This window comes from Cricetulus griseus, chromosome 6 (assembly GCF_003668045.3).
Source record: "Cricetulus griseus strain 17A/GY chromosome 6, alternate assembly CriGri-PICRH-1.0, whole genome shotgun sequence".
Lineage (NCBI taxonomy): Eukaryota > Metazoa > Chordata > Mammalia > Rodentia > Cricetidae > Cricetulus > Cricetulus griseus.
The window spans coordinates 143,280,886-143,425,064 of record NC_048599.1 but is presented as its reverse complement, the minus strand read 5'-3'; the positions used below and the strand labels follow the sequence as shown (position 1 = coordinate 143,425,064).

General features: G+C 47.0%; 4 protein-coding genes across 11 annotated transcripts in view; all 4 read right to left on the bottom strand.

The window, feature by feature from the left end:
* The window catches only part of Abl1 (ABL proto-oncogene 1, non-receptor tyrosine kinase), a 123,115-nt gene extending 111,037 nt beyond the window's left edge, over nucleotides 1-12,078 (bottom strand). For 2 of the 4 annotated variants that reach the window (XM_035446005.1, XM_035446006.1), the window contains exon 1: nucleotides 10,424-12,078. In XM_035446005.1, the coding sequence (XP_035301896.1) occupies nucleotides 10,424-10,559 (136 nt within the window). In that variant the 5' untranslated portion in view covers nucleotides 10,560-12,078. The remainder of the gene's footprint in view (nucleotides 1-10,423) is intronic. The other 2 variants (XR_003486853.2, XM_027423869.2) reach the window with 2 other exon arrangements.
* A 7,150-nt stretch (nucleotides 12,079-19,228) lies between these two features.
* Nucleotides 19,229-31,726, bottom strand: Exosc2 (exosome component 2). 2 transcript variants are annotated; one of them, XM_027423872.1, is made up of 9 exons: nucleotides 31,580-31,726; nucleotides 29,936-30,037; nucleotides 26,760-26,805; nucleotides 26,553-26,642; nucleotides 25,464-25,529; nucleotides 24,505-24,573; nucleotides 22,755-22,931; nucleotides 20,949-21,077; nucleotides 19,229-20,301 (listed from the first exon to the last, which is right to left on the bottom strand). In XM_027423872.1, the coding sequence occupies exons 1-9, from the start codon at nucleotides 31,699-31,701 to the stop codon at nucleotides 20,221-20,223; spliced, it is 882 nt and encodes a 293-aa protein (XP_027279673.1). In that variant the 5' UTR covers nucleotides 31,702-31,726; the 3' UTR covers nucleotides 19,229-20,220. The 2 variants fall into 2 exon arrangements, with proteins under 2 accessions (XP_027279673.1, XP_027279674.1); XM_027423873.1 differs by lacking the exon at nucleotides 20,949-21,077.
* Nucleotides 31,727-43,912: 12,186 nt separating this feature from the next.
* Prdm12 (PR/SET domain 12) lies at nucleotides 43,913-58,114 on the bottom strand. The gene is made up of 5 exons (XM_027423620.2): nucleotides 57,892-58,114; nucleotides 55,913-56,103; nucleotides 54,737-54,892; nucleotides 46,146-46,257; nucleotides 43,913-44,331 (listed from the first exon to the last, which is right to left on the bottom strand). Exons 1-5 carry the CDS (start codon nucleotides 58,112-58,114, stop codon nucleotides 43,913-43,915), a joined length of 1,101 nt encoding a protein of 366 aa, XP_027279421.1.
* A 21,525-nt stretch (nucleotides 58,115-79,639) lies between these two features.
* Nucleotides 79,640-129,627, bottom strand: Fubp3 (far upstream element binding protein 3). 4 transcript variants are annotated; one of them, XM_027423875.2, is made up of 19 exons: nucleotides 129,454-129,627; nucleotides 112,607-112,712; nucleotides 103,722-103,752; nucleotides 101,332-101,381; nucleotides 100,906-100,977; nucleotides 99,594-99,651; nucleotides 97,511-97,673; nucleotides 96,068-96,166; nucleotides 94,364-94,468; nucleotides 92,422-92,524; nucleotides 91,782-91,882; nucleotides 89,115-89,256; nucleotides 85,694-85,854; nucleotides 84,875-84,948; nucleotides 84,531-84,602; nucleotides 84,323-84,396; nucleotides 82,415-82,486; nucleotides 81,314-81,505; nucleotides 79,640-80,831 (listed from the first exon to the last, which is right to left on the bottom strand). In XM_027423875.2, exons 1-18 carry the CDS (start codon nucleotides 129,535-129,537, stop codon nucleotides 81,351-81,353), a joined length of 1,722 nt encoding a protein of 573 aa, XP_027279676.1. In that variant the 5' UTR covers nucleotides 129,538-129,627; the 3' UTR covers nucleotides 79,640-80,831; nucleotides 81,314-81,350. The 4 variants fall into 4 exon arrangements, with proteins under 4 accessions (XP_027279676.1, XP_027279675.1, XP_027279677.1 ...); XM_027423874.2 differs by having other exon boundaries at nucleotides 103,722-103,755; nucleotides 129,454-129,626; XM_027423876.2 differs by having other exon boundaries at nucleotides 81,378-81,505; nucleotides 103,722-103,755; nucleotides 129,454-129,625.
* Nucleotides 129,628-144,179: the final 14,552 nt, after the last annotated feature.

The following is a 144,179-nucleotide window of genomic DNA, read 5'->3' as shown; positions in this document are numbered from 1 at the left end:
GATTTTTTTCAATGACAGAGAGAAGTCAAAATGGAAGGGGAAGAAAAAAAAACAAAACACCAATAAAGATCAAAACTTATTCCAAGCAAACTGTAAAGTGCCAAAACCTTCTCATGACCTTTGAGTAGACATTATTTTTCATGTGGACCCCCCCAAAGATCATTAAATGAGATTGTTAAAATTAAGGATGCCATGACAACAAACAGAAGATGGTACCCATCATAAATGTAGGGTAAAATGGCCAGGGAAAGAACACCTTGACCCTGAGACCAAAGCCAAGGACTTGAATTTCCACAAATTCCCGAGCTTGCCCCAAACTCGGGACTTGAAATCCCACAATTCCCCACCCTAGAAATCGCTACCCTGAAAAGCTCCACCCCTTTCAAGAAACCCTATATAAATCCTGCATTCTGCTCAGTTTGATGCTGCTTCTCACCCACCCAAACAGAGGCGGCCATCCTCCTAGGTTTTTCCCTTCCAATAAATCTCGTGTGAGGTTTACTGTGAGATATTTTCACCTGAGCAGAGCAAAGCTGTAACACTTTCTCTGGGAAAACCTCCCTCATGCCCCACTCCCTTCACAGCTGCAACATGGACATGCTTTTGTATGCTAACTAAAACAATAAATGAATTATTTCACAAAAGAAAAGGTAGCTAGGGGCTGCAGGGATGGCTCACCAGTTAAAAGCACTGGCTACTCTTCCAGAGGACCTAAGTTTGGTTCCCAGCATTCATATGGCAGTCTCAAAAGATCTGACACTCTCTTTTGGCTTTCACAGGCACTACATATATGTGGTACACAGACATATATACAGGGAAAACATTCATATACAAAGGGGGATTTGTTTGTTTGTTTGTTTGTTTGGAGACAGGGTTTCTCTGTGCAGCCCTGGATGTTCTGGAACTTGCTCTGTAGACCACGCTGGTTTCAAACTCACAGAGATCCACCTGCCTCTGCCTCCCAAGAGCTAGGATTAAAGACATTTGCCACCACTGACTGTAGGGAAAATTTTTTTTTAAAGAAATTACAGTAGTTTTAATTAGTCTTAATGTTTTTAGACCTTGAAATGAATCTTGACTATATGGGGGAAAGGGATGGTTTGTTTTTAACATTAATACAATAGTTAAACTAGCCAAACTCACTTTAAAGGTAAAGGAAGGAAGAAGGTGAAGGAAGAAGGGAGGTAGACTGAAAACACAAATTATTAGTATCAGGAATGCACTACAGGCACTAAGAGGATTGCATGGAGGGATGGGGCTGTGGCTCAGGTGGCAGAGTGCTGGCCCAGCAATCATGAAGCACTGGGCTCCATCCCCAGCACTGCATTACCCGGGAATGATGACTCCCATCTGTAATCCCAGCACCAGGAATACCGAGGCAGGAGGGTCTGGTCTTCATGGGACTGTCTCAAAAAAACAAAACAAAACAAAACAAAAAAACACAACCAACAGGGTAACAAGGGAGTATTGCAAACAAAAACAAGGGGAATGCATCTAAGGTGCTAAAATAAAGAGACTTGGATTTCCTCTGAGCAGTAGGGAGGTGTTAGTGAAACAGAGCCCACAAATGGTATGCTCATAATTTCTACTCCACAGCTAGGACAGAACTTCACTGAGGTAGTCACTCCCTGGTCAAGTATCAAGCCAACATTCACAACCTTTCTCTATCTACATTTTAACCAAATTTTAACAAGTTATTTTAAAAATTGTACACAAGTTGCATGAATAACAAAATGTGGTATATTCGTGCAATGAAATGTTACTGAATATTTAAAAAAAAAAGCCTGATATTTGCTACAGCAGGGGTGACCTTGAAAACATTATATTAATAGCAAAGTGTCAGACATGAAAGGATGTTTTGTATCATCACCTTCATATGAAACAAAATGGGAAATTCAGAGAGACAGAAAGTATAACAGGCTTATAAAGAGATAAGAGAAAAAAAATAAAGAGGTGAGAGAGGGGGAAATGGGAATCATTTTTTAATTTAATTTATGTGCATGGTGTTTTGCCTGCAAGTTTTGCCTGTGTATTACACACAGGCCTGGTGCTCCTGGAAACTATATGAAGGCATTAGGCCCCCCCTGGAACTGTAGGTAAAGATGGCTGTATGCCACAGGGTGAGTCCTGGGAATTGAACCTGGAAGCTCTGAGCATCCTTTCCAGGCCCTGGTATTGTTTATAATGGTCATGTGGCTCCTCATGAGATACTAAAAGCTCTGGAATGGACAGTGGTAACAGTAGAGTGCTGTATATAGGCTAATTCCACTGAACTGTACAGTTATATTGGTTATTTTTAAGAATGTTTTATCATAAAAAATAAAAAGAAAGAAATGGAAGGGGACACAACACTGGGAAAGACAGCCCAGAACATTGCTAGGTGTATAAATCCTGGGCCCTGAGGAGAGAAGAAACAATGTTCCCGAGACCTTGTCCCCACTCATCACTAGCTCGCTCTCTTGCTCAGTCCACTTAATAGGATTCTTATTAAACAAGATTTAAGGCTGGAGAGACAACTCAGAGGTTAAGAGCACTTGTTCTCACAAAGGACAAAGGTTTGATTCCCAGTACTACAAGGTGGCTCATAACTGTCCATAACTCCACTTTCAAGAGATTCAACACCGTCTCTGACCTCCTCAGAAACCAGACAAAAATAAATAAGTAAAAATAAAACAAAATTTAAGAAAAGACCTGGAAGAAAGAAGCGCGCTCTCGCTCTCTCTCGCTCTCTCTCGCTCTCTCTCTCGATCTCTCTCTCTGCCTGCTGGCCCTCACTAGCAAGTATATTCCTTCACTGGCATTAGAGCCTACTTCTTTGAGATTCAGGTGTATACTGAAGACCAGCTGAGACATCCAGACTTATGGACTGAACAACTACTGGATTCTTGGACCTTCCTTTCATAGGCAGCTGCTAGGTTAGCTGGATCACAGTCTATAAGTCATTCTAATAACTCCCATAGATAGATAGATAGATAGATAGATAGATAGATAGATAGATAGATAGATATTCTGTAAGCTCTGTTCCTCTAGAGAACCCTGACTAATACACCCAGGGAAGCCTGCCTCCTCCCTCAGTCTTCCCTAGACCATCCTGTCCAGAGAGACCGGCTCAGAATATAAATCAGGCCAGGTGAATGGGTACCACCTATCATCTAGCATTAAGTGAGGTCATGATTCCTGACCATCCTCGGCTACAACAATGAGAATTTATGTCAAAAAGAAGGAGCAGGGGAGGAGGCTGGAGAGACGGCTCAGTGGTTAAGAGCACTGGCTACTCTTCCAGAGGTCTTGAGTTCAATTCCCAGCACCCACATGGTGGCTCACAACCATCTATAATGAGATCTGATGCCCTCTTCTGGCATAAAGTTGTACCGCAGCTAGAGCAGAAGAGAGATGGGGGAGACTATGTATCAGTCCCATTATTCCCCTCAACATTCTCCAAAACTTCCCAAACCACATGAAATGGCTAGCAAGGCCCTATCTCCTCAGGCCCTCTCCTGTGCAGCCTTCCTTAGCTCTCACTGCTCCAGCTCTTCCAACCTGGAAATCTCTGCCTCAGGGCAGTCACATGCTGGTACCCTTGAGCTGACATTCTCTGCCTGCAACATTTTGGCCACAACCACACAGCTTGCTCCCCACCTCCCTCCTCCTTGCTTTATTCAAAAGTGACCTCAGCTTCTGATCTAGCAATCCCACCTGAAGTTACATACCCAAAAACATGGCTACTCTTCTCTCAGCACTCAGCCACAATGTAACTCTATACTCCTGGTATACTGGAGTTACTGATGGTCTACCTCTGTCTATAGAACAAAGGTTCTAGGAAGGTAGAAGCCTCATTCTGCTCTCTCTTGATCAAAATACTACCTACACATGTGTGCTCAATAAAACATTTTAGAAGTAAAGGGAAATAAAAAGGAAAAAGTTTACTGCTGAATACTTGCAATACTCCTAAAAGTGGATTTTCTTAGGCAAGTCACTAAAATTTGAAAAGAATATATGGTTTATGAAAAATACCATAGCATGCTGAGCAGTGGTGGCACAAGCCTTTAATCCCAGCACTCAGGAGGCAGAGGTAAGAGGATCTCTGTGAATTCAAGGCCAGCCTGATCTACAAAGTGAGTTCCAGGACAGCCAAGGCTGTTAAACAGAGAAACCCAGTCTCAAAAGAACAATAAAATACCATAGCATCCATTTTCCCCCTCTGCTTACCCCCTGAAAATTCAGCACCAACACCATCAACGACCACCATCACCATGATCACCACCATCATCTTCATCACCACAATTCACCATCACCACAACCACTACCTCCATTACAACCACCACATCACATTATTCTTGGCTTCCAACTCTTGTCTAGCCCCACACCATATGTTAAACCTCAAGTTTTTCTGTCTCATCTACATAGACATCAACTCTAGAAAACCCAGTCTGGCTGGGCGTTGGTGGCGCACACCTTTAATCCCAGCACTCGGGAGGCAGGGGTAAGTGGATCTCTGTGAGTTCGAGACCAGCCTGGTCTAAAAAAAAAGAAAAGAAAACCCAGTCTGTGGCGATGAAGGACAGTTTGGAACTAAAATCCATAGACTTTAAGATAAAGAATCCAGAGTCTAAGGAAACTGATCTTCAAACAAGGCAAGCAAATTCACACAAAAGGTGGGCAGCAAAGTAACCATTTGACTGAGTCATCAGTTCAGATTACAAATGTACCTATTTTATTATTATTATTATTACAAAAGAACACACATTTGCTGTAAAAAGATATCTGGAAAGCTGGGCCGGTGGTGGTACACGCCTTTCATCCCAGCGCTCAAGAGGCAGAGGCAGGCAGATCTCTGTGAGTTCAAGACAAGCCTGGTCTACAAGCGCTAGTTCCAGGACAGCCTCCAAAAAACACAGAGAAACCCTGTCTTGAAAAACAAACAAACAAACAAACAAACAAAAAAGATATCTGGAACTTCACAAAGTTTAAGAAGGGATAGTGGCTCCTGCCAGTCATCCTGAATAGAGGGCAGAGGCAGGAAGATGGCCATGCTGGAATTCCAGGCCACACTGGTCTACACAGGACATGTCTCAAAACAAACAAACAAACAAAAAACAAAACAAAAAAAAAACTTAAATTTTTTTCCTATCTCCCCTAAATCTCAATTCCCTATAAACAGCAATTTTGGTTTAAAATCTTTCCATACTTCTACATATATAATTTTTTATGGGGCCAAATCATATAGACTAACCCTCTAAATGGCTTTTTTTCATTTACTGTAACATAGGTGGCTTTCACTGGCTTTTTTTTAGTATGTGGAGGAGAAGGCTCTTGCCACCAAGCCTGATGACTTGAGTTTCATCTCCAACACCCTCTTAAGGGATGAAAGAGAAGTGAGTATGTGAAGTTGTCTTCTGACTTCCACATGACACATTCAAGCCCAAGTAGTGACATACACACAGACAATTAAACAGAAGCATGTCTGCAGAAAACATCTTTGTGTGCTTGGAATCGGCTTCCCACAATGACGGGCCCATGCATTTTATTTTATTTTATTTCAGACAAAGTCTCACTATGTTGTTCTGGCTGACCTGGAACTCGCTCTGTAGACCAGGCTGGCCTCGAACCCACAGAGATCTGCTAGCCTGGGATTAAAAGTGTGTACCACCATGCTGACCAAGGTATGTACTTTTTAAACCCAGGCCTCTTCACGTTTTTTTTAGAAAAAACAAAGATGCCCAAAGACCTTTAGTTTATATAGCTTATCTCAAATACTGCCCATATTAGAAACTAAAGTTGAAAATTTTAAATATACCCATCTATTCATGCAAAATTAAGCATTTTTTACTTATTTTAAAAAATAAAATAACTGTTTTCTCCCAAACAAATAAACTTGGTTGATATCCATAGCTATTCCCTGACACTTCTCTAAAGCTGCCTGCCTTGTGGAATCTGAAGTCTCGACTCTGTTCTTTAATGGGACATTGAAAACTACTTCCTCACCTTGAAGTCTGAAGGTGCCCCTCAGTGTATGTGTGTGTATCACATACTCATCTACTGATCCCTTAGAAAATGCAGCCTCCAGGCCTCCATTGTTGGTGGGAGTGCAAACCTGTGCAGCCGCTTTGGAAATCAGTATGGCAGTTTCTCAGAAAATTGGGAATCAATCTACCTCAATATCCAGCAATACCACTTTTGGGCATATACCCAAAGGAGGCATATTTACACCACAAGGACATCTGCTCAACTATGTTCATAGCAGCATTATTCATAATAATCAGAATCTGGAAACAACCTAGATGCCCCTCAACCGAAGAATGGATAAGGAAAATGTGGTACATTTACACAATGGAGTACTACTCAATGGTAAAAAAACAATGACATCTTGAAATCTGCAGGCAAATGAACAGAACTAGAAAAAGCCATCCTGAGTGAGGTTAACTCAGACCCAGAAAGACAAATATAATATGTACTCACTCATAAGTAGATATTAGACATAAAGCAAAGGACAACCAGACTATAGGCCACAACCCCAGAGAACCTAGGTAACAAAGAGCACCCTAAGTAAGACAAATATGGATCCACCTGGGAAGGGGAAAAAGACAAGATCTCCTGAGTAAATTGGGAGCATGGAGGGCAGGGGAAGGGGAAAAGGGAGGAAGTGAGGAAAAAATGTATAGCTCAATAAAAAAAGAAAGAAGAAAGAGGAAGGAAGGAAGGAAGGAAGGAAGGAAGGAAGGAAGGAAGAAACAAGGAAGCCAGGCAGTGGTTGGCACACGTCTTTAATCCCAGCACTCTGGAGGCAGAGGTAGGCAGATCTCTGTGAGTTCGAGACCAGCCTGGTCTACAGAGTGAGTTCCAGGACAGCCTCCAAAGCCACAGAGAAGCCCTGTCTCAGGGAAAATAAAAGGACAGAAAAGAAAAGAAAAGAGAAAAGAAAGGAGAAAGAAAATGCTGACATCACACTGGTATGGACAACATGGTGGCAATAAAAATTCTCTAAAACCAGCTTGGAAAAGAAAGACAAATTTAATCCAAATAACCCTAGTCTGTCAGTTACAATTTCAACTAAAAATGACAGACCAAAATAGAAAAAAAGAAAAATTAAAAAGCAGCTGTTCAGGTGACCATGCAAATAGTTGCTCCAGTGTTGTTACCAAGGACACTGTCTCACTTAGTATACAGCAAAGAGGTTTATACATATTCCCACTAGATCTCAGAGTATCAGAAGGATATGTACATAGGCCGGCAAGATGAGTTGATGAAACTTGCCATGCAAGCCTCACAACCTTAATTGACTCCTGGAACCCACAAAAAGGTAGCAGACAAATGACCCCTCAAAGGTGTCCTCTGACCTACCTACACAAACACACATCCCAGACATACACTCAATAATAACAAATAAACTATATTTGTTTGTTTGCTTGCTTGCTTGATTTTTTTGAGACAGGATTTCTGTGTAACAGCCTGGAACTTGATTTATAGACAAGACTAGCCTCGAACTCACAGAGATTCTCCTGCCTCTGCCTCCTGAGTGCTGGGATTAAAGGAGTGCACCACCAACACCCAGCTAATAAAGTTTATTTTTACATACACACACAAAAGGATGAAGGCAGGTTGGAAGCACCTACAATCTCAACACTTGAGAAGTAGAGACAACAAGTAGAGAAGTAGGATCAAACAGTTCAAGGTCATTTTCTTCCACATACTGAGTTAGAGGCCCACCTAAACTACATAAGAACCCATCTCCCCTCTGAACCCCTGAAATGTATCAGAGACACCTAGGCTAGGATTTCTGGATGTGAGTTTCCTAGGTCACTGGTAGCTATGTTTTCAGTTTAGCCAGAACTTTCTGAACGTTTCCACCAACTTTCACTGTCTGAAGCTACATCATCATCACCAGATAATAATTAATGTTTTAAGTTGTGAATTTGAGCCGGGTAGTGGTGGTGCACACCTTTATCCCAGCTCTCGGAAGGCAGAGATGGGCAGACCTCTGTGAGTTGGAGGCCAGCCTGGTCTATCTACTGAGCTAGTTCCAGGACAGTCTCCAAAGCTACAGAGAAACCCTGTCTCGAAAAACCAAAAAAAAAAAAAGAAAGAAAGAAAAAAGAAAAATCAAAATCCAAAGTTGTGAATTTTAAGTATCTTAACAAATTGTCGCTGGGCGTTGGTGGCGCACGCCTTTAATCCCAGGACTTGGGAGGCAGAGGCAGGCGGATCTCTGTGAGTTCGCCTCTGTGAGGCCAGCCTGGTCTCCAGAGCGAGTGCCAGGATAAGCTCCAAAGCTACAGAGAAACCTTGCCTCAAAAAACCAAAAAAAAAAAAAAAAAAAAATTGTCACACTTGTCTACCTCAAATCAATGTTAAAAAGAACTAATGACTCAGATAGAATAAAACCAAGTTACCCACACTTACTTGAGTTGAAGTATTCTCATAAAAGAAAAGAAAATATCAGACTAGAGAGATGACTTAGCAGTCAAGAGAGTATACTGCTCTTGCAGCTTCAAGGATGAGCTGATGTCTCTGGCCTTCACAGGCACCTGCACTTATGTGCACATATGCATAGACATACACATCATTAAAAATAATTACAAGGAAAAAAAACAAAAAACAAGGAGCTAGAGAAATGGCTTAGTGATTAAGAGCACTGGCTGCTATTCCAGAGGACCGGGGTTTGATTCCCAGAAGCCCACATCGTGGCTCACAACCACCTGTAAACTCCAGTTCCGGGGTTTCTACTGCCTTCTTGTGGCCTCCACAGGCCCTGCACACATGCAGTACACAAACATACATGCAGACAAAACACATACACATTTTAAAAAATTTTAAATATGCCGGATAGTGGTACTCAACTTTAATCCCAGCAGAGACAGGTGGATCTCTCTATAAATTCAAGGCCAGCCTGGTCTCCAGATTGAGTTTAGGACAGCCAAAGAAACTCTGTCTCCAAAAATACAAACAAAAAAAACAACAAATGAAATAAATAGAATAGATAAAAGGAAAAACTACCACCAACAACAAAAAAAGGTACTGGAGAGACAGTTCTGCAGGTAAGAGCACTTGCTGCTCTTACAGAGGACCCAGGTTCAATTCCCAGTATCTACACTGTGGCTCATGACCATCTGTAACTCCAGTTCCAGGGGATCCAACATCCTCTCCTGACCTCTGTAGGTATCAGGCACGAACATGGTGCACATACACACACCCAGGCAAAATACTGACACACATAAAACAAACTAAACCTTAAAAAAAGAAAACTTCAATTATCAAATATAAGTTCACCCAAAAGCAGCCATTGTTTATAGTAGTCACCTATTGTTAAAACGTATTTATGACTGAATTTCAAAGTATACGAGGCATTTGCATAGGCTACACTTGCTTATATGGCATGATGGTTCAATTGGTATTTTGATATTAAGTATACAGTTTGAAAAATGACACTGCCACAGTACAACCAGGACGGTAATTTACTAGCTCCTGGATGGCCTCTGCAACACGTTAGTCTAACCTGACCTTAACTATTAGCCAACAACAAGACATGTACTGTCAGCCTTATGAACAAATTAGGTTCATAAAAATGTCAAAGCCAACTAAGCAGGAAGAGATGAGGGTGAAGAAAGCTCCATCAATGAGGACAGGGTTATTCCTTAAAGTAACAGAACAGTCCTCAGTTCAGGGGCACACTGTTTCCACACTCAACTTTCCCTACCTTGCTCCAAAGTGAGAATTTTCAAGTCCTGCTTATAATTGAGAAAATCAAAAGATAGCATCAATTAGGTTCTATTAGAACCTTTCAATACACAAATCACTTTGAGGATACGATACAAGTGCTCCATAGACGGGCAGTAAAAAAAAAAAATCCATGCTTACCAGGTGGTGGTGGCACACACCTTTAGCCCCAGCACTCAGAAGCAGAGGCAGGCAGATCTCTGTGAGTTCAAGGCCAGCCTGGTCTACAAAGTGTGTTCCAGGATGGCCAGGGCTGTTACAATGGGAAACCCTGTCTTGAAAAACCACCAACCCCCCCCCCAAAAAAAAACAAACAAACAAACAAAAAAACCAAAAAACAAAAACAAAAAAAACCATGCATAACAGTAGACTCCCAACTTTTAGCGAGAGCAGATGGGAAGAACTATGAATACTTCAAAAGCACCTAAGTCCCCTCCCCTCCCTCACGAATGCAGGCCCCCAAACAGTAAAAGGACTTGTCCCATGTCAACAATGAACCTGAAGTGGGATGTGGCTAGAAACAGCAACTCAAGCAGACTGAATAGTCATAATTTTCTTATGCAAAGAACTGCTCCACCAGAAAAAGAAACTAGTAACTACAGTAGCAAAAACGCTAAGCAGATACAGCAGGAACCGACACAAGCATTGTTTCATAAAGTCCTTTGATGTTTAAGGAAAAACAATGATCAGAAACCTGGAAAGCACTCACCATGTTCCACGAACACGTTGCAGTGTGGACCCCCATGCCGCGATGAGTCCCTCTTCCCTGCCCCTTTGATAAAATGAAGGGCAGGCAAACTAGGCCTTCTTTGGTCCCCAAGAACTTTTCCAGGCTGCTGCCCCATAAAGCAATGATAAGCACCCCTTTCCAGAAGAGGGTTTAAGATCTTCCAGAATGGTCCCCTCAGTAGGAAACAGAATGTACCCAGAACTTCACAACACTGACTCCACGGCAGTAACTGGGGTCAGTCACAGAAAGTCAACTTCCATGAGAAAGGGAAACTGGATTTGAGGTTCACACATGTAAACAGGAGTCTGGAATTCTTTTCCAAGTTAATTAATTTGAAGTCATGTCATCGCAACGCTACCCAAAAGCTTCTTGACTCCGTCTATTTTGCGGATTGAGGAACGTTTCTTTGCAAGGGGCGAATTTTAGATAGAAATATTCATTGGGGAGTCTGAAAAGGGTCAACAGTACTAAAAGTCATTTCAACTCCCCAGCATGCTGGAGACGTTGAACGTCTTTGACGCTTCTCTGCAACTTTTCCTGTGGAAGTCACCAATCCCCTATCTGTCTCTCTCTCCAACAAATTTCCTGCCGCTCTCTTCCCTATCCTGTTCTCCGGAAAATGACTCGGGTCACACAGATCTCAACCAGAGCTTGCTCTCCACACTGTCGAAAAGGAATGCATGGCCAGCAACTTTTTTAAGTCCGCTTTTTAAAAGGCCTGTGAAACCAATCCAGACTTTTTCTTTGCATTAAAGTTTTGGGCTGCACTGAGACCAATGGGGCTGTAGGTGACATTGGAAGAAGTCAGGACATCGGAGGCCGGCGGAAGCAATCTGGGAGGACCGTGGAGATCTCTTGACAGCAGAGAGATTTGAATGAGGGGCTCCGTGGTCAAACTTGGGGTGGGAATCGAGCGAAGGGCGGCCTCGGGGTGAGACAGAGACTTCCCCAGGTGGGGCGCGGGCGGCTTACTCGGGGGCGACGTTCCTCCTCGCCTCAGGAAACTGAGTGTCCCAGGTAGGTTGAAACTGAGACCACCCTGGGTGTCCCAGAGCCAGAGCAGAGCTGTGAGGGACGAAGGTCTCCCGCGGTCCCGAAACGGGAGGCGGCCACGGGAGGAGGCCCGGCGCCTCAGCTGCGCCGAGCCAGGGGTCTACCCGAGACACCCCTCCCCCGGCCCCGGACTCTGCCGCCGCCGCCGCCAAGCAGTCACATCCCCGGCTCTGCCGAGGGACCGGGCTTCTTCAGCCAGAGGGGGGTGTGCCGCGGAAGGGCTCCTCAAACGCAGGACGCTGCAACCGGCTCCGGCTCCAGCGCCTCTCAGGGATAGACACCGACCCCCGAGGCCGCCATGATGGATTACGAGCCGCACCACAACGAGGCCAGGCCCCGCCCCCCGACCCCGCCCCCAACGACGCCAGAACACCCTGCGCGAGGTCGGCCTGGCCGCCGCCGCCGCTGTCCTACGTGCCGCAGCACTTTCGGGGTCTCGCCTCACTGCCCGCGACAGGCCGGCTCCGCACGACCTCTTAAAGATAGGTTTTCTGAGCTCAAGGTGAGCGATGAGGAAGCGCCCGCCTCCTCTGCATTATCACTGGTCTTCCTACGACTGGAGTCTGTCCCCTCACCGCCGTCCAATTGGCCAGTGAGGACGAGAGGGGCCAGCTAATTGTGTTTGGTGCTGCCGCAGTGCATGTTGGGACTTGTGGTCCTGGCGCCCATGGGCTGCTCGCTGAGGCCCCAGCCTCCAGCTCCTATAGCTAGAGAGCTGGTCCCGCCTCCTGGGAGCCGGTGGACTCCGGTCAGCCAACGTCTTCACTGCTTGAGTAGCAAGACCGCGGGAGATTCAGAGCCAGGGGAAAACTATGGATTGGAGTTTTCCAGAACCGGAGTTGGATTACTTCTTTGAGCCTCGTTAGGGGAGAAACTTTTGGTTCGCTCCTAGATACCAACGTGACCGGTTCGTTACATCCTCATCACTCGGGAAAGGCATAAATATGGGAATCTGTGAAGAAGAACTGAGGAAGCAAGCAAGCATCGACGATTCTTTGTGATAGGAAGAAGTCGAAGAAACATTGTTCAGAGTATGCCAGGCGTGATCGTGCATTCGTGCACGTTTGCACTAGTATGAATCCTTACCATGATAGTCCACAGTGAGACATACATTCCCGTAAAATTCGAAGTTAGGCGAAAATTGTCCAGGTTATCCGATCTCAAAAGCCTGTGAAACTACCCCACACCTGTGAAAGTTCATCCTCTGCCCCGCCCCCCACCCCCAGTCTTCACTGTTCCTGAACCTATTTCTTACTTTTTGGGTTTTCGAGACATGTTTTTTCTGTATTGCCCTGGCTGTCCTGGAATTCACTCTGTAGACCAGGCTAGCCTCAACCTCAGAGATCCACCTGCCTCTGCCTTCCAAAAGAGTGCTGGAATTAAAGGCGTGTGCCACCACCTGCTGGGCACCTGGACCTATTTCTCATAGCACTTACAATCTGAACTTTTATATAAAATGCTTTACCCCAATCTTTTCACCCATCAAGGTATGAATAAAATACTGTTCCCACTACACAGGTGGAAAAGCATTCATAGACGTGATTGAAGTGTCAGGTCTCTGCCTGATATTAGGGAATACTGCAGTGATGTATGTCCAGCTAAGCATTTTAGAAATCTGCCAGGTTGAGAAGTGGTACTTGTTTTTTGAAAGTGGCATTTCAAGAGGCACACACCTTTAGCCTCAGAACTCAACAGGCAGATCTCTGTGAGTTCAAGGCCTGCCTGATCTACAGAAAGCTCCAAGCCAGCTTGAGCAACATAATGAGATGCTGCATTAAAAAAAAAAGGGGGGGGGGTAGGGGAAGGGGGGCAGGGAGTGGCATGTCCCTTGAAATACATTAGTGGAATTTATAAAATTCTAGGGAGTAAACTTTTTCACTCACAGAATTATCTTATTGTCACTTTGTTTTTAGTGTTACGTTTGGCTGTTAAACATTTTCTGCCAGGCTTGTACTGCCAGTCTTCAAACCAGATGCCTTTGCTTCCTTTGATTACTTACCCATCCTGACCACTGCTTTCTCTCTTTGAAGATCCTACTTTTTAATTCTCATTCATGCGTTAGCCATTTCCTTTCCCCACCCACATTCTTTATTCTCTGGTTGAACTTTAAGCTGAACAACCAAATCATAACTTTTTAAGAAATTTATTTGTATTTACATGTATGTGAGTGTGCATACATGAGTTTATGTGCACCACTATCATGCCTAATGCCAACAGAGGCCAAAGGGCATCAGAAACCCTGGAGCTGGAGTGACAGACATGGTTATGAGCTGGAAACCATCCCAGATCCTCTGCAAAAGCAGTAATGCTCTTAATGACTGAACCATCTCTTCAGCACCTCAAATTGCAACTCTTCAATAAATATTTCTTGAACCAACATTGTTGGATTTTGCTCTTGAGACAGGAGTTTCAACCCAGGCTGTCCTCAAACTTCTGTTTAGCTGAGTTCTCTTATACTTCTGACCTATCTGCAACCACCTCCCAAGTGTCAGGGTTAACGGGTATGCGCCACTAAAACTGGTTCAAACAGTGCTAGAAATGGAAGCCAGGGCCTCAAGAATGCCAGGTGAGCACCCTACCAAAGCAGCTATATCCCCAGTCCTAGCAACTAACACATTTACTGAGCACTTATTCCTGGTGCTGGCATACAGCACTGAGGGAAGGTGCCTTCTTACTCAGGAAATACAAAAGGAGAAACAGGCAGGCATTCAGTCAGTAAACAGTAATCCAAACAAAACTCAGTCTTGGAGCTCAATGGTTAAATGGCTGCTGTTCCAGAGGGCTCAGGTTCATTTTCCAGCAACCACATGGCAACTCACAACCATATGTAACTCTAGTTCCAGGGCATCTGATGCCCTTTCTGGCCTTGGAAGGTACCTGGCACATCATGTGGTACTCAGACACACGAAAAGGCAAAATACCCATTTAAAAATAAAATCAGCCTTAATGCCGCAAACTACACTCCTGGACCCACAATCCTTTGCAATTGGTTCAACCTGTGCTCATGCATGGCTTTGTGATTTGCAAGTCTTCATTCAGTTCCCTAAATTGGTTGCCACACCTAAAAGCAAAGGGATAGCTACTTAATGTTTCTATTAATCTTGAGAGCACACTTGGTCTCAAAGCTCAGCTCTGCCTCACTGTCCTCATTACAGAGTCTTCACCTGCATTTACGCTGTATCTTTATCCCCAGGCCATCAGCTTTCACTCCATTTTGTTTCAGATGAGCTCCATCCACCATCTATAATTTTTTTCCTAGAGATCCACTACTTTTTTTTTGATAATTTGGGTTTTTGTTTTGTTTTTGGTTATTTGAGACAGGGTTTCTCTGTGTAGCTTTGGAGCCTATCCTGGCACTCACTCTGGAGACCAGGCTGGCCTCGAACTCACAGAGATCCACCTGCCTCTACCTCCCAAGTGCTGGGATTAAAGGTGTGCGTCACCAAAGCCTGGCTTATTTGTTACTCTTAATGTTAGATTTTTGTTTAAATTAAAGATAAAGAAGAAGAGGAGCGCAAGATGAGACATATTAACCAGTTTATTATAGGCCTGGCAGAGTAGGGAAACTAAGAGAGAAGAGGAACATGGTTAATGGCTAACCGCCATGGTGGTCACCAGAGAGAGAGAGAGAGAGAGAGAGAGAGAGAGAGAGAGAGAGAGAGAAGAGCAGAAGCAGAGAGAAGAGTAGAGAGAGCATATATGGACAGGGATTAAAGGGGCCCTCTGCACCTGCGTGCAGACTTAGTTTCTATGGAACCCTGGGCTGACCAGGGTACTGTACTGCCTGTTCCGCCAGGTAACAGGGGCAGGCCAGCATAATACCTGAACCTTTCACTTAAAGACTTAATTTTTTTTTTATTTATTATGTATACAATGTTCTGCCTGCATGTATGACTGCAGGCCAGAAGGCACCAAATCTCATAACAGATGGTTATGAGCCACCATGTGGTTGCTGGGAATTGAACTCAGGACCTCTGGAAGAGCAGTCAGTGCTCTTAACCTCTGAGCCATTTCTCCAGCCACCTAAAGACTTAATTTTGACTAGACTCAGAAGCTCCCAGCAAGACAGCCTCCATCTCCTGACAATCTGTTCCTAGTGTTTTTCATTGGTTTTCCTCATTCTCTTGGCCAGAAGTTTGAGCATGTTCTACAGCCTCCTAGTTTTCCTTAGTGTGCTGTTTCTTCAAAGCAATTTGACATCAACACTTGCCTTGCAGACTAGTGGAGGAACAAGATGCTGAGTCTGGGACCCTTTGGTCCTTCTTCAAGGATTTTCTGACAACAGTGAATATCTTTTGAGAGACTAAAAAGCTTTCAGATTCTGCTAGCCCTTTTGGATTCCAGTAGCCAAGACACAGTCAGTCAATCCATGAATATCCTTCTCTCCTTTTTTCTTATACTAACCAAGTCTGAAACACTCAGGTTGCCATCCACAAACAGACCTTCACTTCCTCTCTCCAGTTCTCCTTGGTGTATGACAGGAATGTCCCTTACTCTACAAGCAGGTGCACTCTGCCCTGGGTCAAGATGCCTTGCTTCATGGGAAAACCTTGTTTGTTGTTGCCACCCCTGATTCAGATCACATAACCCTCCACTCTTCACCAGAGAGAGCCTCAGAGCTTCTTCTGTGGTCATGCGCTTCTCCTACAAAGTATGAAGCTCGTGTTCACCATCCTCGTGGATGAGTTTGACAGCCTGTGGCCAGGGAGGAGGAGATACTCAGCTTCGTCTTGATACAGCTGACTGCCTAGGAGGCACCATAACAAACAAACAAGATGCACTACTTTTTAACACTAGAAAACCTTTAAGGGTGCAACTACAGAAAGCAGAGCCCAGCAAGTATCTGATAGGATGCAAAACTAATGTTTGATGCACCCTGTACAGCTTAAAAAAACTTCATTAAAAGTGGTTCAACTAAGCCGGGCGTTGGTGGCGCACACCTTTAATCCCAGCACTTGGTAGGCAGAGGCAGGCAGATCTCTGTGAGTTCGAGACCAGCCTGGTCTACAAGAGCTAGTTCCAGGACAGCCTCCAAAGCCACAGAGAAACCCTGTCTCCAAAAACAAAAACAAACAAACAAAAAAGTGGTTCAACTAATCTAATTTTGTCCTTACTTTCATAAAGTTCTGTAACAAATTTCAGCTTAGTCTTATACCTACTGTACACTTACCAAGGGCGCCCTCTGGTGGGCCACCGGAAGAACATACCTAGCTGAAGATGCTTTTGGACCTCTTTCTACTAAGCTGCCCTAACACTGAAAAAGCATGGCCAGCAGCTTGGGAGAAACAGGCTAGGAAAAATGTGCTTGAGTGGGACTTAGGCTCCAATTCTCGTCCCCTTAAGAGGAAAACAACCAACAAGCAGTGGTGACACTCACCTTTAATCCCAGCACTGAGAAGGCAGAGGAAGGAGGATCTCTGTGAGTTTGAGGCCAGCCTGATCTACAGAGTGAGTTCCAGGACAGCCAGGGCTACACAGAGGAACCTTGTACCAAATAAACAAACAAACAAATAGGGAAGGGGGGATAGAGGTGAACCACCTGGGAACTCCAAAACAGGTGAGCCCCCCCTGAAGTGGCAGTACAGATACAAGAAATTCAGTTATGTGTGGTACCACAGGCTAAAATTAAAAGTTGTCATCTATGGCCCTGTCCCAAAAAAAAAAAAAAAAAAAAAAAAAAAAAAAGTGTGATGCCATGTATGATGGTTAATCTTGATTGTAAACTTTATAGGATTTAGAATCACCATGGAAACAGACCTCTAGAAGTTCTACCAGCAAGCTTCTGGACTGGGTTGAGGTGGAAGAACCATCCTAACTATAGGCGCAGCATTTCATTGCCTTAAGTTTGTGCTGGATACAAAGGAGAACATGAACCAAGCAGCGGTACTCATCTGTTCCTGGCTGTGGACAAAATGTGACCAGCCACCCTGGGCAGATGGGCAGCACTAACTAGATTCAGTAGGTTCTTTAAAATTAAAAAAAAAAAAGGGGGGGGGGGGCTTGGCACATCTTTAATTCCAGCACTCAGAAGAGGCAAGTTCAACTCTGAGTTTGAGATCAGCTTGGTCAACACAGTTCCAGGATATCCAGGGCTACACAGAAATAGTGTGTCTCAACAACAACAAAAAACAACCCACACACAAAAACAACAAAAAGGGAAAAGTGTAGGTTAAAAGAACCAGCCAAAGAAACCCATTTTGGCCCTGACACCAGAGCCAACTCTGCCCCTGTACAACTGAAACCAAACAATCCCTGAGCACTCTGACTCTGAACCCAGAACCAAAAGAAAACACCTGACTTTGAAACTGGTGCCAAAGAAACACACACTGTCCCTAGAATCAGAACTAGTGAAAGAAATACACCCTGGCCCTAAAATTAGAGCCAAAAGTTTAAAAAGGATCAGTGAAAGAAACAGTTTGGTCCTGAAACCAGAGCCATTTCTGCCCTTGACCCACTAAACTAACCAATCCCTGGGCAGAAAAACCTGTCCCCAGGAAAACCCCTCCCCTAAGCAGCCCTATATAAGTCCCTCTGCCTGTTCAGTTAAGGGCTGTCCTTTCCTACCCAGGCAGAGGCGCCCACTCTCCCGGACTCCTTTCCATATAAATCTTTCTGAAGAGTGTTGGGTAAAGATCTTCATTTGCCAGGACAGAGAAGAACAACATCAGAAACTTACTGGGATATTCCCTTAGGGAGGGAGCTAAGAAAATATTTTTTCTGTAGCAGAAAAAATAACTTCACTGAAAAGATGCTACATTTTCTTTTGTTTGTTTGTTTTGTTCTTTTCTGAGACAGGGTTTCTCTGTGTAGCTTTTGTTGGTGGGGGAGGGGGCAGGGGAGGAGTGGGAGTGACTGTCCTGGAACTCACTCTAACACCAGGATGGCCTCTAACTCAGAGATTTGCCTTCCTCTGCCACCCGAAAGTGTTGGGATTAAAGGTGTGTATCACCACCACCCGGCTAGATTACTACATTTCTGCAGGGCTTCCCCTTCAGCAGACTGTAGCCAAAGAAGCGCTTAAGAAGTGTTTAGCTGTTAGGCCGTTCACTTAGGGGAACAGAAAAGAGCTCAGCTGTAAGGGCCCTCTCTAGCAGAGGAGCAGGATTGCTATATCCTGAAGGGAGACCATCCCACACTGTACCCCAGCTTCAGGTAGCCTGGCTTCTGGATAAATCAGGACACCGTTCTCTTCAGTGCTGAGCTGTCCTATTGCAGCTCCAGCCTCCAGAGTTGTCCTAGGTAGCCTGGCTTCCTGAAAAGCCAGGGCACCTTTCTCTTTAGGACTGAGCTGTCCTATTGCAGCTCTAAGCAGCCTGACTTCCTGATAAGTCAGGACACCTTTGTAGCTCCAGAGCTGTAACATACCCACTTACATTTTAGTGCCAAAACCCAGCACTCACATTTGCTTACAGTCTCTGTATAGCCTTGGCTTTGTAGACCAGGCTGGCCTTGAACTCAAAGTGCTGGGATGAAAGGCATGTGCCACCATACCCTGCATCCAAATCAGCCATTGCTCAGAGATGTCCTTGCCTAGTAGTATACACTAAGCCCTAGGCTCTTTCCCTCACTCTGGCAGGCCAGTTTAATGGTAAGGAGGGAGCTTGCTGCCAAGCCAGATGACCTCAGTTTCATCTCTGGAACCCACATTGTAGGACAGAATGGACAAGTGCCCCTGACTTCCACATGTATGCACTCACACCCATACACAAAAATAAATTAATACACACAAAATAAGTGGGGTAAAAGTATGTTAATTGAAAAAATGTCAATTTGGGCACCATTTCTGGTTTTGTGTAGTGAGATAGTCTCACTGTGTAGTCCAGGTTGGCCTCACCTCTGCCTCTGCCTCCATGTGGAAAACATAGGCCTGCACTGCCATGCTGGACCAGGGTACCCATTTTTAAACAGTCATAAGAAAAACAAAGCATAGGAACTGGCACTCTACATTGAGGACTTGTATCATGTTCCTTTTAACTTTAAATTATTCAAAAGTTAATACATCACCACATCAATTATACAAGGAAATGGCTTGGCTTTTCACAGCTGCCTTTCATTTTGGTGGTGGTGTGTGTGTGTGGGGGGGTTGTCAAAGCATCCAAAAGCACTGTGGTATATAGATTCCTTGAACCAGTCACCAGAATGACACACAGTGGGAATCAGGTTCCAACAAAGGTTGCTGGCTCATTTTATTCTTCTATCCACCTCACTGTTGGCCTAACTCTACCACCTCTTCTCCAACCACATACTTGTGCATTAAAGGGATGGAGTAGAAGTCCAAACAGACCATCCCCATTGGCCCTGCATGTCTCTCTTTTTCTTTGGTTTTCTTTTTTTCTGGGGTGGGGGAAGAGCTGGGAATTGAACCTGGGGCCTTGCACACATTAGGAAAGTGTCCTACCCCTGAGCGCTACCCCCAGTCCGTGTTTTCTAGTGGAACAGTTCCATGGGGTGCTGGGTGGTATGACTGGAAGACATGGATTCTCCAAGTTACTCCAAGATATATCATCAGACTGGGACAGCGTGCTCTGAAAGGGACCCAAGTGTCCAAAGCCACCAGAACACAAGAGAACAGGCCTGGCTCTGCTGTGCCGCTGCAGGTGAATAATGTGTTTGTCAGATCCTCCCCGGGCCACATGTAGTGAAGAGTCACCATACGGCAGACTCTTCCTTTCCAGAGAGGCTGCTCCTGAGAGGCACACAGTCCCATCCTTCAGCACCTGGCCTCACCCCTCCTGTTCCAAAAGCCTTTGGCGTGTTTCTAGCATGATCTCCTCCATTATTTCTGGCTTTAAGATATCTTTGATCTGAAGAAAAAAGAAAAAGGTATGTGTTCATTCAGAAATAACCATAAGCAGAACATCAAGTCAACTAAATGAGGCAAGAAGTCTGGCTAAAATACAGTGTAGTCTGCACTCCATCAGAGACTGAGCAAGGACACTGTCTCAGCTCCATACCCAGCTTAGAAAGCAAGCCAGCAAGGTGCCTGGGACAGCTGACAAAGACACTGTTCAGTCACTCATCAGAAGACTGTTCTTTCAGAAAACTCTGGTTCAGTTCCCAGCACCCACATGGCAGTTGACGGTAACTCTGGTTCCAGGGGATCTGATGTTCTCTTCTGGCCTCCCCAGGCATGCATGTGGCGCACAGACTCATACACACGAAGGCAAAACACCTATACACATAAGACATTTTTTTTTTTTAATTTGAGAAAAAAAAATCTATTGACTTGAAAAAAAAATCAAGAAGATGGCTGAATTTTTAGAACAGGTAAGATGTAGTATGGAAAGCTATTGTCATAGAAAAATCCTACCTACAACCCTATCCTACATCAAATCCATAGCAATAGGGGATATACCTCAGGGAACATGGCAGGGACTCATTGGAAGGAAAGCAGAATGCTGAAGAACCACAGGACCAGCTTACACAAGGGAAGGGAGTCTGGGTGGAGTACCTGATGTGCAAGGGAGGCCTCATAGCAGTACAGGATGCTGGTGTCATACAGCATCATTCTCTGAGTTACGAGCAAGACTACGCAGTTCCGAAGCCGGGAGATCACCTCTCGATCACTAAGGGCTACCGGCTACACAGGGACACAAAGAGGAAGGAAAAAAGAAATACAAACAGGATCCAAATAAGCAAACAATCCCAAAAGCCACAGAAGAGAGAAATCACACTCATTTCTACCATGCACTCCATGCCACCCTGCTGGGACAATCTTTATGTACACCGAGTGAAGATGTGTCTGTCCTTCTTTTCGTGCCGAAGGCACCTTCTGATTGGATTAATAAAGAGCTGAATGGCTACTGGAGAGGGTAGGTGGAAGATATAAAAACTCTGGGAAAGGGGCTGGGCAGTGGTGGCGCATGCCTTTAATCCCAGCACTCAGGAGGCAGAGGCAGGCGGATCTCTGTGAGTTCCAGGCCAGCCTGGTCTACAGAATGAGTTCCAGGACAGGCTACAAAGCCACAGAGAAACCTTGTCTCAAAAAACCCAAATTTAAAAAAAGAAACTCTGGGAAAGAATCTGAGGGGCAAGAGATTCACCAGCCAGACAAGGACATGTGCTACATGGCAAAATGTAGATTAATATAAACAGATTAAGTTATAAGACGTTGTTGGGAACAAGCCTAAGCTAAGGCCAAGCTTCCACAATTAATAAAAAGTCTGTGTTTTCAGAAGCTGGCAGTCCAAAACAAGACCATTTAACAAGCTGTATTTTTTTTTGTTTATAATGTGTACACATATAAAAGTTCACGTGTGCATATGCCCATGAGTGCACATGCATAGGAAGGTCAGAAGACAACCTTCTGTCTCATCCTAGGAATGCCATCCACCTCCTTTGAGACAGAGTGTCACTGGACTAGATCTGACCAATAAGACTAGGTTGGCTGACAGGCAAGCTCCAGGGATCCTCCTGTCTCTACCCCCAAACACTGGGATTACAAGTGCACCAACACATCTGGCATTTTTACATGGCTTCTGGGGTTTGAATTCAAGTCTTCATGCTTACAAGGTAAGTACTTTGCCACCTGAGCCAACCCCGCCCCGCCCCCAACACACACACACACATCTTCTGTTACTTCTTCAATGGCTTTTTGGCTATTACCCTGCAACTTTGCCACCATCACCAACAAAGCTCAAGGCAGCCACTGAGTCATCTCTTCAGGGAAGAGAAGACAGTCAGGTACTAATGAATACTCTCTAGATGACTCATTCAAAGCTCAGCAGGTCCCAAAGTCTGCACTGAGTGAACCACAAGCAGCACTCAGGCAGCAGCAGCTCACACTGATGCAGTGCCCCCAAGATACCACCACTTCAGTGCTGCAGCATCTTCTGAGTGCACTTGTGATGCTCTACAAAGATAGACTCAGCCAACAATGCAGTTCTCAGGACACATCCTAGATGTCACGTGGTACAACATAAAGCCACAGCAGGGCTTGGCAGTTAAAAGCACTTGCTGATTAGACCCCCAAAACCCACATAAAAGCTAGACAAAGCACAAAAGTCTGTAATCCCACACACCCGTTAGGGAATCTTCAGAAGCTCATAGGCCAGCTAGCAGAGAAGGCTTCAAACACGGCAGAGAAAGGCAAGGATCAACAGGAGCTTGTCCTCTGCCCACTACATGTGTCACGGCACATAATCCCCCAACACACACACACACACACACACACACACACACACACACACACACACACGGCAACAGATTCTACCTGCCACAAATACTCACAACCAACAGCTGCATGATGCTCACTCACCTCCAGGTTTGCAATGAAGCCTCCAGCATCCTCATCTTTGTGTTCGGGTGTAGGGTAGATCCAGATGAAACCGTTGTTGCCCAGAATCACTGAAGCACCACATGGCAAGTCATGGAAATGAGTCTTCTGTCGTTTCACCAGGGAAGGAGAAACCTGGACTAAAACTCCCTGACCTAGCTAGACAGACAGACCATAAAGTAAGCATGGGGCACACGCCTTTAATCCCAGCACTTGGGAGGCAGAGGCAGGTGGATCTCTGTGAGTTCCAGTTCCAGGACAGCCAGAGCTGTTACACAGAGAAATCCTGTCTTGGAAAAACAACAACAACAAAAACCCCCAACAACAACAAAAGGAAACGAATCTGAAGCCAGGTAGGGGAGCACAGCATCTGAAAGGCTGAGGCAAGAGGCTCAGTAATACCAGACTGGCTGAGCTATCTAGTAAGATCCCATTCCCCCACCAAAAAGAGCAATAAGCAATCAATGAGATGAATGCAAAGAGGTTTCAGAATACACATCCTGACATACCCCATGGTTGTCCTTCCTGTGGATACTGCTGTCACCCAATGTACACAGAGCATGCACTTTGCAGAAAACATTTCCAGCCCATGGCTATTTACACATTCCAGAGAAGGTGGCAGTCAGGTGGGTGAGATGGCAGTAAAGGTGCCTGCTATCAAGCCTGACAAGCTGAGTTCAATCCCCAGAATCCACACAGTAGGAGAGAACCAACTCCTACAAGATGTCCTCTGACTTCCACACATGTGACATGGCACACACACTTTAATTAAAAGAAAGTAGCCATCAATACTGTTACTTCCCTTTGCCTTCTAATCCAGAGCAGGTGTGCTGATCATTGCAGAAACTAGAGCCAACAAGGAGCCTCCCACTAGCCACATAACAATTCCATTACATGACCCTAGTTTGGATCTTAACCTCAAATTCCCATGCCACCACGAGATGTGGTTCATTGGCAAACCCATGCCTGGTCTTAACTGGTCGCTCTAGGTCTACATACCAATAAGAAGCATCTACAGCAACAGGCTGTGGAGGTCAGCACACACAACACATGTTCAAGAACATGATGACAGCTGCCACAAAGGACACAGCTTTTTTATTCCTCTCGGAAAATGAAAAGCCAAGAAACAGCTACACCCTAATGTGTCCTAGGAAACATGCTGTCTTTAAAATAAATGACCTCAATAATGGAACCTCACAGAAGCAGGCAAATTTCATTTAGAGGCTCAGACAGAAAATCCATCTTTGCCAGTAGTAATATCCACCATCTAGTTGACTAGACTGCAGAAATAGTTCTGTAGACATGCAGCCAGCCTCAATACCAGGTTGAGCATCTCCCAAAAGGAACAGAACCTCACAGCCCTGAGCAGAGGGGCTCTGCCAGAAAAGGCTCTTCAGAAGGAAAAGGATGTAGACCATCAATCACCCTTTGTCCCATCACTGGTAGCAGCAACCCCCTCTCCCACCACCCTCTGCAGTCAGCCAGCCACCATTTCTCATCAACTAAGTTCTGTGTTGTTGCTTTTTGTTGTTTTAAGATGGGGGTTATAGGGGAGCCTGTCTCACTATATAGTCTAGGCTGGTTTCCAATTTGTAATTCTACTTCAGCCTTCAGAGGGCTGGGATTACAGGCCCATCACACCACACCCAGCTAACTATCAGGTCTTTAGGTTAGCATGCCAGGAGCTATGGGAATTCAGAACTGAACTTGAAGTCTCCCAAGCCTGACTTACCTTTCCATATTTCAGGCTCCTCGTGTGCAGTGAAACAGCTCCATCTGAGAACACTGCCTGGACCTCTGCCTGCCCAGGTGATGAAGGAACAAAAGTAGCCTTGGCAGCCCACTCATGTCACCTGCCTGCATCCAGCTTGCCCTTCTGTCACTGACAGGCCACCCTGCCTATCTTCCATGACCCCAGGGGACATCACTATGACCTCACCTCTTCCCCTGATTGGCAAGAGTATCTTGATACAATCTTTTCTTCTCTCTGGGGTAAATGTTCATATCATTTAGAAAACTTGAGGGCTGGTGAGATGGCTCAGTGGGTAAAGACACTTGCCATCAAGACTGACAATCTGAGTTCTACCCCCAGGTCCACGTGCTAGGAGAACCATCTCCTGCAAGTTGTCCTCTGACTTCCGCATGCACAGAATAGCAGTGACCACACACATAAATAAATAATTAAATAAATAAATGAAAGATTTTAAGATAAAAAAGGAGCCAGGTGGCATGCCTTTAATCCCAGCACTCGGGAAGCAGAGACAGGCGGATCTCTGTGAGTTCAAGGCCAGCCTGGTAACAGAGCTAGTAACAGGACAACTAGGGCTGTTATGCAGAGAAACCCTGTCTCGAAAAACAAAACAAAAAACAATAATAAAAGGAAAGGATGAAAAAGGAAATCTGGGTCTTGGCCAGGAATGATGGCCTATGCCTGAAATTTCAGTACTCAGGAAGCTGAGACAGCAGTGCTGTGTTTGAGGTTAGCCTGGTACACAGTGAGTTCCAAGCCAGCCTGGGCTATCCTTAAAAAGAAAGACAATTGTGTCTAGCTTGCACCATGGGTCACAAGTTACAAAACCCAGAGTACTGTTCTGAGCTAAGGAGAAAGAGCAAAGCTTCAGCCAAGCCCTGGACATATGACCCAGAATTCAGACCCCTCTGGTCAGCTGGCAGCCCTGTAAGTCAGGATACACTGATGAGGTCTCCTTCCTGTAAGAAGCCTCTCATGGCCAGCTCATCCTCTGCAGATCTTCTCCTCTGAAACACACGGAAAAATGACCACATGACACAAGCCTCACTTTCAGGAGGAGCTCTTTCCATCCCTGCTTTTTGCTTGAGGTCTGTGTAGCCCACCATGGTATTTTAACATAAAGAACTATGACAAGAGGTAACCTCAACTGCTGGAGAACAAGGGAGGTGATACTAGCTCTCCAAGAGGGACCCTCCTAGGCTAACATCCAGACCCTCTACAGGTCACTGAGCCTGTTTCCCCACTTACCCTCACTTCCACCAGGCTGTGTGTCTGCTCACGTATCTCCCTTCATCTGAGTCCCAACCTCACTCCAACTCTCAGACCCCCAAGGGCCCTCCTATGAAACAACCCCTCTCTGCTCTCCATGTTTCTTTCTTTTCCTGCCTCCCCATGTGGTTCAGCTATCTCCTATCCTCCACCAATCTATAAGTTCTTTAAGGGACTCAGATGTGCCTTATTTATTCTGACACTCTCCATAGGATCCAGCTCACTGTCTAGAATAACCATGTGCATTCAAGTCACTGAAAACTAAGGATAAGTGGGGCTTAGTGGCACATGACTTTAATCCCAGCACTTGACAGGCAGAGGCAGGCAGATCTCTGTGAGTTAAAGGCCAGCCTGGTCTACAGAGTGAGTTCCAGGACAGCCAGGGTTACACAGAGAAACCCCGTCTGAACACCAACCTCCTGCCCACCCTCAAGAAAAGAAAAGAAAGCAAAGGCCAACATTTCACAGACACCTTCCCTGTGTAACCCACAAGAATGCCAACCCACCAAGAAAGGAAATTAGCACCAAGATTCAGGAGCCCCTCTCCCCAGCTCCATCTTGGGAGCCCACTCCACATGTGTTTCTGGTCTTACCAAACACTAGTTGCTGCCTATGTCAGGTGACCAGAGCCAGGAGAAAAAGCCTATGTTCACCAAGCTAGCAGACCCCATGACAAAACATTAACAGTGTAAACCGAGTTCTATGGTGGAACAAAAGCCCCACAGCTCAACTGGACAGTTCTAGGGCAGACAAGCACTCACCAGCTCCCCTCCGGGCAGGTTCATGGATGAGAGGAGCAAGACAGAATCCAGCCTGGAATTTGTCTCTACTTTCCACCTCTTCTGTTGAACCTGTAAGGAAAGAGTAAGGCAGCATCTCAGGGCACCTTCTTCATACAGCATTTCACAGAATGAAGGTCCCATCCCTGAGCCACCAGCCTCCTTCACTTTGTAAAACAGCAACTTTACCTCCGTGATTCTCCCCACTACAATGTCTCCTACTTCTCCATTGTATCTGCAAGAGAAAGCAGAAGGTTACCCAGTAGCCAGCAGGCTGACCAGACCAAGCACTATTTGAGGCTGAGTAAACAGATGGGACTTCAGAATCCCTGTGTATATACTTCATTCGTTTTCCTTAAAGAAACTGCTGCCGGGCATTGGTGGCTCACACCTTTAATCCCAACACTTGGGAGGCAGAGGCAGGCGGATCTCTGTGAGTTCAAGGGCAGCCTGGTCTCCAGAGCGAGTGCCAGGATAGGCTCCAAAGCTACACAGAGAAACCTTGTCTCGAAAAAACCAAAAGAAAAAAGAAAAAAAGAAATTACTCATTGCAAATCATTCCTTTAGACTGCAGTCCTAACTTTGCTTGATTATGTGACAAAAACACAAAGTACTTGCTTCTGAATAGGGGTGGGACAAGTTTATCACCACGCAATGGAGGGAAGGAGACACTGAAACACACTACCATCCATGGGGGCTCGAGCTGCCCTCTCCTCGATGCCTGCCTGGCTCAGGCACTTTGCTGGTCCCTCACCCTGATTCTGAGGATGAAGTGCTCTTTGCTAAAAGCCCAGGCATTAGAATAGGTCTCTTTCTACTCAAGCTCCCTCACAGTGAGCTCACCGAGTTTTAGTGGTGAGAGGCAGGGGCTCGTCCATACTCCCGGCTCTTGGGAGAGAGCGTCATGAAGCTATCCAGTATCAGTAGCCACACAAATGGCTCGTGAACACTTCTAAAAGTAACTAACCCAAAACAAAGACTGCCGGCATCGGCTTCCCCTTCTCCACAGCAAACCACTCTCCCATTGATGCCAGGTCAGTAAGTGCTTGCACACACACACACACACACACACACACACACACACACACACACACACACACACACACACACACACACACACACACACACACACACACACACACACACACACACACACACACACACACACACACACACACACACACACACACACACACACACACACACACACACACACACACACACACACACACACACACACCACACACACACACACACACACACACACACACACACACACACACACACACACACACACACACACACACACACACACACACACACACACACACACACACACACACACACACACACACACACACACACACACACACACACAACACACACACACACACACACACACACACACACACACACACACACACACACACACACACACACACACACACACACACCACACACACACACACACACACACACACACACACACACACACACACACACACACACACACACACACACACACACACACACACACACACACACACACACACACACACACACACACACACACACACACACACACACACACACACACACACACACACACACACACACACACACACACACACACACACACACACACACACACACACACACACACACACACACACACACACACACACACACACACACACACACACACACACACACACACACACACACACACACACACACACACACACACACACACACACACACACACACACACACACACACACACACACACACACACACACACACACACACACACACACACACACACACACACACACACACACACACACACACACACACACACACACACACACACACACACACACACACACACACACACACACACACACACACACACACACACACACACACACACACACACACACACACACACACACACACACACACACACACACACACACACACACACACACACACACACACACACACACACACACACACACACACACACACACACACACACACACACACACACACACACACACACACACACACACACACACACACACACACACACACACACACACACACACACACACACACACACACACACACACACACACACACACACACACACACACACACACACACACACACACACACACACACACACACACACACACACACACACACACACACACACACACACACACACACACACACACACACACACACACACACACACACACACACACACACACACACACACACACACACACACACACACACACACACACACACACACACACACACACACACACACACACACACACACACACACACACACACACACACACACACACACACACACACACACACACACACACACACACACACACACACACACACACACACACACACACACACACACACACACACACACACACACACACACACACACACACACACACACACACACACACACACACACACACACACACACACACACACACACACACACACACACACACACACACACACACACACACACACACACACACACACACACACACACACACACACACACACACACACACACACACACACACACACACACACACACACACACACACACACACACACACACACACACACACACACACACACACACACACACACACACACACACACACACACACACACACACACACACACACACACACACACACACACACACACACACACACACACACACACACACACACACACACACACACACACACACACACACACACACACACACACACACACACACACACACACACACACACACACACACACACACACACACACACACACACACACACACACACACACACACACACACACACACACACACAACACACACACACACACCCAACCTCCCACGCTTAGGCCAAAACCTTGCACTATCAACCTTGATTCCGGTCACACTCTGGGATAAGCTCAGCACAAATTCTACTAATGGCACCTTAAAATGTATGAAGGAAACAGACATCCAGACTGGAAAACAGCCCTCAACCAGCATCCTTACACTCCCCAGGCCCACCTGCCCAGGGATGGACTGGGCTTTCCCAACAGACATGCCCACAGACCAATCTGATGAAGTCAATTCTTCCGTTTAGGTTCCTGCTTACCAAGTTAACTCTAGATTTATGTCAAGTTGGCAGCTGAAGCTAACTATGACAAACAGCTGAATTCAACACAGCAGGCCCGTAACAGGCCAGATTGTGGAGTGTGGGGAGATGGAAGAGACCTGTGTGCAACCCAGATGCTCTAAGAAAGAGCTCCATTCCTTCCGTGCTCACCTGGTTTTCAAGGCTTTCACACAGATCAGCTTGTTCACTCTCTCCACAGAGCCAGCCACAGACGCAATGAGCTTCTCCTCTCCCATGTATGTTCCATGGCCCCTGTTGAAGGACAAGACCAAAGAAAAAATACCATGTCATACTGGAGGTGACCTCTCCCATCTAGAAGAACTTTCTTGAAGCTAACAGGCTCCTCCTGCCCTGAGCCTGATGCACTCCTCAGAGCTACACGGCATCTCCTTCAACCTAAACAGGTCAACTCAGATGTCACTTTCCAACAACCTTCCTCCCAGGCAACACAGGAGCTCTTCCCACTGCTGTCTCACCCACCCTCTTCCCAGCTGCTCCCCTGATCCACTGCAGTTAAAACTCCCATATATATATATATATATATTATATATATATATATATATATATATATAATTTATTTAACTTTATTTTATGTGCAGTGGTATGAAGGTGTCAGATCCCCCAGAACTGTAGATACAGACAGTTACAAGCTGCCATGTGGGTGCTGGGAATTGAACCCAGGTCCTCTGGAAGAGCAGCTAGTGCTCTTAACCACTGAGCCATCTCTCCAGCCCCTGCAGTTAAAACTTTCTAATGGCATTTCTTGTTTCTGTCTCATTGCTAGATAAATTATAAATACCACCTGGGCACAGGTTTTCACTTTTGTACCTCAACCACACAAGATATGTTGAAAGTATGACGGAATGAATCCTAAGATCTCTACTATCCATTAATCTCAACCTTAAAGCTTACAGGCAATGTTATAAACACTTTAACCTCATTTATACCAAAAAAAAAAAAAAAAGAAAGGGAAGGGGAAAGGAAGGGAAGGAGAACCAGGTGTGGTAGCCACATATTTGAGCCCAAAACTTGGAAGGAAAAAGCAGGGGGATCTCTGAGTTCCAGGCCAGAGTGGTCTACACAGTTAAGTTCCAAAACAGCCAGTAGTGTTTCATAGTGAGACCGTTTCTCAGAGTGAGAGGGGAGAGACTGGCTACCTAACACAGATTTATCTTTGGTGGTAATCCAATGGTGGATTTTGCTTTTCTGCCTTCCTCTCCAGTTCCTCACTACCCTACCAACTGCGGTCGTCACCACTGTCTTCAGGGTAAGGATACCAAATTTAGCAAGGTGCTACTGCTACTGATAACAATAATGATGGCAGTTGTCCAGCTCCAGAGTTTACCCTAACTACCACACGATGTCTGCCTTTCAAGCACTGTATGTTGGCTCAACCCCCGGACCCCAATCACTGCTTTAAAACCAGCCTCCTTGCTGAGGTGACACCGAGGGAGGTGACCAAACCAGCAACGCCCACTGTCCCTGCAGGGGGCTCTAAGAATGGTCCCGCTCCCAGCCTCCACAGTTAACCCTCCCCAGGAAAGCTCAAAAACCTTGCTTCAGACTGAGGACTCAAAAGTTTCGGACGCCATAGATCAGAGGGAAACATGGGCTGAAACAGGTTCACCCAAGAAGAAGGGAGTCAGAAGCACGAGGCTCGGAAAGGAGAGGGTTACTGTGGGTGCTGGATGTGACCCGGGTAACTCGGTAACTTAGATACCAGGGGACAGGAGGCCACGTGCAGAGCTCCGCAGCCGCCTCCTGGGGCCTTGGGTCCCCCAAATCCTCACGTACCGCATGAATCCTGTATCCGTGGTGATCGTGTCCCCCGGTACAACCAAGTGTTTCTTAGAGTCGCGGCCCAGGCTCTCACTGAGAGGTTTGCGAGCCTTAGGAAGCCTCATCTCCATCGCCATCTTGGCGCCAATGACTTGCGCAGGCGCAGCTCTATTCTCTAGTCTCGGCGCAGCAACTTCCGCCCACCTTCAGAGCGGCGACCAATAGAAATGCATGGTGTAGCGGCCATTTTGACTATTGGCAACTATTAAGTTAACCTGAGGGAGGGAGGAGGGCACCAAGCTGCCATTTTTACTACTGGCAAGGAAGCACCTGTGGAATAATAAGTTATCTCGTTGTAGTGGAGTATGATGTTGATCTGATTTGGCGTCGGGATGCTGGTTTTGGTTTTTTGTTTGTTTTATTTTGAGAAAGGGTCCCGTGTATGACTGGCCTCAAACTCTGTGTAGTCGAGGATAACCCTGCTGAATTCCTGATCTTATGCCTCCACTTTCCAAGAGCTAGGATTACACAGGTTTGAATAGGTTGAGTTTTTGTTGCTGCTGCTGCTGCTGCTGCTGCTGCTGCTGCTGCTGCTGCTGCTGCTGGTGGTGGTGGTGGTTTTCGATTTTGATTGGTTTGTTGTTTTATGTATATAAGAGTTTTGCCTATATGTATGCCTTTGTACATGAGTGTCTGGTGCCCACAGAGGCCAAAAAAGAGTATCAGATACCTTGAAACTGTAGCTACGGATGTTTGTAAGCCGAATTGTGGATGTTGGGAATCAAAACCAGGTCCTCAGAAAGTGCACGCAATGCTCTTAACCATTGAACCATCTCTCCAGCCCTGGGTTTAGTTTTTTTTTTTTTTTTTTTTTTTTGAGACAGGGTCTCATGTAGTCCAGGATGATCTCAAACTGGCTGTATAACCCAGGATATTCTTGATCTTCTTCTCCTCCTCCTCCACCTCCCAAGTGCTGGGATTACAAGTGTGAACCATCATGACAAGCTGTAGTATACATTTTTGCCCAAACTTTTCCATATTCATCATTCTATTTATTGTTGGCCAAGTGTGGAGATTGAGAGATGAACCTCAAGCTTTTCCATCCAACTCTAAACCACTACAGTCTAGTGTTTTATAGGCTAGAGATCAGGACTTGGAGGCAAGATTTACAGAAAACACCGCCTGAGCAGAAGGTAGAGCATTTTGAATACTGTTCTTAATGGGCTTTGTATTCTATGTTAGAGCTGCCCCTTAGGTGCTGATTTGGGTCCTTGCCTATTTGCCCCCATGGCTCTCACTGTAGTTTAGTAAGGACCTCTTCTGAGTGAGTATAGAGAGTATTTCTTTTGGAAGATGACTGTTGTGAAAGCCAGCCACGTGTGGCAAGGAAAGTGTATTTGGTAGGGAGGCCATGTGTACACACAACACAAAGATCTTTGCTTATACTCACATATCTAGCTGATTGCTCTCTGATCGGTTGTTCAGTAGTGAATGGAAAATAAGACAGCTGTCTCCTGTGGCTTTACTTGAGCCTTCTGTTTAACAGAGGCATTTCCCTGGGCCCTTCTCCTCACCATTCACTAACCCCCATTTCCCCTGGTGCTTCGAGGTTTGAGGCTTACTGAATTTGTCTTTTGTTGTTTGTTTTTAGACAAAGTCTATCTATGTAGCCCTATCTAGCCTAAACTTGCTAGGTAGACCAAGCTGGCCTTGAACTCACAGAGAGCTGCCTGACTCTGTCTCTGCCCCTCTGCCCCTCTGCCCCTCTGCCCCTCTGCCCCTCTGCCCCTCTGTCCCTCTGTCCCTGCTTCTGCCTCTGCACCACCATACCCTGCCTCAGCACATTGAATTTCAACCTCACAGAATCAGCAACATAGTTCTCTACTCAAATGGGTCCCTAAAGAAAATTAAGCCAAATCTGGTTGTCTCCCTCTTGAAGACTCACTTGGTCAATTGTTTATAAATTTCCAAAGGGTCAGCAGTCCTTACCTTAACCAGTGATCACAACTACATTTATCAAAAAAGCCAACCCTACCAGGAAGTCAATGACCTGGTCACTGAGCAGCAGTTCCTAGAGGAAGCCAGCTAGAGACTACTGTTGAGTCAGCTGTGGCCATAAGAGGGCGATGGTATCCTTTAAGACATCCCAACCCAAGCTGCAAGGCCTCAGGGAGAGTTCCTAGACCAAAACACTGATGGGTTCCATCCTTCAGGGAAAGACCTTGCTCACCTCAGCACTCACAGACATAGAGCCTGTGGCAATGAGATGAGATTGTGGATATCTAATTATAGAGGAGAAAACTGAGGTCCAGAAAGGACTAGAATTCACAAAAAGCAGCCAGACTCATTCAATTACATCTGCTACCCATTTTCCCCAGAGCCAAACATCTTCCAGGTGCTGGGTCCTCATGGCCCTATGCTGACTGCTCACTGATCCTGTGCTGAGTACTCACTGGCCCTATCCTGAGTGTTCACTGCCCCTGGGTTGAGTGCTCCACAAGCATGTTGTTTACTCTTCAGTCAGCTCATTCAGAAAGAGGTCATACTAATTCCAATGATTTCCTGAAGACATTGAGTGCCCAAAACAAACCTAGAGCCAGGACTAGAACTCATAACATTAAATTTCCATCCAGCTGCTCTCTGTGCTCCACACTTACCCATTCAGCAGCAAATGGCACCTGGAAACAGCTGTATATCTGGGGTGCAGTGGAAACCTGGAAACAGCTACACATCTGAGGTGCACTGGGCACCTGGAAACAGCTACACATCTGAGGTGCACTGGGCACCTGGAAACAGTTACACATCTGGGGTGCAGTGGAAACCTGGAAACAGTTACACATCTGAGGTGCAGTGGGCACCTGGAAACAGCTACATATCTGGGCTTGCAATCTTACCAAACATATGGACTAAGCTTTGCTTTTTTTTTTTTTTTTTTTTTGGTTTTTCGAGACAGGGTTTCTCTGTGTAGCTTTGGAGCCTATCCTGGCACTCGCTCTGGAGACCAGGCTGGCCTAGAACTCACAGCAATCTGCCTGCCTCTGCCTCCCAAGTGCTGGGATTAAAGACGTGTGCCACCAACACCCGGCAAGCTTTGCCTTTTTTGTTTCTATTTTATTTTGCATTCATTTGACAACTTATGATTGCATGTGTTTACATACAGCCAGCACAACCTGCAAGAGCAGGTCCTCTCCCTTCACTTCTCAGGCTCCTGGGATCAAGTTGTCAGGACTCACAGCTCCACTCCCACCAACTCATCTTCAAAAGTGGAGTCAAGAAGTCTGTGATTTCAATGGCAGACCGGGTCTTCTCTATTTAGTGTGCCTGTGTTTAGATGTTTGTATGCATATGTGTACAAGGAAATTTGTACAGAGGTTGCAGGTCAACATTAGGTGTTGTCCTCTGTTGTTCCCAAACTTAGCAGTAAGGAGACAGACTCAGCTCCACACTGTCTCCTTCAGCAGCCTGAGGGCTGCCTTAATCTTTTCAGAAGCTTGACATAGGGCTGTGACTTTGACACAGAAAACACAGAAAAACATCAGGACTAGCCAATGTGAGACAGAATTTAATATTTTTTTAAAGGTTTATTTATTATGTGTTCCGTCCGCATGCATCTCTTTAGGCCAGAAGAGGGCACCAGATCTCATTACAGATGATTGTGAGCCATCATGTGGTTGCTGGGAATTAAACTCAGGACCTCTGGAAGAACAGACAGTGCTCTTAACATCTGAGCCATCACTCCAGCCCCCAGAATTGAAGATTTTATCAAGCCATTTTAATAAAGACTTTAAGCACAAGGGTTATATTAGGAGAAAGATTCTATCAGAAAGTAAGACACACCCAGGTGAGAGCATGGGCCCCTCAGAGTAGAATCAAGATTCCTTTGTTTAGCATTAGACATTTAAACCATTTTGGTGGCTTTCACATTACGTGTCAAAAGGTTACTAGGAAAACTCTTCCCTTTTTTCCTCTCTTTTGAATAGAGAAGTCATAGGGTGTCTCTGAAGATGCTTTGGATGGAATTATGATCTGATAAGGGAAAATCAGAAGCCATAGGATTCTACAGCAGATGTAGAACATGGCCTTGCCCTGTGAATGGAGTTCCTGGTGAGATTCCTAGAAAACTGCAGGTTTATAGTGGGAAGGGAGAAAGGTCTGAAGAAGATGTTAAGTGTCCTGGAATTCTTCTTTCTCTGTTGTCAAGAGGCTTCAACCAGATTCTCATAAGAGGAGCTCTTTTTCTCTCTAATGTCCCCATAGTTTCCCCTGTCTTTCTATCCCACCAACTTGGAGCTCATCACTTCAATCAGCTATCTCTACAGCACTGGGGTTACAGGCACTTAGCACCATGCCATCTTTATATGTGGGTGCTGGGAATCTGAACTCAGGTCTTCATGTTTGTGCAACAAGCGTTTTGCCAACGGCCAATTCCCAACACACACACACACACACACACACACACACACACACACACACACACACACCACTACCACCACCACCACCAGCAGCAAAAGGGAGCTTTTAAACACCAGATCAACCAGTCCGTGGTGGCACACACCTTTAATCCCAGCATTTGGGATGTAGAGGCAGGTGGATCTCTGTGAGTTCAAGATCAGCCTGGTCTACAGATCAAGTTCTAGAACAGCCAGGGCTACACAGAGAAACCCTGTCTCTAAAAACAAAACAAGCAAACAATACCCAGAACAGCTTACATCATCCTCCTGCTTAACATTTTGGGAAATTTTCCTTGACACCAAGAATAAAATCCAAATGAGTCTCCTCCATCTCCTCTGTATCATCACACACTCTGGCCTCCCTTGGTCCATGAATGCCACCACCCCTTGCTAGCTGAAGATCAGTTTGTTGTGGGCTCTTTCTGCCTGGACCCTCCCCACACAAGAGTGCTTTCTTCTGGCCCATGTCCATATCCTCCTGGAGAAGGTGCTCCTGTCCTCCTCACTTGGACAAACCCTCCAGTCCCTCTTTCAACAATGATCTTGTTTCATTTCTTGACACTGAATTTTCTTGTTTGCTTATTGCAATCTTCCCTACTCAGAAACAGACTTCTCCTGAGAATGATCCAAGACCCAGGACTTTTTTTTATTGGTTCAGTTCAGTAGTTGTTTGTCTGCTTGAAGACAGGGTCTCATGTATCCAAGGCTGGCCTTGAACTTCTGATTCTCCACCCTCATTTCCCAACTGCTGGGATTATAGGCATGCATAGTACACCCACTTTGCTCAGTGCTGGGGATGTTAGACAAATGCTCTCCCCAAGGGCACACGTGTGTCCCAGCTGCAGGATAGGCCCTCTCTTGACTGGCACATGTGTGTCCTAATGAGGGAATTAGCATTACGGAGTCAGGTAAACATATAAGGATATTTATTAGGGAGATGCCTTACTTACAGAGCGACCTAGCCAGCCAGCAGGGCAGGAGTAAGTACAGCAAGCCGATGATGAAAAGGAAGAAGGGACTTCCATGTGAGCGCCCCTCACTCTTAAACCTTCCCCACAGTCACCCTGACCACACCCTCGAAGGCGTGGTCAGGCATACCTTAGCCAGCCCCTAGCAGGCATGGTTACAGTGTCCCCTACAGTGTCCCACCTACAGTACAGGCCCTCTCTCCACTGGCACATATGTGTCCCTGCTGCAGGACTTTTACCTTGTTCTGTTCAGCATGTGTTAGCCACGAACAGCAAACCTGTCCTGGAGAGAGCATTTGTAGCAGCCCTAAAGCATTCGTTGAAAAATAATAAATTTTTATCAATATTTGCTTTGGTGTGTGCTCATTGTCTGTCTCCCCACAACTTGTGAGATAAATACCCTGCCTCAGTCAATCTGGTTCATCGGGCCCAGGCATGACACACCCTGAGACCTTTCATTTTCTTTTTCTAGTTTGAGACAGGGTTCCTCTGTAGCTTTGGAGCCTGCCATGGAACTCGCTCTGTAGACCAGGTTGGCCTCGAACTCATAGAGATCTGCCTGCCTCTGCCTCCCAAGTGATGGAATTAAAGGCGTTCGCCACCATGACCTGGCTTCTTTTCTTTCTTTTCTTAATTTATTGATTTTATTTTATGTGCATTGGTGTTTTTGCCTGCAAGTCTAGGTGAGAGTGTCAGATCCCCTAGGACTGTAATTACAGACAGTTGTGTGCTGCCATATGGGTATTGGGAATTGATCACAGGTCCTCTAGAAGGGCAGTCATCCTAACCCCTGAGCCATCTCTCCAGTCCCACCCTTTCATTTTCTGTATTCTGGTGCCTTGACTTCTTGAGGACTTGCTTAGCCTAAAGTCACTTGGCCCTTTCAGGCTTAATCAATTCCTAAGGACAAAAACAACTCACCCAAGAACATGCTTTTCCCCATCCCATACCTTGCTTTATGGGGGATCTCTCACTCAGGGTTACCATCCACCTGCCCTACTCATCTCAGGGATGAATACAAGATACAAGAAACAGCCTGCATGCCACAGAGCCTGCTGCAGTCTCAGTGGGTAAAGTGCTTGCTGCCCAAGCATAAGACTTGAGTTTGGTTTATCTAAAAGTAGACACAGGGTGCCATCAGTAACCCTAGCCCTGGGGACCCAGAAACAGGTGGACCCCCAGAGCTCACTGACCAGCCAGCTCAGTTAATCTATGAGTTCTGAGCTCAGTGAGAGGTAGCATCTCAAAAACTAACGTGGAGAAGAGAAAAAGATATCTGACTTCAACCTCTGGTTTCCAAACACAGGCACAGGCAAGTGTGCATGCATGAGTACATACACACAAGCAAACTAAGGAAAGAAAAGAGGCCTGGCATAGTGGGGCATGTCTTTCAGGTAGATCTCTGTGAGTTCCAGGACAGCCAGAGCTACACAGTGAGACCCTGTCTTGAAAACACAAGCAAACAAAATAGAGGAAACCCTTGGCTACACTAACTACCCCTGCCTGCTGGTTCCATCCCCTGTTTCTAAAGACCAGTGAGCAATACCTATTTCTTTCTTCTTATAGTCATTTTCTTTCTTTTTGTTTTTTCTGAAACAAGTTTTCCCTGTGAAACAGTCCTGGCTGTCCTGGAACTCATTCCATAGACCAGGCTGGCTTCTAACTCACAGAGATCCACCATTAGTTTTCCTCAGTGGTTTTATTTTTTTTATGCAAGACCATGAACTTTTCACAGTTCCAGAGTTCAACCCCTCCCCTTGTATGTGCTGGACCTGTGCTTGCTTCTCTAGAGGTATATGTCAGAAATGCCTCTGTGGGACAAAGTCCCAACCAGGACAGCCCACGCAGCTTCCCCTGCCCTCCTGGAATACTTGCTTTTGAAGCTCTGAAGGAACATGGAAGAAGCCAGACTCCCTGGAGATGGCCATGATGTAAGGAAGCAGTCAGGCATGGCAACTTGCCAACTACTGTCGGGAACTTTCTCTCCCCATGCACAGACTCATGTCCCAGCAGGCCAGCTCTGAGGCATACTCAGGAAATCTGCTCCTCTAGTTCAGGAGATCTGAGAGTAAAGTCTAGGAAAGAGTTTAAGGAAAAGTAGGTTATGCTTTCTGGAGAATGTTCTAGGGTGGCATGAGTGGTGGTGGTGGCAAAAGCTACAACCCCACTCACTCACCAAAGACATCCTTGTATCTACTGAGCTGAGCACCTACTCTGTGTCAGGCACACACCCATGTACTGTATTTGTTTATAACGGTTACCCAGCAACCTCTTAGAGCCGAGTATCACCCCCAGTTCCATGTGAAGAGCCTGAGGCACAGAGTTGTTCATTCATTGCCTCAAATCACACAGTTATGTAGGGTTTCAAACTCAGAATGTTGCCCTCTGTCTAGAATCTTCTGATACTGGGGTTCCTGAACAAGAAAAATAGAATACAGGTCAGCTTTGGAGTGAGTAAAACTATTTTGGGTGTGGGTGCCTGAGGCTTGGTCCCTATTGCTATAAAAATGAAAAGAAGAAACCTAACAAGCAAAGCTTGGTTCCTTCAGAGAGAACTTGCTGTGCTCTCTATGGCACAGGATAGCCACCTCAGCTGAGGCAGGAGGATTGCATTGAGTTCAAAGCCAGCCTGGGCTACATAGTGAGTTCAAGACCAGCATAAGCTACAGAGAAGACCCTGTCTCAAAAACAGAAAAAAGAAATAAAGTAATAAGATGCATCCTGGAAGCAGAGTGTGGTGGATGAATGAGAATGTCCCTCCTATAGGCTTATATATTCAAATGCCTAGTCCTCAGTTGATGAGCTGGTCAGGAGGATTAGGAGGTGTGGCCTTATTGGAGGAGATGTGTCACTGGGAGTGAGCTTTGAGGTTTTAAAAACCCACATAAGGCCCAGTGTCTCTCTCTGCCTGCTGCCTGTGGATCCGGATGTAAAGCTCTCAGCCACTGCTCCAGTGCCATGCCTGTGTGCTTCCCGCCATGATGATCTGGACTCACCTCAACAAACCCCCAATTAATTTTTTTCTTTTAGCCAGGCGTTGGTGGCGCACACCTTTAATCCCAGCACTTGGGAGGCAGAGGCAGGTGGATCTCTGTAAGTTTAAGGCATCCTGTTCTAGAGAGTGAATTCCAGGACAGCCAGGTCTACACAGAGAAACCTGATGGGGATGTCCTTCCGTATATCTGTTTCTCTTATTGGTTGATGAATACTGATTGGCCAGTAGCCAGGCAGGAAGGATAGGTGGGGCTATGAGTGAGGAGAGAGAGGGAAGCTGCAGGAGATGCCATATAGAGCCCGGGAAGATAGGACACACCAGGCATTCTCTGGTAAGATAAGGCCATGTAGAAACACATACATTAGTAGTGTAGGGATAATAATTAAGAGAGATCTAGCCAGTAAGTAGTCCTATCCATTGGCTAACAGTTATAAATTAATATAAGTCTTTGTGTATTTATTTGGGGCTAATTGGCTGCAGGACCAGGCTGGAAAGAAACTCCAGCTACAAAAACCCTGTCTCAAAAGACCAAAATAAAGAAATGAAGTAATAATAATAAATTAATAAATAAACCAACTATAAGGGAAGAAATGAAAAATATTTTCATCCACAGACATTATTATACCTAGAAATTAACCTAAGGAATACACAAGGCACTAGAACGATTATGTGGGTTTTGCTAGATTTTAAGATAAATGGTAGGAGCCAGGTGTTGGTGGGGCACGCCTTTGATCCCAGCACTCGAGAGGCAGAGGCAGGTGGATCTCTGTAAGTTCGAGGCCAGCCTGGTCTACAGAGTGAATTCTAGGACAACCTCCAAAGCAATACAGAAAAACCCTGTCTCGAAAAACCAAGATACAAGGTAAGGGTTCTGGAGAGATGGCTCATTGGTAAAGAGTACTAGCTGCTCTTCCAGAGGTCCTGAGTTCAATTCCTAGCAACACATGGTGGCTCACAACCATCTATAATGAGATCTGGTCCTCTCTTCTGGCCTGTAGACATAATGCAGGTAGAACACTGTATACATAATAAATAAAATCTTTAAAAAAGATATTACTGGACATACGTGGTAGGGCTGTCATTTAGTGATTGAGTGCTTGCTCTGTCATATGCAGGTCTTGGATTCCAATGATGTCAGTCATGTCTGCAACCTTCTCTGCCCTCCAACAGATGCGTCCCAATAGGCCAGTTTCAAGGAAGACCCCAGGTTATTGTTCCCCATTCAAGAGATCTGAAGTTAGGGAGTACCAGAAGGGTTTGGAGGGAGAAGGGTCAGTGATGCTCTCTGGAGCAGGGAGGGAAATGGAGAGGTCATGGGACGGACAGGACTGTACCACAAAAACAAGAGGTCAAAATCAATATAAAGTCAAAGTACATTGTGTCCTTGTGGGATGTGAATAAAGCCCTTTGGACTGAATCCACAAGTTGACCAGGATCCTGTAACCTGACCGCCAGGATTGTGACCCTTGAGGTCAGACACCCAAGCTGAAATCCTGCTTTGCTTAATGATACAGGCACCAGTTCACTATGTCCGTATTTTACAAGCATATCAAATAAAAGGGCACTTGGAAGAGGGAGAGGAAACTCGGCTCATCAGCGTGTGGGGAACACTCTCAGAATGCACAAGTTCAAGTGCCTAACCATGGGACTAGTTCACAGAAATTGCCTCAAAATTTGCATGCCTTTGGGGGGGGGGCTGTGCTCGTGGGAAAAGGGACTAGAGGTTTCTGCTGCAGGTGTAAAGGGTAAAGCATTTCTGTGCAGGCCTCCACCTGGTGTTCAAACTCCTCGGGATCACAGTCCATATCTGTTTATCTTTGCATCCCAGTGGTATAGGCAGTTTTCACACCTCTGCAAAAGTAGTCTAGCCTGTGCACACGCCTGAGACACCTGGCTGCAATTGCAGTGCACTGTCACCAGGTGGGTTCTGGAGCCCAACAGGGAAGGAAATAGCTTTTTGTTGAAAGACCCTAATGATTTCTTGGAAGTTTGGCTCTAACAACTTCCTGCTCCTTGGCCTTCATTAAGGTATGTTAGAGCTGTCAATTTGACGTGATCCAGAGTCACCTGGGAGAAAGGCATCTGAGCATGTCTGTAGGGAAGGACCACACCTACTGTGGGTGGCCCTATCCCTGACAGGATCCTAGATGGAGAAAAGGGACCAAGCAGTATGCCTTCATTCATTGCTGTCTTCTGACCATGGGTGTCATGTGACCAACTACTTGAGGCTCCTGCTGCTTTAACTGCCTGCCTTTATGTTCTATACCTTCTATCATGAGCCAAAATAAACCTTCTTCCTTAAGTTACTTTTGCTAATGCTGTCACAGTACAGGAAAGAATCTAAGACATTGAGCCTGAAAATGGGTGTGGTAAATTTCTTGGTGGTCCTTGTGACCCACCCTCACTGCCACCTTAAACACCTCCAAGTTGGTCATGAGAACAAAAACTTCTAAGTATAGGTGGGTAAACTATACCTCAGGGAACCTGTGCTGCTGAGAATTCTGTCCTGCTCCTTCAGGGTTCCACATGCTTTGCACTGTGACTTCTCTTAGGGACCAGGGCTTTTCATTACAGAGGGTACAGCCATGAATTTTAACAGCAGTCCGTGGAACAGCCCCTCCAGCCATTTCCATTCTTTTCCCACTTTATGAGTTTCCAAATGTCTCAGACAGAGGCATGCACCCGTTCAGGGGCCAAACAATACATGTTCCAAGTAATTTTTATTTTAGAATACAAGAGAAGTACAAATGTATTTACAGTTGTACATATACAATCAAATAATATATATCACAGTTTCGTAAATATCATCTTAGATAAACATTTACAAAGTTAAAGTGACCGTCTTCTGGGAGTAGAACACACTTTCTTGAAAACTCTATACATTTTATACTTTTGTTAATATTATTATAGTTTTGTGTTTTAATTTTACAAACGCCCTGGTGTGTGGAGGGAGTCTTGTGTTATGGGGATTCTGGTAAATGACAACTAGATTTGATATGACACCAGAGGGCGCCCATGGTCAGAGCAGGGGAAGGCGTGGGCAGGGCCTCCGTGGCAGTGTGGGGACGTGGGGACGAACCTGCCACCCCCGCCCCGCGAACGCCTCAGGGGGCTTTCTGCACAGAGAAGCCAGCTCCGGCTCCATACTGCCCTGTGTGGTCCATCATTGTCTTGTTTGGGTGCTTAGTACGGTGGAGGTGAGGGTGCCTCTCCATTCCTAGGAGGTGGGCACTGGTCTAACTCCCGTGTTCTACATATGGGGAAACTGAGCTCCAAAAGGAACAGGGTCTTGCCCAGGGGCTATGGTGAATGTTCTTTGTCTCCACTCTAAACTTGCCCAGCACACTTCAGAGAGCATTGGCGCCTCTTTCTTCCCTGGGAGCCTGGTGCTGGGGAAAGTAGCCTGAAGGAAAGCAGGGACCAGGACGATCAGGTCTCTCCAGGTCTGTGCTAACCTAAGCCCTTTCGGTCCCCAATCGCTCGCTGTCAAATTGTCACCGTCGTTTTCTCCACTCGCAACACATCAAGACACCACACCAAGGAGGCAGAGATGGGCATTGCCAGCCTCGGGGTCCACCCTGTACCAAAAAGGTGGCTCTCCCTTCCACTCCCAAGTACTAAGCTCTCTTTAGAGATGGTCTGTCCCTCTCCTGTCATCCCAGAGAGATGTTCGCGTGGGGGAGCGGCCCTGCAGGAGGGAGACTCCGGGAAGGAGCTGGGGGCGTGGGGACCAGCTCCCAAGTAGAGGCCACAGGGCAGCCACACCAGCCGGGTAGCCTGGGTAAAGAGGACGTCGCTCCTTGGCATCTTCCTCTGCGAGAAGGATCAGAAGTGGGTTCCGGGTAGTTGGTGCCACGGCGATGCGCGACGCTGGGGTCAGGTCCGCCGCAGCGGGGGCGGGGAGGCGCGTGCGCGTGGGGCGCGTGCGCGGCGCTCACAGCACCATTGCAGGCAGGTGATGCGCCGCGGCAGCTGCGGCGGCGGCGGCGGCGGCGAGCGCAGGCGCGTGCGCGTGGGGTGCGGGCAGTGCGGGCGAGTGTGCCTGCAGCGCGGCGCTAGGCGGCCGGTGGCGCGCGCTCTTCTGGTGCGCGCGCAGGCCGGCCAGCTGCGAGTAGGCGCTCTGGCACACCTGGCACTTGTAGGGGCGCTCGCCTGTGTGCAGGCGCACGTGGTTGCGCAGCGTGGACGACTGGCTGAAGCGGCGGTTGCAGAAGCGGCACACGAAAGGCTTGTCCAGCGTGTGGATGCGCATGTGCGAGCGCAGGTTGCTGCGCGAGTTGAAGCCGCGGTGGCAGATGACGCAGCGCATGCGGCCCGCGGTGCCAGTCGCCGAGTCCGCAGGGTGGAAGTCCTCTGGCCGCGCGGGCGGAACGCGGGACCCACGGCGTGGGCGGGAGGGAAAAAGAGCAGCCCGGTTAGCACCCACGCCGGCTGCGCCTGGTCCCCCGTGTACTCACTCCTCTGAAGATCCTGGGCCACACGGCCACGTGGGCGCCGCGGGCCATGACTTTGGTCTAATTGCAGCTAGATTGCCGCAGGACTCAACCTATGAGGACTTGGCGACAAGGCCCCAGGAAACGTTAGGTTTCTCATCTAAAAAATGGGAGGTATCCGGGGAGGCAGAGGCAGGCGGATCTCTGAGTTCCAGACTAGCTAGGACTACTTAGAGAAATTCTGTCTCACAAAGCAAAAGGCAGGACCAAGTCAGGTGGGATGGCGGGAGCCTGGGCTAAATTCATTCATTTGCGGCAAGCCTGAGGAACTGAATTGGATTCCCTGGACCCACACGGTGAAGAAGAAAACTGACTCCCACTAGTGTCCTCCACATGCGCGCAGTGGCACGCGTGCCTAGATGCATACAAAGTATGTAAAATGTAAAAATAAAGTTTTTTTAAGGTCTTGTAGGACTACTTGGGACTGGTGGGATTTTTGCAAGTTCATCAGAAAAACTGGCAACTATGGCGACCCTAAAAAGCCCTCTCATATATTTACAGTTATTTCACAAATATTCACTGACTTGTCAGTGTACATGGGAACTACTGTTTGCCCATTTTCCCACCCCAAATGGAGGCAACAGGGGCATTCAGGGAAAAGCAGGGCTCTGTAGACGCCAGCCCATGAGCCTTGGGTTGCTCCTTTTTTTTTTCCCCCTCATATTTTGAGACAGGGTTTCCCTGTGTAGCCCTGGCTGTCCTGCAACCAGCTCTTTAGACGAGGCTTCAACCTCAGAGATGTGCCTTCTCTGGCTCCAGGGTGCTAGGACAAAAGGATATGTGCCACCATGCCCAGCTTGCTTCTCTTATGAACAAACAAATAATAGGGCATAATGATACACTCCTTTAATCCCAACATTGGAAGTGGAGGCAAGAGAATCAGAAGTTCAAGGTCATCCCTACCAATAAAATGAGTTTGGAGACCAGCCTGGGATACATGGCACACACTGCCTTAAAAAAAAAAAAAAAAAAAAAAAAAAAAAAAAAAAAAAAGTCAGGAGAGTTTTTACTCATCCAAGGTTTCATTTCAGAGTGGAGGATCCAGGTTCTCAGTACCAAAAAAGTACATGGGTGTTGAGCCAGTGGCTTCTACTGTGATGAGCCATATCTCAAGACACACAGGCCCAATCTGCCTCTACCTTTCAGATGACAAACTGTGCAGCTTCTTGATGCCAGGCCCTACTCCAGGACCTGGACAGAGCTGAGGGGACATAGATTTCTCTCACTCCACACCTCTTGATGCCAGGCCCTACCCCAGGACCTAGTCAGATCTAAGAGGGGACATAGAGATGCCTTTACCCCATGCCTTCGCCTTCTCTTTACAAATGATGAAGCTGAGACACAAAGCCAGTTTCAACACCATACAGCAAGCTAGGAATCAGTATATGTTCCTGTTGTCCTGTCTAGCTCTCCAGCCACACCCCATCACCTTTCTGGGGTTTCCCTATCTGCCTTCTGACAACCGATCTGGTCCAGGAAGCAAGACTGCCTTTCCTTTCCTGCGCTCAGCCTGTGCTGGCTGCTCTGGAGGAAGTGGCCTTATTTCACCAGTAGGTCCCATGTAGAGAATGCTACTGGAGGTTGGAGCAGGGTCCTCAGAGGCCAGGAGGCTTGCTGTCCCCTAGCTCACCCTCCATGAATCATTGTCACCATAACCCCATTGGGAATACCTACCATGCTTGTTTTTCTTCTGCTCCTCCTCCAGTCCTGGCACACCAGGGATGCCCAGGAAGGTGTTGTGGGAATTTCCATACCACACCAGCAGTTCCTGGTCTGGAGGGATCATCTGTAAGGAGAGAGACAAGAAGAGGTCAGGGAGGTGGCCACTGTCAGCAGAAGGTAGGGGTGTCTGCACACCCAGCCCTGAGAAAGCCAAAGCTGGTGCTATCCCAGTGAACTATCCCAGACAAACTGTGTAGGCATTGAAGGCCCCTGGGCATTGTCCCCTGTGCTCCCCTCTCTTTGCCCAGGTCATCTTATCATTTCTGTCCTAGCTTCACCACACAAAAGCATCCAAATTGATAGCCACAAGAAAACAAACGAAAAAGAACTCAGGAGCTGAGGAAGTGGCTTGGTTGCTGAATGCTTGCTTAACATACACAAAGGCCTGGACTAGATCCCCAGCTCTGCATAAACCAGTCCTGAAAGTCACTGCCATCCCAGCATTACCAAGGTCATCCATGGTCATGTAGACAGTTTGAGACCAACCTGTAACACATGAGACTCTCCAAAAAAAAAAAAAAAAAGAGGGGGAAGGCTCACAAGCAGAAGTGACGTGAAAACCTAGAATTATATTTTTCATTTTCTTTAATCCAGGGGAATTAGAGTCAGCCATCTCTCAGGGTCATATGACTGAGCCAGATGTTTCCAAGGAGTGTGGGCTGCAGGTGCCCTATGGCTACACCCTGCCTGATAATGTTCCAGAAACAGCTCTTACCCCAAGCGCCCACAGGCAGCATGGAGTCATACATACTTCTCTTCCCAGCACAAGGCTCTCTGCAGGACTCCATGCACATGGCAGGTGCTAAAAAAGAAACCTTGGGCTTGACAAACACCTACATCTCTGGAAATACCAAGACAGCCTTAAACAAAATGGTTCTTAGTGTCCTAGGTCCATCATCAAGAAACAGAGCAGCCGGGTGGTGGTGGCACACACCTTTAATCCCAACACTTCAGAGGCAGAGGCAGACAGATCTCTGTGAGTTTGAGGCCAGCCTGGTCTACAGAATGAGCTCCAGGACAGCCAGGGCTGTTACACAGAGAAACCCTGTCTTGAAAAACAAACAAACAAACAACAAAAAAGAAAACAAAAAAGAAAGAAACCCAGAGCTGATGACCAGCCAGGCTTGGCTGCTCGTAAGAGAATGATGATGGCTACTGACCAAGAGACTGTGGTGGTGACAATCCAAGGGAGCTGGAAAGGCTGCTCTCTGAACCCTAGCCAAGAAGAATAAACAGGAGAGACAGCCCATCTCTCTACTGAGGCCCACCTGGCCCTCCCTAATGCTAGCCACAACTATTAGAGGTCACTGTGTGAGATGCCCAGAGAAACTCAGACAGCACCTAACAACAGCTTTGTCCTTCTGGAGTTCTCTTTTAGCAGAGGCACAGGGGATCACATGGGGGCTGGGAGGATAGCTCAGTGAGGAAACATTTGCCTTGTAAGCTCATGAGGTTGAGCGCCAGGCCCAACTGAAAAAGCTAGGCTTGGTGGTATACACTTGTAATCCCAGTACTGGGGAGGTAGAGATAGATTCCTGGAGTTCACTGGCCAGTCAGTCTAGCCTAACTGCCAAGCTCTAAGCCAGCAAGAGATCTTTTCTCAGAAAACAAGATTTCTGGTTGATGTCTGGTCTACACACTCATACACACATACAACACAAACACACACACTCACACCATACAACACAAGCATACACACACACAATACAAGCATACATACATACATACAACACAAGCATATACACACACAAAGAAATCACATGGTATTCCACCCATGAGTGTCTGAGCCACCCCAGAGTAGTGGTCAAGAGAGTTTCCTCCCCTTTCACGTGAGCCTGAGAGCCTCAGGTTCACCTTCCATGGAGAGAGCCCAGAAGACCCCCAGATCATCCTCTAGTCTCCAAAAGGAGAGAGGAGGGAAGGGCAGGAAGCTGCATGTGTCTCGGCTGCTCTTCCCCTACTGAGATTCAGTCTATGTCCCTTCACACCAACCCATAGCCACGGTCATCACAATGGCTCAGCAGCATGTGTGTGGCCAGTTCCCCTCTGAGGTTAAATATGGAAAACAAGGATGATCTCTTCTAAACACAAGAAAAATGACACAGTGTCTCAAAGATATCAGGCGGCTTAGAATCTGACACTAATCCTGAAGTTCTTTAGCCTCTCCTTACTGATCATGGTCACCATCCAAGAGCCCAAAGGGCCAGAGCTGAAGGTCTCTTCTTGAAGAAGAGGAGATAAGAAAGGTCTGTGAACCTCTCAAAGATGTTGATGGTGGCATTCAAGTATTTCAGATATTGATTGGGAAAGAGGCTACTGTACAAGATGGAGCTCATGTCACCAGGCCCCTGTATGACCTTAGGCAGTCTCTAAGCATGTCCCTTGAAGGCAACCTCTAGGCCACCTGCACATACCCTGTAAGAGGTGGGCTACAGAGGGCCCTAACGAGCCCTGGAGTCTGGGATGTTGGGACCACTCAGGCTCTGTACCTGCCAAGCCAGTGTCACTCACTCAGCCTCAGTTCTTTCAATTGTAGAACAGAACAAACAGTCCCTATTTTACAGGCCTCCCTGATAGTTGTTGGGAAACAGGAGCACAAGTACAAAGCTCTCTGGACCATGAAGCTATGGAATTGCTGCTGACTGTTTTCCTCCCTTGCCAGTCCCCCGGAGGAACTGGCAGTGATCTGGGCACCCTGAGTCACTGCAGTAAAGCCTAGGGCCGCTGGCAGGGTGGAGGTCCACCTGTGACTAAGCCCAGGCTCCAGGCTGGGGTTGTGCCTCAGTGCCTGGAGTGCTTACATGGAGAGCTTACATGAAGCTCTGGGTTTGGACCTTAGCTCCACTCAGCACTCACACCTGTAATCCCAACACTGAGGAGGTAGAGGCAGGAGGACCAGAAGGTCAGGGTCATCTTCACCTAAATAGTGAATGGCCAATCTTAAGACCAGCTTCGGCTACATGAGATCATGTGTCTCAAAAATAAGTAAGTAGGGCCTGGAATGGTGGGTTGGCAATTAAAAGTACTGGCTGCTCTTCCAGAGGACCTGGGTTCAGATGCCAGCACTCACATGGTGGTGGTACACAACCATTAGTGACTCCAGTTCAGGGCCTCTGACACACTCTCCTGGCTTCTGAGGACCACAGGCACATATGTGGTACACATGCATACATGCATGCATAATACACATACACATATAATAAAATAAATGTTTTGAAATTTAATAAATACTAATAATTTTATTCAGCTTAAACAAATCACACTTCATGGGAATAAAGGTCAAACTGTGCCACAGGGTAAATAATGGGAAATTTCTCTCTCCTGCCCTGATGCCCAGCTGTTGCCTATGCCTCTCTGGGTGTGTTTCCCCCAAAACGAGTCATTCTGAGACTTTGAAAAAAAATGCTTATTTAGGCTTTAAAAGAGTAACATGAAGAGACAGTGTGACTTCTGGTTTTATAAGATCTACTTTAAAAATGAGCATATAGGGGCTGGAGAGAAGGCTCAGCAATTAAGAGCACTGATAGCTCTTCTGGAGGACCAGGGTTCAATTTCTAGTACCTACATGGCAGCTCACAGCTGTCTGTAACTCCAGTTCCAGGAGAACTGGCACCATCACACAGACATACATTGCAGGTAAAACATAAAATTCACATAAAATAAAAATAGTTTAAAAAATAAGCATGTATTAGTCGGGCATGGTGACACACGCCTTTAATCCCAGCACTCAAGAAGCAGAGGCGGGTGGATCTCTGTGAGTTTGAGGCCAGCCTGGTCTACAGATCAAGTTCCAGAACAGCCAGGACTACAGAGTGAAACACTGTTTCAAAAAAATGGGCATGTATCACTTCTATACATATGTAACAGTGACAACAATCATAAGTTTTTCAGGAAAGGAAGCCTACTAAATACAATGTACTGGAATTGGTAATGAAATATCCTGACAGCTAGAGGCTACAAGAAGTAGGAGAGGCCCATGTCTTCTTCACAGAGAAACAGGACTGAGAGTTGCTTTGACCTTCAGAGCCTGGAACCCCCTCCCCACCTCTGGTCTCTACTTACTAAATACTAAAATGAATTTTATTCACCTTGAAAAGTAAAGCTCGTGGACATAAAAAGAAAAAAACAAACAAACAAACAAAAAAACCCACTGTGCCATAGGGTCAATGACGGGGAGCTACTCTCTCTCCTGCTCTGGATGCCCAGCTGCTGCTGCCCTCTGGGTGTGTCTGGCATCCAGCAAAAGCCTGTGTTGGAGCCCAGGTTACCCCATAACTTATACCCTCTTCTCTGAGACCTTGGAAGTACTGTGCAAGACCTCCTCAGTGCACTGGACAGCCACAGTCCCCTGAAGACCCTTCGCAGACACTGTTCCTACTGAGTTAACCTGGTCTAGGCTGGAAGGGCTGGGAGTCCAAATAACTGGTCATTCATGTTTCTGGTTTGGGACATGCCACAAAGCAAGCAATCACCAAAGGAATTGATCCCCATTTCATAAAATTCACTCTGTCAAGCCTAGGGAAACAGCATTACCTGATTCCCGCTGACAAGCCTCCCGACCTCTCGGCTAGTTCTTAATGTTTGTTCTTCCTTCGTTCCTTAACTCTAGTCCTGCCCCATTTCAGTGACAGAATGGCAATGACAGGCTTTCAGGTTTGCTTTCCTAATACAAATTCATGACACCCCATTGAACACGCTCCTGGGAGGCTCTGACACCTGCCCTTTCCCAGAGTGACACAGAAGCATCTCTGTGTCATCTGGATGATCATCAGTTTCCATTGTGCGCAGATGTCCTGACACACCAATTAATAGAGTCCCAACAAGAAGATGCTGGCTGGGGAGGCCACACAGCACGGCCATCCACACTCTAGATCTGCAGCAGATGGGGCTGGGGTCCAAGTCACAGCTCCAGAGTCTTTCCAAACTTGGACCTTCATTTCTTCATCATTAAAATGGGGTCGGTCCAGTAATAGACGACCTATTCAGTATGTATAGGCCCTGGGTTCAGTCTATGGAACCGTGAGAAAAAGTAAGTAAGCCATGGGTTCGGTCCCCACTACAAAAGCAAAAAGTTGCTAAGGCCCTTTGAAAACATTGTCGGTGTAGTGTCGGCACATGAGAAATGCTCCAGGTAGCATCATTAATGTCTAATGACAGTAATCATCAGAGCCACTACTGAGCAAGGTCAAAAGGAAAATTGTGCTGATCCTCCAAGTTGAGAAAAGAGATGAGGATCTAGGAAAAAATAAAAGGCTCAGCTGCCCTGAGACAAGAAGAAACGAGAAAGCCCTCATTTCAGGGCAACCATTTGCCAATACAATACAATGAAGCAGAAGAAGGAAAGACTGGAGATTTTCTTCCCATTGTAAAACACCCAGTGTTAGTGTGATAACAGATTCCTCAAGCCTTCACTTGTGACTGTCTCTTGAGCAAATCTTACCCCATCACCCAGAGAAAGATTTATTTGTTTAATATTTAGTATAACCTTGCTTTCTGCTGGGTGCCTTTTGCAAATGCCATTTGAGGCCCCTGAGGCAGGACAGAGTGAGTGTCCAGGCAGAAGCAAAGCCAGAAGGCTGCAAACCTCCAGTCCCCATCTTCTCAACCTGGAATGCTGAGTTTGTGGCTGTACTCTAGTGCTGGCCTGAGTTCCCAAACCCAGTCACCTTTGTCTCCGTGACTTTATATTTGTGGAATGTTCTAGAACAGCGATAGTGTATTCTTCCTATTGAAGAGAGACAATTCCCCCTGCATTTTGGCAAGTAATGGGTTACTGTTATGAACTATAAATAGTGCTTGTGAGTGGCAGGAAGACCAAGTAAACAGATCGTGGCAAAGGTCCCTCTCTTTGGCTAACAGCTCCTTCTGCACACACACACACAGAACAAATAGCTGATTATTCAAGACTTCCCAGGAGCCGCCTGGGTGAGCAGAAATATGTCTGGTCACACCCGGACATATAAGTGGAATTCTGACATGGTTATAAAATTATTTGAGTGAGTTGCTGCTATGAAAAAATGTATCCAACTTTAATTATGGAAAGTAATTTGGGGCTAGGTATGGTGGTGATTGAATGTCTTTGATCCTAGCACTTGAGAGGCAGAGTCAAGCATATCTCTGTGAATTTGAGACCAGCCTGGTCTACATAGTGAATTCTATAGGACAGCTAGGGCTACATAGTAAGACCCTGTCTCAAATTTTAAAAACAATTTTTTGTTTTTGTTTTTGTTTTTTTCAAGACAGGGTTTCTCTGTGTAGCCCTGTCTGTCTTGGAACTTGCTCTGTAGACCAGGCAGGCCTAGACCTCAGAACTGCCTGTCTCTGCCTCCCAAGTGCTGGGGTTAAAGGTGTGTGCCACTACCACACTGCAAAATAACAAAAAAAATAAAATAAACAAAAGAAAGACAAGTAATTTGGAAATGTTTTGTGTTACCTTGTGCCTCATTTAAACAGCCCCTTCTTAGCAGGATGGTTCACTCTAAACACTATGAGAAGCACATGTATTCATCATACGTGTGATAATGTGTGTGCTATATAGATGAGTGTGTATGGCCCATTCTTTCATAAACTTAAATTTCTGAAAACATAGATGAACTTTTTCTCTTAATCACACAAATTCCAACCCCTCCCTAGAAATATTCCTTACTCTCTTTGTCCCCTGAATTCATACTTCTACTTCTGGATAAATGTCATTCACATGTCCTGATCTGACTTCACCAGTCTGATCTGATGTGTCTAGTATGATGGGACTCAGGTCACCTGTCTGCCCCAGCTGGGAGCCTGAGTACCAACATGACATAGACATTCTTGGCCAGTCTCCTATGTCTGTGTTTGTGTGTGTGTGTGTGTGTGTGTGTGTGAATCTGTGTATATATGACTGTGTGTGTGTGTGTGTGTGTATGTGATTGTGTGTGTGTATGTATGAGCATGTGTGTGTGTATGTGTGTGTGTATGTGTGAATCTGTGTACGTATGAGTGTGTGTGTGTGTGTGTGTGTGTGTGTGTGTGTATGTATGAGCATGTGTGTGTGTACAAGAGTGTGTGTATATATGTTTGTACAGGTGTGTCTCTGGGAGTGTGCGTGTGTGTGTGTGTGTGTGTGTGTGTGTGTGTGTGTGTGTGTGAAGGTGTATATCTGTGTGTGTTAGAAAGACAGAGGGGTAAGGACTCAAGGGGATGTACTTAACTATGAGAGAGTTCAACTGCTACAAAAGCCCATTCTAGGAGGTGGCAATACAGTTGAATGGTCATAGGAGTCATGCTGGTCTTGCCTTAGCTACCTCTGTTACTACACTGACACTCCTCAGCCCTCCAACTCTTCTGATGAACTCCAGCGGCCGATCTGCCTGTCTTTCCTTACTCTCCACTCCCTGGTCTTCCTTGAGTTAACATTCTACTGTGACCCAGGTCCTGGCCACACAAGGCCCAGGCAAAGGCTATTCTGCCACCACCCCTGTCAAAGTCCCAAGGGTGTGGTCATTCTGGAAAAAATCTAAGAGTTAAGTCCAAGAAGCTAGCAGGCCTGAACACACAGAAGAGTCTTGAGTTCAGTCTCAAAGTCTTTGCCAGTAAATGGAGTGTGGCTAGAAAGAAAGTTGTTCTCTAACCAAGCCCCTGATCCTTGCCCCACCAAAGGACTTCGAAAGCAAGTTAGCAAAAGTGCAAAATCAAGAAAAATGCAGTGGGACAGCTCTGCTATCCCTCACACTCACATCCAGGGCAAAAAGACACAACGAAACTGCATGCCAAGAGACCCTGTTCAAAGAACACTGCTGATGTGCACGGCCTCAGCTACCACTGCTCCCTCTCTCACCACCTTCTCTGATGCCTCCAGCCTTTCTGTTTCTGCCAGGCATCTCCTACCTTCAGGAGTGCCCCCTTTCTCTTCCCAGAACCTGGTCCACTTTAGAAGACTCCCATACCTCATGCCCCCCAGGCTTTCCTCAGTAACGTGTGTGTGTGTGTGTGTGTGTGTGTGTGTGTGTGTGTGGTTTCAAAGCTCTAGGCCACCAAGCAATGACAGGTTTCTGTATCCACAAACTGTGGATAAACGCAAGATCCTCCTTGTGTGAGGGGCAGCACGTGGGAGGCTTGATACAGTGAGCTATTGCTGAGGCAAAGCCCTGAGGCACCCACAACTGGCCACCATATATGCAGAATGAGGGATGACACACAGCTAAGCCTTCATGGACATACAGCCTTTATCATCATACCTAAGTGCAGCACCAGCCTGCTTCCACTTGGTGTCTTGCTTTCTATACTGTTCTACGTTTTGAACCCCTGCACACTCTCCTCTATGTTCGATTTATTTACCACAGCAGCAAATTGCAAGCTCCATCTTCTCCCAGCTATATCAGCAAGCTTTCCATACAGGACATATTCCTGGCAATCGTGGCACATAAGTCTCAGCCCTACACCCAGGCAGAGCCAGCTGGGCCAGCACCAATGTTTTTCTGTCTTCTTTGGTCACAAGACACAGCTTTTGCACATTCCTCACCATGACATGCCTGCATCTGTCCCTATGTAACAGTACATGTGCATACCTCTATGGCCTTGTAGAAGATGCTGGTACCGATCTGTACCACCTCCAGGTTCTGCTCCTGCTCATTCCTGGCACACTTGATGTAGGTCATCCAGCTTCGGTGGTCTTCCTGGCTGGCATCGATGAAGTAGCGTACCGTGCCATCCTCATTGAATACCTAGGCACAAGTGGAGCAGTGATGGGGTGAGGCAGGGCTGTGTTACATATGTGATCCAGGCCAGACTCATCTGTAGACATTCTCCTTTCTCCCAAAAGCTCAAACCACACCCTAACTTTCTGACTGGGTAACAGCTGAAAGACACACACTAAGCCCAGGTGTCCAGGGTAGAGAGAAAGCAAGATCTGGGGTCATCTCTCTGTCCCTCCAGTTCCTCGGAACAGCTGTACAGTGTCACACTGAGCTTCTGTCAGGTGGGGCTGCTAGGGTGGCAGCAGGGGACGCAATGAGATTGAGAAGTAGGTGTACCATCTGGCTTCTGTGAATGTGCAGGTCTGTGGGGGAAGAGCAATGGAAGAGGGGTACTCCTGGGCCGGCTTTGTCCTAAGGGGGACACTCCCTGGTGGCTGACATTGTTGGAGGTGGGTAGAGTCAGAAAGCCAGACATGGAAGCCTTTCAGATACTCATTTCCTTCTGCAAAATGAGAAGAATGACCCACAGGGCTGAGGAGATGAGCTCACAGTTTGCAGGCTGGAGAATGAGACTGCTGACTCAACACGCAGTCAGCCATGGTTATTTTGGATGCCACTAGGCCTGGAATTGGGAAAGCTATTCTCAAGAAACACCCTGCTTCCACTGTCCTCCATTCCAGCCTCACTTCACCATAGGCCAGCCTCAGAGACCCACCCTTGTTGCCTCCAAGGCCAGGGAAAGAATGTGGGTAGCTTGGAGAAGCCCAGTCTCTGCACCAGACGCCCCCACCCCAGTACTCAGCACCACAGGACACGTGAAGGATGGCTAATAGCTTTGCTTAGGAAGCCTGGAATCAAGAAGGGTTAGATTTTCCCCACGGCAATCAAAAGGGAAAGAACCACAGTAGAGAAAGCTGCAGGACAAGAGAGTGGTGCCCCAGAGAGGGTTCCACCACTCCAGAACTGGGGCTCTGGCATCAGTGGATACAAGCCCTAGGGAGCCAGCCCACCTGCCCACCCGAATCCTTCTCCAAAGCTCGAGCCTACCTCCCACATCAGGTTGTTGTTCTTGCAGATATCCACATGCTCTGGGGCAATGACACGGCCAGTGAAGGGACCCATCTCCGTGCCTGCCTTGATCCACGTCTTGGAGAAGATGCCAAGGCCCTCGCCAGGGATGGAACTCTGAGCTATGATCACTTCCACCGGCAGCACCAGGCTGGACAGCTTCTGCACCTCTGCGCAGGGATGGGAGTGGTGGGGGTAGTTAGAAGAACCCGGTCTTGTATGCACAGAGAAGGCCCTACCCTTCTCATCCAGGACGCATTCTCCCTGCTCAGCGCACAGGCAGCCCCATCACAGCGAATCTTTCCAGTGGCGCGCTATACGCAGAGGTTCAGCCTTATTTTGCAACCCAAGACCCTCTGTGCCTTCTAAAAACAAGCAGTGCATCGTGGTTCATTTGTTTCTCTTTTGGGCGGAGAATTACTGGGGGATCGAACCCGAAGCCTTGCGTATGAAGCGCTCTGCCCCGAGCTGTATCTATCATCAGCCCTTGGGGCTCTCCACAAATTCTCCAAACATCCACAAACCTTCACCACTTTCCATCGCGGAAAAGCTTAAGAACAAGTGAAACCGCGTTGTGTTTACAGACAGGGAAACTGAGGCCGGGCGAAGAGGTAACGTCCAACCCGGGACTCTTCAGTCAGCCTTGTTTCTGCCTCTTGAGCTGGTGACTCTGGGCTCACTGCGTGTCTCCCGGACGCGGTCAGCACTGGGGACAGATCCCCCAGCTTGGAAGGTGGCATCCTCGCAAAAGAAACACTTGGTTCTGCAAACTGAACTCTCGGTGTCATCTCCCACTGGCAAGCCAGTGTCCCTCTCTGATTCCAGGCTCTAGAGTGCCAGGGAAGGCAGCACCAAGATCAGGCGAGCTCTGAAATCGCCTTAATGGGCGAGGAAGAGCCAGTGGTCCCTAGTCCCCAGAGGATCCCTGGTGGGGCCTCTGCGGCAGGGGTGGGAGCGGCGAGGCGCACAGGGGCGGCCTCCATGTCTTACAAGGTTCCCCTCTAAGCTACCTGGGAAAATACCCGGCGAGCCGGCCGGCTGAAAGGGGGGGTTAAACGGTGTCCATTGCGGAGCGGCCGGCAATTTGTCACGCTGTTAAAGTGATCGCATTCATTCGGCTCCATTCGAAAGAAATTGCTAATTCTAAATTCATTAGCCCTGGAAGAAAGCTGTAGCAGTAAATTGTATCTCAATGCGGAGGGGACTTGTTTAAAAGGGGCCGAGGAATTCTCCTTACAAAAAGGGAGGATTAGATGGTTGACATAGCGTGAATGGAAGTGGAATTAGTCTTCACGGTAAATTAAGAGAGGAACAGCAATCTTAAAGGGGAAGAGAGGGCGACGCTCAGAGACGCCAGCGCTGGGGAAAGATATTGTTTGCGGGGTGACGAATGAGGAATAAGAACTTGAGACATCTTAAAGAAAAGGAACTTTCCTCGCTCTCTTTCTCTCCCTCGCTTTCTCTGGCTTTTTCTCTCCGGCCTGCCCGCCCTCCGCCCCTTCCCCGGCCCCGGCTGTCTTTTAAAGTTTTTGGTTTAAGTGGGAACTTTCGCGGGTCAAGCCCAAGTTAACCAAATGAATTTAAAACCCGTTCTTTTTGAGTCAACTGCTATTACACGCCCAGTAAGGCTTTCAATGCCAGGAAACCTCGAGCTCCTAGCTGGAGGGTGGGGTGGGGAGAGAAGACACAGAAGAGTCTAGCTGTAGGTCGTCTGGGTCGCTGGGATTTAGTTCTAGGGCGCCCGACATTCCTACTGCCTCCGCTCTGCTTCTGTGTGGCTGCTGCAGCCCAAATTTGACCCACAGTAAAACTAAGGTGTGCCGACTGGGGAGGGGGAGCATCCAGGTTGAGAGCTGAACCCCCAGGCCCTGTGTTCCCTATCTGGCCACCGCCGCTAGCCCGGGAATTAGGGGTAGCCAGGAAGAGCGAAGGAGAAGAGCCCCGACAGCGCGACTCACCTCCTGAGAAGGACTGCGCCAGGACTTCGGCGGTGAAGGCAGTCTTTGGGCTGGCGTGGTGGCTCTTGTCCTCGAGCAGCTGTTCGCCTAGTACATTGCGCCATCGGCCGTATAAGAAACTGTGCAGAATGTCGGAGGTGATGACCTCCGCCAGCGCCAGCCCCGGAGCCTTCAGCCCTGTTTTGAGCACCAGGGCCTCAGCTGGGAGCACGGAGCCCATCATGGGCGGCCAGGGGCTCGCCGGCGCTGCAGAAGGACGGCTGGGTGGACTTCGGAGAGGTGGGCAGCGAAGAGGGAGACGAAAGGAGTGCGACACAGCACAACACGAGGGAGGAGAAGGAAGAGAAGGATGCACTAGGGAGTGAGTGGCAAGAGGGTGGCGGGAAGGAAAGTGAACCAAGCGGGAGATACACAAAATCCGCAGAGATGGTTGAGGCGGCACAGAGGGCTGGAAATCGCGGGTGGAGACAGGGGCGGGTACCAGGAGGGGTGCGGGATGGATAGAGGCGGGTGGCTGCAGAAAAACACCGACCAAGGGCTCTCGGTTGCCCACTCGCCTCCTGTACATCCAGCCAGGACCGTCCTCCCCTTGGCAAAATCTCAGCTCCTTTATAGGAGCCGCAGTGACCCTCCTAATTGGTTATTAATGACCCCCTGACGTCGAAGGACAGACTTCTACCCGGCCAGGCTCGAAGGAGCCTTCACCGACAGCGCGAGGGGCGGGGGCAGTGCGGACCGCTCAGAATAGTCCCCCTCTGCTCCTCCCTCCCCTCCGATCCTTCCTCCTCCCCCTCCTCCTCCTCTCCCCGTGGGAAGCTCCAGGCAGGGAGGGAGTCTCAGCCCGCGGCCGGGAGAGGAGGGGTTGGAGTAGGGCTGCGACGCAGCGAGGCTCGCCTATACTCCAGGGGCTAGACAGAGCAAGAGGGGACACATGACTGCGAGCCCTGAGTGCCTCCTCCCGCGCCCACCTGTCCCAGGCAAGATCCGCGGTCACTAAGGGTCCCGGCCAGGGCTTCACCTTCCTAGCACTGAACTGCAGGCAGTGTGCTGTTCTCCTTGACCAAGCCCAGTACTGCCGGGTTCCCATTTCCTCCTCGCCCCCACCTCCGGGGCCCTGCTCTCTTAGAAGCTTCACGCCCTAGGCTGCCACAGTAACCAGGAGCCAGTGGCTCCTGCTCGGGTGATGCAGATCTCTTGCGCCAGCAGAGCTACCCACGCCGGTCGGCTTCGATTCATTCGATTCAAACCGGGCTCCCCAACTGCTCTGCGAGCAGAGCGCAGCCAGCACATGGGGCTAGTGAGGCAGAACCACCGACTTCGCCATCGACGCTGGAGCCCACGCAGGATGGCTCCCAGCCTTAGGAGTACTTAGTTGGGGTGGGGGATAGTGAAGGGCCGACCCACTTCCACGCTTGCTACTAGATACTCACATTCGTGGGATACCCTGGATCAGTGTAAGGTGGGAATTGCAGGGACCCAAACCCAATGCAGGCCGCCCGGTGCAAACCCATCTGCTGGACTCTTGCTTTCAAATCCAGCTACAGGAAATCGCCAGGCGTTCCTCTTTCCTTTTGGTCTCCTAACGATCATTCTTTCTTTCCTGGCTCCCTTCTCTTCCTTCCTCCCCCTTCCCACCACCCCACCTGCCCCAACAGTAGATTCTGTATAGTCTTTCCAAGGCACCTGGGAGCCAGCTCCACACCTCTTCCGAAACAGTTGCTAAGTCGGGAAGACAAGGGCTTCATGTGTGCATTGAAGCCTCCTGGACAGCCTCAAGATTTCCTCCTCCAGCTCCAGAAACAACCACATTGGAGGGCACTGGGGATACCCCGGCCCCCCGTGCCGCTGCAATTTCAGATGTCGCTATGGAAAGTTCTGCAGCCTGCAGGCTAGTGTGAGTTCTTGTGTTAAGTCTCCACTGGGTAGCGAAGACTCTTCAGGCCTTTGAGGCCCTGGGACTTGGGCGTGGGTAGTGCTGCCAGAGCAGGACTGGGACTTGAACCCTTTCCACCAGCAGCTCGCCAGCTGCCTCGCTCCTGGCAGCCAGGGAATCTCAGATCTCTGTAACCCTAGTTGGAGCCAGTGGTCTCTGGCATCCTCAGCCTGGCAGTCGGGAGACTAGAGCACCAAAGCGGCAGCGATAGAATATCTTCAGATGCTGAACCCCTAGAGCCCAGAGGAAAGTGGGTATACCGGGCTGGGAGAGGGACCAACGGGCAGGGCGCCAGCAGAGGGCAGCGCTGCAGAGGAGCAAGTGCTGCCGGTGGGCTGGGGTTTCTTACAGATACCGCCGGTGAGTTAAATCGGCTCATGGAGTGTTCCAGTCAGACTGGAGAATGGAATCCAATGTCTCGGTGGCAAGGGAACCTGACCGGCGCCTGGATCTTGGCTTCTGTGAAGCCTAGGTAGAGAGGAGACTGAGCTGGACAGAATGCCAGGACGGGGTGCTCAGCTTCCAAACCCGGAGCCTACCTCTGCGCTTGCGGGAGACTAACTGGGAATGAGGACGGCAGACCATCCTGAGGACAGCCCTTCTCTTCTCTGAGCCTCTTAGTTCTTGTCGACAGTGGTTTAAGTTGGACTGTGTGTTAAGGTTTCATCCCAACCTGTCACCCTTCTGTTCCGGTGGCTTTCCCTGGAGCTGCAGAGGATTTTTAACAATTCCCTCGCCACATTCTACTGTGAAAAGCTCCCAGGTCCCAAGATCGAAGTCAAAAGACAAAAGGACCGAAGGCTCAGGCTGTGACCATGGTCCCATTACTTTCCTTAGGATCCCCAGAACCTGCGGAGAATGTGCTGGAGGAGGACGGGAGCCAAAGCAACCTCCTGGCTGGGACGCATCTGACTGGGATGTAGTCGCTGCACTCTGAGCTTCTGGCTTAGTGATAGACCCCACCCTGGCCCCATGCTCTCCCAAAATCAAACCCTGTAGGGAAGACAGCCCACCGGGAGCTGACAGCAAAGACCCTGAGCTTGCATCTTTCTGCTTGGAGACTTCGAGGGGGAAACGCTGCGAGTTCACAGTGGATGAACCGCGTCTCTGGAACCCAGGCGCCGAGTGTGCCTGCGCGAAGACCCCTCCCCTGGACTCGGCAGGGTCGGAGCTCCAAGGCGCCGCCCCCCCTCCGCCCCCTCGATCGCGCCCGTGAGCTGCCGCTAGCTCAGCGATCTCTTTAATATTCATGGGCGTTAATAGAGAGGCCCTCAGTATATCGGCCCATTGTGGGAGGCTCGTAGGGCTTGAATAGACCCTGGCCCTCTTTCTTCACAGAGGCTTCCCGAGGGGCCGGGCCAGGAGTGAATGGCCCTGCTTCCCGCTCCTCACCCACCCCCCACCCCCTTTTCAGGGACAACATCTTTATCCCCGCTGCCGCCGCCGCCGCCGCTGCCCGAGTCCCATTCACTCGGCCCAGGCTTCGGGCGGAACGAATCAATCGGCCGCGGCTCTTCGGAGGTCATCCCCGCTGCCCGTGCCCCACCCCCAAGTCCTCGGGAGTGGGGACAAGGGAGGAAGCAGCCGGCCAAGAGACCCAAGAGCTAAGGGACCCCAAGTAGAGTATGGAAGGACAGAGCAGTATCGGGTGGGAACGATCAGAAGAGGTGACTGGCCCAAGGTGCACCAAGAGGGTCTCAGAACCCAGCAGCCGGCAGGGCCCGGCTAATTCCAACTTGTTGCCTCTGGCAGAGAGCCCAAGGGACCAGGGCAGTGGTGCGAGCCGGGAGATAAGTCCCACATCCCCTCCAGGAGCCAGCTCTCATCCCTTCGGGTTCAGCATCCGCAACCTGGAGACCAGGAGCACCGGGAGCAGCCCACCGCTCTGGTCCAGCCCGAGGGTCACGTCGTCGGTTCCTCTCGGTGCAACTGGGCTTTGCTCCTGGATGCCCAGATTGGGCCAGCTGTTTGCATCCGGACCACGGCAGCGGCAGCGTAGGCCAAGTTCCAGCTCCTGCGGGAACGCCGGGTGTCTAGGCCCTAGTCCCCAGGGCGGGAGTCGGTCAGGCGGGGCCACCTCGATGGGTCCCTGCCCCTCCCGTCCTGGAGGTCCTATGAGAAAAGAAGCCCATTGTCTGCAGAGAAATACATTTTGGGGGCCCTAGAGAAAGCTCCCGTTTTGAACTTTAGAAGAAAGTCTTCTGCCCTTGCCCCTCGCAGGGAGAGATTTGTCCTCGCCTGCCACCCCCACCCCGGGCCTCGGGCCTCGAAGCACCGCCTCTTCCCAAAACATCTGCCGGGGGAAAATCCACCCTGGAGGGCAGATCGCACTGGCTTTAAGCCCTGAGAACTCATTAAAAAGATATTAGCAGCGGGGGCAGGTCCCGCGCAGGTATCGATCGACCGGACTGAGCCTGAGGGTGGGTGGGGGGGTGGGGGAACAAGAAAGCGAAGAATGCGACGGATCTGTGTCCGGAACCCCCACCTGGGCCCTGCCTTATGCTGTCCAGCCCTGTGGCTGGCGACTGGCCCCTGGCTCTGGCTGAGGAGCCTCCTGCTGCTCCCGAGTTGCCTTTGGCCATCCTGGCCATTGCAGCCACCCGGGCTCGGGCTCGACAGTTCTGCTAGCTCTCTGCCCGTAGCTTGTAGCTCGAGGCACTCCCCCACTCCGCCTTTCGTTCTCGCTTCATCCCAGCCTTCAGGTCGGGGCGCGCCTCTGTCTAGCACAGCTCAGCGCTCCCGCCTTTCTCAAATCCTTTAGGTTTCCCCCACCCCAGGGTTTCTCTCTTGCTCTCCTAGTCTGTTTGTCTCCTCTCCATCCTCGCCGGTAGCCTAGGAAATGCTCTTTTTATAGGGGTCCAAGAGTACCCCCATCCCCTGTTCCCGTAGCTCCAGGGCGCCCCCGAGGGCGTGGACAAAGGCGCAATGGACTACCCAAGTCGGGTGGGAGCCCTTGCAGCAGGGGTATCTTCAACAGACGTGACTGGAGCGAGCTGGGCCTGGCCCTCTGAGGGTCGGTTGTGGAACAAAGATGGTGGTCCCCCTTCCAGTCCTATCTCCGTCCTAACTAATTAGCCTCTGAGGCCAGTGAGAGACAAAGGAGAGCCCCGAGCTGGTGCCTGGGCTCATGACAGGTGACTGTCATGAGCTAGATGGCTTTTTTCTCAGAGCTTCCGGACCCCCATACCCATACTCCATCACCCATGCCTCAGCCCTCTTAGGCCACCATCCTGGCTGGGAAAACACGAGAAGCAATGGCAGATAGACACAGGTTTCTGGAGGCAGAGGGCGCAGAGGTGCAGAGAAAGGGAGACTGAGGCAGAGAGGGGCAAAAATGGAAACATACAGACAAAGTGAACAGTTGAGATGGGGACACCAGACAAGATGAAGGAAGCAAAGGTAGGATTGCTAAAAAAGCAGGACGAAGACCTCAGGAGTCGGAGGTATTGCTGAGAAGGAATAGGGACTTTAGACACAGAAATGGGGGTATGGGCAAAAGGACCCTGTGGGGAGGAAAGGACAAAGAGAGGAGACTGGATGTCCTGGGATCAAGGTGACAGCTACCCTTCTGGGCAGCAAGGACCCCTTACCAGCCCACTCACACCCCTTACACCTAGAGTCCCTTTTCCATATACCACCCCCGCCCCCATTACCTCAGCCTTCCTGGTTTTCTCCAGCACCTTCTCTGGAGGGCTTCCAGTTGGTTTCTAGGCCAGCCTCCTTACAGTTGCCCTCCCCGGAGCAGAAGGCTGGGGAAGAGGGACTGCTCCTGTGCCCAAACCCTGGGCCTCACCTGCTCCCTGGGAATCCTGGAGGCCTCAGGTCAGTTCTTTGTTGTGTCAGGTCCTGGGCAACCTGAGGCTTCCAGGCTAGGATCAGTTCCTGACCTCAGAATAGCTTATAGGAAAGTGCACCCCGGTGAACCGAAAGTGATGTCAGTTCACCCCAGGCTACTCTGGTTGTCCTTCAGAGTCTACAGGGTCTGACACATACTAGGTGCTGTGTCCATGGATGACAGATGGCTCTGTCTGAGGCTCTCGTGCAAGTGGCTTCTTGGCTTCATCCACAGAGTGGAAACAATAAACTTCCCTGTCATCAAGCCTGCGGTGCTGGGGATCAAGCTTAGGCTCCAGCTACACAGTGAACATTGAAGACATGCCCAGGCTGTTTCTTCTAATACTGCTCTCCTTCCAGAAATCCTTTGGGAACCTTTCAAAAAATGCCCAGGGTATTTGCAGATTTTACTTTAAAATAACTGAGGCACCCACTTCCCCTCTCTGGGCCTCAGTGTTTCCATCTGTAAAATGGGGATAATGAAAGAATCTCCATTGGAAAATAGAAAATGACAAATAAAAGAGTAGTCGGAATGAAAAACAAACACGGCAATAATGTATTACTTGGTAAGCACTTGGTGCTATTTTAAGCACTTCTTGACTTATCTCAATTTATCCTCATCCCAACACGCCAAAGTAACCAATGGCTGTGGCACTGCACAGGAGACAATGTATTTCTGAAATATGGAAAATATCAGCAACTGTGTTACACCAAACAACAGCAATAACAAATGCTGGCAAGATGGCTCAACCAGTGAGGGGCTTGCAGTCAAACCTGACAACCTGAATTTGAGCCCTGGAACCCACATGGTGTAAGGAGAAAACTGACTTATTCAGGTTGTTCTCTGACACACACTCATACAAACACATGAAATAAAGATTTTTATTTGAAATATTTTTATTATTTTAAGGTGTGTGCACCTGCTGAGATCAGAGGCATCAGATCCCCTGCAGCTGGAGCTACAGGCAGTAATGAGATGCCTGGTGTGATGGCGCATGCCTTTGCTCACAGCACTCAGAAGACAGAGGCAGGCAGATAGCTGGGAATTTGAGGCCAGCCTGGTCTACATAGTGAGTTCCAGAACAACAACAAAAAAGCTCTATATAGAGACCCATCTTAGTTTGAATTTTTATTGATGTGAAGAGACACCATGACCACGGCAACTCTTATAAGGAAACATTTATTTGTGGTGGCTCGCTTACAGTTCAGCGGTTCAGTGTATCATGGCAGAGAGCATGGTGGAGTTCAGACATTTGTGCTGGAGCTGAGAGTGCTTTGCTACATCTTGACTCAGAGGCAACAGGAAGTCAACTGGCTCACACTGAGGGAAGCTTGAGAAAAAGACCTCAAAGCCTGTCCCCATAGTGACACACTTCCAACAGAAGGTGTGACCCAGATTAAAGGTGTGCCCTCCAGCTTCAAGGTCTGGAGTAAAGGCTGGGTCATCCAGCCTCCTCCAAGACCACACTTCCTCCAACAAAGCCACACCATCTAATAGTGCCACTCCCTATGAGTTTATGGGATTACGAGGGCCAATTACATTCAAACTACCACAGACCCTATCTCAAACAAACAAAAAGACTTACCATTTTATTAGTTTTAGTTATGCATACATGAATGCACATGAATGCAAATGCCAGGGGAGACCCATGGCAGTAGATTCCTTGAGGGCTGGAGTTACAAGTGGTGGTAAGCAGAGCTGAATATGGGTCTTTTGAAACTGCAGTAAAAGTGCGAAACCAGTGGCATGAACTCGATCCTCAGATCCCAAGGTGGAGGAGAGAGCAGACTCCAAAAAATTGTGCTCTAACTTGCACACACACACACTCACACACACACACACACACACACCTCATGGCCTGTTCACACTCTCACAATACACACGCACACATCATACATGCACAATACATATATATCGCTCACACACATTATGCACACATTCCACATACACCAACGTCCATAGCTACCCATTTACACATGCATCATACACACACTATGTACATACATCATATATACACCAAGGCCCACAGATACTCATATACATACACATCATACACATACAACATACATATATCATACACACACATAAACACACACCAAGGACCACAGATACTCATCTACTTTCACACTCCATGATGTGAGGAAATTAACCCCTTGTTTGAAGTAGCCACTGAGGTTAAGTTGCTTGAGGGCTGAAACAATCCCTAGGTGAGACCTTTAAGAGATCTGTGACTCAGTTTCCCATTCTTTAAGGTAGAAACAGTCATGACAGTGGCTACTTTTGTGTGTTGTGGTGAGGATATTTGAGACCAGCCATGTCAAGTAGAAGTACTTAGACTCTCTAAAGGGAGTGCCTACTGAGTATTAATTGTGTTAGCATTGCTGTAGTCCCTTTTCACTCCAATCACTTTTTTTTTTCATTTTCACGTGTGTGTGTATGCATGTTTGCATGGGTGTGGTTATGTATGCACATGTATGCATGTGCAGGTGGAGGCCGTAGAGAGGTGGATGTTTGGAATCAGCCTACATCACTCTTCCACGTTCAATGAGGCAAGATCTGTCTGTCCAACTTGAGCTTACCAAGGTAAAATGGCCAGTCAAGTCTCCCTCCCAACCTGTGCTAGGATCACCCACCTGTCTCTGCCTTCCCAGGCTGGGATGACAGTCAGAGCGCCACACCTACTTCACTTCACAACTGTGGCATTTTCTAGCACCTTCCCTTCCCTCCATCTTTACTCAGGACCTCAGACATTCGTGAATCACTGCCTTCAGCCTCTGCCTGCTCCATGATGTGACAGCAGCAGCTTTCTGGCCCCCTCTGTCCGGCTTCCAGGACTTTATGCATAACCTAGGCTAACCCAGACAACATGCTGCTCTCTGAGAGGTAGACGGTCTCTGAGGGAAGTCTAGCCATCACCCCACTTACAGAAGAGGAAATTGCAGCTTGGCCAAGAAAATGCCCTCCCAACCTAAGCCCCCTTCTTGTGTTGTCTGTTTGACCCCCAACTCTCTACAGTCTAGAGAATACCATACTACCCCCTCCCAAGTCTAATGCTCTCAACTATAGAGTCATTAGAAAACAAGAGTCAAACTGACCTAGAGATATTGATTGATTGGTTGGTTGATTGATTGATTGATTGGCCTTCAGCATCAGGGATAAAATTCAGAACCTTGTATGTACTCTCATCCTCAGTTTCAATTGAACCCCCAATGTCCAGGAAAACACAATTAATTCCATAATGTTCTGGCTATTCCAGACTCTCCATGGACCATAAATTTGTTTTAATTATGCAAATGATTGTTGCATAGCCACAATGTATGAGGCTCTTCTGTAGTCAAGACAAGGTATTCCCTGGCAGCTTCTGAGTCTTGGTCACTCTTCTGCCTTACTCAAAGATGCAGGGTCTGTCGGTCAAGTCTAGCACTCACCAATACGGCCAGTTTCACTAGCCAGTTTGCTCTAGAGGCCATCAGGAAATGTGAATGGAGTCTTCAGCCCCTACTGAGAGCTTCTACTGAATTTGTCCTGTCCAATCTCCAGAGGGTAAAGAGGACCCCTTGGACTAGTTCTGGAGGTCCTGAGGTCATAAGAACATGTGCAGTGTAAAGGTAGGGCTGAGGCAGCTTCCCTGTGTCTGAGAATCCACATGGAAAGTCTTTTTTTCTTTTTATGAATGTGTGTGTGTGTGTGTGTGTGTGTGTGTGTGTGTGTGTGTGTGTTTGCACACACTTGTGGGGTTTTTATTTTGTTTGAACTTTTGGTTTTTTTGTTTGTTTGCTTTTGAGACAGGGTTTCTCTGTGTCATAGCTCTAGCTGTCCTGGAACTCACTCTGCAGACCAGTATGGCCTTGAACTCACAGAGATCCACCTGCTTCTGCCTCCCAAGCGCTGGGATTAAATGAGTGCATCACCACCACCCAGCGTATTTACTTTATTTTTTAAAGTTCTTTTGTTTGTTTAACGTGTCTGTCTGCATGTATGTCTGTGCACCACAAGCATGCCTGGTACCCATAGAGGCCAGAATAATGAATCAGATTCCCTGGGACTGGAGTCACAGACTGTTGTGGGCTGCCAAGTGGATACTGGGAACTGAATCTCTGTGAGATCAGCAAATGCTCCTATAACTGCTGAGCCACCCCTCCAGCCCTTATTTTATTTTATTTTTTTTGAGACATGTTACTATACAGCCCGACCAGCCTGGAACTCATTATGTAGACCAAGCTGGCTTTGAATTTGAAGAGATCCTCCTGCCTTCAGCCTTCCAAGTGCTGGGATTCCAGGCATGTGCCACAATCCCAGTGCACCAAGAAGACTATTGGAGATTGTTGGAACTGGGTGTGGGGGCTGAATAGGGGAAAATGCTGCTGAGGGTGCGTCTTTGAACTGTATCTACTGTTTGTTTTGTTGAGACAAAGAGTCCAGGTGGCCTGGAACTCACAATCCTCTGACCTCTGTCTCCTGAGTGTTTTAATTAAGGGTGAGTGCCCTTAATTAGATCCCAGGGAATCTGATTCATTATTCTGGCCTCTATGGGTACCAGGCATGCTTGTGGTACACAGACATACATGCAGGCAGACCCCCAGATGAAGAGAGTATCTTTTATTATTTGAGACAGGGTTTCACTCTGTAGACAAGGCTATCCCCACACTCACAGAGATCCATCTGCCTCTGCCTCCCAAGTGCTGGGTTGACCATATGTCAACTCATCCTGCTCTCAAGGGCACATGTACCCAGGCCCTCCCTCTGTCTATGTGGTTGTGCTCCTGGCTCCTATGACTTTTAACAGTCTCTCCCACCATGCTTTCCCACAGTTATGCCTCTTGCCATACCTAAGACCTGAAAGCAACTGCACCAGCAACCATGGGTGAGCTCTCTGAAAGTGTGACCCCAAGTCAAACTTTCCTTCTACTGTTTTGTTTGTGTCAAAGGTTTTATCCTAATAAAAAACTGACCCTTGCCACAGAGCACATGCAAAAGATGAGGGAATGGTTACCTGCTTCCTTCAGACAAAGTCTTGTGGGAAACAGACACTGGGGGTCTAGTCTTTGCTTCAGACACAAAAAAGAGCTAGGTGCTTGTGGCTCCCATCCTCAGAGCAAGAAGAATGAAAAAGCAACCTATTTTTGTTTGTTTGTTTGTTTTCCAGACTGACCAGACTGAATCAGTGGAACAGGAAATCCAGACAACCCCAGCTGTTATCCAGAGCTATTTTCTTTTCTTTTTCCCTTTCTCTTTCCTTTTCTGTATAGCTTTAGCTGCCTTGGAACTCCCTCTGTAGCCTAGACTGGCCTTAAACTCGCAGGGATCTGCCTGCCCTCTGCCTACAGAGTGCTGGGATTAAAGGTGAGTGCTACTACACCTGGCTAGAGCCATTTTCTTTTAAAAACAAAACATTTTATTATTTTATTTGTATGAGTGTTTTGCTTACATGCATGTAGGTGTACCACATGCATGGCTGATGCCTAAGGTCAGAAGACGATGTTGGATCCCTGGAACTGGAGTTATGGACTATTGTGAGCCACCATATAGGTGCTAGGACTCAAACCCAGGACCTCTGCAAGAGCAACAAGTGCTCCTAACCACTGAGCCATCTCTCCAGCCCTCTGGAGCTACTTGTTGGGAACAGAACTGTAAATCCAGGAGCCAGTTGGTGGTGGTTCTGGCAATAGAGCCCAGGGCCTTGCATCTGTTTGGCAAATTCTCTTCCAACAAGCAGCCTCTCTAGCCTTCTTTTATTTTCTTTTTTCAAGACAGGGTTTCTCTGTAGCTTTGGAACCTGTCTTGGAACTAGCTCTATAAACCAGGCTGGCCTCAAACTTACAGAGATCTGCCTGCCTCTGTCTCTGAGTGCTGGGATTAAAGGCATGCACCACCAACGCCCTTATTTTATTTTGAGACAGGGTCTTGCTGCATTTCCCTGAATGGCCTTGAACTGATGTACGAAGCCCAGATAAGCCTTAATTTTCAATACTTCTGTCTCAGTCTCTGGAGTAGCTTGGGAATCCAGTCTTTGTGCCACCAGGCCAGGCTTCAATGGTGATTTTGATGGACAGCTGAAGGCGGAGGGTGAAACCTACTAGGTTCAATCTGAGGAAAATCACCTCTGAAGGAGAGGTGGTCCTTACGAAAGACATCCAGAGAAAGGAGCAGAAGGCAGAGGGAATTCATTATCCCCTCACACACTCCCCAGGTCTTCCCAAAAGATGCATATTCCACCTGAAGATGGCAGAAGGCTCCCATCTCTTCATGTCTGCAGCACACTAACCAGACTGCAGGTCATTCTAGAGAGTGGCTGAGAAAGCTTTGGACAGACTCTGAGGAGGAGGCATGAATATCTAGGAATGCAAGGAAGATAAATGCACGGGTAGGAGAGTCTAGGTTAGACTTCAGCACCCTGAGGCCCAGCTGACAGGGGACCAGCCCAACTCTCAACCAGATAAATACTAGGTCATCACCCAGAAAAGGCTTAAGGACTTCAGCTCTGAGTACCTGATCCTCAGCAGAACTACAAGGTGTGCCAAACAGGAGGGAAAAAACAAAACCAAAACAACGCCTTCTGAGGAGACAAAGCCATGATGGGACTCCGACTCAGGTATAATAGATGCTGGAGGCACCACTTAGAGCGGATAAGTGGTGGAAGCAGGAAGGTCCAGTTCACAGATCTGAAGGAAGGTTAGGGAGCTTCCCACCGTATCACAGGCACAGAGTGGCTTGGATGGGCCACAGACCCTGTGGGGTGGGGGAAGCTTGGGTATCAAGCTATGTCAATAGAAATAATGGCAGGAGGGGCAAAGGGGGAATGAGAGAAGGAGACAACAGGGGGCCCAGGAACAAAGGGGTAAGTTCTGAAGAAACAGTGGAGCAGTGTGGGAACATCAGGGGGAGGAAGGAGATGGATGGAGCTGAGGGGGCAGTCAGTGCCAGGCACAGTGGCACATGCCTGTAATCCCAGCACTTGGGAGACAGAGGCAGGAGGATCAGGAATTCAGAACCAACCAGCTTACACAGGATGTTCGAAGCCAGCCTGGGCTGCATGAGATAAAAAAAGAAAATAGGACAGGCAGTGGTGGCTCACATCTTTAACCCCGGCATCCCTGAGGCAGACACAGGTAGATCTCTGTGATTAATTAATTAATTAATTAATTAAAAAGAAAGAGAATGGGGCTGAGGTATTGGAGATGTAGCTCAGTTGGTAGAGAGCTTATCTAGCCAGTTAGAAACCCTGGTTCCATCCCAGCGCCACACAGATCATCTGCAGCACCAGGGAAGTAGAGGCAGGAGGATCAGAAGTTCAAGATTATTGATGGCTACACGGTGAGTTCGAGAATAGCCCTGGCTGCGTGAGCCCAATGGGAAGTAGAAAGGAAGAAAGGAAGGGTAAGAGGCCAAGTAATGATGAAATGATGGCTGAAAACTTACAAATTTAATGACAGACAGCAAAGCACAAACCTTGGAAACTCAGAGAAGCAACAACAACAAAATCCAAACAATGGCTGGGTACCTTTTATCCTGGCACTCTGGCAGCAGAGGCAGGTAGATGTCTATGTATTCTAGGCCAACCTGTTCTACATAGCAAGTTCCAGGCCAGCCAGGGCTTCATAGAGAGAACCTGTCTCAAAAAAACAAAGGGGAGGAAAAAGAAAGAAGCTAAGCAGGTGATTTGGGATAGGGGCATGGCATGAGCTTCAGCATACCTGTTACTTCGGAGTACAGCTCAGTGTGGTTATGATTCTGAGCAGAGAGGCAAGCAGTGCACTCCCTGACAACATTGTGTGGGATGCTTACCTTGTTGCCTTGACAACCCTTATGAAACTGATCCCAAACACTCACCTGTGTGGGAGGAACTTGCATCAGAGCTGAACTAACTAAGCAATTCAGGGTCTAACTAAATAGGTTCCTCATTCAGGGTTATAATGAATGGGAGGATGGCTTTGTCCTTCCTGTCCCTCAGGGCTGAGAATAGTGCCTGGGAGACAGTTGCTACTCAGCAACACTGGCTGTGGCTTTCACCATACAATGACCAATGGTTGCAGTGAGACCCTGATCTCTTCCCCAAGGGCTTGCCTGGCATTTCACTGGCGCTGGAATTCAACAGTGAACCTTTGGGTGCAGTTTTGCTAACACGGGTGGATGGATCCTCCATAAAATACTAGCAAACCCAAATGTTTCTGTAGTAGGAAAAGGATAGACACAACAATACACTCTGAGTCTTGGGAGGCTTGTTTTAGGAATGCAAGGCTGGTTTAACCCTTGAAAGGCAATGTCATTAATATTCACACATTCCAGTGAGAAGGGAGACACATCATTTGATGATCTCTCTGGATGGAGAAAAAGCATTCGAAAAATTCAACAAAGATTTATGATAAGACTCTTGGCAGACTAGAGACATTAGGGAACTTCTTATCTGATGAAAGGTATGTACAAGCAACATGCAGCAGGCATAATTAATGGTGAATTATTGAGAGCAGTCCTCTGAGATCCTCCCGGACAAGCCCAGGCTGCCCACGCTCACCACTTTTAATCGACCACGTACTGGAGGGCTTGGCTAGTGCAATCAAGTGTGAAGAGAGAGATGCCAGAAAGATGGAGGAACAATATGACTGTGAATGTAGAAGTGTTTGGCTTCTGTTTTAATCACCATCAGCTGCAAAAAGGAGCGTCTCTGATAAGGACTGAGAGATGCCTCATTTATGGGTCTAAAGACAAAAGCTTAGGGGGTAGTTTATGACCATGTCCATTCAACAAAACAGTAGGAGGGTCTCCCCTAGGTGTGGCCAGCTTCTTTGTGGGTACTAGGGTTCAAAACCCAGGTCTTCATGCTTGCAGACATCCACTTGCTCTGGATTTTACATTCATTATGCCTGTTAGTGCCAGACTTTCTTAAATTAAAAATTGGATATGGGGAGACAGCAGGGATAAGGGACAGTTGAATGCTCAGCTCTAAATGGGACATCCATGTCCTACCATCTCCCTTAAAGACTCAGGGTTCACGGTGGAAGATGGAGCATAATGACTGCAGAAGCTTGAGCAGGTGAATGTCTGTAGAGAAACAGTATTTCCTGGACACGCTAGTGCAGTTACACACACAAACTTAGTGGCTAGAACGGAATAAACAAGACTTGCACAAATCAAGCCAACTGAGATTCTAGCACGGATGGTGGAGGGGCTCATGGAGTCCCACCCTATCTGGGGAGCCACAGCTGCAGTGCTCAAGCCCTCAAGGCTGCAGTGCTCAAGGCTGCCTGTGCTCCAGTATTCGGTCTCACACCCATGCACATATAGACTGAACTATGAGTATTAAATTCAGAGGAAAGAGGAAAGGAGAGAGAGAGAGAGAGGAGAGAGGAGAGAGAGAGAGAGAGAGAGAGAGGGAGAGAGAGAGAGAGAGAGAGACAGGGAGGCAAGAGCACATGAGGGGATAGGCTCATAGATTTGAATTCTTGGTCTTTAGGGGATTGTTACTTGACAAGGTTTAGGAGGTGTGGCCTTGACAGGGTTCCTGTGGCCGTGTTGAAGAAGATGTGTCACTGGGGTTTTAAATGCTCAAGTCAGGCCCAGTGTCACTCTCTCCCTGCTGCCTGCCAATCCAGATATAGAGCTCTCAGCTCCTTCTCCAGCACCGTGTCTGCCTGTGCACCACCATGCTTCCCACCATGACGACAATGGACTAAACCTCTGAAACTGTAAGCCAACCCTAATTAAATGTTTTCCTTTTAAAGAATTGTCATGGTCTGGGCTGGAGAAATGGCTCAGAGGTTAAGAGCACCGACTGCTCTTCCAGAGGTCCTGAGTTCAATTCCCAGCAACCACATGGTGGCTCACAACCACCTTTTATGAGATCTGGTGCCCTCTTCTGGTGTGCAGATATACATGGAAGCAGAATGTTGTATACATAATAAATAAATAAAAATCTTTTTTTAAAAAAAGAATTGTCATGGTCATGGTTTTGTCGAAGTAATAGAAACCCAAACTAAGCCAGGCAGTGGTGGCACATGCTTTAATCATAGCACTTGGGAGGTAGAGGCAGATGAGTTCGAGGCCAGCCTGGTCTACAAAGTGAGTTCCAGGACAGCTAGGGCTACACAGAGAAATGTTGTCTCGAAAAAAACTAAAGGAAAAAAAAAAGAGGGAGAAAAGAAACCCAAACTAAGACAGGGGTGTAGAGGATGAATTGGAGAGGAGTAAATTGGGGTGGATTGGATCAAAATACATTATACTCATCTATAAATATGAATAAATATTTAATTAAAAAGGGAATCAGTGGTTAAGAGCACATGCTGCTCTCCCAGAGGACCTGAGTCCCAGCACCCACATAACATTCCTGTAACTCCAGTTCCAGGGGGTTTGACCCCTCATTTGGTCTCCACAGGTACTTGCACTCATGCATACAGACAAAGACATATAATTAAAAATAAAAAATTAAATTCTTAAAAGCACAGCCCTGGGTGTTTGTAACCTAAGGGCCAGGGCAAGCAGAGACGGGAAGATTCCTGGAGTTTGTTGCCCCATCTTAGCCAGGGAGCTCCAGTTTCAGTGAGTGACCATGTCTTACTGAAGAACAACAAAGCAGGCAGAGAGCAATTGAAGAAGACATCCCAAGTATCTGTGTCTTACACACACACACACACACACACACACACACACACACACACACACAATGTGTCTGTGCACACTGCTGCCCCACATACAAATGACAAAAGCTCACAACTCTAAACTAAACCAAACACCTATGCATCTATAGATCCCTGGGAGCCTAATGAGATTTGGATCATAAGTATGACTCAAATCCAAGGAAGGGAACCACAATGAACAGGTTTGACCTTCTTCAATTATAGGGCAAATTTCCACTGAAGTGGGGACAAAACTCAGTTCCTTCTTCTTGACTGAAAAGCAGGCAGGTCAGGAGGAATCTTTAAAATACACATCTAAAACTGAGTGTGGTGGTACATGCCTGTGGTCCTAACACTGGGGAGGTGGAGACAGGAAGATCTAGAGTTCAAGGTCATCCTCAGCTATATATTGAGGCCAGCTTGAGCTACCTGAGATACTGTCTCAAAAACAAAGCAGACCCACAAACCAAACAACTACAAAAACCCAAACAAACACCCAACCCCAAACCAAAAAAGCAAAACTAGCCCCACAAAAACCATTCAGACAGATGACTCAGCTATCCTGAGCACACAGCCACATCCCTTCCTGTTGTCACCTGGCCCACAACACTTGCCTGTCTGAGGTTTGCTAGGATGATGGCAGCTGATGACAGAAGGACAGTTGGAGAGCCGAGACCTTCAGATCTGGCCCATGGTGCCTGCTTTCCAGGGAAGCAATGGATGGTCAGAGACTCTGACACAAGCAGAGAGTTGCAGAACCTCAGACTTCTTAGCAATGAGCCGGAAGTGAGATTTCTGGAAATGTCACTGTAAGGATCAGAGTGAAGCAGCCTTGACTAGTCCAGTGATATAAGTGGGGGTTGGATCTGGCTGTTTGTAGAGTTCTCTTGTCCTGGCTGGCTGCTGGGATAGGGGGTTGGCTGCTTGGACTGGGTTGAGGATAGCTGGGTACTGTGTTCAGTTTGTCCCTGCTCCTCCTGCAGGAAGCTACCATGGTATTCAGAAGTCATTACTCAACCATTACTGACAGCTGCCACTTCTCATGGTGACCTTAGGTTCATTTCGTCTCATGAGCAGGGTGGTTATTGCCAACTGCTGAGAAGGGCTGAGGAGGAAGGAGGGGAGCAGGGTGGTCACAAGAGGCTGGGGAGTGTGCCACTTTTCTCCTTGCTGTAACACAGCACCTGACAAAGCCACTTCAGGAAGGAAGCCTTACTTTAGCTCACAGCCTGAAGGGACAGTCCATCGCGGTGGGGAGGATGTGGAGCAGGAGGAGGCAGCTCGTCACACTGCAGTCGATGGGATGGCCTCTGTACATATGTTTCTCTTATTAGTTGATGAATAAAACCCTGATTGGTCAGTAGCCAGGCAGGGGTATAGGTTGGGCTACCAGATGAGAAGATGGGAAGAGTATGCAGAGAGTGAGTCACCAGGGAGATGCCATGTGACCGCTGAAGGAAAAATATGCTGGAGCATTCTCCAGTAAGCCAGAACCACGTGGAGATACACAGATTAATAGAAATGGGTTAATAATTAAGAGAGAGCTATCGATAAGAAGCCTGAGCTATTGACCAAATAGTTTGTAATTAATATACGTCCCTGTGTGTCTCTTTGGGACCAAAGGGTGGTGGGGACCAGGTGGAACAGAACCTCTGTCTACATGCAGTCACGCTGGTACACAGCTTGCTGTCTCATTTTCCTTCGGGCTGGGCTGCTCACGTTCAGAGTGAGTCTTCCCACCACCTCTATGGAAATGCCCTCTCCCACACTCACCTAGAGGTGTGTTTCCATGGAACCACACTGGTACAATTCCAAACTCAGTCAAATTGACAATGAAGCTGTCAGGAGTGAGGCAGGATTCTGAGCCAAGTCTGAGGTCCACTTGTTCACACCATGCAGTCTGCTGCCTCAGGTGGACGGACCTGCTAAGCCCCTCTAGAACCACATTAGGCAACTCTCACCCACGGACTCTTTTCTATGTTAAGTGGCCAGGGCAATGCTCTGAAGGCACTGCCCCTGGCATACCATGACAAGACCTCCTCTCAAGGGAGTGAGTGCAGCACTTCCCTCAAAGGGAACAGCATACTAGATTCTCCTGTTGGTAAATGTGGAACTCTGAGGGTGGAGTCACGTTTTCTGTTCCTACAACAGAATGCTCGAGGGTGGGTGAGGGAGAATTAATGGTTTTGCATCCAGACCCTCCCTGCATCTAGATTATAGAAACCTGGAAAGTACAAGAGTTTGCTAACAGGCTCTGTGGAAGAGGGAGGAGGAGGGTCCCATGACCCAAGGCGGAGAGAGCATGCCCTCTCCATGCAGAAAAGCTGCTGATGGCAGTCATACTACCACTTGGGTTTCTTTCAGAGGGGTTAAACCACATGCAAACTGCAGCAGTGAAATATGGTTTGGCTTCCAAGGAGCCAGTGTAGAGCAGTTAGGTCACATCATGCTTCAAGCATGTTTCTACACTTAATGCACATTTATTTGTATAGTTATGTGTGGATATAATGTTGTTTCTGTGTATGTACTTATAGATGTCTATTTATAGGTGCATGTATCAATTCTGATCCACCTCATGGCCACAGCACTAATTCAGGCCTGCATGCAGCCCAGGGCCTAAAGGCCCGCTCCAGTTTCCTGTGCTCAGTAACCAAACAACACTTGTTGGCTTATCCTGCTTGGGGATTTAACAGCAAAATCGACAACAGAAAGTACATACACATGAAAAATGTGGCCAAGTGGGGGGCACAGATACTTGCCTAAAGGCCACACAAGCCAGGTGGTAGCATGTATTTTTAGTCCCTTGGGAGACAGAGGCAGGTGGAGGTCAGCAAGGTCTACAGAGTGAGTTCCAGGACAGCCAAAATTACATAAATGAAATGAAAAAAAAAAATTTTAAGAAGGCCACGCAATAATGTGTGGCTGGTCAGACGGGATGGTACAGAACTATAACACTGACTTTGGTTCATGAATGACTGCAAAGGTATTGGTTTGGGGTTTCAAATATCATAGTGAGGTGGATGACAAATGACTGACGTGCCCATAGCGGCTGCTCAGTTCCTCTTCGGACATCCTCTCCTCCTCAGCTGCCTCACTGGGCAACTGTCCAGAGACCACCATCTCTATGAGCAGCAGCCTTGACCCCACTGCAGAAGATCTGGCTGACAGAGAGCAGACGACACAGCGCATGCTCCTCTACCTTCCAGGCCTGTGCCCAGTGTGGAAACTTAGAGAAGTTGGAGAAAGGTTCAAGACAAAAAGCCCAAGATAACCAGTGCATGAAGCCATTTGGGATGTCTTCACGTCCTTTTGCAGGCACCCTGGCCCAGCAGTCCCCCGAGGAATTGTCAGGCCACTTTCTGGCCATTAATTGGAGTCCTTCAGGAGCAGTTGCATTAGCCCATCCTAAACCCCAGCTGGGCCCTGAAGGGCTGGGAGTGGGTCTGGGAAACAGCAGTGCTGGAGCCAGCTGGAGCTGGGGCTCCAGGCTGTCCAATGCCCCTTGGTCTGGGCACTGCATCATACCATCTGTGCTCCTGTGGGGCTGCAGGACAGATACATGGATGAGAGGGCCCACTAATGGATAAGACTGCCTCCTACTTGAGAGGCCAGGGACAGGGATGGAGGTGCATCCCACGGAGGATGGAGAACTCCTCACTCCAGTTGGAATTTGGGAAAGGCTAGGTCAGTAGGGGTCCTGCTAAATCCAGTCTGTGAGCAGAGAGCCAGTGTGGGTGCAGCAACTCGGGTGCGGGGTGAGCCCTCTGAAGACAGACCAGGCACTGCCCTCTGTGATGACCATGCAGCTTTCTTAATGGAACACAACCGCTCAACTTGGTACATTTCAAGCACTTTAGCCTTCCAGGACAGCAGACTGCTGATGGAACCCATCTTCAGAGGGCGGGCGCCATGTTAATGAGAGGCCAAATTTCATATGCTTGCAAACTTTCCCCCCTGCGGCCTGCTGCTCTACACACCCCCCCCCCCAACAGAAGACTACATCAGAGGGAAAGAGAGATTTCCATAATTTATAGTACGGCATTTCACTGGGGACAAACGCTAATCTGTACTTACCGATACATTTAAGAAAATGCATCCTCCCGCAAGCCTGCGCCATTTACGACTCTTGGCACAAACCGCAATGCTCAGTCTTCAATTAAGGGACACCTTAGGGTTCATTATCACACAATTGCTCCCTGTGAACCATGCCAAATGCTGTTTTGGCACTGAGCTTGGAAGATGAATTAGAAGGAAGTCTTCCCTGTAATGCCCTCTCCAACTTCCATTACCGTCATCAGCGCCAATGCCCTCTTGGCCGGCCCTCCCCCTCCCGGAGTGGCTTTCACTATTCAATTTCTCAACGTCAAACTCGATTCTCTAGAGGTGTAGTTAAAGATGCCACATCTCCTTTTTGTCTTCCGGCTCTCAACAGGCCTCAGTGTGGCCCAGATGGGACACTCTCCCCAACCCCTTTTGGGCTAAAGGATCCACAGATGTGTCTTTCACTCTTTCTCGTGCGTAGACGTAGATACACACACACACAGACATGAGGGTTCTGAGCAACGACTAACGGGCTTGTTGTCTATACTGAGACAATCCCACAGCATAGAGGTATAAGGTGAAGGCTGAGCCATGCAGATGCCCTTACAAGAAAGTGAATTTCAAGCCAGTTGCCTCCAAAAGGTGACAGAAAACAGCCAGCAAGGCTGCCTTTAGCCTATCAGGTAAGTCCTGTGGTCAGACCTGCAGTGGGACAATGGTGGGTGGGGGTAGTCCCCTTTTGTTTTCTTGAACAAAAGATCTACATCTGCTGCTGCCCCAGCTCCGAACAAGCCTGAGTCCCACCTGAGCCTGAGAGAATAACCCTCACCCAGCCGAGCACAGGTGAGTAGGTCCAGGATGCAGCAGCCTGGGAAGCAAAACCCAAGAGCACACACATGCAGGGTCTGTGTAAACGTTTAGGTGAGTGCATGCCAGGAAGTGGGGCTGAGGAGGGTCTCAGGCTCAAGATGGGGTGCAGACCACTGGTTCCCTTGACAGCATACCTTCCCAGGCCCAGGTAGAACTGTTCTCAGATGCTAGGACAGGGAAGACTCACTCTTACTCTGGCCCTTAAGTCACAAAGTCTCGTGTAAAGCTACGCCTAAAACCAGTTTTGCTTCAGAATTTACCAGAGGCTGTGCACCAACAGGTTGGGCTGATGCAAGGCAAGGTGACCTCAGCTAGGAAATACAAGAGCCAGGGGCGAGCAAACAAAACAGACGGAGAACACTTTGCCCACAAGATGTCTTGTGGAAATTTTATTATATAGAGTGTAAAAAAAAAAAAAAAAAAAAACAAACAAACAAACAAAAAACGAACAAACATGCATAACATTTCCAACTGCCTTTTTTAATAGTTAGACATTTCAAGCATTGTAAGGAAAACGAGAGAACCAGAAACTGTAACTTGAGTACATTTCAAATGGAATGTTCCTCGGGGTCAATTCAAAAAGCAAGAAAAAATAGCTCCAATTCCGTTTTTTTCTTTAAAAATACATGTTATCTGTACAAGATACACTACAGTAAACACTGGAAATCATATTATCCCTTTTATTAAATCAAAATTATTTAACTCATACTGTGGTTAATACTAGATTTATTTATTTATCTAGTTAATTTGACAAATATTAAGAAAATATTTAAAAGAAAAAAGCAAAAAACACCTTGGAATTAAAAAATAGTTACTACATTTTTATATGGTTTAATGTCCACAGTGTTTGTTAAAAGTTATATTGAATTTCTTTTTAATATTAAAAATAACAGTATTTATATTTCTGAGAATAGAGAAAGGCTTTTCGTTTTTAAAACCAGCTTGGAGGTCTTAGACACACAACCGCACCCACCGGGTAATAGAGACTGCGTGCATCTTTGCATTACCCTCAGAATGCTAGGAATGACACAACCCACAAACACCCCTCCCGTATCACAAGGACCCGTCTCAGTTCAGAATTCACATCATTAATTACAATACATAATAGTTCAGCTTAAAAAAAAAAAACGCAATAAAACTGGACAGCCAAGATACAAGAAATTAGAGGTGAAACACTTAATGAATTTACATTTATGAATATTTAAATACTGCTTAAAATTTTTTTTAAAAGAATTTGTTACATTACCACCTAAGACTTCCAAGCCATTTTTCTGTTGCAACAGAAAACAGAAACAAACAAAAAAAAAAACCTGTAAATAAAGACAAAAACAAAACAAACCCATTATTTGATGAAATGTCGAGACTCTGAGGAGAATTCGGGCACCTGAGCTTGCAGGCTTTGCTCCAAAAGAATCCCAGAGCTTACACATTTGAAGTAACAAAGAAATCATGACACAGAAATTATCAGCAATGTTTAGTAACTAATTTTCCCGATTTTTAGAAAATTTCAGTTAATCTAAATATAGTGTTTCACAGAACAAAACAAAGGTTCTTCATTGAAAGGTTTGCAAATCTAAAAATCTCTGTAACAAACAGGTTTCTCTCACACTGATTTCGGGGAAGAGCCGCTGCAGACGCCCATCTACTGCTCCTGTGGGGGGAGGGAGAGGGTCAGCCCCATCGGCCTGCTGCTGGAGTCTCAAGACCCCAGATTCTAGGGTCAGGACATTGGGGAGGGCTTCTCCTGAGTCACCAGTCCTGACACTAGCTTCCTACAAAGCCTGACAAGGTGCCCTGTGGGAGCACTAGGCCATTCCCCTTTATAAGAAAGATCATTCTTGGCCGAGGACTGGAAAGAGCCCTCCAAGTTTGTACACTTCCAGAAAGAAATCAAGTTGGTCTTAGGCCCCCCGAGGGTGTGGACCTACTAACCCCTGCTGTGCAAACAAAGGCCACAGCCCTTCAGGAACAGCTAATGGAATGGCCCTGAAATTCACTGCAGACCCAGGGAAAGTCCAGTACTTATTTATAGCTGGGCTACTAAAGCCCAGAGCTAGAGAGAGCAGCCCCTGAGCAAGCTCATGGGCTGGGACAGAGGGAGACAGAGGATTCCCCACAGGCCAGTGTGCTCACCCTGGGACTAGGCAAGCACAAAAAAGGCTGGGTGGCATCATGGTGCTGGGGACTGGCTACAGACCTGGCTGTGGGCCTGAGCCTGCCCTAAAGTCTGTCCGTAGAAGGCTGCCTGCTGCCTGTAGTACTCTGCCCAGGCCATCGTGTAGTCTGGCGGGGAGCTGGCCTGTGGGGCAGCACTGGTGGTATGACCTGGATGACAAAGAACAGACAGAGTTAAAGAAAGGGGAGGGAATGGGAGGCCTTTTTTCAGGCCTTCAGGCACCTGTTTTTCCCCTCTGGACTGCTGCTGCCATTTGGTGCTGCAGGGGTGCTTGCTACATGAAGTGCTGTGGGCCTCCTGTTGCTAGTCTCTGCCACTTCTACAGGACTCCCATACAACTACCCACCCAGCAAAATAAATGCAGCCACAGTGGGAAGAGACAGTGCAGTGTGGCCCTCAGATCGGGGCAGGTTGTAGTTGGTGTTAAGCAGGCCCTGGGTACCTGGAATGCAAGTTAGTAAGTTGTGGGGGGACAGGCACCTGAACTCCCCCAGACACCCCCAATGAAGAGACCACCTGACACTTGCCTGTCAAGTCACTAGAGGAGCTAGTGGTCCAGAGAGGACTGCCTCCAAAGCCAAGCAGCTTTTGACAGCCTTAACCTGTGGGGCCTTCCCACTGGCAAGTGACTGTTCTAGGTGCAAGATGTTGCCAGGGGAGCCTTGCATCAGATCTAGAATGGCTTCAAATGGACTAAGACCAGGCCCTTTGCAATTGATAATCACTCAGGGGATGGACATTTGGTGTTAGCATCTCTCAAGCCTGACTTGGTTCCTGGTATTGTAGAGAATGGACTTTCACAGGAAAGACAAGCCACTAGTAACCAGTGAAGTGGTACCCTTCCCTGCACTGTGACCTCTTGCCTGCCCTGACATGGCCCCGGGAGACTGTGAGGACAATACACACAACCAGCAGCCACTGGCCATGTCTGGCTTCCTCTGACAGGGCATGGCGGAGAGACAAGGTGGGTACCCAGATGCAGTCCCAGAGGGGGTGTAAACCAGGTGACATTAGACAGCAAAGCCCACAGCTGGGCAGTGTGTGGTGGCTGCACTCACTCTGCTTTTTGTAATAGTCCTCCCAGACCTTGCTGTAGTCAGGCTGGCTGCTCTGTGGCTGGCTCTGCTGGCCTGTGCAGAGAACAGACAGCAGTCAGGCCTTGCTCATGGACTCCCATCCTGCATCACTTGGGCTCCAGCAGGGAAGGCACAGTAATCATTGAGCAAGGCTGCAACCAAGGTCATTAGGAGGCATGGCTGAAGCCATAGTCTTCTTAGACTTTCTGGACCTAGTTCCCAACGGACAGAGTGCAAATAGTGCAAATACCTCATCAGGCCCCTCATGTTCCCCTACTATCCCTCTGGACAAAGAAAGTGAGAGGGGTGGGAATTCCCCGTGTAGAACATGACACGAAGGCACAGGTCTGGGGTTTGAAGCCGGAGATACACTGTACACATGTTAATGGCATAAGTGACAGGCACTCAACTAGGATCTTGCCCAGCCTTTCTGCATGGGAACAGCACAGAGACTTAGGCACCTCCTTCTCCACTGTTGGCAGGGGAGGCAGACATGAGGAGACACCCAGTATCAAAGCAAGGCAGCACTGGGCTCGGGGCAGGTAAGCAGAGGACAAAGCACTGAGGCCAGGATTCACCAAAGCCCTTCATCTCTTTTCAGAATCAGTCGAAAGCAGACAGGAATGTGAGGAATGTGCCACTCAACACAGCTCAGCAGAGTGCCTTTTATTTTTGCCATGCCCATTAACTGAAAGCCAGTGGCAGGGGAAAGGAACAGTTGCTGAACTGCAGGGGAGGAACAGCTCCTGCTTTCTTCCCTGCAATGTAGAGGCATGCACAGACCTGCTTCCCGACCTGTGTGTACAAGCCCTGTACACAGGCAGAGCTCAGCCATACAGGTGGAAGGGCCTGCCTTTCTTGCTTCCTCCTACTCACCACCCACACCAAGGCCAACCAAGGGGGCTTCAGGTTCTGCTGAACCTTGACCCTAAGTGCTCCTTTTGGAGCTATGGGAAGAAGCAGCTTTCCTCTCAGGGCTTATTCTGGGAACAAGGGGGCAAATGGGATCACAATCCTGTCATCATCTTGCCTGGGGGAATGTACAAGTCAGAACAGTACTCAACAGCCCAGCACTGTGACAAAACCAGTTCTGTGAGGCAAGGAGACAACAGAGCACTGGAGAAGGTGAGAACTAGGAACCCAGTGCTACCAGCTCAGCAGAGGAAGCCTAGTCAGTGGGACAGAGGGTGGACACCATCAGGGGCACTTGCTGTCATAGTTTGACACTTGTGCCATCAGGTTTGAAAAAATTGCCGGGCAGTTGGTGGTGCACACCTTTAATCCCTGCACTTGGGAGGCAGAGGCAGGCGGATCTCTGTATGTTCGAGGCCAGCCTGGTCTACAGAGTGAGTTCCAGGACAACATCCAAAGCTTCACAGAGAAATCCTGTCTCAAAACACTCCCCCCCCTCCAAGAAAAAAATCAGAGCAGAGATGGGTGTGGAACCGGCCTCTTTTCAGTAGCTTCCTGGCCAAGCAGCTCTTAGCAGAGACAATTCTGCTGGTTTCCTCAAAAGTCCAGGTGACAGAAAAAGCCCTTTTCTACATCACTGGTGAGAAGTAAGGTCACCTTGACAGAAGAAGACTGAGTGAGAAGGTCCTTGGCAGGACAGGCAGGAAACTGAGCTCAGCCCTCTCAGAAAAAAATGGAGACAGGAGACTCATCAAACCACAACCACTGTCCCTTGCAGCTGCTACCCCCAAGCCCCCAGGAGGTCGTGTGAGCCACAGAAAAGCAGCCTCTCCTCCCTGTGCATCTCCACATGCTGGGTCCCCATCTCTGGGGAGGAGCTAAGAGTGGAGTAGAGACCTCATACCCCCACTTCCCTGACCTGTGAGCCTCAGGCAGGCCACCTTGGCACACACTCTCACCCTCTTGTGAGTCACTTACTTGGGACTTGTGTGGGCTGCTGCCAAGCCTGATAAGTGCTGCCCCAGCCCTGGGTCAGAAAAGCTGGAGGGCCACTGTGGATGACAGAAGAGTCCTTCATAACAGCACAGGTCACATACCCCCCCTTCCCCCTGCTTTCCAATCATCCTTCTCTCTACTGTTTGACTCCCTCACCCTCCTACTGGCAGAAGGACAGATGATCACCTACCTCACAGGGGTGCTGTGGGGGTTCCCGTTAACTTTAGCAGCGATGTTGGGGAAGCCCCTGGGAGGAAAGGCACTGTAGGGAAGGGAGGAGCACTGTTGATTTGCGGGAAGGGCTGCCCTTTCAACCCCCTCCCCTCTAACCAGGCTGTGTGCTCCCTTGGGCATGACCGAAAACCCCCTGAGCTCTGAGGCTTTATTGTGACTGGTCAGCGTTCTACAGAAAGGAGAGATAAAAACACAGTGCCATCCCTGCCCAGGGTTAGGCAAGAGCTTCTGAGGAGGAGCAGGACAGAGGAGGCTGGACGGGAGATGAACCTTCCACCAAGACAGAGGCAGAGCACTCACTTTTGATGTGGCGCAGCTGGTGGCTGGCTGAAGGGGCTCTGTCCAAAGGCTGCAGGGGCTCCGAGGCCGGCACCCTGTGTGGGCACAGAGGAGCTCTCACCCCTGTCACCTCGTCACCGTGCCCTCCGCCCAGGCCCGCCCAGGGAAACCCACTATGGGAGGCAAGTCAAGTGAAGGAGACAGTTCTGCGCTCATACTAGCTTCCTTCCCCCAGCAGACAGTGTCTGCAGTGGTGGCTCTGCCCCTCAAGCGACCAAGACCACCACACAGCCAGTCCTGGCACCACCACGATTGCCCTGGCATGTCACCCTGGGGGAGGACCAACCTGCTTGACTCTCCCGTCAATTTAGGCTGGCCCAGGGCTCTTTCTGCCATTCTACGTCCCCATTGAGGTGAGCAGTGGCCCATCTGTCCTCCATCAACACTCCCTTTCTTTATCTGCTTTGAGGCGCCTGAAACTAAAGCCAGAGTCAATGAAAGCTGCCTGCAGGGCTGGTGGCCAGGGTGACGCCTGAGGGAGCCTGGGGCAGTGCTGGGGGAAGGCCGCTGTCAGGCTGCTCATCTATGCCTGCAGGGACATGCTCAGAGGTCTGACTGCTGGAGCCTTGGCCAGTCACGCCAGAGGCTTCTTTCATTGCATCTGGGCCTGGCATTCCCTGAGCCTTGGACTTTCCCTTTGGCAGAGGAGAGGCTGCCCCCATGTGATGCAAGGATGGAAAGGCACAGGAAGCGCAAGGTTCTGGGGGAAAGCAGGTACCTTGGACATCCAAAAGCAAATCCAGCTAGTATAAGCCAGGTGGGGAAAGGCCCGGTACGTACGCCAACTTTCTCATCTATGAGATGCCTGGCCACCTCGATCTGCTGAGGAGCACCCCTGATGGTAAATATCCGCAGGTTGGGGTCGGTGTTAGGAGGGGGGTTCCGCTGAAGCTCCACATGTGCACCTGATTGCTGGTTGATGCTTTTGATGTTCTCACCCCCTGTAGGCGGGAGATATAGATGATTGGACCAGAGGTGGCTCTGAGTCTGTGTGGCCTATGTTTAGGGGAGGCTGGAAGGTACATGTCAACTCTTGCCCACAGATAGCCACTTTCTTCTGCTTACTGCACAAGGGCCTGAAAAAATCCAGGGCTTCTGGGTGGCAACACTAGCTATCTGGAGTGAAGATGACCGTTTGGAGCTGGACTGAGGCCTGAGGTCATGGGGCCCCAGAAGGGTCTGGGCCCAAGGCCATTGGATCTGCTGGTCATTGAACTCATTCCTGCCTTGAAGTCCACCCAGACAAGGCTGATCCTTCTCACCGTGAGAATGGAGACCTGATGGCCCTACCATACACAATGAAGCCTTGAGCCTAGGCAGGGGCTGCCCTCCCTCCACAGGTCAAATGGGCGGCTACAGGCCCCAACAATGCCTGGAGCCCACTCTGGTCTTCAATATCATACCCTGTTCCCTCTCAGGTCCCTCTGCCTTGGTGGGGGGATGGGTCCAGACAGAAGCAGTACAGAGAGGGAGGAGGAGGGGAACAGAGCGATGGAAATGTAGTTGTCCTCTCAGAAAACCGGCAAATCTCAGTCTCTTAATGAAATGTGTGTAACAAAAACTCCACCAGCCAGTGAACAATGACCCAATTCTTGTGAAATTCCACAGAACTTACAGATCTATTGCATCCACTCTGTGGGAGTGGAGTATAGCCAGAATTCAAGGAAAACCTGGAGCACAAGCGTTACAAAACTGAAGAAGATAAAATGTTTAAGGTCTGGTATGGAAGAGCAGGGGAGTTCATGTGCCCATAAGTGAAGACCATGTGCTTGTGTTGGGTTGCCCTGCCCATTTCCCATCAAACCCAGTTTGAAATGACATGTGTAACACACTGTAGCATATCCCAAAGCCCTGCTTTACATACCAAAACTTCCCTACTGCCTCAGCAGATGAAAGTTCACCTAAGCAACAGAGAGGCAGCTGAGGAAAGGCGTTGTCTCTATTTCACCCTCAAAGGGTCATGAAACAAAAATGGAGGTGAGTCCTGGCGAGTCTTCCCGAAGGCAGGGCAGTCGGGCTCACTGAGGACAGACTAGAGGCAACAGCTGACTGCTGCATGCCCAGCATCTCTGCCCCATGAAAAGTGAGCAGCTTTGTTCCCAGTCAAGTTTTGGAGATTCAACAAGGAACAAAGAAGAATCAGAGACCAAGTCCACAGGCAAATGCACCAGTCTAATCTCAGATGGCCCCTGGCCAGCAGGCAAGAACTAGTGTGCCTGAGACTGAGGACTGGCAGGCTCAGACAGCAGAGCCCCCAGCAGCCCACCTCAGTCGGGCCAGCAGCCCAAGATGCTCTGCTGGGACCTCAGGAGCATGCTAATCGGGTATGGAGGCACTGCAAAACTGCATTCGGCCAGAAGGAGTTAATTGAAGTTCATCTTCCTTCAAAATGAGGTCAGCAGTTTGGCACATGGTGGCTGTCTTGGACTCATTCAGCAGCCTGCTCCATTCTTCCACCTGATGGGGGGCAGAAGTGACCCACCAGCGGCCCGGCTGGATGTGAAATCGTAAAGCAATTAATCAAAGCTGCTAAAAGGCCTGGCTGACAAGAGCAGGGCTGGCCAGACTATCTGTCAATGTTGCTGTGTTTATCATGGAAATCCAGCAGGGGCCCGGGAGGCTGTCCAAGGACAGAAGCTGGGAGAACTCTGCCTGGTTGCCTGGGCTCGCTCTCTCCTTCAGCCACATGCTTTTCCCAAGAAAAGGAACCCACTCACATGAAAGATCCTATCATGGCCACCTTAGCTTGTGGTGGGTCCCAGACTGTTAGTGAACACAGGGACAGGGTGTCAGCCACCACCTTCACTCTGTTATCACGGTCCTCAAGGACCTATTTGGGTGGCTCTGTGGAGGATGGACAATGATACCACACACATGCACACATATACACACAGATGGGGGTGCTTCTGCCAGGGTTTGCTGAGACACACTCAAATGAAAATACCACTGACAAGATGGTTTTCAAAAGACTAAGACACCTATATCTGAACCCCCCTACCTATAGGTATCAGGTGAATTTAATCTCTTAGTACTATTAACGGGTTGGGTGGGGTGTGGAAATGTCTACCATTCTAAGTATCTAGCAGAGTCAATGACACATTTAACAGAAGGTACCAGAAAACAAAAAACAAACTGCTCTACTTGTCACCATGCTGCAATTACAGCACCTGGAACAGAGGTTCTCAACTTGTTGGTCACAACCCCCAGAGGGGTCATATATCAAATATCCTACATAACAGTAGCTATGAAGTATCAATGGAATAATTTTATGTTAGGGGTTATCATAACACAAGGAATTAAAGGGTCATTGTGCTAGGAAGGTTGAGCACCACTGACCTAGAGGCTGAGACAGGAGGGTCACAAGATAGAGGCAGCCTGGTCTCAAACCAAAACCCTTTTTCACTATTCCTACCACCCAATAATCTGAAAGTCATGGATACAGGAGAGTAGTATCTTGAGAGGACAAACACTCCCCCAAGGAGTGTACAGATCCTGGGGGTCTGTGGTGGTAAAACCCATTTTAGCTCCCAAGGTCACACAGGCGGGGCTAAGATCTGCTGATGGAGTCACATTCCCTGGAATAAGAAACCTGAGGGACTCTGGGGAGAAGTCATTTTCTCCCTATGCTGTTGGTAACAAAGTTCAGCTCAGTGTTCCCAGGGAGGCCAGCCAAGTCAAGGTGGTCCATGGCCTACTCTGACTGCTCCCTCCTGGATGTCAGGGAGGAGGGCATTGTGCAGGCAGGAATGAGGTGTCCACCCAATGTTTCAAATTGCCCCAAATGTCTAGGAGCAACTAGCAAGCCAAACTCTACTCCCCCTCAGAGGGTGTCTGCCTTGCTGAAAGGCTCCTATGCTGTCCACAAAGACCCAGTGTCCAAATCCAGTGAGGGAAAGGTAACACTCATGTCAGAAAGCACTCTGTGGAATGTATGAGTGTTGGTGACTTCTCAAGGCCAGGTTCATTCCAGTCTACAGACAAGAGCCTGAGGCCCACACCTTCCCCAGTCTCTCTCCAACAGCCAAAGAGATGTAGGTGGTGAGTTTAACTTCCTGTCTGTCCACACTCAAACAGGTGCTTTGCCTCCATCGTGACAAGCCAAGGTAGGGACCCCAGAGGATGCCATGAATATAGTCCAGAGAGTTGGCTCACCTCCTTTGAGCAGCTGCAGGGGACAGAAACCCTGACAGTTGCCTCTTACCTTTGCCTATTACAAGGCCACACTTATCAGCTGGCACTGTGTACGTAATCTCCTGCACACCACCAGGAGTGCCCACACTCCAGTCCCCACGGCCACGGCCTCTTCCTCTAGCTACCGCCAGGCCTCCAAGGCCATCTCTTTCCTGGTAAGGAAAAAAGGTGACAGTGAGGATGTCTGCCACTGCCACCAGCACATCTCATCCTCTCTGGTGAGAAGGTTAAATGACAGGATATACCAACACCGCTTCAAACTCAAAATTAACCAACACTGTTACAAAAAGACACCTGTTGGCACACACAGCACCCACACCCACATAAAACCAGAAGCCAGAAACTCTAGGTTGAAGCCTGGGACCATCTACTTTTCATTACAAGGCCCTCAGGACTAGGCTTCACTTGAAGATAACTCATGTTAGTTCTATCAGAGAAGATAATGGATACAAAAGTGCTACTAGTAGCATTTGAATGTGTGACTGAACTTCTCCATAGAGGACAATGCCATAGAGGACAATGGTCAGCAGAAAGCATAAAAGGACTTAGGAAAAAAGTTCTTGGTCTAGTGTGTAAAGTCTGCTGTCCTGAGCTCGATCCCTGAGCTTCACCTGGAGGAAGGGGAGATCCAAGTTGTCCTTTGACTTCCACATAGGCCATGGCATTCGAACATGCACATATAAGAAGTGCAAATGTAATAAAAAACAAACAAACAAACAAAAGGCATAGAAAGAAGGCGTACCAAGAAGGCTATGTAGAAAGACCCCCAAGAGCGATTTCTTAAGATGATGGTGGCAGATGTCTATAACTCCAGAGAATTAGGGGGAGAGGGATGAGGCAGGAGGACCGTCTTTAAGACTGAAGAGACAGAGGGACCTAGAAAGGCTGGTCCAAGGTTGGGTAGGTCTATGAATCATGAGTGATACCAATGGGAGGAGTCCTTCCACTGCACTCAAAGGCAAGAGGTCTCGCTCTTCAGTGCTAAGTGAGCCCCAGCCTCAGGAGCAGCAGGCTGGCACAGTGAAGAAGCACCTGCTGACTATGGAGAAGTGCACACTCACCTAGCAGCTAAGCCAGCACAAGGCAAAGAAAGCTAATTGAATAGGAAGCCTGACAAGTAAACACATTACCCTGAGGGTTTCTGGTCAGACTCTGGCCTGGGCAGCCAGCTTCCCCAAGGTGGCTATGAGGGACAAGGTGGCTCTTCAGCTTTCAAACTTAGACGAAAAGGTGTTAGCCATGTTCAACCCTAAGAAACCACCTGGGCTCTGGTTTAAACCCAACCCCACCCAGGTGATCAGTGACTGAACAGGAGGTACACATTTACACCTGAGAAACAGCCCTTCACCCGAGACTGCTGGCAGAAGCCACACCTGGCACAGCTCCTGGTGAAAGCCCTTGGTCTGGTGCTGCCAAGATAGGCAGGATCCTTGCAGGCCCCTCAGAACTTGTCAGAGGTATGAGCTAATGGAGAAGTACGTAAGATGATTTCCAATATGCTTTTCAGTCCTTTGACTCTAGTTATTGGTATGTCTTCACTCCTGCAGGCCTGGAGGATATACTAATATACCACTAGTAACATGTGTTCCTTACCACAAATCCTCAGGTTAATAGATAATAATGATGACACACAAACTCACCTACATTCTAAAGGCAAGCTTGGAACCAAATATAAGAGCAGGACTAGAAGAACACACCTCCAATCCCAATACTTGAGAGGCTGAGGCAGGAGGATCACTATAAGTTCTAGGCCATCAAAATGCCCCCCAAAACATCAACAACAAATCCCAGGTGTCAACAGGGATAGAATAGGTTCTGCTGTGCTTCCCAGGTTCATTCCACGTTGGTTTTATATCAAATGTATCTGATTGTTGGAGACAGGCACTCTGCTGTGATACTGTCATCTACAAAACTCATGCTTCAGAACCACATAACTGGGGATGGAGAGATGCTCAGTGGTTAAGAGCACTTAGAGAGGATCCAGGTTCAGTTCTCAGCACCCATGTCAGATGACTTACAACTACCTGTAACTCCAGTTCCAGGGGATCAAACATCCTCTTCCAGCCTCTATGGGTACTGCACACATGTGATACACACATATAAAGGTAAACACTCATACACATTAAACAGACATAATTACCCAAACAAGACAAAAAATTAAATAAAAATAAATGTAAAAATCTCAAACGTTTGTAATTTTGAATTGGACTATAATTACAGCTAGGGTGCATATGACCTATGGGCCAGGGGTTGGACACAGATGTTTGCATAAAGAAAACCAATATGAGATGTATTTGAGATGTCTTTACCTAACAACCAAAACCAACAACTGAATTTGATCCTCAGGACACCTATGATGGAATCTCCAGAGAATTGATTGCCACATGTATGTCATACCATGTATGCATAACACACACACACACACACACATACACTCTCTCTCTCTCTCTCTCTCTCTCTCTCTCTCTCTCTCTCTCTCTCTCTCTCTCTCTCTCTGTAGTGAAAACCTAGATTCTGGGCGATAAAGGCAGGGAGTAATAAACTAGCAAGAAAAAGCACACAGTCAGAGGCAGATGTAGAAAAGTCTGAGCTCCATTTAGGGGCCTGAGTAGTCAGAGCTCCATGGTGCACTGTGCTTTTTTTGGGTGGTCTCTGAGACCCAGAGTGTTAGACCCACCTGCGCTGTGAGAATGAGCTCATTGATGATGTGCGCTGCATGCTGACACCGATCTGGAGGGCCCATGACCTGTGCTGCTCTTTCTGGACTAATCCCGTCGTCTGTGGAACAGATGAGAGAGGGTAAGGAAAAGCCCGAGATCAAACAGCAAATAAAGTCTTGCCTCAGTCTACACTCCCGGGGCAGTGTGATGAGGACTGTGCATGAGTGCCTTTTTATACTTGTCAGAGCAACACCCAATCACTGTGCAAGTACAGATGACCCAGCGCTGGGGAGGTTGAGGTAGGACAATAAAGAGCCAAGTCCAGCCTAAGCAACACAGTAAGATCTTCGCCCCTTCCATGAAAGGTTTTTATCCTTTGTGATATTATATTAAGTTGTCTCTGACTGTATAAAATCAAAATGGTGTATTTTGTAAAGAAATCTTCACTTAGCAAAATTACAAACTAGAAATGTCATGCTGAAGTCTTCCTATTTTATGTGTGTGGAGTGGGGTGACTAAAAAGCATAGGTGAGAAAGAAGATCAAGCCAGTACACAATCAAGGAAAGACACAACTAGGAAGGAAACGGAGATTGCCAAACAGAAAGAGAATACACAGAACTGACATAGCCCACTGCCTAGACCTAACCCAAACTAACCTGGTTTGAACTGGATCCTCACACCTGCATCATTCTGGATCTTTTTGATCATTTCTCCATTTCTTCCTATGACAATCCCAACAGCAAACCTAGGCACAGACACCTAGACAGACAGACAGACAAAATCCATCAGAGCTTCTGTTACGTGTGAATAAAGATTCAATTTTTAAAAATTTATTTATTCTTATTTTATGTGCACTGATGCTTTGCCTGCATGTGTATCTGTGTGAGGGTGTCAGATCTTGGAATCAGAGACAGCTGATGTGAGTCACCATGTGGTTGCTGCGAATTGAACTCATGTCCTTTGGAAAAGCAGTCAGTGCTCTTAGCTGGTGAGCCACCTCTCCAGCCCCAATTTAAAAATTTTTAAGTGTGTGTGTGTGTGTGTGTGTGTGTGTGTGTGTGTGTGTGTGTGTGTGTGTGTGTGTCCGTCTGTCCCCATCTGTCTGTCTGTCTTATATGAATGAGAGGTGCCTATAGAGCCAGTGTAGAGCTTAAGTTACAGGTGGCCCTGAGCTGCTGTGTGGGTGCTGGGATCTGAATCCAGGTTCTCTGGCAAGAGTGGCCACTTCTCCAGTGCCTGAACTTTTCTTTTAAAAGGTAAGATTCTAAAACAAACAACTTAGTTTTTATTATAGTGCAATTTGGGGATGAAAACAATAAAGTATTTTTTCCCTTTTAGAACAATTTCTTTTTTTTTCTTTTTTTCTTTGTGGTTTTTCGAGACAGGGTTTCCCTGTAGCTTTGGAGGCTGTTCTGGAACTAGCTCTTGCAGACCAGACTGGTCTCCAACTCAGAGAGATCCACCTGCCTCTGCCTCCCAAGTGCTGGGACTAAAGGCGTGTGCTACCACTGCCCGGTTTTAGAACAATCTCTATGACTGATGATTATATTCCTCACAACTATATGAAAAAGTATAAAATCTGACCAAAAAAGTTATAAAAATAAAACTTACAGAGAAAAGATTTAAAATGATTTATCTCCCAAATTCTGTGAAACTGCATACATATACATTGGCTACATCTGTGGACTCTTACAGTCTTTTGTTCTACATCTGTAAAACTGTGGTAAAATGCACAGGCCACAGCATTTGCCACTCAGCCATTTAGAAGAGGAGAGCCCATGATGATGTGGAGTGACCAGCAGCACCATCCAGACCTAGTGCCTACTGGTCACCACACAAACTCTGTACCACTGAACAACACCCCTTTGCTTCTTCTATTGTGTTTTCTGCCCGACTCTACCTTGTCCAGAATGGCCAATGTGAATCTGGTTCACTGCACTAGGCATGATGTTTGCACATTGTGGCCTAAATAAAAATTGCAGGACAGATTTTGATACCATTTCATTTCATTAATAAAACAAGATTCCAGGTTTGATATAATCATAATACATATCACTGTGAAAACTTGAGATTTTGGTCCCCATCTGAACATCAAGTTAACCATTGAAGCAAAACCTTGAAAACCAGGAGTATCTGCCCTGAAAGGCAGCTAGCTGGTCTTCCAAGCTTGTTTCTTTTTCATACCCTTGAGCAGTGTGTGCACTCTTTTGTTTGTTTTTTGTTTTTCGTTTTTCGAGACAAGGTTTCTCTGTGTAGCTTTGGAGGTTGTCCTGGAACTAGCTCTTATAGATCAGGCTGGTCTCGAACTCACAGAGATCTGCCTGCCTCTGCCTCCCGAGTGCTGGGACTAAAGGTGTGCACCACCATCGCCTGGCTGTGTGTACTCTTAATTAAGAGTTTTGAAGATGAGAAAACTACATAGTCAGTTTGAGGCTAAGGAGCTGAGAGAAGTGTGACTGTGATTTTAGTGGCACTTTTTGGGGGGAAGGGAGACAGGATCATATCACTATGTAGCACCGGCGGTCTGGGCTTATTCTGTAAACCAGGCTGGCTTTGAACTCAGCCTTGTTTGCCCAATGACCTGTGGGTCCAGCTCACCTCTATACTACCTCCTCCTGCTCGGGAGGCGAAATCGCCACGCACACCCCGGAAGTCAGCCTGGTCTTTTTCTCGGATGATCTCTAGGACCATTTCTCTTGCTTGCTGCACAAACAGAAACAAAAAGCACCAATGCAGAAATTGTGGGAAAAGACAGCAGCAGGTGAAAAGCCAGGGTCAGGGTCAATGCGACCCAAGACTGAAAGTGTTCCGCTGCTGACAAGGACGAGTCTTAGAGCATGCTCTCCACCTATTCAGAGTTTTCCCGAAGAAGACACATTCCAAGAGGCTGGGGATGTGTTTGTGGAGCTCTTCTACCATACACACACACAAATCTAGGTTCATCCCCTAGCACTATGTAAACTGACACAGTGGGTGGATATAGCGGCTCACACCTGGAAACTTACTTTACTGGTGCAAAGACAAGATGCAACTGACTGTGTACCTGTGTTTGTATTGGCATGAGGAGGCCAGAGACCATCTTAGGCACTGTTTCTCTGGAGATGTCCACCTTGATTTTTAAGATAGGGTTTCTTACTGGCCTCAAGGTCTCCTAGGAGACTGGGCCTACTGGCCAGAGAGTTCTCAGGATCCACCTCTCTCTACTTCCCCGAGCTAAGATTAACAAGTACCACCCACACATAGCTGCTTCTTTTCTTTGGGGATTGAATTCAGGTCTTTATGCTTGCTTGTAAGGCAACCACTTTATCCATTAGATCATTTCTGCAACCCAGTAATCTTATTCTAAAGAAGGCTGGGAGCTCTTTGGAGGAAGGGGCTACTGGGAGCAGCTGGCCTGAAGGGAGGGAGGAACTGCAGTACTGATAGCTCTACTCCTGTCTTTCACCAGTAGCACCTGGTGCAGTGAGAACAGCTGAAGGAGAGGGCACTGAAACTGAGGGACTGGCTAACTTCACTGGGTCAAAGTCCAATGCTTTGTTTTTCCAGACAGGATTTCTTTGTGTAGCCCTGGCTGTCTTGGAGGCTCAGAAATCCGCCTGCCTCTGCCTCCTGAGTGCTGGGATTAATGGCATACACCACAAAGCCCAGCCCCAATGCTCTTAAAGAACAATAGGTTAGGTGCAGTAAGAAGACAGGCTGCAGATGACACAACACTAGAATTTCATTGACAACACATAGCCATAGACACATTTCTATACCAGCAAGAGGGAGTGTACAGCCACAGGCTGAACTCGGCTTTCTCAGTACAGGAAGCTGTGTTGAGGGCAACACGCCTGGCACTTGTTTTCATCTGCACCTCCAGCTGGCATGGATTAAGCTGACCACAGCTCAGCAAGGCTAACAGGATACTTAATCTAGGTCACCCAGTATCATCTGCAATGTGAAAAACTAGTGTATACACTGTCCCAGGCAGTGGCCTGTTCTTATGTGGGCACATTTCCCCAAACATGTACCATCAGCTGCCAACAACTTGGGTTAGACTAGCAATTCTCAACCTATGGGTTGACATCCCCTTGGGTATTGGTGATGTTTAATGATCCTTTCACAAGGGTCGCCTAAGACCATCAGAAAACACAGATATTTACATTATGATTCGTAACAGCAGCAAAATTAGTTATGAAATAACAATGAAAGTAATTTTATGATGGGGGGTCACCACAACATGAAGAACTGTATTAAAGGACCTTAGGAAGGTTAAGAACCCCTGGGCTAGACAAATCTAACTCTCAAGTTCCCTCCTACCTGTACTTTAAATGGATCTCCAGTGATGCGGAGAGGCTTGTCTGCTCCTGTGGGCAATGGGCCATCTTGGATCATGACCATTTTCACACCTGTCCGCTCCTGTTGGGGAATATGCAATCACACAGTCCTCATTGTAATGGGGAAAATGCACGTTGCCTCAAGAAGCAGGACTCGGCCAGTTCATCCTAAGTCTGTGTCTTACCTCCCATCTGGACCTGGGCTGGCTGCTAGGACTGTTGACACACTTCACATAAGACGAAATTTCAATGTGCTCATCTTCTTTACCCATGTCTGGAGTATCTGAACTCTAGGGTGCTGTTCCTACTGAGTCTTTACATTAAGCTATGTGTTCTGCTTATCCGTTAGCTGATGACATCCTGTGCCCACCATGCAATCAACGCTGCTGCCTCCCAGGCACTGGTGAGATGGATTATCAAATCACCCAGGGGCCCAGAGATAATTGGCTGAAAAGCAGGTTCTGTGACACCAAATCCTATGCTTTTACATTTGACTCTAGGCTGTAGGAGGCTTTCTACAAATCTAAGGTTTGGGATATGACACGGAGGCCATCACTCACAGCTGTCAAGTCCCAGAGTTCTGAAGTCTGCTTAGAACTCAGTAGAGCATGCACTCAAGTGAGTGTCTAACCATTCTCAGTGTGGCTGTCTTAGCTGGAGATATTCAATCTCAAACATTCTTGACTGGAGGTGTTTCTGTTTATATAAAAGGGTTCCGAAGCTAAGAGCTGCCTCTCCATTGTGACTCATGGAAATCCGGGAATGGGTATCTCTCCAGCTCTGGCTACAGTAAGGCAGTCACCCCCCTTTCTATAGACAAGAACCCCGGGCACATGAAAAGTAAATGAGTACTTTGGGCTTCTTTGTTTTGAGGTCTTTCAATGTAGCCCTGGATAGCCCGGAACACAAAGAGATCCACCTGCTTCTGTCTTCTGAGATGCTGGGGGAAGGCATGTGCTATGGGTTGATTTTTGTAGTTGTTTGCTCAATTTTGGATAGGGTCTTATAGCTCAGGCTGGCTTCCATCATACAGTCTTCCAACTCTAGTCTCCTAAGCTCTGAGATTCCAGGCCTGTGTCACCATACCTAGCTATTAATGAATGCCCCCTAAGCCAGGGTCTCGTGTTGCCAAGGATACCCTCAAACTCATTATGTAGCTTAAGCTGGTCTTGAACTCCTGATCCTCCAGTCCTCAGCCCTCCATGTGCTGAAATTCCAGGTATGTGCCCTTAGCTTGTCTAATTAGCATATTTAAGAGCAGATTCCAGGCTGTCCCATGGTGTCTCTCCTGCCCCAGACACTTGGCATCAGCATGTGTCTGTCAAAAGGAGGAATCCTGTCCCATGTGAGAGGAGGTCTGGAAGGGAACAATGGCTCTACCATGTGCAAGGCCAGCCCAGCTCAGCAACACATGGTGCTCACACACCTGCAACTGCTTGATTGTTTCCCCTCCTTTGCCGATGACCAGACCCACTTTAGACGCAGGGATGAGAAGCTCTTGGATTGTGCTGTTGCCATCTATGTCATTGTGAAAGCCAGGTCCATTCCGACAGCGGTCCACAATCTGCCCCAGGAGCCGTTTGGCTTGTCTTTGGGAGGGAGAAAAATCACAAGAGACCCAGCATTAAATAGATGTTTAAGGTCTTCTGGGAAGGGAGATGGTGCCGGTGGAAACACGAAGGAGTCAAAGCAGCCCTCCATCCAGCTCCAGCTCCTGCCTTACAACCTGGGAGGTCTGAACCATTCGCCATGCTACAGAACTGCAATTTAAAAGCAACACACACCACATCACATCACTACAGCTTCCAGGTGGAGTCTCAAGGAACAGACCACTGTCACACCCCAATCCCTATATATCTGCCCTCTACATCTGCTTGTGTCTTCACAATGTCCTGCCTCCTACTTTGAATGTCAGCTCTGGTGGCAGAAGCCTGCTCTTATTCCTTTGCCTGTCTCTTGTCCCCCAATCCAGCACAACCCTCACAGGGAAACACTCAGCACACTTGTTAACAAGGGTGGGGGAGAGAAGGAGCGATGAGAAAGACGGAAGAAAGCAAGGGTTAGTAACCACGCTTGAGCTCCTGAACTCCCAATGTCTCCCTGTGGCCAGCAACACTGCTTTAGGACTTCCAGTTAAGCCCACAACATCTCCAGTGTAGTTCTAGGGCACAAGGGGCAGTGTCCTGCTGCAGCTGTATTCAGGGAGCACCTGACTGGTGCAGTCCAGTAGGGACTTTGTGCCTCACACCCCACTGTCTGACTTCATTTCTGCAATGTGGCAACAGTACAACCCAGCCTACCAATGTCATATGTTGGGCCAATTTTCTTTTCTGCACCAGAATCTTCCCTGGCTGTTATTTGCAGAATTTATCCTTTAAATCATCACACACCATCTATTTTTTTTTTTTTTTTGGTTCCTCTGATAGAAACAGATTCAGCAACCGGACAGGCTGGCTGTGTTGGAGAAAGAGTCCTCCTAAAGCTTAATTCTCAAGCCTCAACTCCTCCGGTAGATACAAAGTAGGAATGTTTAGAAGAGCAGGAAGGACGTGCCGTCTTTTGCAGTCTTGAGCCTTTGTGTGCAGAATCATCTTATGGGCTCTCAGCTGCAGCAGCTTTTTAGTATTTTGCTAGTGTACTAGATTAACCTGTGCTGGGAAAAAAAATGCTGTGACTCCAGCAAAACCATCCAGCTTGCCCTATAATGCACACCTGCCAGTGATATTTATTCTGGTTCACTGCTTGCAATGTTACAGCAGAACAAGAGAATTTAAACCCATCTAGGCTCCTTGAGAAATGGAAACAATAAAACAACCCTACCTATTGAGCCAGACATAATCTCAGCTCCCCCATTCCTTAGTGAAACACTACTGTACGGATTGAAAGAGGAAAGTGAACCACTCCAGCCCGCACAGTCTTCCTCCCTAGGAGGTACTTAGGTTTATGAGTTTGTGTTTGGTACAGGGCTCTGAGCAAGCATGTACCAGGACAGGAAATCAAGGCAAATTATCAGGGTTCTCACCAAGGGACTCCAAAGCCAAGGCACATGCTGGCTGGTTCACAAGGCTCTGTGAGTGGCGCAAAAGCCACAAAGAGTGGATTCACTTGGTTCACAAATGTCAGAAGGGTAAGCGGACCAACCAGCCCAGGAAAAAGGCCTGGTACCCAGTTCTCTGTCGCTCACAGTGATCCAGTCCTCTGACCCAGGCCTGTTCCGGTGTGGGAGGTGTTAACAAGGAGGTGGCTGGCCAGGGTGAATGTCCACTGCTGAGTCCCTGGTTTATGGAGAGGCCACAACAGTTGGGAGGCATTCTAGGCTTGTGTGTTCGAGGTAACAGAAGAGCTCTCCTGGCTCGGCAACCTCCCAGGCTTTTCTCCTACTGGAGGTGTGCTGTGGGGCGGATTCAACACAGACCGACAGTCTGCAGCAACAGTTTGCCCTTCCATTTCTCCTCACTTGGGGAAGGAGGAAGAAGAGTAAAAGGAAAAAGTAAATAAAACAAACTTACTCAATACTTTCTGGGGTTCCGGTAAGTACACAGGGCCTCTCTGGAATCCCAGAACTCTCTATAAGAAGAATCAAGAAGATGAGGTGTGTTGGTGGGCATCAGGCAACCATGTGCCTTTGCCTCTGTGTGTAGACTGTCTCTCTGGCGCTGGCTCCTAAACCACCCCCACAGAAGTGCAGTCTCCCAAAAAGACCAGTTTGTCTTGCTGGGGGAGAGAACTTTAGTTCTCAACGTAGAGACTGAGTCCCACATGGGAGCCAGGAGGACACAGCAGAGCTCTGAGAGTTGGTCCTAATTGCCAACTTCCACTCACTCTGACCTGCCCAAAGGCTCAGTAGTATCTGAGTCACTTCATCATGATGCCCTTGCTCTCTGTCTGCAGAGCAGTCTCATGGCCACAAGTCTGCAGACTGCTGAGGGGTACTAATAAGGACTTCACAAGCACATCACAACAGTTATTGTATCCATATCCCAAGAAATTGGAAGCAGGGATGCAGCAGGGGTCCTGGACCATTTGACACCAGAGGAAAACCTTTGTTTCTAACACCCACATGATGTTTTAGACTGACCCTAAAAAATGCTTTCTTAAAAAATCCTTCCTCAAAAAGTTCAAAGAGGGAACTGGGGATGTAGCATTTGCCTAGCCTATGTGAGATTCTGTTTTCAATCCCCAGTGCTGTAAAAACAAGCAAACAAAATTCTCAAGACAAACAGCTAACAGCAATTATTGCCTTCAAGACACTGCAGCGAGTATCTTATAAATGACAAATATCTTCTACCAGAATGTCTCCAGACCCTTTCTCTGAAATGGGAAGAAGAGGCACTCAGATAACATAATAAAACTACAAATGAAATAAAAACTGCTCTTCAATCTGTCTTTTAATATCAAATGACCAACCCTGACCGTGTCGTGAGGGTCCTGAAAGGTGTCTGACACACAATCAGCCAGGACCCTACTGTCCTCTCTCCACAAAGTGGAAGGGTGGTTGTACAGGGAAGCTGGGTGCAGGCCCCACTATGCCTGGCATCACATTCTGGTGCAGAAAACATAGGTGCTAGCCCAGCTGGCAGGTGTCAGGAAGATGTCATGCTGGCCAGAGTTGAGTGTTGCCCTAGAAGGCAGGTATGAACCTCATCTCCAGGCTGGCTTCTGCTCTGGTGCTCAGGTGGGGTCCAACTCCACAAGTGCAATACAGACAGCAACCGCACATACTTACCCTAGCTTCTACCAAAGAGCAGAGACACTGGATCTGGAAAATGTTGTGTAACCCTGATTTCTACTGAACAAATTTATGAGAAAAGCAGCCCTTACCTGAGGCAATCTGAATTTTGCAACCAGATTCTGCTTGAATTCGTGAAATCTGCTCACCTCCCCTGCCAATAACTGCAACAAAACGAGCAGGGTCAGAATGTACCTCCCCTTCCACACTTATCGTGCACGAATAGCTTAATTAACCCAGCAAACATTTAAACTTTGCTCACAGCTCACTACAAGTGAACATCTGGGGAGCCCATCTCAACTCCTGGGCATCACAAAAACAGATGCTGCATGTGACACCAGCAGCTAACAGTACTTTAGCTGAGGTGAGCACAGCTAGGGGTAAAACCCAATGCCTGCCACACTCCCACTAGCATTCTACCACAGGTGACAAGCTCATAAAAGATTATAACAGAAATTAAGGAAGCATTACAAAAAGAACAGATAAGAATTAAGGGAAAAGACAATGCAGATACTTACTAAATCCAACCATTTTATCAGGCACTTTAAATTCTTCTGTTATTACTGCCCTAAAAACAAACAATGTTTTAAGAGAAAAAGTCAGAATTCAAAATCCTACAACCACCTTAGATCCCCAAGACAAAAGCTTACAACAGACCATGCTGCCCCCCCCCCCCGGGCCTCCCAGGCACCGGAGAGTGTCATTTCCGAGCCCCTTTGGTCAAGTATGACCCAAGAACGCCCACACCTCCAAACCTCCACCCCACCCTCAGAACCTGAACCTAACTCCTTCCCTAGCTGCCTGTTCCACATACAGCTGTGTTGTCACTGCAGGGCCCAACAGATGCTGTCAACCCCAGGACAGTTAAAGATCTGCTAGGGTTTGGAAAGAGGTTCAGATATCTACTAGGGAGTGCTCTCCAAATATAAACAGAGCCAACTTTTTGGATTTCCTGATCTTTTTGTTTCCTGGCCTTTCTCCAATATACTTATGTCTTCTAAGGTAGTATGTGCCCAAGAAAACCAGCACCCTGCAGAGCCTCATCACTGCTGGCCAAGCCAGTATAATCGCCTCACTTGTGCTGTGAGAGACTCCTGTTAAATACAATCCTGTCCATCTGGTGCCTTCAAAAAATAAAACAAAGCAAAACAAAACAAAACAAAAAAAAAGACTCCACTGGCTCTTTCAAACAAACTTTGAAATGTAACATGCAGTGTACTATGAACAATATCCAATTGCCCAACACCCCAGAAAGCAATTAAATCTAAACATTTACCTTAGGGGATGCTAAATACAAGTAGTTAAAAAAATAAAAAAAAAAAAGCATACATTTTTAAGCATCTCCCACACAGCTGGATTTTTACCCATCATGGAAAGGATCAAATACAGTGAATGTTTTCAAGGGAGTGCAGCACTTAGAAGAAATCCAGCAGCATGAACAGCACTGCCACCACATCACTGTGACAGGAGCCGTGTCAGCCGTGTAAGATGGGATCTTTCCTCATTTCTTTCCCTGTCTTGAGCAATACAAGCACTCACCTGACCCTAATGGGGCCAGTTCCTGGTGCCCAACATCCCTTAACACCCAGCCCCTAGGGCTGAGTGCTGTGCCTGCTTATGCAGCACAAGGGGTCCACAGGAACTGACTAAAATGCCTTCGGACTAGTACAGCAGGTGATGTCAGGACTGGGTCAGCCCTGTCTGAGGTGCTTGCCTAGCATGCTTGCTGGCAGTCCTTATCTCATCCCCAGCACTGAAAACAAAACCAATCCCAACAAGATCCCAGAAACAACAACACACACAAGGGAGAAAACCACAGAGCTGGGCAATTCCTCAGCCCTCATAAATAACACTGGCAATCTCTAACTCCCTTCCAATCCCCTTCTCTGTAGCTCTGGCTGGCCGGGAACTTCCCATGTAGACTAGGCTAGCCTTGGACTTACAGACATCCTGTCTATGCCTCAAAGTGCAGGGATATAACATAACAGCACACCCAGCTCAAATGTTCTCTTCTGAAGGCAAGACTGACACTGCTCTAAGGCTCTACAAACAGGCATTCTGGAAAAGTAACATGCCAATTACAGTGTAACAGGAAATGCTTATCAGCATTTCATACCAACAACCTCACATAAGTTATTTTAACTCATTAACAAAACAACGCAAACAAGAAAATCAGGCTAAACCTTCCATTTACCTGACTCTTAGTGATGTTTAGAAACCTCCAGCATTCATGTAGAACACAGAAGGCAGAACTGTGTCACTGGCAGTGCAGGTTAAGGATATAACTGATAATTAACAGTCTGTAGAGGAGAAGCACCAGTTTCCTGGGCACTTTCCCCCTTCCTGTAGGTGATGCTGTGACCAGATACTCATCTTACAGATGGGCCCTTTTAAAGCCTAGGGTCTTTGTATCTAAATCCTCAGCTTAATGGAAGGCTATGAGGGAAAAGAGAGGCAGAGAGGAAACTAGGCACCAAGCCAAGATTCTCCCAACAAACCCCTGATCCCAGGCACATCCTGTTTCTGAAGCCCCACACACTGTGTTCACCCAAGAACTGCATTCTTCTTCTGTGAAGAGGCTGCAGATCCTCAGGCACTGGGAGAGTCACAGAACCAGCAGGACAATGCATCCCTCCTTTCAAATTTAATCTACAGTGGGAGAGAGCAACTCCAGCATTGTGAAAGTCTCCTGAGACCCAACAGGGGCTGGCTTAGTGCCTCTGTCAGCCTGCTCCCTCTGGCCAACGGTGTTTTGGAGAGGGCTGACAGAAACCATGGGTCTTAGGGAAATCTAGCCCCTGGCTTCCCACACTCCCAACCTCTGACTTGCTAACACTCCAGTGCAGATGGTGGATCAATAAACAATTAGAAATGATCAATAAATAATAAAACATAACCCACTGCTTACCTTTGATGTACCAAGGCCCCTAACTGGTTACCTACTGTGGCAAAGAGAAAGAGAAAAGAAAAATCAAAGCATTAGCACGGATAAACTAACTTCATCCTTACCCACATTCTTACTGTTCAGGGGGTGGGAAGGAGACAGAAAGAAAGCAAACAGTAATTTAGGCTCAGTGGCTGAAATGAATGCGTTATGTGATATGAAACAGGAGGGGACGTGCGTCTTGTTCAACAGTCTCTAACCCAGTGTCCAGCTGAATGAAGGATAAGAAATTGATCTGTGTGTCCTCATGCTGAGAGGCCTAGGAAGGAAGCCTCTGTCTGTCTAAATCCTGCCGTTCCCTCCTGCTTGGCATCCAAACCCAACGTAGATACACCAGGTCCATCCTGCTCTTTTAAAACCAAATGAGAAGATTTATCTCCTTGGAAGCACTGTTGAGGACTGCTCCATGGCAGCTGTAGTCTCTAAGAACATGCACATATGTCCCTGTTCTGTTATTCCCCACCCCACCCAGAAGAGTACCACAAAGGACCAGGTTCCTCCCTTCTGCAGCAGCAGTGTCTCTGGTCCATTTCACAGAGCTGAGTGCCAACGGCTCTCACTTTCAGAACAGGCTCTGCAAACCACATTCCCAGAGTGGCTCTGCCAGGCTCCCTGGACTAGTTTCTGTCTCTCAGCTATTGATGTGCCCCTCCTTCACCAGCCATCAGCAGAAATGGTTCTGTGCTGTTTCTCTTCTGGAAAATGCAGTTTAAGAAATACAGTCAGTGGACAAAGGGAGACTATAAACCGTAGGACTGAATGGACCTTTCGAGATGCTAAAAGAGCATTCAAAAATATGTCTCTGGGGAAAGCATCAATCATACCAATGTCTGGAAAAGCGAGAAGGCATAAGAAGGCCAACTGCTGTTTCCTGTTTCCTGTTCAGTTCTACCTGAACAGTAGAGTCCCATAAAAAGACAAACAAAAAGCAAACCAGACCATGACATCCTAAAAGGAGAGAAAGCAGAGAAACAGTAGCCAAAACTAAACTACTGAGTTCATTGAAGCTATTGATCCAGAAAAAAAATACCATATTCCATCTGGATCAATAGCAAGATGACAGTCTGCAACCAAAGCACAGACACTGTATGCTGTTAACCCTGATCTCAGGGGAAGGGAGTTGTCTTTAATTGACTTTTAGAACTTTCTTTGCCCTTACCCAGTGCTTGATTCCCATTTGCATGAAAACTGGACACTCTCCAGCTTAGGAGAGGAATCCCCATCACAGGCTTTGCCCAAAAACTGTCCACTAGTGAAAGAGGGGACAAAAGAAAATGGCCAAAGAGAAGGGTAAGGGCAGAGGCTTGTGGGCTGCACAGCTGTTCTACCCCTGTAATTCCAGAACTTAAGAGGCTGAGCCAGCCTTAGTTACACACACACAGATTTCAAGGGCAGCCTGGGCTATAGTGAACCTTGTCTCAAAAGAAAAGTTTAGCTTCCTCAATTTCCATCAGAATTCTTCTACTAGAGGATGAAGAGTCCACTGAATACAGAAGAACTAAACACCAGCTAGTGAATGCCAGTCCTCAATGAGAGCTACATGGCAGACTGCAAGCCCTTGGTTTAGACACCACAGGCTGATGATCTTCAGTTATGATGGTCTCTGGCAGAGAAGCCACAGGAACACAGAACAACAACTTGGCCACAAAGAACCCTGTGAGACTCGCCGGAACACTCTAGGGCTTCTGTTCAAACACCACTCAATGCCAGCCTGTGTTCATGGCAACAGAAATTCCTTTTTGTTGGCAAGGTACATGTCACTGGTCATTTACATGGCACCATTCTAACTGTCTCCCTGACACTTGGAGGTTCTCCCCAACACCAGAACCAAATCCACACATACTATCCTCCTAAATACACACTTTCAAGGGCCATGGTACCAAAGGACTAAACCAGACACCATCAAGTCAGTATTTAGCCTCAGGCAGGCTGAGAAGCCCAAATCCTCTCCCATCTCCACACAAGCATAACACATGGCTACTACACATGTGTGACTCCATCCATCTATTTTATTGGATACCTAAAAATGGAACCAACAGTGAAAGAACATTGGGTACTATACATGCAACTAACATGCTTCTCTTAGGCCTCCTCTGTCCTCCTGGTGGGAGGATCACACTAAGGAGGCACCTCACTTTCTGAGTCGCCTAAGCCAAATCCCAGCATACCTGCACACACAGGGTAGTTCTCACTGACCCTCCACACCAAACAATAGAAACTGCCTGGGATGATGAGGAAGAATGAACTTCTCTATGAGGCAGCTGACAATATAAGAAATTATTTCTAAGGAGTAGCACTCTGCCAATTTCAGCAATAATCTTAAAAAAAAAAAAAAAGTATAGTGCCAAACATACTCTTTCTCATGAAGAAAAAAAGGTACCTTGCAAAGATGCTAGAAAGTATCACTGGCCAATTAACCCAACTTTATAACAGGCAACTTTACTAATAATCATCTTTTCCTGCCCTCCAAACACCTCGTGCGTGAGTTGATACCAGAATTCAGCTCCAGCAGGAAGAAAAGTGGTTTATTTCTTCTTCAGATTTTTGTTTTAAGTCTTTATTTGTGTTCAAGAGCACATTCATTTGTTGTGCAGGGTTCATGGAGGTTCAGGTCACTGCTGCATACACCAGGCTAACAGGCCTTCAAGCTCCCAGGGAGTGCTGGGATTGCAGACATTGCAACACCGAGTCCAGCTTTATATGGATTCTGGGGACAAGACCTCAGGCTGTCATGCTCCCACACACTGAGCTATCTCCCCAGACTTCCTCTTCAGTTTCTCAACATTCCTCCCTATACCCCCACCCCACCCATCTCTCCTGATTATAACCAGCCCTTTCCCAGTCTGAGTTAGGTCAGCGATATCAGGTGGCCAAGGGGGACACAAAGGCTTCCTGTGTCCTTTACAGTTAACTCCTGTTCCAGACCATAGACCACTCCTTTGCTGAACTCAGCTGAAAGAAAGGCCTTGGGTAAGTAATCTTTTACTGACTTTGCTAATTACTTTTTGTTTGCTTGTTTGTCTCTCTAATGTAGTCCTGGCTGCCCTGGAACTCACTATGTAAGGCAGACAGATCTTGAACTCACAGAGATCTACACACCTCAGTCTCCCTAGTGCTGGGATTAAAGGTATGCACCACCATGCCTGGCCTCCAATTACTCATTTTTGAGAACTGAGAAAGGGAGGTAGAGATAGGCAAACTGAGGGTTCCAGGCTAGCCTGGTATCTTTAGTGACACTCTCAACAAAGAAAGAATAGGCAATTGCTTAATAGTTCCTCACTACTAAATTCAACAAGTGTAGGTTCTGCTCAGCCCCCAATTCTTTCTTTGGATACTGAAGAAATCCTAAGCATGCTTGTCCTGACCCTCAGCTTTCCTGTTCTTTTTCTAAAGACACCATCACACCCCTATGCAACTGCTCACCAACTTCCATGAACATGTCATTTCCCCCTCCTAGATCCTAACTAAAAAGGCATGGTGTTTTCTTCCTCTTCCACATCTCCTTCCTCCTAGCAGCTTTGAGAGTTATAGCCTGTATGCTCTGCAGTTTCTCTCAGACTGGAATAAATTGGTCTGCAATCTTCAAACACAAAGTGAGGATGAGTTAGGCACATGCTTGCTACCCCATCACTCTGGAGGTAAAGAAAGAATCAGGAGTTTGAAGCTATCATCAAAAACTGCAAGTTCAAGTTTGTTTCAATGTCACTCCTGCTTGCTCACGAGCAGAAAAAGGCCACCACAAATCCACGAGGCGCTGCCCCTGCTCCCCCCACTACCAGGGAGATGCTGTCATTAGCAGCCTTACAGGGCAGAGCACAGGACAACTGCAAACTCATGCTAGCTTCCTGGATCCACACGGGCGCTACAGGGAACTGCCATTTATCCTGGGACTTTCAGATCACTGTTTAGAAGGGGCTGAGGATGGAACCCAGACTCTCCTGCATACTAGACCAGTATATGACCATTGAGCTACACCTCAGCCTGTAATTATTATTTCTGTTATACCACATCTGGCCATTCGAGTGCTTAAGAGTCCAGTGTACACTAACTTATCCAGAGGGTCAAGGATGAATAAGAACCTGTACCCCTCCACCAGTACACCCTTAAAGCAAGGCCTGACCCAAGAAGCAACAGAGTGATGGTGAGTGAACAGTAGAGGTCTGAGGCCATCAGCATAGCCTTCCTCCCATGGTAAATATGGGGAACCAATTTACCACATAGTAAAGGCTTACATTTCATAAGCCTGTATTTCAGTTATGTGTATGACTAGTTTAGATGGAAACAGGATTTCACTCACTTGTGATAGTTTTAAAAGTAAAAGCACTTCCTTTCTTTCTTGTGGTGGTGCTGGGAATGAACCTAGGACCTCAGCCTAGCTTTACTACTGAGCTACAGTCTCAGTCCTTAAAAATGTCTTGCTACATCCCTCACAGATAGTCTCATGACAGAGCTGTCTTTGACTACAACCCATCCAGCTCCCCAACACTAAGGTTGAGCCTGGATGAAGACTTTCTAGAAGGAAGTCACAGCAACCCTGCAATCTAACACCAAGTAGGAAAGCACCAGCCAAGGCCAGGGGATTAGATTTAGGCGGGGCAGAGGAGCAGCAGTTGAGCAGGCTGCTGCAAAAGCAGAGGTTGACAGGCAGGCCAGGAGGATCTGCAGCTCAGGAGAGAATTCTGACAGGTCAGACAGCACCTCAGCATGTACAAAGTCTGACAGGAAAGCATTGCAATTGAGAGCAGGGGTTTCCAAATTGATGAGTGTCACAGGTGTATCTACAAACATGGAGAACATGTGGGTAACAGCATTCAGAGGTGAAGCGTTTGAGAGTTTGGTATCATGGTTCATCGAGATGGCTCAGTGGGTAAATGCACTTGCCATAAAGCCTGATGACCTGAAATTTGATCCACAAAACCTACAAATAAATGTAAGGAGAGTCCTTTGACCTCTGTGTACAACCACAAGTATACCACACACACAATACAAAGAGTGATGAGTGTGTGACTGCTTGAGCTACATGACAAGCCCCTGATTCCCATCTCTGCCTCAAAAAGATTGAAAGTCTAGGGAAGAGCACTGAGGCAGTCCTGGTGAGTTGAGCTGCTATCCTTCTGCAGTACCAAGCAAGCTTAAAAAATCATCTCAGGGGCTGGAAAAATGGCTCAGGGGTTAAGAGCACTGGCTGCTATTCCAGAGAACCCAGTTACAATCCCAGCACCCATATAGCAGTTTATACCTGCTTGTAACTTCAGTTCCAGGGGATCTGACACCCTCACACAGACATACATATAGGCAAAATACCAATGTATTTTTTTTTTTTTTTACAAAAGTATTAAAAAAAAAAAAAAGAAGCTATCTGAGGTAGCACTTACAAATGCCATTCCCTAGACTGTGCTAACTTGTTCCTGTTCACACAGGACACTTCTCCTGCCTGCACTGCCCTGCATATGCTTAGCTCTCTCTCTCCTACACAGGACACAGATCCCCAGACCTGGCCTAGTGACCTTATTCCCAGTGGGCAGGGAGTGAGAAGATGAGGACAAGGCCAAGGCTAGGCCCAATTTTCAGGGCTCCTGTTCAGTTCAAATTCAAATTCCAAACTTAGAGAAAAATAATTTTCTCTAGGTTATTTAGCAAAGAGGTTTACTTGATCAAACTGTGATGCATAGTGCAGACTACTTGAGGATAATGTCTTGTTCCTCAAGTACAGTTGGTTGTTATGAGACAAATGTGCAGAGGTAAGGGAGACTTAGTAGGATGCAGCTGTACTCTTCCTGGCACTTTCTCACTAAGAAAGCACACTGGGAAAAGGAAGGGAAGGGGAACTAAACAGGTGAGCTGTCTGACCTCACTAACAGGCAGAAACAGAAAGTGTGTATTTCACAGAGATAACAAGGCAGAAACATGGTAGGGCATGCCTGGAGTCCCAGTCCTTGGGAAGTAGAGACAGCAGGGTTAGGAAGGACTTTATCCTGGGTTATATAGCAATTTGGAGGCCAGCCTATGCTACCTCTCTCCACCCCCAAAAAGCAAAGTAGGCATGGCAGCACTTGCCTTTGATCTCAGCACCCAGGAGGCAAAGGCAGGTGGATCTCTCCAAGTTGCAGACCAGTCTATTCTACTAAGTGAGCTCCAGGACAGCCAGGGATACACAGTGAGACCCCATCTCAAAAACCAAACCAAACAAACAAAATAAAAGAAGTGAAAATACATGCATTATAATAAGGACTTGGGATTTTAGGTGAGAATCTGGTTTTTCCTTCAGATTCTGCCTCCAGTACCCATATGTGCTTGTCACCCTGTGCTTTTTATTGATAAATTCACAATGTTTACTGTTAGCATTTGGGCATCTGTACTGGCCTGTCTTTGAGGTTCTGACAGGATGTGCCCTCAGCTGCAGCCACTAAGAGCACCACCTGTGCACATTCACCACACCCCCTTTTAAAAAAGGGCCTTGCTTATAGCCCATCTCCCCCCTCTCTCTTGTGGAACCGTCTCACCCTGTCTCCCTCCCCCACCTCTTTCTTTTCTCCCACTGCTCCCATTCCAGGAGGCCAGTCTCCCCCTCCCCCTTTTATGATCCCTTTCTCATAATAAGAAAACAAACAAACCTCTGCTTGAACCCTGTCATATGGCTCGTCTTTCTCTCATGTGCCACTTTTCTTAAATTATAGCATACTAATTTCTTTCAAACAGGAGAAAAATATCTTAAAAGTGCCATAGGGTTTCAGTAGCAAATATGCAGGTACCCACTATGCAAAAGACAGCATTATCCAACTTTTTACACTTCCATTCCACAGGCTGAATTGCTAGACAGGAATGGGTAAACTGTAAAGTGTGATTGATCATGATTTCTGGGAACACTGGACTAGAGATACCATCCATTAAGAAGATCTGAGCTCAGAGCCAGACAACTGCATTTTATTCTTATATTGATGTCCCACAGGAGCAAACAAAGAAAGCGCAAAGTCCTGGAAAGGGAAAGAGGTTTCTCTGAGTCACCGTTCCTCACTTGGGCAAAACAGCCCTTAACACATTCAGCCATACTAGGTCTAGGACATCACTCCACAAAAACAGAGAGACCATGGGGCACACTTGGCAGCAGTAATTTAAATGGTTACTTGCATTTTGACAATCCTGAGGTGAACTTCTGTGTCAGATCACAGTTTGTTTGTTTGTTTTGTGTTTTGAGACAGGGTTTCTCTGTGTAACAGCTCTGGCTGTCCCGGAACTCACTTTGGAGACCAGGCTGGCCTTGAACTCCCAGAGATCTGCCTGCCCCGTCTCCCAAGTGCTGGGATTAAAGGTGTGAACCACCATTGCCCATCTTATTATTTTTTTTTGTTTGTTTGTTTTTGTTTTTGTTTTTAGTATGCCCGCATGCACAGATGCATTATGGAGTTCAGAGGACAAATTGTGGCAATCAGTTCTCTTCTTCTATGGATTGAACTCAGGTCATCAGGTGCTGAACTATCTCCATAGTCCATGAACAGCTCAAAATCCAATTATTATTTAAAACAAAATCTTGCCAGGCAATAGTGGCACACACTTTTAATCTCTGCTCTTGGAAGACAGAGGCAGGCAGATCTCTGTGAGTTCGAGGCCAGCTTGGCTTACAAAGTGAGTTCCAAGACAGCCAGGCCTGTTACACAGAGAAACCCTGTCTTAGAAAACAAAAACAAATAAACACTCACATTAGGCATAGTGGCTTATGCCTTTAATCTCAACACTTAATAGGCAGAGGCAAGTACATCTCTGAGTTCAAGGCCAGCCTAGTCTGCATAGTGAGTTCTAAGCCAGCCAGAGCTATGTAGAAAGACCCTGTCTCAAAACAAACAAAAAACACATACTTTTCTGGAAAGGAGATTATTCAACTTACACAATATTCTAAACCTTGGCGCGTTTCTTCCAAACAACATGTCACAGAAGTATCTATACACAACTGGCTACGTAAGCAGATCAACAGAAAGGCAAGCAGAAAAGACAGTCTCACCAGCTATATGCAAACCCATGTGTTCACTTCACACCATCATAGTGTGCTCCACAGCAAGTGTGAACTCTGCACAAATACCTGTGACCAACACAAGGCTGGAGCACTGGTGACAGGTACTCTGAGTGTCCCCAAATTCCTTTAGAGATGCAATTGGAAATATAAACCAACAAACTAATGAATTAATGAATGAAAATGGATGCTTTTAGAAAGAGCCCGTCACACATGAAAAGTATATAGGGACTATTAAGGAAGATGATGAATCAGGGAGGGGACCGGGAGACGGAAGGGAATATGGTCAAAATGTAACATGCATATCTAAAAATGTCACCATGGAATCCAGTAGTGCATATAAATAGTACACGATTTCTTTTTTTTTTTTTTTTTTAATTCAACAACAAACCATTGCCAGACACAAATGGGAATGGTGAAAGCTGGCAGAGACTGGAAAGGTTACCAATCTGCCCTTTCTTAGAGGTCAACTCAACTACAGCTTTCCCAGGATTTGCACCAAATCTTAGTATTTCACAAAAGCAGTAACTTTAATTCCCATGCAAGTGCCAGAGGGACTGAGAACTAAATCAAACACAATTCTCAAATGGGTCAAATTACTTCCAAGTGGACGCCGAGGCCAAGTCTTTACTGTGGAGCCCAGCTGAAAAGATTCCTGTATTATCAAGGCAAATAGGAACTCAAATGCCAGCCAATTGCTAAGAAAAATCATCCTAACTACTTCCTCCTCACCATTCCTCTAAGAATGTGATGTTGGAGAACGGTTCAGAAACGACTGACACAGATTCAAAATAACTGGCAGGTCCACTGCCATCAAAAAGGTGAGCCGTTTACAGCAGCTTACCTCCATCATCCAGGGGCCGCTTCTGTACTCCATATCCATACACCGAGGGGTCCACCAGGGGTGTGGAATTATTCAAGTGAGGAATTGAATCAATTTTAGCAGCAATCTACAGAGAGAATCAAATTTAAATATTTGGTACCAGTCATACTTGTGTCCCCTGAGGGAAGACAACGTCTTCTTTAAGGGTCGGTCACCCCATTTCTCCCAACGAGACCACTCTTCATTGGTAAGGCAAACATTTTACCTGTTGAGTTTTCTTTGGTTTTGCGCTTTAGAAATTAACTCCCCAAATGTTGTCTTTTAAAAATGTAATTCAGGGGGAGAGGAGATGTATGTGGGGAAAAACTATGATAGTTGGATTTCTTTTTCTACTACTTGAAGTTCACAGTTCAAACTCACATTGCCTTTACCTGCTAAGCCATCTATCATCACCCAAGAAAGTCAGTATTTTTAGTCAAAAAAATTATATATATATATATATATATATATATATATATATATATGCATGCCACATCTTTCAGAGTCCTCTAACTCATAGGGTCTTGTTTTAGACAAGATCCTACTATATACCCTTCAAACTAAGGGCAGCCCTCTGCCTCAGCCTGCTGACTGATGCTATTGTAAGCACACACTTGGTTCTGGGTCACCTGATTTATTTTTCATTTATTTATTTATTTTTGGTTTTTTGAAGACAGGGTTTCTCTGTGGCTTTGGAGGCTGTCCTGGAACTAAGCTCTTGTAGACCAGGCTGGTCTTCAACTCGCAGAGATCCATCCGCCTGGCTCTGCCTCCCGAATGCTGGGATTAAAGGCGTGAGCTACCATCACCCGATTACCACCTGAATTTTAAGAGCAGCCTCCAACATTCTTAGCACATAGTAAAATGACCCCAAAATGGGTTGGCAAGAGAGCTCAGAAGGTAAAGTGCTTGCCACCTAAGTATGACAATCTAAGTTTGATCCCCAGAACTGACATGAATGTGGAAAGAGAAACACCCCATCAGCTGTCCTCTGACTCCCACATATGTACACATAGCACACACATGCACATAATTATTTTTATTTTATGCTTATGGGTGTTTTGCTACACAGGTATCTGTGTACCATGAGTGCCCAGTGCCCTCAGAGGCCACAAGAGGGTGTCAGATCCCCTGGAGCTGGAGTTACAGATGGCTGTGAGAAGCAATGTGGGTGCTGGGAATGAACCTGGATTGTCTGGAAGAGCAGTCAATGCTCTTAACAGACAAGCCATTTCTCTAGCTCCATAACTTCTTAAAATGATTCCAGGGGCCAGAGAGAGAACTTGGTCAAGAGCTTCCTGTGCTTGCAGAAAGTTTGGTTGCCAACACTCTTGTCAGATGGCTTACAATGTCCTGTAACTCCAACTCCAGGAAATCTGATACCCTCTTCTGGTTTTAGTGGACACACACTTTCACACAAATATATAAATAAAAACAAATCTTTTAAAACATTAATTTAGGGCTGGAGAGATGACTCAGGGGTTAAGAGTGCTGCCTGTTCTTCCAAAGGTCCTGAGTTCAATTCCAAGGAACCACATAGTGGTGGCTTGTAACCACCTGTAATAAAGTATGATGCCCTCTTCTGGCCTGCAGAGATACACGCAGGCAGAACACTGTAATCAAATCTTTAAAACAAACAAAAAAGAAACCCATTAATTTTAAAATGATTCCCAGCCAGGCGGCAATGGTGTACATCTTTAATCCTAACACTCAGGAGGCAGAGGCAGGTGATCTCTGTGAGTTTGAGGCCAGCCTGGTCTACAGAATGAGTTCCAGGACAGCCAGGGTTACACAGAGAAACCCTGTCTCAGAAAAAACAAACAAACAAACAAACAAACAACAAAACAAGCCCCTTAACTAAGTAAATACATAAAAATAACTCCCAAAGAGGTAAAAGGGTCCAAACAGTGAGCACCCTGAATACAGATAGGATCCAACCACAAGCCACGAACCTTAGGCAAGTTGTTAGCATTCCCGTTGGAAGATGCCTTCTGGTTTCCACATTTTTGTTCCCTTGAGACAAAGTCTGCCTTGGCCTCCAAGTGCTGGAATTGCAGGTATTTACCACCACATCTGACCAGAGTCAGGCTCTCATGCAATCCAGGCTGGCCTGGAACTCACAATACAGCCCAGGATAAACTCACACTTGATCACTCTCCTACCTCCCAAGTACTGCAGGTGTGCACTACTAAGCTCAGGCTCCTTCCTATCTTGTTGGTCTTACAAGTGGCTGGAATGAGGGTTAGAATAGTTTCCTAGTGCTCATTTTATTGAATCAACAAGTATCCTTCTAAACTGTAACACGTTTCTGTATTTGTTCTAAATTTGATTGTTTTGGTTGTCTACAATTTGGAAAACTGACTGAGATGGAGTAGTATAGAATGTATGTGGTGGTCTGAATGAGAATAGCCCCAAGAGGCTCATATATTTGAATGCTTGGTCACCAGGGAGTGGCACTATTTGAAAGGATTAGAAGGATTAGGGGGTGTGGCCTTATTTGAGTAAGTTTGGCATTATTGGAGAAAATGTATCACTGGTGGTAGGCTTTGAGTCTTTCTTTCCTGAGACAGGGTTTCTCTGTGTAGCTCTGGCTGTCCTTGAACTCACAGAGATTTGTCTGCCGCTGCCTCCCAAATGCTGGGATTAAAGGCCACCACTGCCTGGCTGGCTTTGAGTTTTCAAAAGCCCATGCAAGCCCCAATCTCTCTCTCTCTCTCTCTCTCTCTCTCTCTCTCTCTCTCTCTCTCTCTCTCTCTCTCCCTCTCTCCCTCCCTCTCTCTCTCCCTATTGATCAAGATGTAGCTCTCAATCATTTCTACAGCACCATGCTATCATGTTCCCCACCATGATGATAATGGGCTAAATCTCTGAAATTGTAAGCCAGCCTGCAATTAAAAGCTTTCTTTTATGAGTTGCCTTGGTCACAATGTTTCTTCACAGCAATAAAACAGTGACCAAGACAATATTATGTATATAGTATATGTAGTATAGAATAACAGTTAAATAGACGAGAACCGAGCATGGTAGTTCATGTCTAGAATCCCAGCACTAGGAAGGCTAAAGTAGTACTGCCTTGAGTTCCAGGGCAGCCTGAATTACACTGTGAGACACCGTCTCAAAACCAAGCAAGCAAACAAACAAAACGAGGTTGGAAAGATGGCACATCAGTTAAGAGCTCTTACAGAGGACCTGAGCTTGGTTCCCAGCATCTATGGTGGTGAGTGGCTTACTATCACCTGGGGATCTGACACCTCTGGCCTCCAAGGACACTGTATGCACGTACACAAACCCACACAAATATAAATGTATATACATAATTAAAAATAAATCTTTACAATAATAAAAATGCAAGACAACAACAAAAATAGGGCAAAGCAGGAAGATTGCAAATTCAAGGCCAACCTGGATTATAAAGGGAGACCTTGGGTTTAGTCAAACCCAGGGCTTTTGCTCATGCTAGCAAGGGCTCTACCACTAAGCCACACCTTGCCTCAAAAACAACCCCAAGCAAATTCAGAAAACAAGAACCAATGTAGCTCTAAAGCAGTCTGAACTTGAATCCTGGCTACACAAATGTTCATTACAATATATCATTTATAGTATAGTATACATTTTATTGTGTTACAGCATAAAGAAACAATGTTTTTCTGTATCATACAAATGCAACCTTGTGGGCAGTGGTGGCACAAGCCTTTAATCCCAGTATTTGGGAAGCAGAGGCAGGAGGATTCCCTAGGAGTTCTAGCCCAGCCTGGTCTAAAGAGTGAGTTCCAGGAGAGTCTGGGCTATACAGAGAAACCCTGTCTCAAGAAAACAAAACTAAAATCTAACCTTGATTCCAGGAAATGGTCTTGGTATAATAAAACAACAAGAAACACTGAACATTTTCTTATTTATTCCTTCCAATCAATCGATAGGGCAGTGGTTCTCAACCATCCTAATGCTGCTACTCTTTAATACAGTTCCTCATGTTGTGGTGACCATAAAATTATTTTGTTACTTCGTAACTGTAATTTTGCTACTGTTGTAAACCAGAATGTAAACATTTGTGCTTTCTTTTGATCCATAGGCAATCCTGTGAAAGGGCCATTTGACCCCAAGGGGTCATGACCCACAGGTTGAGAACCACTGCTCTAGGGGATTGGCATTATTTTTGTACAGGCACAGAAAAGCTGAGTGATCTGTCTACAGTCACCTAGCTCAGAAGTAGTAGAACACAGTATTTAAACCTCCCTGATTCCAGCAAGGCTCCTAGCTACTAGGCAAACTCCAGTCCAGAACTCAGGGCATGCTTTCCATCCTAGCAGCTGCTCAGAAAGCTGCTTTAAGGAAGTGAGTTACAGGCAGCCCTCTATTCAGATTGTGCAGGCAGAAGTCCCAGGACACAGGATACTACACAAAATCCAGCCCTCTGGCCCTGACCTAAATCACTCTGTTGGTGATTTTCTACTACAAGGCCAGGGTTAATGGGTAAAGCACCTGCCATGGAAGCCTGAGGATCTGCGTTTAGAGCCCCCAGTGTCCACATAAATAAAGCCAGATAAGCATGATGGCACACCTGCAATCTTGTCGGTTAGTTGGCAGAGGGAAGAGTCCCAGGACAAGCTGTCTACACTAGCTCAACCAATGAGCTTGGGTTCAGTGAGTAAATTAAATGGGAAAAAAAACGAAGAAGAGGAAGACACAAGTGCCAACCTCTGGCCTCAAAGCTTACTTTGAGTGCACTCACACATGCAAACAAAGAATATGCATGCTGCCAGGCAGTGGTGGCGTACACTTTTAATCCCATACTCGGGAAGTAAAGGCAGGTGGATTTCTGAGTTCGAGGTCAGCCTGGTCTACAGAGTGAGTTCCAGGACAGCCAGGGCTACCCAGAGAAACCTTGTCTTGAAAAACAAAACAAAACAAGAATGCATGCATCCAACACACATCAGAAAAAAAAAAAAAAAGGCAAAAGGAAAAATATTTTAAATTGGAACCACACAAAGTAGCTCATGACTATAATGCTAGCACTCAGGAAGCTGAAGAGGATTGCCACAAGTTCCAGGCCATCCTGAATTTCAAGTCAGCCTGGAATGCAGCATAAGACACTGTCTCAAAACAAACAAAAACAAGTATTTTAAATTGGATGTGGTTGTAGAAGATAAAGTGGGAAATACCCTTGAATTAATTGTATAGGAGACCACTTTCTGAACATAACACCAGTAGCACAGACACTGAGATCAACAATTAATAAATGGGACCTCCTGAAACTGAGAAGCTTCTGTAATGCACAGGACACAGTCAACAAGACAAAACGGCAGCCCACAGACTGGGAAAAGATATCCACCAACTCCACATCTGACAGAGGGCTGATCTCCAAAATATACAAAGAACTCAAGAAGCTAGTCCCCCAAACAATCCAATTAAAAAGTGGGATACAGAACTAAATAGACAATTCTCAATAGAGGAATCTAAAGTGGCTGAAAGACACATAAGAAAGTGTTCAACATCCTTAGCCATCAGGGAAATGCAAATCAAAACAACTCTGAGATACCATCTTACTCCTGTCAGAATGGCTAAAATCAAAAATACCAATGATAGTTTATGCTGGAGAGGATGCAGAGAAAGAGGAACACTCCTCCACTGCTGGTGGGAGTGCCAACTTGTACAGCCACTTTGGAAATCAGTATGGTGACTCCTCAAGAAAATGGGAATGAGTCTGCCACAAGATCCAGAAATTCCACTCTTAGGCATATACCCAAAAGAAGCACATTCATACAAGGACATCTGTTCAACCATGTTCATAGCAGCATTGTTTGTAATAGCCAGAACCTGGAATCTAGCAGCCTAGATGCCCCTCAACTGAAGAATGGATACAGAAAATGTGGTACATTTACACAATGGAGTACTACTCAGCAGAAAAAAAAAAAAAATGGAATCTTGAAATTTGCAGGAAAATGGATGGAACTCGAAGAAACCATTCTGAGCGAGGTAACCCAATCACAAAAAGACAAACATGATATGTACTCACTCATATGTGGACCTGCTTTATGATACATAGTAGTGACCGTGCTTTATCAGAGCTGTTTTTAATGTTGCTCAGAATGGTTTCCTTCCAGATGATGATTGAGAAGCTAGTTAAAAATGGTGCCAGGTACCACAAGAGTAACAGAAATGTGCTATTTTCTGGGATTTTGTTTTTTACTTTTATTATTTTTTTTAAATGGAGAGTGCTGGATGTTTCTACAATTTTGTTCAAATGACTCCAGAACCTGGAAAAGCTGTTGCTGCTATTGATGCATTACATACTGCCATTATTGGTCTTTTTATATAAATATATATACATATATAATTTGAAAAAAATTATGCTACTGAAAAAAAATAGTAGACAGATAATAACCATGAATGAGAACATACTAATTTTAAAAGGAATACACATTTTAATAAACTTATTTTTATAAGATAAAAAAAATTGGATGTGGTTGGTATGAACCTGTAATCTCAGTGCCTGGGAAAACTGAGGCAGGAGGACTTCAAATGCACCTCCTTGCAAAAGGATTATCCCAACTGGGCTTCTTGACTGTTTATACCCCATCTTGGAGGGCTGGAGAGCTATGAGACTCTCACCTTAGTGGAAAACCACTTTCGCATCACCTCCCTGTTGTGTGGAATTCCGCCTTAACTGCAGGAAGCCTTGGGGAAGGGCCAGAATACATAAGAGGACAGGGACCCCATCTACAGGGGTGGGGGGCTCACTGCTGCTGGGTAGCTGTTTTTCAGGAGTGACCTATTTAGGGGAAGAACCCTCACCTATGTTCTGTGTGTAAACTCATTGGTTCCATGGTGGAATCATGCAGTTTGATGATGGGACCTTAGCAGAAAGAGTAGACACTGCTCCCCTGGGAAGGAATTTCAGTAACACACACACAGTGAGATCCTAATCCCCAAAATAAAACAAAGTAAAAATAGTAAGCAACAGTGTCCTGAGACCTCATAAACTGCAGAAGTCATAAAGGAGTTAGAATAAATCACTGTAACTAAGACATGGCACTTGCTATTCACAGCACATTCAAGATTGAAACGACAGGCTCAACACCATGACAGCTCATCTTGCAAACCCAAATGGGAAGCTGGAGTCTACCAATTCACCCTTACAAACAGGCATAACAACTAAATGTTAGGCAGCCACCCACACAGTATGTGGGCTTCCCATGGCCTGTGGTCTTCAGTAGCCCTAGTAACCCTGCCTGGGGGAATATGAGGCTGGACTAGCACATTCTCTGCTCCCTGTAACAGCAGGAAACTGTGCCCAGGGCCATATACCCAATGCCAACATATGGAGCCACAAACCACAGAGCCACGTCTTGGTCCTACATTCCATGCCCAAGTACATCATAGAGAAGTGACACATCAAATTCAGATTCCCTACACACCCACAGATGTCTGCAGTGACTCAGTCCTTCAGGGGCCTCATAAAGAACTTACCATGAGGAGGGGGGTACCTAGGGATAACAATGTAACAAATGCAAAGTACCCAGAACATCTGGCACACAGTACTAGGAAACAGAAATGGCCACTTGAACATTTTGTGGAAGTGTAACAGTTAACAAAGAAAAGACAGAGTCTGTAGCACCTGGACCCTAAAACAACACTGGGCTAGGGGTGTGGCTTGGAAACTGAGCCTGCACATAGCATTTACCAAACATAGATGGAGCTCAATCCAGATCCAAAAGAAACAATGTTTCTATGCCTAGGAGTCCCTATTCAGGACCACTTCCAAACACTCAAAGGTATCCTTGCAATATCAGCTATTTTTAAGAAAATAACTACCATCAAGAATTTCCACTTTGGCAGGCAGTGGTGGCGCATGCATGTAATCCCAGCACTCAGGAGGCAGAGGCAGGTGGAGCTCTGAGTTCAAGGCCAGCCTGGTCTACAGAGTGAGTTCCAGGACAGCCAAAGCTACACAGAGAAACCCTGTCCCCCAAAACAAAACAAACAAAAGTTTCCACTTCACAGATGATACACTGAGCTAAATAAGCCAGGCATGGTAGTACATGCCTATAACCCAAGTACTGCAAAAGCTGAGACAGACTCGGCTGATGGGTGATGAGGAAAACAGAAGAAAAGATCTTGTCAAAGTTCTCTTGTTGCTTAGTGTGACCATCTGCTTCTACAGCATGGATCAGTCATATCGTGTCATTATCACCCATTGTGGGACTTTATGACCATCAAATGAGTTGACTTATCTAAGAACACTTGCCTGGCCTCAGCACAATATGGACATGGTCAATAGAAGGTATTGCCACCAGAGATGTTTCCCAGCCTTTTCTAACCATTCACTGCATCTACAAGGGCAGACTGAAACTCCTATATCTGTATCACTTCACAAACTCACAGTGAGGTGGGTAAACTACTTCCTTAAAACTATGGGTACTCTGGAGGAACAGACCTTCCCCAGTCATTGTGATCCCCTGAAGCATCTGTTAACTGGGTGCTTTAATTCACCTTCAGAGGAATCCTAAACTTCATAAAACTGAAAGTATTTCTGGGGAGAAGTTCAGCTATTAGGAGTCTCAAAAGGGGTACATGTTGTGCCAGAGTTAAAGCAGACCTTCCCTGATGTTGGGCATCATGCTTGCATGTCCAATAAACACTGCAGAAGACAAAGCAGGTATGGAGAAGCCCACTTGAAGGATTATGCTAAGACTCTGGGCTGATAGGTGGGGCTGAGGATGGAATGCCCCTTGGTGTTCTTTCCCTCCATCCTGCTCCCTAAGCATCCCTTCACTACCGGGTCAGAGAGCTGCAGTTACCTCATAGAACTAAACAGAAGAATCAAGTCCTACTTAAAATTCAAGGACCTGCCCCAAGAGCCAGAGTATATACTGTATTACTTGTGTGTACATGTACGTGTGCATATATACACATGTGTGAGTCCAGAGGCTGGCACTGGAAGTCTTCCTCAGTCATCCACCCCATTTTAAAAGACAGGGTCCCTCACTGAACCCGGTACTCATCAATTCAGAGAGGCTGGCTGACCAGTGAGCTCTTCCTGTCTCTACCTCCCCAGCACTGGGATTAGACATGAACCACTGCATCCAGAGATCTGAACTCAGGTCCTCATGATTGTGTGGCAAGAACTTTACCATCTGGCTATCTCCTAAGCCCTCTTGTGTGCCTTTTCGAGAAAAACTGCTCTATCTCTTTTGGCTTATTTTCAAATATGAGGTGAGAATTCTAGCCCCTGCCCTGCATCTAACTCCAAAGGAAAATAAAAGTAGCCACAAATGTGTCTGATTTATCTTCCCACTGGCCCAGCCCCTTGGATATGGCAATCCTCAACTCTTCAAATAATAGTGGGTGTCTTGCCACTATCTATTCTCACAGTGCAACTGTAGTTTGTGCCTGCAGAAGCAGAATAGCTGTTCTCAAGTCTCTTGTAAAACTCCAAATGCAGCTGACTCTGGTAGTACACACCTCAGCGCCATCATTTGTGAGGTAGACAAAAGGATCAGGAGTTTAAGGGATACATTTTGTGACTTTAAACTAGTATAGGCTACATGAGACTCTTTCCTAAAAGACCAAAATTATTTTTTTTTCAATTGGAATGATTCAGGTAAAACAACAGAATAAGCAAGGAAGTGAGTTGGGCATGGTGGTGCACACCTTTAATCCCAGCAGTTAGGAGGTGGAGACAAGCAGATTTCTGGGTTCAAGACCAGCTTGGTCCACATAGATGTCAAGATAGTCAGAACTACATACATAGACTCTGTCTCAAAAAAAAGAAAGAAAGAAAGAAAGAAAGAAAGAAAGAAAGAAAGAAAGAGCCAGGCAGTGGTGGTGCATGCCTTTAATCCCAGCACTCTGGGAGGCAGAGGCAGGCGGATCTCTATGAGTTCGAGACCAGCCTGTTCTACAAGAGCTATTTCCAGGACAACCTCCAAAGCCACAAAGAAACCCTGTCTCACAAAAACAAACAAAAAACAAAAACAAACAAACAAACAAACAAAAAAACAGAAAAGAAAAGCAAGGCAGAGGAGAGAGAACAAACACCTATTACAATATGTTAGAAAGCAAAGAGACCATGATAAACAAGGTCATTTTTTTCTAGCTGGAGGTGGAGTTCTGCATGTTCATGAATGTGAAAGGGCTGCCAAGATTAGAGCTAGAGCCAGAGTTTGATCCATAGAATCGACGACTTGTTTCCATAAAGTAACATAACCCTCTCTACCCTGGTAGGAGTTAATACACATAGCTATTAGATACAGAGGAAGTCCTGAAGCAAAGAGGGAGCTCTACCTTTATTGAACCCTGATGTCCTAAACATACCTGCCCACAAATTCTTTTTCAAAGACTTAGTAACAGTGCGCAGCTCAAACCCAACAGTCAAGGTCCAGCACCTACTTGTAGGAGACTTGGACCTCTTGATGGGCTCCCAATTTGGAAAAGGATGGGAGAAAAACTGTCAGTCAGGAACCTCAATGGGCAGGTGGCAGGAATGAAGGCAGTCCAAAGTGTCATGGGCAGCAGCTACTGTTGATGACTGCAGTGGAGACAATGACTGCTGGGCCAGACTTGGGAAGGCAGTCAGCTTTCCAGGAAAAGCTAGAGACCTAGCTAAGTGACACCATACTAGGTTCGAAGTGTTACAGCATGGGTAAGACAAGACAGCTGCAGGTTTCCTGGAGTATTCTCCAGTCCATGAGGCACTAGCTGGAGAGCTGTGGTCAAGGTATTTACTACATAGCTGGGACTTCAAAAGACAGCAGAATTTGTTAACATAAGTGAGCTATCAAACCTTAAGATAATGATAACATCTCAAACACTCTGGTGGCCAAATCTTGTTCTGTTTAAATTCCACTGGAAGTGAGAAAAGCCTTTGAGGCACACTGTGGAATGCAGTTAATTTACTATCTACTTTTCAGCACCAAGTAAGTTTCCAACTTCTACCAGTACAGTGGTTCTCAACCTTCCTAATGAGTTTGCCACACAACCCTCATGGTGTGGTGACCTTCAACCATAAGATTATTTTGTTGCTACTTCATAACTGTAACTTTGCCACTATTATGAACCATAATGTAAATATCTGATATGCAGGATATCTGAGAACCACTGAACATATGGCAGCCAACCAAAACCCTCACAAGTGGACTCACTCCCAAAGGTTCAGTACCGCCCCATTAAAGCAAAGCCTCAGGAGCAGTTAGGAATTCCCCATAGATGCTGGCTTTAGAGTTGGGTTTGGCTTTCCTACTCTAAAATCCAAGCATGTTATTTAACAACATTTAAAAGTTTCTGTGTTATATCAAGAAGCCAATTGCTATAATACAGAATAAATAAAAAATAAGAGGACTATCTTTGTTTTTCTTGGCTTTTCTTTTACACCCTCTCAGAATTGTTGTTAGTCAAGGTTCATCAAGGTACCTTTCCCGGTACACATACATAAACAAGCGAACATTTCTCTGATGACACTTATGTTTGAGTCCCATACAGCCATCAAGACCCAGCCTGACAGCAATCCCTACATGCTCCGGAAAAGGAATTGGACTACACCTTCCTGACTACACTGGATTCAACTCACTCCGTTTCGACTGACACTCCAACCAGAACCTCGAGTAACGACTTCAATCAAGTTGAGGATTTCAACGTAGATCTTCAATCAAACAAATCATCTAACATGGACTAGACATAACTCATTAGAGACTTTCCCTATACTGACATTTTTTTCCACAGGGCCCCCACATGACCATCTTCGTCCCTTTTCAGCAGGAAGTAACCTAGAAGATGCTACGCCCCCGTTCCCCATTATTGTGTATTAGGGTAGTGTAAGCCTAGTTAAGAATAACCTTCTTATTGTTTAGAGTTGGGATTGGAAGAAGGTGTTCAAGTTAGACACTTTTTCCACATGACTTTAAGACTTAGCTAGAATAGACATAGGATGTATCATAGCAGATTATTGTATATTCTTGTATTCCACCCTTATGATTGTTAGTTTTGGATATTTTACACTATTAAGTTTTAATCCTCTCTTAGACTAAAAGGGGAATTGTAGGGAGTAACCCTAGCCCCGCCCAATAGTCCTGGGGCAGGTACCAGGTGGACCTGGGGACTCGCCCATAAGGGCGGGGTGAAGGAAAGCCGGCATGACGTAACGGGGGCTTCTTAAAGGACTGGACGTGGGGACCGCGCTCTCTCTTTGTTCTGGCCGCGCTGGCTGGGTTCTTAACCTAGCTCTGGCCTGTGTTTCACCCGGTTGTGCTTGGAAATAAAGAGACCTTAATCCAATACCCAAGTGTCTAAGAAAGTTGAAAAAAGCATACAGATATGAGGCAGTGATTTCAGTAGAAAACAATTTCATTCTGTTCAGCATTCAGCAGCTCAGCTGAGCCATGAAGCAGACCCACATATTAAATGAGCAAAGGCATGAGCTGTCAAGGTGCACCCAATAGCCAGTGAATGGAGCTTTTGCTAATAGCAGGCACACTCTTTTCTTTTAAAGAAAATCTGCTGCTTATGCCAATATCATATTCCTAAAGGCCCATCTTAGCTCAGGGAATAGGACATTTACCCCAAGCAGTCTGCTCTCAGTCTCAAAAGTAGGAAAGAAATGGCAGCACCACAAGGAGGCTGAACTTCTGAGGCCCCATACTAATCAATATTTCCTCCACAAAGGTGCCAGTAATAATTAGATTTCCAGGCCCACAAACTTCCTAAATGGTTATTTTCTATTGATTTAAAAGTACATTTATTTATGTGGTTGCGTATGTACCAGGGTGCCCATGTGAAGGTCATACGATTTATGGAAGTTACTTCTCTTCTTTTGTCACAAGGAGACAAAAGTCAGTCTTGGCAAATCCCATAATCCAATAAGCTATTTTGCTAGCCTTCTCGATTTTATAATGGCCTAGTCACTTTTATTTGGGTGCAAAGCATGGTGCCCAACTCCTTGAAGAAGCATTTATATTGCACTCCGTATGAATACATATTATGGAGCTGGGTAATACATAGGGCCTTGATGGGGTGTAAGACAAAACTCCTTAGTTAGGTGTGATGTTGCATGCCCATAATTCCAGTTCTTAGGAAACTAAGGCATGAGGAACATGAGTTTGAGGCCATTCTGAAGTACACAGCAAAACCCTGCCTCAACCAAACCAGCTCCCCAACAAACAGGAACTTAAAGTCCTAAAGAATATTGACTTTGGCACAATAGCCTACCTATCTTCAGGAAAGCTGGTGGAAGGCTGTTGGTAGTTTGTAGCACTGTGAAGGCACATGACCATGCTAACAAGTTACTGTCTTCACCAGATGAAGAATACTAATAGACTGGACTCAAACTTGATATACTTCCTATGTAGCTAAGGACAACCTTGAACTTCCTAATCATCCCGCCTTTATCTCCCAAGTGCTGGGATCATACACAGATGTATGCCACCACGCTTAATTTATAAGGCATTGGGGACTGAACCTAGTACTATATACCTGTACACTAGGCAAGCACTCTACCAACTAAGCTATATCCCCAGCCAGAGAACATTTTTAATCATCCTCAGAAAAACTACTGGTCCCTCTTGTAACCCAAAGTCAGGGCACAAGTGTAGAATGTGATTCTGGAAGATGCCCTCCTTTGGCTCTTGAGCCCACACTACTAGCATTCAGTCCTCTCTAAACTAGCTGAAGGAACATTTTAATTTGCTAAGCAGCCAATGACTTGAAGAACTAGCCATGACGCTCAGTGACTAACTAGTTGTCTTAGACTTCATCAGTAGTCCCAAATCAGATCCTATTTCCACTGCCTTTCAGAACAGATGTGATTTTTTTTTTTTAATCTGCCACACAATAATCCACTGGACTCCCACTCTGGAAATATTTTTAAGTTTTCTATGTATCTTCAGAGATTCCCTTTGAATCTCATACTCAAGTACACTAACAGCAACCACTGGTAACTATTATGAGCCTGGAGACACTCATATAAAGATGCATCAAAATACCAGGAAGGAAGCTCAGTAACTTAAATGACAGAGCTATGCAATAGGCTTAACAGACTGACTTCCAACAGGGTCATTTCAAACTACCAAAATTTGCTATGTTAATTGGACACAAGACAACTCATTACCCTGAAAACCTACAGGCCTTACTGTTCCTGATATTTATGACACCAGCCAAGAAGGGAGAAAGCTCTATGCTTATCAAAATGGAGAAATATGGGGCTGGAGAGACAGTTCAGTGCTTAAGAGAACTGACTGCTCTCCCAGAGAATCTGGGCTCAATGCCCAGCACCAACATGGAAGCTCACACCTGTCTGTATCTTCAGTTTCAGGGGACCCAACACCCATGGCAAAACACCAACGCATATAAAATAAGTTTAAAAAAATAAGGAAAAAATGAAAGAAATATAAATAAATCAAGCCTAGGAAATGTTAGGCCTGTGATTCCAGCTAGGTAGGTGGCTGAGACAGAAGCCTGAGTTCAAGGCCAGCCAATGGACATCTTAATGAGACCTCAAGATTTTTTCACTGTGTGTTGAAAGGCTTGCTTAGCTTGTGCAAGGTCCTGGGTTCAATACCTATTACAAACAAAACAAAACAAAACAAAAATCTTATTTCCATTTACTGGGGTGAGGGAGACATCTCATCTTGGCTGCACTAGAGAGTGATAACGCACATTTTTTATAAGATAAATTTACTTTATGCATGTAGGTGTTTTGCCTGCATCCATGCATGTCCATGCACAATTGTGTGCAGTGCCAGAAGAGGGTGTCAGAAACCTGGAACTGGAGCTACCAATTTGATAGCTGCTGTGTGGGTGCTGGGAATACAATCTAGGTCCTCTCTAAGAGCATAACTCTACAATGAATTTGTAATGGTCTAGTCTTACCCATTGAAATCTACCCCCCAAATTACCTTTTTCTTTCTTTCTTTCTTTTTTTTTTTTTTTTTTTTTTTTGAGAAGGGTCTCTGGCAGTCCTGTAGAGACTTGTTCTGTAGACCAGGCTGGCCTCAAACTCACAAGAGACCCACCTGCCTCTGAGATGGATGCTGGGATTAAAGGAGTGCACCACTATACCAGGCTCTTTTTGCAAATCCCCTTCAAATCTTCAAAGGTTGTATGGACTTTTAGCTGTTGCCACTCAGAAGCAACACACCCATCTCCAATGGGGTTCACCACCACTCAGCCACTGGTGCACTTCATAAATAAGAACAATGTTGACGAGTTTTCCCTCTTCAGTGCTCCATCTTAAGGCAGCATTTAACAGAAGGCATCCCCTTTGTGCAAGTTAAGAGATGCACAGTCTTAGCAATGCTTAAAAATTCATTTTACCAACGCCAGGTGTTGGTGGCGCACGCCTTTAATCCCAGCACTCGGGAGGCAGAGGCAGGTGGATCTCTGTGAGTTCGAGACCAGCCTGGTCTACAAGAGCTAGTTCCAGGACAGCCTCCAAAGCCACAGAGAAACCCTGTCTTGGAAAAAAAAAAATTCATTTTACCATTCTGTAGGCAGAGGCAGGCAGATCTCTTGAGACCTTCAAGAACAGCCTGGCCTACAGAGGGAGCTCCAGGACAGCCAGGGCTATACAGAGAAACAAGTCTCAAACACTAAAATAAAATAAATAAATCATTTTACATTCAACTATAGGGTTACTGGCAAAGGACCGGAGCTCTCTAAACCAATGACTATAATCGTTAGTGGTTACACAATGCCAACACGATGACTTTGACACTCTAGCATAGAGGAAAATCCAGTATATATCACCAACCAGTGGAAAACAGGGTTCAGGATCCTGGCCGGCAGAAGAAAACACTAGAAAGTGCCAGTGAGCAGAGTGGTGGAAGGGGAGCTAGGTGGCAGGTTCACCCATTACAATTGGTGAGTACCTCTTAAGTGGAACACTGATGGATGCTCACTGTTGTACTGGTTGTCCTAGGCAGTAACAAACAATTCATCAAGAAAAATTTTGGGTGAGCCCAACATTTGGGAATGTTAGGCTTCAAGATAATGTCTACAGAACCATCAATATTAAACACAACATAAATGGGAGACAGATAGGATTCCCTCACAGGACTACTGGAAAGTGATGAAATGGTCCCATTTTCATGTGCATAGGTGAGTTTCCTAAGAATGAGTCCTGTGGCATTCTGCTAGGAATCAAACCATCATTAATCACAGCCCAGCTTTCAAAGAACCAGCGAGCTTACAAAGTCAGAGAAGATAAATATCACTGAACAGAGAAGTTTGAGCGTCAGGGTAACTTGTCACTAAGTTTCAGGCAAGATACAAGGACAATTCTGTTCTAGGCACGATGCCAGGAGCCAGAGAGGTCCCATATTCATTCTCCAGGGACGCTCAGGTCCTCTAAAAAGGCAGTTTCACTGACAAAAGGCACAATATTGCCAGATGGTAAAGTTTCACCGTCGGAGAGAGTCCATCCCATTTTTCCCAGCAAAGTAGGACTAATCGCCAGAAGGAGCTCTTGGGGACCACCCACTTAACACCTCCCCTTCTTTCTGCAAAATTCCTCTTAAATAGAAAATGTTCTCGAATTTCTTCCAATCGGCTTGAAATGCAGCAAGCGGAGGGTGAGTTTCCCACCGCTGCAGAAGCCACGTCTAGAGCGTGAGATGGATGCCCGGGGTCTACACCCGAGTGCCCACCAGGAGTTGCCGGGATCTGAACCCCGGCTGGCAGACCCGTGGTTGCAGCCGGGCGCGCAGGCGCCAGGAGCGCTCCGCTAAGGCTTTCTCCGGGCCCGGGGCGCCTGAGGGAACCGCCCGGGCCTCACGCGTCCTACGCGCCCACCCGAGGCGTCGGCGAGGCGGCCTCCCGCCCCCGGCCTCCTGCCCTCGTACCTGCCGGACCCGGTGCAGGGCATCCACGAAGCCCTCAGCCTTCATGCCCACCGGAGCGCTCTGCCCCTGCACCAGCTCCGCCATGGCCAACCCCACCGCCGCTGCCGTCGCTCCGCTCCCCCGGTCCGGCCTCCCGCTCCACTCCGGGACCCGTAGCCGGAAAGGGAAAGTCGCCCCACTTCCGGCGGAAGGGAAGCAAAGGGAAGGCACTGCCCGCTCAGTGAGAGACAGGTTGGGGAAAAACTGCGTCTGTGAGGCGGGGTCTTAAGGCACGTGACCGCTGTCCGGCCGGAAGTGGGGGCGTGGCCGCTGCGGGAGGGGGCCTGTCCAGCGCACGAGGCAGCTGTCCGTCAAGAGGGCCGGGTCGCGACCCCGCCCTACAAAGGGGTCTTAGGCCCCCGGCCTTGGGCGACTTCTGTGACGGCCGCTGAGATGCCGGTGCGGCTGCCAAGTGCCCGCTGTCATATTTTGGAACCTGACGCAAGAGAGACGTAGTTCTTCCTACACTTCACCCAACCGTCGAGGTGCACTGGCAGCCCCCGTCCCCCCATAGACGTGGTGTGCTGCCTGGACTGAAACTGAGCACCCTCCCATGGTGCTAGGAGGCTCAGTACTCCAGAATGGCAGTGTTCTGCCTTCGCAGGCAGTCCCAGGCCCCAGGACTGGCCATCAGTTTGCCAAGGATTGGTTTCATGACAGCGCTCAAGAAGGCCTCCTTGGCTGTAAAGCCTGCCTGGTGTCCTCTTTCACATTCTTAGGCTGGGGAAACAGGAAACAACATAGGACCATCATCGCTTCCAGGCCTGCTGAGGCAAGAGGCCTTGTGGAATGTTTGGATGTTTTGGGGAAAAAAGTAACAGTGATTTCTCAATGCAAGGAGTCCTACTTTGGAATATGCTTCTTCTGCCTTCAATCTTGTTAGAACAAAAAGTCACTCCCCACTTTGCAAACACATATGGGAGGTGGATTAGCACAAGAGGATCAGGGGTTCAAGGTCATCTTGAGTTAGTAAGGTCTAGGCCACTCTGCTATTTAAGACCCTTCCTTCCTTCCTGTATGAATGTGTTGCCACATGCTTGTGGAGGTCAGAGGACAACTTGCTAGAATTTCTTCTCTGGTTCCACCATGTAGGTTCCAGGAATCAAACTCAAGTTATTAGGCTTGACTGCAAGCCCTTATATCCACCTCACCACCCTAGAGGCTCTTGTTTTGACATGTATTCCTAGAGTTTGGCACTTATTAGGTGCTTAGGAAACTAATTTTGAATTGAATAATATTGAAGCCGAATAATTCCTAGATTATGCCAAAACAAATTGCAACATTGAAATTGGTCATTTTTAGACTGATTATTTCAAAACCTGTAGGGAACCATGTATGGGCAGTGTGGCCATTACTGAGCACTAGCCATCTGGAAGCATGAGCCAGCACTCTGGATGGTTGAATATTTTCACTTTACTATCTATGCTTGTAAAAATCAACCACAGAGTTTCAACCTTAAAGACAGGCATGACCCTGCTTGACATCATAACTGTGATACTGTTGCAATTTTAAAAAGTGTTGTACAAGAGAAAAATGCCATGCAACAGAGCTTGGGTGGAGGGTTTTTTTGTTGTGGGAAAGTAAATGGGAAAAGGGTGGAAGGAGGGGAGACTGGCCTCTGGGGACAGGTGTGGCAGAAGAGAAGAGAGAGGCAGAGAGAGGAGAGACAGAGAGACAGGCACAGAAGCAGAGAGAAAGATAGAAAAAGAGAGGAAGATGGGAGGGGAAGAGGGCCATTTTAAAAGGTAACGTAGTAGCCGTGTGGTGGTGGTGCATGCCTATAATCCCAGCACTTGGGAGGCAGAGCCAGGTAGATCTCTGTGAGTTTGAGGTCAGCCTGGTCTACAGAACTAGATTCAGGACAGCCAGAGCTACACAAAGAAACCCTGTCTCAAAAAACTAAAAAACAAACAAGCAAAAGGAGCGTAGTGAATGTGCACGTAGTGGTGCTCTTAGTGGCTGCAGCTGAGGGCATATCCTGTCAGAACCCTAAGGGCAGGCCGGTACAGATGCCTGAATACTAACAGATGCCCCCGTTTTTACTGTTTATACCTTTGAGGAAAATAAATGTCCACTCTTCCACATTCCTGCTGGCTCTCCCTGTAAGCAGAAATGGGGTAAAGAGATTAACTGCCAGAAGAATTAGACGCAAAGGTCACAGAACACTTAACTAGGATGACCTGGTTCTGGTTTCACTTTGTTTTTCTGGTTAACTCTTTTCTGGTCAATTATCCATGGGGGACCAGACTGGGAGATGACTCCTACCTGCTCAGGCCACTATGGAATATTCCACTATCCTCGACTTCATTATCTATCACTTACTACTTGCGTGGCTCTTAGTATTTGAAAAGAATTTAGTCAAAAGAGGACAAGGAAAGAGTCTTAGATGTTAAATGCAGAAGCCCTGTGGCTGTCACAGTGGAATCCCAGCCCTTGTGAGTCAGAGGCAGGAGGACAAGGCGTTCAAGTCACACTCAGCTATACAATGAGGGCCAGCATGCGCTAGACTCAGTCTCAAAGCAACAAACAAAACCCATACTGTCGTTGCAGGTGGCTTTGTCTCTAAGACTGTCATGTAAACTATTTCTTTAGTTGGAGAGACAGCTCAGCCAGGAAAGTAAATACTTGCTGCAGAAATATGAGTTCCTAAGCTAGTCTCCAGAAACTACATGGTTCTGGGCATGGAACCGGAGAGATGGCACATCCATTAAGAGCTCTTGCTGCTCTCTTGCAGAGGACCCAAGTTTGGTCCCCAGCACCTAAATTGCATGGCTCATAACTTCCTGAAAGTATATCTCTAGAGGATATGACACTCTCTTCTATCCTACATAAACAGTACACAAATGAGGTACAGACACATATACACATACATACAAATAAAAATCATTAAAAAAAAATAAAAAGTTGGGGCCTGGCAGTGCATGCCTGTAATCCCAGTGCTAGGAGGAGGGATGGTTAGAATGTGATGGTTTGAATGAGAATGCCTCCATAAGCTTATATCTTTGAATGTTTGATTCCTGGTTGGTGGACTGTTTAGGAAGGATTAGGGGAGTGGTCTTATTGGAAGAAATGTGTAACCGGGGGTGGGCTTTGGGGTTTCAAAAGCCCACAAGAGGCCTAGTGTCTTTCTCTGCCTTTTGCCTGCAGATCTGGCTATAGAACTCTCAGCTACTGCTCCAGCATCATGTCTGCATGTATGCTGCCATGCTTCCCACCATGATGATAATGGACTAACTCTACGAAACTATAAGCAAGCCCCCAATTAAATATTTTCTTTTATAGGAGTAGCTATGGTCATAAAGTCTCTTCACAGCAATAGAACAGTGACCAAGACAGGAGGATCTTCCTAACCAAATTGGGGAGTGCCAGTTTCAGTGAGACAGCCTATCTCAAGAAAATTAGATGACAGCAAGTGAAGACATTCAACATCAGCTTTTGACTTTCACATGTGTGAACAATATGCTCATGCAGGCATACAAACAACATGCACCTATGTAGATAAGCAAATGAGCTACTTTTCTCTGTCTTACTGATGCCATTGAAATGCTTCATCCTTCTAGATGTGATGGCACACACCTCTAATCCCAGCAATCTGAAGGTGGAGACAGGCAGATATCTGTAAGTTCCAGGCCAGCCTGTTCTACACAGTGAGTTCTAGACTAGCCAGGACTACATATGGAGATCCTGTACCAAGAAAAGGGGGTGGAGTTGGACTGACGGTTAAGCAGTTAAGAGCACTGAAGAGTAAGCACTCCTAACCACTGAACCATCTTCTCCAGATCTTTGTTTTGTTGAGCCAGGAAAGGACTCTAGACATTTAGGAGACAAGCAGCCAGAGAACATGGCTGTGTCTTCTTGGTAAATCGATCCTTTCATAATTTCATACCATTCCCGCTTTATTCCCAGGAATGTTGTTTTAGAGACAACTATTTGATATGAATGAAGCTATTCCCATCTTACTGTTATTACTGTTTGTTTCAGTTCAGGGCCTGGCAAGGTGGCTCAGTGGGTAAAGACCCTAGGTGCCAAGCTTGATGACCTGCATTTGATCCTCAGAATCCACATAGTAGAATGAGAACTGAGTCCCAAAAGCTGTCCTCTGACCTCTGCCCATGCACTGTTATGTGTGTGCTCTCCCACACAAAATATGTAAACAATATGTAAATAAATAAATTCAGTCCAGGAGCTTAATAGGTAAGGAAACTCGCCACAAAGGCTCATAAACTAAGTTTAATTTCTAGACCCTACATGGTGGAAGTGAGAAGGAGAGAGCCAATACCCATGCATGTGAAATGTGTACACACACAGACAGACAGACAGACAGACAGACAGATAGACAGACAGACAGACACACACACACACAGAGAGAGAGAGAGAGAGAGAGAGAGAGAGAGAGAGAGAGGAGAGGAGAGGAGAGAGAGAGAGCTGGGGAGGTGGCTCAGGGAGCAAAAACCCTTGGGCAAGCATTAGGACCAGAGTTCGAAACCCCAATGCCCACATAAATGCCAAACAGGCATGGCAGCTCACCTGTAATCCCAGCTCAAGGGAAACAGACAGAGATCATCTGGATAGCTAAACTTGTTAAATTAGTGTGCTGCCTTGGCTTTGCTTGACAGAGTCAAATTGCTCTTCAGGTTGGGCAATTTCTCTGAAGTGTGTCCTGTGTCCCACTAGTTATGGGCAAGAGTTCTTCCTGCAGGACCAAAGAGATGGCCAGGCAGGTTGTGGGGAGGTAAACATGCGTGTGAAAGCCGTGATGGATGAAGAGAGCAGACTGCCAAAAGTTGTCCTGAGACCTCCACATCCACATGTGAACATCCCTGCTCACACGTGCACACAACACACAGCTTAAAAATAGTACTTCCCACTCTTCATCCTTGTGACAGTTGATATCATACTATTTTTCTTTTTAAACTTCTTTTCAATGTCTTTTACATTTATTTTATTCTGTATGTATGTTTTGCTTGCATGTATGTGTGTGCACTCATGTGCACGGCTGGGGAGCTCAGAGGCCAGTATTGGGTGCTCTGGAACTGAAGTTATGGATAATTGTGAGCCACCGTGTGGGTGCTGAGAACCAAATCCAGATCCTCTGCAAAAGCAGTAATTGCTCTTAATTGATGAGCCATCTCTCAGCCCCTTCCCCACTGTGACTTTAAGAAGCAGAGTCTGTCATCTTGGAGACAGTTTCTAGTGGATACTCATGTCTCTCTTCTCAATTGTCCCCAACCAGGGCTCCAGGCAGGTATGTGGGGTGTTTGGGGGAATCCCCAGGACACAGTGTCCAGGGTTCACATTGGCCAAGCCACAGAGCATGGAACCCAGGATTGAGGCCCTGTGTATTGCCAGTTCAAACTCCATGATCACCAGAAGATCCATATCTCAAAGCAGAAGGGACTCACCTAGTTAAATGCAGATGGACTTGAGACATGGCGCTTGGGAAGCAGATCATTTCCGATGGCTGTGAGGACAAATCTATCCCTAGCTGAGGTCTCCTCCACAAATAGCAAGCCCTGCAGTCCTGAGGGTGTGCACTGTGCTGAGTCCCACACTCAATCATGGCTCACTAATAACTTTCATATCCAGCCTGCAAAAAGGAAAGCAGAGTCTCCTGTAGCCCAAACTGGCCTTAAACTCTCTATGTAGCCATCTGACCCTCCTGCCTCTACCTCTCCAGCGTTAAGATCACATGTGGTTTCTACAGTTCTGGACATCTAACCTGAGCATTGTGCATGCTAGACATGAACTTGACCAACTGAGCTATGTCCTCAGCCCTAATACTTGTTATTATCAGAATTGAATTCTGATTTTGAGCCGGGTAGTGGTGGTGCATGCCTTTAGTCCCAGCACTCGGGAGGCAGAGGCAGGTGGATCTCTGTGAGTTCCAGGCCAGCCTGGTCTACAAGTGAGTTCCAGGAAAGCCACAGATGTTACACAGAGAAACCCTGTCTCGGAAAAACAAAACAAAACAAAAACAAAAAAGCAAACAAACTGATTTGATTCATGCTCTCTTGAAGGCAGGCTAGTCTCCAGAAAGATGAGCCATGTTTATAATCCCACCACTGGGGAAGCTGAGGCAGGAGGATTGCTGTGAGTTCCAGGTCACCCTAGACCATAGTGTGAGACCCTGTCTCAAGAAACCCCCTAAGCACTAGTTCTTTCTCTCTGCCCCTCAGTCACAGCTCCTAGTGCACCTACATTCTTTTCTGACTCCACACCAACCCACTGAACCACTCTCTAAATAGGACCCCACAGCTGCTATTCTTAGCTGGGGACCACATCACAGCTTTGATCAGCCCACATCAGAGAAGCTTCTCCTTGTAGTAGATGGGAATTAACACAGAGACCACAACTGGACAATGTGCAGAGAGTGAGAGACTTTGGAGCACTCAGCACTAAATGGAGTGTCTTCATTAAACCCCTCTCCCCGAGTCTTGGGGCTCTATGTGGAAGGGTATAGAAAGACTGGAGGAGCCAGAGGTGGAGGATGACGTGAAGGAAACAGACACAACAGGATTGATACACATACGAACTCACAGAGACTGTGGCAGCAAGCACAAGACCTGTACAGGTTTAAGTCATTAACCAAGAAGCTATCTTCAATGAATAGCTGGGAAAGTGAAAATCAGTTTTCTCAACACAAAACAGACTCAAGGTGTGTGTGTGTGTGTGTGTGTGTGTGTGTGTGTGTGTGTGTGTGTGTGTGTGTGTGTCCCTGCTATCCAGGAACTTGCTCTGTAGACCAGGCTGGCCTTAAACTCACAGAGATCTACCCACCTTTGCCTCCCAAGTGCTGGGATAAAAGACATGCACCACCACCACCTGCAGATTCAATGTTTTTTTGTATGCTTTTTGTTGTCATTGTTATAACTTGGTGGTTTTTGTCTTTTTTGTTTTTTGTTTTCCTTTTGTGGTTGTGCAGTTGGAATTTCCTTGTTAGACTTTTCTGGACTGCCAGCTCCCAAAATAATGTCACAGAGCCTTTTCATTAATTGCAAAAGCTTGGCCTTAAGCTTAGGTTTGTTCCCAACTAGCTCTTACAACTCAAATTAACCTGCTTCTATCAATCTACATTCTGCCACACGGCTTACCTCTCCTCTGTTCTGTGTGTCTAACTTGCTTCATGTCTTGCTGGCATCTCCGAGTGCACCTAGATTCATCCCCTGAGTTCCTCCCTCTGCCCGGCAGTCCCACCTAACCTCTCCTGCCTAGCTATTGGCCATTCAGCTTCTTATTAAGCCAATTACAGTGACACATCTTCACACATCTTTGTGTAAACAAATATCCCACAATGTGATTGTTTTGGGCTTTTGTTTGTTTTTGTTGTTTTTTAAATAATTTATTTATTCTTATTTTGTGTACATTGGCATTTTGCCTGCATGTATGTCTGTGTGAGGGTGTCAGATCTTGGCGTTACAGACAGTTGTGACCTGCCATGTGGTGCTGGGAATCGAACCAAGGTCCTCTGGAAGAGCAGTCAGTGCTCTTAACTGCTGAGCAATCTCTCTAGCCTCTATTTGTTTTTTGAGAGAGAAAGAATACAAAGTTCAGTGGGTAGGGAGAGAGTGCCCGGCAACCACATAAGAGCCAGACATGATGAAAGGGCATGTCTGCCATCCCAGTGCTGAGGAGATGGAGACAGGAGGATGCCAAGTGTAGCAAGAAACCCTTGCATCAAAAGACAAGGTGGACCAGGCAGTGGTAGTGCATGCCTTTAATCCTAGCACTTGGCAGGTAGAGAGACAGGTGGATCTCTAAGAGTTTCAGGCCAGCCTGGTCTACAGAGTGAGTTCCAGGACAGCCAGGGCAGCACAGTGAAACCCTGTCTGGTAAAACAAAACAAAACCCCAGAAAAACAATCAAAGGGAAAAAAAAGCAGAAGGAAGACATAGGGGTGGGGAGCAAGGCCTTAATTCAACCAGGAGTGGACCTGGTCCTTTCCTCCTCCTCCTTCCTGCAGTCACAGAGTTAGAATTTTCTTTGGAAGCTTTGCGTTTTTCCTGTTTCATGGCAGCCTTGTTATGGTGAAGCAGTCATTGTTCTTCTCCCTGACATCAGGGCCAGGAGCAAGCCAAGCACAACAGCCAGGCTGCAACACAGAAAACTGTGTTCCCAGGAGGCCCCCCGGCCAGGCCTAGGACCCCTGTGACTTGCCTCTCTCACTGCAGATACATGCACTCACAGTATTGCACACATATTGGGCCAGAGAGATGGCTCCGTGAGTAAAAGCATTTATCATGCAAAGCTGGTGCCTTGGCTTCAATCCCTAAAACCCACAGTGGAAGGAGAGAACTGATTCCCAGACACTGTCCTCTGACACACACTGTGGCACAAGTGTACCTGCATTTAGACTCGTGTGTGCCACTATACCAGGTCTTCTTTGGCTTTGAGCCGGGTCTCGCTTGATATCTCTGGTGGCCTGGAGTTCACTGTATAGCTCTACCTCTACCCCACCAAAAGTGGGGACACTGCAGATGCATGCCACAATAACCCTGCATACCATTTATTCATCTTCTGCACAAGTCAGTGGCTTAGATGCCCCAAGGAATAAAGCCCCTGAGGTCTAGGTCTATGCTGACCCTGTGGCTCCTAAAATATTGGCGGGCTGCAAGATATATTCATAGGTGACCTTTGTCATGCCTGGGTTGTTGCCTTTCTGGTTTTTCTTGTTCACCACTTTTTCCAAAGGACTCGGGGCTCAAGGCCTGGGCTGAGAAAGTTTCCTGAGCCATCTTCCAAGGTCTAAAGGAAAAATAAATGGACTGCTAGAGAGGCCTCTCCCCAGGTCAGGCTGGATAGGTGGAAGAGACGTGCACCTTCCTCTTTCAGACCCAGGGACTATGGCTTGTTTGCAAAAACAGAGTAAATAAGGCACTAGGAGAACAAGGACAAACCTCCAGATTTCAAGAGTCCCAGCAGACCAACAAGAAGTTAATGAGTTGTAAGTAATCCCTTAGAAACAAAAAAATTTCTTTTTATTTTATATGTATGAGTGTATGCATGCATGTATGCGGACCATGTGCATGCTTGGTGTCCAAGGCGAAAAGAGAACATTGGATCCCCAGGAACTGAAATATGGAACACATGTGGGCGCTGAGAACTGGGGGCTGTGGGTCTCTGGAAGAGCAGCAGGTGCTCTTAACCAATGAGCTATCTTGCCAGCCCCTCTCCCCTGCCTGAACCCCACCTCTTCAAGTCCCAGTCTCATGTAGCCTAGTTTTGCCTTAACTGCTTATGTAGCCAAGGGTGACCTCAAACTCCTCACCCTTCTGCCTCCACTTTTCAAGTGCTGCCATTACAGGTGTGTGACACAATGCTGGGCACAGGGGATATTCTGTCTTGGCTTGTATCTGCCAACCACTTGGTCCAGAGTACTGCCCCCTCCTTCTTTTGGCTTTGGCATGTATCAATCAAAAGATTTTCTTTTTTAGAGACAGAAGAGGTGGTGCACGCCTTTAATTCCAGCACTTGGGTGGTAGAGGCAGGTGGAACCTCAGTTTGAGGCCAGCCTGGTCTACAGAGAAAGTTCCAGGGCAGCCAAAGCTATACAGAGAAACCCTGTTTACTTTTTTTTTTTTCCTTCGAGACAGGGTTTCTCTGTGGCTTTGGAGGCTGTCCTGGAATTAGCTCTTGGTTGGGAATCTCTGATGCATTCAGCCTTGTAGACTGAGAAACTAGCCTCTCCAGTGAGGCTGTCTAGCCACTGAGAGAGACTCCTCCGACCTCTGAGGCATCCAGTCTCAAACACCAAGTGACTACCAGTTCTCAGCCTCTCAGGTGGGATGAAGTTGCTGTTCCTATGTTTTTAAGAAATATTTATTATTTTAATTGTATGTATACGGATATTTTGTCTGCATGAGTGTATGTGTATCATGTATCAATAGAGGTCAGCAGGGGATATTGAATCTCCTAAAACTGAAGTTATTGATGGTTATGAGCTGTCATGTGAGTGCTGGGAACCAAACCCAGGTCCCCTGCAAGAGCAGTAGTGCTGTTAACTGCCAGGCCATACCTCCAGCCCCTGATATATTCTAACATAAGCTGACTTAATGCATTCTGAACATGACACTGAACATGTAAGAGGGTGGGTGCTCTGACAGCCTGTTAGCATGGCATCACTAGCAGTGCTGGGCTCCAAACTGAGTATGTCCACTCACTGACACAGAGGAGAGTGGGTCTAACTGCTTTTCTCATGTGACCTTAGTCTGACTCCAAAAAGCTTCAGCAAAGTGCTCCCACAAAGGACAGAGGTCCTTCTGTCCTGGCTTCTGTCCAGCTTCATCCTCTGCAGCTGGAGAGTTGGGAGTGAGAGTAGATGGGCCCCAAAGAAGATCAAGTGGGACCAAGCAAGTAACAGCCTGCAAGAGTGGATAGGAAGCCTGGCGATGGTGGCTCACACCTTTGATGTCAGCACTAGGGAGGCAGAGGCCAGCCTGATCTGTAGAGTGAGTTAAAAGGAACAGGAGGCCAAGACAAAACACTCTTATAAAGGTACTTAGGAAGCTGATACAAGATCACAAGTTCAAAGCCGGCCTGGACTGCAGAATAAGTTCAAGTACAGCCTAAATGACTTAGTAAGACCCCCTTTCAAAAATAAAGTTAAAAAAAGAAGTATGGGGTGGGGTTATACTTCAGTGATAGAGTAATATCTAGTGTATGTGAGTGCCAGGTTCAATGCCTAATACTGGGAAATGTGTAAAAACTAAAGTTTCCAGAAAAAAAAAAGCCACACCTATGTTAAAGATTCAACAAGGCTGATTGACTGATTGGAATATCATGATTATGGAGAGTTGGAATATTGCAAGCCCAAGGCCACATTTGCACGGAGGGGGGTCCTTTATAGACCCTTAGTAGCGATTCATTGGCCACCCCTATGACACAACACATCTGTGATTGTGGTGTAAATGGTGTAAATCCTTTTAGAATATCTTTTTTAAAAAAAAGATTTTATTTATTTATTATGTATACAACATCTGCTTCCATGTATATCTGCGCACCAGAAGAGGGCACCAGATCTCATTACAGATGGTTATGAGCCACCATGTGGTTGCTGGGAATTGAACTCAGGACCTCTGGAAGAGCAGTCGGTACTGTTAACCACTGAGCCATCTCTCCAGCCCCTTTTAGAATATCTTAGTGAAGAGCTTTCTATCTCCACCAGCCTCAAAGCTGAAAATACCATCAGATCACATCTGAATGCTGCACCAGGGACTTGCCTGATTTGCCGTAACCCACTGACTGGTGTTTCCACTGATACATTGTGGTTGCTTATATTTGACTATCTTGTATTTTCTTCTGTGAGAGCTGTTTTTTTGTTTGTTTGTTTGTTTGTTTGTTTTGGGGAGGTGATGGTGTGTGTGGGTGCACAGAGGTCCTGGAAGAGGACAATTTATACCAACACTTTATTGGGGGAGAAAAGTAAGGCTTGGGAGACATTAGGGAACTTATATGACTGGCAAGTGGCTGAGACTCCCTCAGACAGACCCATGAGATCCACTGGAGGACACAGCTCTGCTGCAGAGCACTTGACCAGAATGTATAAGGCCCTGGGTTCTAACCAATATCAGCAAAGAATAAGAAAGGAGGACAGGTGAGAAAAGCATTGGGGTGCTTATAGTGAAGGGAAGCAGAAGATCCAGAGTGACAGCGAAGAGGTGGGCACATTAAAAAACCATCCACAAATCCCCATGAAGGTCCTGTTTGCTTGAATCTGGGTGGCTTATGACTGCTTCAGCCAACATAGCAGAGAGGATGTGACATTTGTCCAAAATGAGGATGTGAAGACTGCAGTGTTCCAGGGAGCCTTCCACCATCTTTGCCCTTGGTGGGTGTCCAGGCCAGGTCACATGAGGAGGTCACAGAGGAATTTCAGTGAACTACTCAGCTGAGATGACCCTTAGCCTCATCTCAACTCAGTGCAGGGCATGCCTTTCTAGAAGCCTCCATGAGACTCCTGTCCCCTAGATATTGGAGTTGTCCCTGACCTTTGGCATATTGCCAAATGGAGATATAGACACCAAGGGTGAGATGAGCCTTTCCCTGTGGGCTCCATCATAATTTGTTTTCCAATTTTTTTTTAATCTAATAGCTGGTCAGTGGTGGCACACACCTTTATCTCCTGCTCTTGGGAGGCAGTGGCAACATTTTGTTTTGTTTTTGTGAGACAGGATTTCTCCATGAAGCCCTGGCTGTCCTGGAACTCACTCTGTAGACCAGGCTGGCCTTGAACTCAGAGTTCCTCCTGCCTCTGCTTCCCAAGTGCTGGGATTAAAAGCACATGTCACCATGTCCAGTGTTTTTTTTTTTAATAATACTTTTTATTTATTTGTATGTGTGGGTATCCGTGTCCCTGTCTGTATATGCACCCCATGTATATATTGCCTATGGAATCCAGAAGAGGGCATCAGAACTCCTGGAACTGGAGTTACAAGTGGCTATAAGCCACCATTGGGGTGCTGGGAATCAAATCCCAATTCTTAGGAAGAGCAGCCTGTGCTCTTTTCTTTTCTTTTTTATTTCTGGAGACAGGGCTTCTCTGGGCTTTGGAGGCTGTCCTGGAATTAGCTCTTGTAGACCAGGCTGGTCTCGAACTCACAGAGACCCGCCTGCCTCTGCCTCCTGGGTGCTGGATTAAAGGTGTGTGCCACCACTGCCTGGCCATCCTGTGTTCTTAACCACTGGGCCATCTCCTCAGCCCCACTTCTTAAAAATTGAGTCATAAATAAACGAGTGGGATTACTTATCTTTCTATGAAGGATTTCTTTTTGTGAATGAAATCATAGGATGTTTTGTTATTTGGGTTTAGGGATGAGGGCTCACTCAGTTAAACTGGAGACCATCAACCCTTCCAGCTGCCAGTAAACACGGCTGGTTGTGAAGGCCCCAACAATGATGCCCTTAGGGATGTAAGCATTAGCCTTGTAGTAAATTTTGGCATTACTGGATGTGTAGGAAGCTTTTTTTGACTCTCCTCTTAGAAACCCCCACATATCAGCCCCAGCCATGCAGCACCCCTTAAGTTTTTTTCACCCCTTAAATTTTTTTATTTTGATGTATTCTCTGTCTGTTTGTCTGTCTGTCTCTCTGTCTTTCTCTCTCCTAAATACAGAGAGAGAGAGAGTGTGTGTCTGTGAGAGAGAGAGAGATGACAACTCACAGGACTTGCTTCTCTCCTTCCACCATACCTGTCTCCAGATTGAATCCAGTCAGTCTTTGTAGAAAGATCTGAATTAGATGTCTATTCCCTTCCGGACCGATTGTGGGATCTCTTAGGGGTGGGAACCTACAGTGTGTCTGTCTGTCTGTCTTTCTAGCTACACATAGACATTCACGCCACACACAGTCAGACATACACAATACACATGCACCATATACACCATGCACTCACACCCCATTCACCCCCACAAACACACTATATACGCTCTTCACACCCCCACACCCCCCACATACACACCACACTACACACACACCACACACACACCACACACATACACACCACACTACATACACACCACACACACTACATACATCACAAACACACACTACATACACACCACACACACTACATACACCACACACACACACTACACACACACATTCACCACACACACACACACATACCACACATACCACACACACCACACACACACACACACACACACATTACATACACCACACACACACATTCACCACACACACACACACCACATACACCACACACACACACACACACACACACACACACACACACACACACATACATACACCACACACACACATTCACCACACACACACACCACATACACCACACACACACACTACACACACACATTCACCACACACACACACACACATACCACACACACACACACACACACACACACACACATTACATACACCACACACACACATTCACCACACACACACACACACCACATACACCACACACACACACTACACACACACATTCACCACACAAATACACACACACACCACACACACACCTACACACACCACACACACACACACACACACACACACACACACACACACACACACCGCACATACCCTCTCCCCCCACACAGAGACTGTCAGTCTTTGGAACCTCTGACTTTCACTAACACACAAACACACCCCCCCCCACCAACACAATCTTGCTATGTAGCCTAGGGTAGACAAACTTGTTATTCTCTTGTCTCACCTTTCAAGTACTAGGGTTTCAGGGGTGAGTCACAACACTCAACTCCGTGTTTGACCTTTCTTGTTTCACTTGCCATCAAGTCTTCATGAACCAGTTACTGTTAGAACACCCCCTCCTTTTGTAAAACATTTATTTATTTTTATTTGTGTCTATGAGGACGTTCTTGCAGGAATATTGGTGCACCTTGTGCATGAAGTGCTCACAGAGGCCAGAAGAGGATGCCAGACACACTCACCCCCGGAACTGGAGTTACAGACAGTTGTGAGCTACCATGTGAGTGCTGAGACCCCAATCTGGATCCTTGGGGCGATAAGCAGTGTTCTCAACCATCCTTCTCCAGCCCTGTCCTTCTCCCATTAGGGCTGAATAAGCTATTGTAATTCAGGAGTGGTTGTTTTCATCCCTGCAGTCTCAGCAGTGAGGGGGGGGGGGGGGCTGAGGCACGAGGACCATCAGCTCCAGGCAAGCCTAGGCTACATGGTGAGAG

Bases quoted from the DNA above. Each gene is read 5' to 3' on its own strand.
- Exosc2 (XM_027423872.1), bottom strand. From the start codon at position 31,701: ATGGCGATGGAGATGAGGCTTCCTAAGGCTCGCAAACCTCTCAGTGAG. The intron at 30,038-31,579 runs GTACGTGAGGAT...GTCCTTCAACAG, and splicing joins ACGGATACAGGATTCATGCG to GGGCCATGGAACATACATGG. The intron at 25,530-26,552 runs GTGAGTGCTTGT...CGTGTGTTTCAG, and splicing joins ACCTGCCCGGAGGGGAGCTG to AGGAGAAGATCTGCAGAGGA.
- Prdm12 (XM_027423620.2), bottom strand. From the start codon at position 58,114: ATGATGGGCTCCGTGCTCCCAGCTGAGGCCCTGGTGCTCAAAACAGGG. The intron at 54,893-55,912 runs GTAGGCTCGAGC...ACTTGTGCCTAG, and splicing joins ACAACAACCTGATGTGGGAG to GTATTCAATGAGGATGGCAC. The intron at 44,332-46,145 runs GTAGGTATTCCC...CCGCGCGGCCAG, and splicing joins GCAGAAGAAAAACAAGCATG to AGGACTTCCACCCTGCGGAC.
- Fubp3 (XM_027423874.2), bottom strand. From the start codon at position 129,537: ATGGCGGAGCTGGTGCAGGGGCAGAGCGCTCCGGTGGGCATGAAGGCT. The intron at 97,674-99,593 runs GTAAGTTTGTTT...TCCCTCCCAAAG, and splicing joins GGAACCCCAGAAAGTATTGA to ACAAGCCAAACGGCTCCTGG. The intron at 84,949-85,693 runs GTACGTACCGGG...GTGCCCACACAG, and splicing joins TCATAGATGAGAAAGTTGGC to GGTGCCGGCCTCGGAGCCCC.